Source organism: Alternaria conjuncta (genome assembly GCF_024043145.1).
Source record: "Alternaria conjuncta strain BMP 0040 chromosome Unknown scaffold_17, whole genome shotgun sequence".
In the NCBI taxonomy this organism is placed as follows: Eukaryota; Fungi; Ascomycota; class Dothideomycetes; order Pleosporales; family Pleosporaceae; genus Alternaria; species Alternaria conjuncta.
The window spans coordinates 489,164-612,742 of NW_026250106.1; the positions used below are offsets into that span (position 1 = coordinate 489,164).

A 123,579-nucleotide genomic window follows, 5' to 3' on the forward strand; every position below is an offset into this window, starting at 1 on the left:
CAGTGACTGCACAATGGGGTGTGCATTGTCACCGAAGTGGCTGCGTTCTTCGAAGGATCATCCAGGTTGCAATGAAGAAAAAGAAAGATTTTGCGAGGCACGTCATGTTCTATTGCAGATAGTAAACGCGCAGTTTACCTTAGCAATCTTGGTGGCTTTGTTGGTACGCATGCCTACACACTGAAGCACTTATACACTTTCATAAGTGCCCTGTGAGGCTGCCTACAAGTAAAGAGTCTTGCAATCTTTTCCCTAGAGCTTACTGGATACTCCTCTTTTCGAGCGAAACTTTCTTACAGTGTCTAGTTGCACAAGCAGAAGGGAATGCGAAGCCGAGGCTGCGACGTCGTCGGCTCCAAGCCCGCTCAACTAGACACTGTTGGCGTCGTATGGTCCCCTCTTTCGACGCGAACGGACCCGCAGCGCGCTATATAGACCTGGAGATCATGCATAAGTGACATATCCGATGGAATGCTCAGGTTGCGCACTTCGACCTCTATACTTTTGATGCGAACGTAGATATGTCGAAATTACTACACCACATTCTTAATATCGCTGGAACAACTGCTGGTCATATCACGCTCAACCCTCTAGTCACGGCCGCTCTACTCTGGGTATTGACGAAAGGACCTACACAACTTCGCAGCCAACTTACTACTCGGATCCGCGCACTTCGGGACCCGTTTCGCTATGCACAGCTCGTGAAGGCTCTGAAGTGGTGCCTGATAGCTGGAACAGCAAGAGTCGTCAACAAGCAGCTTAATCATGTTGCCCTGAACGCAGGCAGATTGCGAAGTGAAAAGGCGAGATGGAACTGGAGCCGGGAGGTCGCAGTCATCACAGGAGGCTGCAGTGGTATTGGAGAGCTGGTAGTGAAGAGGTTGATCAATAAAGGAATCAGAGTGGCAGTGCTAGACATTCAGCAACTTCCTCCAAGTTTGCAAGGCTGTAAGACAGATCAATACCCACTACGCTGGATCGCCTGATACTAACGAGGACGACAGATGCCGGCCTCAAATTCTTCAAATGCGACATCACTGACTCTTCCGAAGTCTACTCGGTGGCAGAGAAGGTCAAAGAAACAATGGGGGCACCTACGATCCTCATCAATAATGCAGGGCTTCTGGCATCCCATACAATCCTCACCACATCCGACGCGTACCTCCGAAAGATCTTCGATGTAAACGTTCTCAGCAACTGGTACACCACCAAAGCTTTCCTGCCAGACATGCTCCGACACAACAAGGGCCATATCGTGACGATCGCAAGCACGGCAAGCTTCATTGGTGTCGCTGGCCTGGCAGATTATACAGCGACGAAGGCGGCTATTCTAAGCTTCCATGAAGGTATGTTTCTTGTCCCATCTCTTACTTGCAGCATGCTGACCCACGACAGCGCTCACCCAGGAACTCAAGCACCACTACAACAGCCCGAACGTGCTCACTACTTCCATACACCCTAATTGGGTCCGTACACCTTTGATAGAACCTGTGGAGCAGGAACTCAAGAGGCGAGGTTCTCCCATTCTTGAGCCGACTGCTGTTGCCGATGCAATTGTCGGACAAATCATGAGCTGCAGCGGTGGCCAGATCATCTTACCAAGCGCTGCGGGCAAGGTCAGCATGCTGAGGGGATTGCCGAATTGGGTACAAGAGAGTCTCAGAAGCGGCGTGAGCAAGACGATCTACAATACCGTGAAATAAGTTTAATGGAATCCTGTGTGTGAGAATTCCAAGGTTCGCAACTTTAGCGTGTTGTGCTAGGAAGTACCACACCCATCACACACTGCATGCGGCCCCCGGGAAGAAATGTGCTGGCCTCGGCGGCACTCATGCAGCGAAACGCTTTGTGTGGTGGTACGAACATGACTTGCCGGTGCGAACCAACCCTTTACAGTAGGTTTGGGGGGAAAGCGTAGAAAACTGCATGCACTGTGCCGTGCCCTACGCATAAGGTGTGTGTGGGCTTTGCCGTGGTGCAGGTGTGCCGGTGCCATTCACATCGCTAGCGTAGGTATCGGTGAGTCGCGTCGAAAGCGCCGAGGAACGCGTCGCGTCTCACTCAATCGACCACTTTACTACAACGACACACAACATCGCCCATACCATCTCAGCCGCTAAGACAAACGACGGAAAACATGGCAGAACCACAAGAAAATGTTCAGATGGACAGCCAAGACATTGAGCTGGAAACACCGCCTTCAGATGTCTTCATGGCACCTTCAATATCCAAATCAGGCATTCTTGGCGGGAAGTCATATTCGCACTTCTCGCCCATACCCAAGCAGATTGCAGACGACATGTCTGGAGAAGTTGTGCTAGGTGTCGATGAAGCTGGGCGAGGTCCTGTCTTAGGTACTAGTCCTCCGTGAAAGTCTTCTCCGTCACTAACATATGCAGGCCCGATGGTGTACGCCCTCTTCTACCTACCAATTGAACTTCACCATTCGCTTCTCGCTGAAACGCACCACTTTGACGACTCCAAAGTCTTGACTCCCGAAGTCCGCTCGAACCTGATGCGCAAACTGTGCACCCAAGGCTCAGATCTCTACGAAGCTGGTGGATGGGCAACACGTGTAATGTCTGCGCAAGACATCTCAGCGCACATGCTGTCCCCAAATGTGTACAATCTCAATGCGCAAGCCATGGATGCGACAATTGACCTGATCAAAGGAGTGCTGGCACAAGGCGTCAATGTCAAGGAGATCTACATCGACACGATTGGCAGACCAGAAATCTATCAGAAGAAACTAGAGAGGATCTGGCCTACGATACGGATCACAGTCGCGAAGAAGGCTGACAGCCTATACCCCGTCGTCAGTGCAGCATCGGTATGCGCCAAAGTCACCCGTGACGCGGCCCTAGATGTTTGCTACGAGCCCTACCAGAAGCGCAACACAGCGGCGAACGAAGATGCCGAAGTCAAGGTGGCCTGGGGCTCTGGGTACCCATCAGACGCGCGGACAACGACCTGGCTGAAGCAGAATATGGACCCTTTCTTTGGCTGGGGCAGCGAGACGCGCTTTTCATGGGGGACCGCGAAAGAGCTACTGGAAGGGAAGAAAGCAGATGTCGCTATCGAGTGGCCTGCCGAAGATGACGGCAACGACATGCGCATGACGGACTTCTTCAGCGGCAAGAATGAAGGCGACGGGGACGAATTGGTCGACTGGTTCGGGAAGCTTGTTACGCAGGAGATGGACGTATTTTGAACGCTTCATTACAGAGACTAACACCACGAGAACCGCTGAGAGAACAAAACATGCAGGGCACAATAATCGGGCGCACTTATCGGTCCGTTCCAGACCCGCACAGGGCGTCAATATTGCAAGCAGGGTCTACCAATCGGTCAGCCCTACAGAAGCAACGTCATGCCCCGACCATGGGTTTGACTCGGTTGACGTACCCGCGCGCGAGTAAATATACCATCCAGGCAACACAGGCAACGTTTGAAGGCCTCATCTTCCCCATGAACCGGAATAAAGACATCATAAATCATACTAAAGCCGTTTTAACGAAAAAGGTCGGCTTCTCAGTCGAACAAGTTTTTGTTTTTCGGTATTCAAAGTTTGGAGTGCGTGCGTGTCGGTAATTGACTGTACCAACGGTTGTACATACAGTGCACCAACCATGGGCGAAAGCCCGCGCTTCACAACAACAACCGTGCTCCAACCATGTCATTATATAGAATACTCGAGTCACCGCCTCTGCACCGCCTTCTTGGACTCCCTGTACTTGTCAGCCCCAAACGCATACTTTACACCAGACACTGAAGACGTAAATATCTTTGGCGCAATCACTCTACGCTTGGTCTACCTAATCTTATCAGGCGCAACCTATCTTTACAACAGAAAACACTACAGTTCTCGAAATGCACAACGGCGACCTCGTTTATCAGACCCTTTCCCGAGAACTTAGCGGGTCTAGGCCGAATGGACGGAGAGGAGGAATAGCGAAGCGCGGAGAAGGTAGCCCATCCATAACACCTACCCGCCACGAGCAAGAAACCGAAGCCTCGTACTTCCAAGGCGCGACATTCAACAAAGAAGATGAAGAACCCAATCTCGACGCATATCCTCCCTCGCCACCGCTATCGCCCAAAACGACAGTACCACCAAAAGCGCCAACGAGACACCTCGCGGAACGCAAACGTGGCCATGTGCGTCATCGCACATCGTTGAAGCGCAGATCGAGCTGGAATCCGAATCTCAAGCAAGAGTTCCTACGACGGGCTTCGATCGACTCTATAATCGCTCCGTTCAAGGATACGATTTGGCTTGAGTCAGAGCGTGGAGTCACGTCTGTGCGAAGGAGGAGCAGCGCGATGACTACCGGCGCCAGATCAATATCGCCTCGTAGCCATGGAGATAGACGCAAGCCGCGGAAGCAGTCGACACTGCTACATCCATCATCGCCGGATGTCAAGCCTGTGGCCGATGTCACTCTTGTACACGCTGCTCCAGTGTCCAGAGGGACACATGGGTGGGATGCTCCAGTCGACTCTCCAACTCTCCGACCCGCTATGCCGGCAAGGAAAGGCTCATCGCTTTTACATCCATCACGCCCTTCGATCGACGTTCTTGAACATAGGGAGCTGAAGACTGTCTTCTCTTTGCCGCCAAACCGTCTATGGGAAGATGACCGTCGCCGCTGAAACCCTCGTTCACTGGAGCTTCAGCTTTTTGAACTAGCAGCTGCCATGCTTGTCATGATGTCGTCCCTGTCATGTGAACGTCAGTTGAACGAAGCAGCGGTGGTAATTTGGGCAACATGCATCACGGGATTCGCACTCATGGTTCAGCTGCCTTCGCTACCACTACACACTCATTGAATTACAAGATGAACAATCCAAAACAGACACCTGGTGGGTAATGCGCAAAGTCATTACTAGTGCCACACCAGCGTTCATCCGGCTTAGTGTCCCCCGCACTTATTCAACATTTATGCTCCCGTCGCCACTGCCGTCTATAAGTCGGCTGGTGTATTGTTCTCAATCCACAAAACTTCCATCGCACTACATCCGCTCCCAACGATAGTGTATCTCCACACGGCGACATGATGACACCACGAACCACAAAAATACCTTCGCGCCGCAGATTTCTCAGGGACAACCTCGTCGTCCACGACAATTGCGCTATCTGTACAGAGCCATTCGATGCGGAACATCATGCAGCATCCATCAAGACAACAAATTGCCAACACACATTTGGGATAGAATGTCTGAAACAATGGATAGAATCCGGCCAGGACAACTACAACACCTGTCCTCTCTGCAGAGAACAGCTATTCTCCGAAATCGACAAGCCTGAATTTGTCGAAGGAGCACGACGCGAACGCCAAGATCTCACAATGGCCCACCAGATCCAGACCTGGGACGATGCCAAGAAGTTCGTCAAGACTATTTGGCGTGCCATGTACAAGTTCTACGAACGCGATCAGATCATCTACGACTCTGATATTGAAGAGGCGATCACCGACGCGCTGGCTGGCCCCCCCGCGCGCTACAATAGCATTCAGGGTCTCTATATATTCAGTGGTCATTGGCCCACAATTGGGTACATGGCTAAAGACATGGTGCAAGAACACTATCGAAATGGAAGCTTTGTTCCGCTCATAGGAATGCCGCTTAGAGGTTATTTGTACAGTGTGGAGGGCCCGCTACAATGGCAGCTTGAAGGCTCTGAATCGACGGATGAAGAAGCGTCAGATGAGGAAGGTGGTGATGATGATATGTTGATGGCAGAGTCGGCGGAGTAGAACGTCCAGGAAACTTTCGGTCAGCTCTATCACATGCTTTGCGCGCTCTGTACTAAAGCCGAGTACTCTTTCTTATTTGCAAGTCGAAGACGCCCGATGACTGTAGTCGTACATGCGGCGTTACCATTTCCATCTATATTTCTGTATCGAAGCCTCACGATAGTGTCCTATACGGTTCCCGCTGCTTCTTAGCAATTTGGCGTTGAGCAAAGCCATCTGCGCGCTCTTACCGCATTGGGCTAATTTCACACTCACCACGAAACCCATACCGCGGCTTCACCGCTAGTAACATTCTATTGCCAAGACATTCGGGATACAAACAGCATCTGCCTACTACTGACCTTAATACTTACACCTTCCGGAATTGCAAGCACGACGACCATGGGCGCGCCATTGAAGGACCGCGATACGTTCCTTGAACAGGGCATCGAGACGAACGTACTTTGTGAGCTATGCGAGCGAACTATCACATGTAAGAGTAGATAATCCTCCTCTGCCAGTTCTCCGATTGCTGATTCAGGTATTCTAGCACAAGAGACAGTCTGCCGCATAAAACCCAACTTGCATACCTGTCACGGAGTCTACTGCAACAATTGTCTGCATAGTCATCTGGAGTACGACAACACTTGTCCGATTCATGAAGATGTCGTCCTCTTCCATATCCCACAACCTGAATTCGTACATGGAGACCGTAGAGCCGCCGATACTCTCGATCAAACAACGGATCACAACGAAGCTTCGGATTTCGTTTGCCGATTGTTCCATACCACCAAGATTCTACGCGACTACAAGCAGATATTCGACTCCGACATCAAGGAACAGATCAATGCGGCTCTGGCAGACATCGGGGAGCGCTACAATCACAAGTTCGGGTTACTTATCAAGGACGAGCACATGGCTGGTGTTATAGACATTGCTAGAGAGATGGTCAAGATGCACTTCAAGGTCCTGGAGACGGCTGTGGTAGGAGAAACTTATGTAGCCCAAGAGTTCCTACCGAAGATGGACGAGGCTGTGGGATGGAATCATGCACGCGGATTTGGCTGGTAGTAGTTACGCGCGTCTCTTGTATATTAGCTGCCTTGCACGCCTAAGAGACGGATGGAAGGCCACACAATGATGCAGCGAAGGACCGCTGGATACACAACTGAGGTCTTGTTTATCAATTATCAAGTGGACAAAAAAGGCAGAATATACCATGAAGCTTCTCTAGTGTGTCTTGTCGCTGCTGATGACTTCCATCTCTTCCTTTTTTCAACGTCATCAATTTGACACACGAGCTCTTCCTAAAACTTGGGGACGGACAACGGAGTTCCATGTTGACCTGTCCTGAGAGCAGGACTTTGACGCACCACAAAAGAAAAATCTCCAAGGCTAACAACCCAAACTTTTACTGCCATTGTTATCGGCGTGCTAAAAATCTGCCTCAATCACCCAAACCTAACAGTCTCTTCTCAAGCGCCTCGCAGGCCATGTCTACCAAGCGCCTGTCTTACTTGCGCCTCGAATTCGCCTCAAACACCCTCCACTCCTCGACCGACTCCAGCAGCCTCTCCTTGCTCCAACCTCTTTCCAATCCCAAATTGTATGCGGCGCATGCGCTTTGGTAGATGTTGAGATCATCGATCTTTAGGAGCTCACTGGATGCCGAGCGCTTGACTTCCTGCTTCAACTGGTAGTTGGCAGTTGCTATGGGGAGCTGCATCGCGGTTGACATCGCCTCGGCGATGCTTTCCCCGAAACCTTTCGCGTGGCCGATATTGGAGTCAGTTGGTGTTTTGGCTGATATGAGCTCGCCGTCATCTTTGGCGTTGTTGCTGACTGCTCTTAGTGGGTTTGTGAAGCCCAAGTCTTGCAGCGTCTGACAAGGTTAGTCGCCGGAATGCTGGAAGTACGCAGTTGGACGTCGCTCACTTGGTTTGTCTTATTCGCTGTTGCTGGCTCGCGGCATGGGAGGTTCTTGTTCGGATTCATGATGGTTCGGCGCAGTTGTTGAGTGATTGCCTGCGGTTGCGGTACTGGCTCAGGCGAGTAATCGTATGGCTTGGATCATGTGCGAAGCGAGAAGTGGCTGCTCGCGATTACTGAAATGTTTGAGACTTCTCGCTTGATCACCGAGTGATTGCAGGAGCGATGTACCAGGGTCTCTCTTACCTTCTTCACCAATCCATGGATCGCTCTGTGAACAGCGCAGGCTAGGAATGATAGAACTTCCATGCACTCCGAACAAAGGCGACATTTCGACATCGTCTGCAACTGCAGTAGGAGCGCAAAGCACTTGTCGTTGCAGGCGCGGTGATGTTGTGCGCAGTGAGGTTTAAGATAGTGACTTCGCAAAAAGTGGCTGGTGCATTTTGTAAAAGTATTTCACGATGTACAGAGATAGCATGAGTGGGTTGATAGTAACCATCGCAGTGAGTAACCAGATCTTACTTCATAGCTCGAGAGCTCACGACGAGACATGCGAGGTCGTGAAGCAGAACATGTAAGACATCCAAAGGATAACTCATTTGCAATGACTGCATTGCGCAGCAGAATAATAAGCTCAAGTATAAATCATGACTCCCGCGTACATTCTACCTTTGTTGTTCAGGAGGGTCTTGGTGATGGTGTTCCGCCAACCTCAAAAATATTCCATCTCCCCCAACTCGACCACCATCGTCTCCCACCACCACCACCACCACCACAACACCGCGACGACGTCTAGAACGCCAAAAAAGAATGCATCGGCCGGGAATCGAACCCGGGGCTAGCCGAAACTGTCCTGTGACGGATGGCAACGGCTAATTTTACCACTAAACCACCGATGCGAAAAGATGGATGCTAAGACAGCTGGAGCTGTGAATGTGACCTAACCAGGGGTCGCAGCGGGGGTGTCAGCTTTGCGATTCGAATAGGAAGCTTCTGAGAGCTACTTACAACCTGGAATCTCTTGATATCGAACGAAGTCGTAGTCAAGCGCCTTGCCATTGGGCCATTAGGCCAGTTGTTGCTTAGTAATGATGGAAAGATGTTGATGGTGATTGTATATAATGACAAACATTGATAGATAACGAGGTTTGAAGTTTGCTGGTATGCAAGAGGTGGTTTGGTGGGGCAGTGTTGCGGCAAACTTTTCTCTAGTGAGGGGATTGGATGGTGGGGCATGTCGACCGACCCTGTCAGGAACACCATTTTCATTACCTGAGCACGTCTGCAACTGTCTCTACCTGCGTAGTTTAGTTAGCATGTACAGATTTGGCAACATGCTTCGGATGCGTTTTGTGTTCCTCATTGAACCCCGTGTCGGTCCAATTGTTAGAGCTGGTACCTACGACTACGCCGGAATCGACCGAGCTTCAGACTCTGATCTAGCAAGGCAAAGTATCTTCGACGTGGGCCATGAATGATTCCAAAACACTCCCATGGTATGGTAACCATTCTGCTTAGTCCCATGAACAGACTCTGGGTATCTCTTCGCCCTCTCGTCGGCATGCCAATCGAATGAGAGGCTTATCGTGAGAAATCCAACGTGGAGGTAGCGAGGTGTTGTAGTATCAATTTTCGCTTCATGTCTGCAGTTCTTCCAGGCTTCTCACCATTCTTCAAGAACGTTCGCGTTTACGACGCTTCATTCAAACTTTTGAGGAAATGCGTGAAGCGGCGCGTCGAGATCCATACTCTTACCGACATTTCACGTCTCCAAAGTAAATTTATCTAGTCTCTCAGACACCGTGCGAGCGAGATGTGACCGTGCCGATTCTGTAAGGCGGGGAGAGCGACTAGTTGGATCCTATCAATGGCACCGGGCACTATTCGAATCAAGCTGCCCGCGTCGTGCAGCTCGCACTGGCTTTCGATAGCAGGAGCGCGCTTAGGTCTCTGCGGAAGGCATGTGCACTCAGTGCTTTTCGCTGTCGTAAGGTACCTAACAGGCTATCCATTTGGGGCAACAAGAGCGGTCGTATCCATGTTGTGGTATCTGAATATCCAACAGCTCCAAGGGCTTGGTATGTAGTGGAATTGAGCCTCTCAGTCGCGCGCGTTACCCGTTGAGGCAGATTTGTATGCGACTCCAGTCACACCGAATCCACAAAATCGACGTCATTAAACCCCATACTCTAGCACTGCCACCACCATGATAACATGTTCAAGCGCTTTCTGTCTCTTATCCGCAGGTCTTCAGGGCAGCTGCGCCAAGCCGGCAGTCATCCGGCGCGGCGTGTTGCTTGCCTTATTCTTCAACCACGGATCTCTGCCTGTTCGCTTCTAGTGTAAGATAAACAATGAACATGGGGTACAGCGCAGTAGTCGCTACCGGGTATACTGCTTCCAATCAACCTATTCCTAACCACTTCAGGCGGGCAACTGAGACTCTTGTGCAGTATAGCCAACTACTCCGGAGTACATCATGGCTAACATGCCCTCTATATAGTATGGTCACGTTGCTTACTTTGATACGTTCTTTTCCGCAGCTACGGCCTCTTGCCAAATACGATGGCTACTTCAAATTTCCTACCCGCCTATTTACTCATAGCAATCACTCTCTTACAGTCCTGTTTCGCCCAGCTCAACGATAACACACCATGGTGTCCTATTACAACGCCTACGTACAACTCCTCTGGTCAGACCGGGTTTCAGATGACATCCAAGGAAGACTGGTATATATCGCTCGCCGTGAACGACCGCCGGGGGTTCAGTTCCAGTTCGACTACTGCTTATATCAGCCATCCAGAGTTGACAAGCGTAACTATGGGTTGCTTCCATCGGTTCAAAGCCATCAATGCTTCAGCGACGGGACCAGGCGAGAACGGTTGCGAAGGTGTGCTGAGTGCTGAGTGCATGGATGTATTGCGCGAAATATCTTTTCCATCTGTGACTTCTGGGGTCTCCATGGACGACATGGAATGTGAGGACATCGACAGCGATCGGATTAGAGATGCTTGTCCCAGCGAAATACTGGCCCCGTTGATTGTGAAGAGTGAGTGTTTGCATCTTTCATTATGATAGCGCTGATTGCTAATGAAACAACGCAGCCCCAGTTCTCGGCTTCTCGAACGAGACATGTGATGATAGACCGCCACCAGGAGAACGTGTTCTTGAGCGATACCACACAAGGCTCATGGATACTTATTCAATTAAATACGATCAACGGGACCGTGACGCCGGCAGCTTCGAATCGTATGACGTTTCCGTCAAGCGGCCTGTACCATCCGTGTTCGCGGCTTACCTTGCCGACGGCACGACAGAGACACACGTCGTATGCGTCACACCCGACCATGTGGCTGAGGGTAGCCGAGAACCCGAAGAAGAAGAGCCATGGGATCTCCTGGAGAGCACCGGTGCGCGCAGGTCTTGGGTGATAGCTGGACAGGTGGCAACGGTAGTCGCAATCGCAGTAGTCGTCGCAGGGTACTGAGATGAAAGGCTGATGTTCAGTAGACTAAGGAACAATGGACAAGTGCGAAGAACAACATTAGCCTTAGCCCGTCAAATGCTTCACCGAAGCTCATACAAATAACCGGTCTATATGATTTTGACCAGACAGCGTACACATCGCTCCGGCTCTGTACATGCGGCGACTGACTTCTGGGCTTCGTGCAACCAGCGTGTTTCTCCACAGTCACACCATGGAGGCCTTTTCGCATCAAAATAGAACCCTCTCAAGGGCTTTTTAGGTGTAGGGCGAAGATCGAGCGCCTGTGCGGTAGATGGGAGGTTGATGCGTCTCTCGAAAGGCTCAGTGATCCTCGTCTGTAACTAGTCGCAGCGCTCGAGGCCCCTCGGAGGGGTTGACGGGACTGTGTGTTGATGGCCTGCGGGACCGGGAGGAGACATTTGGGTCGGGTTGCGGCAGACGCTGTGCTGTGCGCATACGCCAGTGTAGGAATGATGGATAGCTTCAGGGCGTCACTTGTCTGCGCCAGTTGTTGGGTCGAGTTAGCGTGCCAAGGCCGGCTCGTGGAGATTTCCTTCCCCGCCGCCAGCTCCTAACAAAGCGTAAGCCACCATCCTCGATGCCACTGGAGCGACACCTTCGCTACCATTCTACCCACCTCCAATACCCCCTCAACTCTATGAACCCATCGCACACCAACGCATCAATGCTTTTTCTAGGATCGCGTTTCATAATGTCCACCAGATCTGAAGTGAGATGCACCGCCGATGCCTAGGTAGCCAGTGAGCCACGAGTCTATCCCGTTGGAGACATCGGTGTTGTAATGCGCCTCCTCGCGTGGCTCAGTGCGACCTCCGCAGTCCAGCCCGTCTCAGACCTTCCATCGAGGATACCTCGTGCTTGCAAGGTCTCCTGCATCTCGCATATCGTTGTGGCGCTGGAATTCGCAATACCCGTTCGTCAATCTGAAGATCACGAGCAAAAGCAACGCGACGATCCACCAGTCGCATGCAGGAGAGAATGCGCCATTCTCCACCCATCCACACGAACCCATCTCACAAATACATCCTTGGAGGGCATTAGACTTCGGAGTTCGTTTTTTCTGTTTGTTCTTTTGGCGCTGTACTGCAATGCTGCATTGCTACTGCTTCGATTCCAAGCCACAATCTTCACTACTGCTGTTTCGGGCTGCATGGTGTGGAGACAGAGGCGCATCCACTCTCTCACGATGATGCAATCTTCCATCGGAACGAGATCTCGTCTTCAGAGGACTCATATGTTACCTGCTGTGCTTGGTGCGAACTTGGTAGCGTACGCTGGTATGCGCGAGGGGACGCCCACCGTATTGACCCTGAGGAAGACCCTCCAGAGCCCTGAACTGGCCCCTGGCAAAGAGGGTCAACCTTGAGAAAAGCAGTCGTGTCCTGGAGCCTTCCGAAGCGGTACCTGATAATCCCGTCCCCAGGCGCCCGATAGCATTACTAGAGCGACTGGGCTGTACCATGGAATGCACTAAAACCCCTGCAGTGGAGGACTAATCCAAAGGCGCAACGGGAAAACAAAACACCCCGCTCGCGTACCTTGCAGACTATGACAACTCGATTGGCTCCCCACTGTGCATGCGCAGCTTTGCTATCTCTATAGCGACGTCGGCGAGGAGCCGTGAACCACGCGCCTGTGTCTGCGGTGGTACCCCGGGCTGAAACGCCATGTCCAATTCGTCGTACAAGACGCTCTCCTCTAAACATCCCGTGCCCCTCTATTCCTCTCGACCACAGTCCTTTCTTCCTGCCATACAGTCGTTTCACCCGTGTACTTCTCATCAGACATTCAATCGTTTCAATCACCTCACCTTCGCCTGGTCGACAACTCTGCATGAATACACGGAGCAAACAGGACACTGCTACCGTCAGCTCACGCAATGGGTGTCGATGCCAGCGCTGTCCCAACAACAGAAACTCCGCTGCCCTGGCTAGTCCACGACAAGGGGCCCCTTCATCTTGCCATTGTCGTTACGCTGGTCTTGACCGCGCTGTTGGTTTACTCGCTCAGAGCCTTCACTCGTGGAAAGCTCCTTCGCTCCTTCGGCATCGATGATGGACTAATGGTTTTGGCCGCTGTAAGTTCAGTGCAGTTCAACGACATGGCTCATATTTGCTGACACAGAATAGTTATGCACAATAGGGATCTTTATCACGTTCACTGGAGTCGTAGAGCTCGGTCTGGGACAGCAGCAAGACGACTATGTCTTACCCGCCAGCAAGACCGTCCAAATGGGCCCGTGGATGTGGGCGTTGAACTCATTCATCATCTTCGGGCTTGGTCTCGTGAAGCTGTCGGCTGCTTTCACTCTCTTACCTCTTACGAGTGCTAGACGCCAGTCGTATCTACAAATGGGACGCACTTTCCTTCTCATCTGCCTCATCCGTAGGTCTAAATCAACCTAGCTTCCAGGAGCAAAAGCTGACAGACCTAGTACTCGTGTTCTGGCACACAATTGAATGGTTCACATCGCTTCTTGCTCAGTGTGTACCGCTCGTGGCGGCTTGGGATCTCTCGCGCGATAATGCGGCATTATGTATGTCGCAAAGCGAGTCCGAGATTTGGGCCATGGCGAATTACTGTAAGTACAACACTCTTGGCTACAACAAACAGATCTGACCCGTTCGTCTAGCGATCAATACAGCGTCAAACGTGCTAATGGTCGTCTTTGTTTTACCCATCGCCGTCGGCACTCCTTCCAATCTTGGAGCCAAGCTACACATCCTCGCAGTTCTATTATTGGGTCTCTTGTATGTTCTCATAGTTCACAAAGGTGCCGCTAGAGTATTGACCGTTAACACATTTGCAGTGTATGCGCTGTGGCCATTATCAGAACCCGAACGGTCTACACCTCTTGGGGTCACGTTGGCCATCGCAACAACTTCGACTTGAATTTCACTACCTGGGGCATGATCGAATTTCTAGCTGCCATGATAGCCGTCAACCTCAGTACTTTGGTGCCTCTTGGTAGAGCAATCCGTGATCCTCTCGATACACCCCGCAAAGCCCCGCGTGTGGCCGCCATCTCTGGCCCCATCGCCGGCAGCACTGTTCACCTCATTCACGGCGATGTCGACGATCTCGTTCCCAGCTACTCCGAGTCTTACGAATCGGAGATGGACGACTCCTACAACTCGTATAACTCCCGCTATTCTGGCCAAACAGTCATCTACCGCCCTGACACAGCATACTTCCCCTCTCACGGCCATAATAACAACAGCCTGACACGCTTTCACGACGACGAATCTAACCTTGACTTCGACATTGAAGCACCCTCAACCCGATCCAGCCCTCGTAGGGTCACAAAACCAGGACCGTCTTCGCGCTTCTCCGTATCTACAGTCAGCACACGTAGAGTGAGCGACTGGTCACAACTCAGCGGCTTCACATACTCTCCACCCAAAGACTCCGATGCTGATTTCGAAAAAGCGATGAGCGGAAGAGCCAGGATTAGTGCGGCGGAGCTCGAAGAGATTGTCAAGAGCCTAGGATTGAAGAGGCAAAGTAGTAACGAGATTTGGGACAAGGAGATCGGTCTCTTTGAAGAAAAAAGCGAAGACGGAGGAAGTTCCGTCGCGCCCACAATATACCTGGAAGACGACGAAGACGCCGTGGACAGCGCAGGAGTCCTATGCACATGCCCAGCACCACGGGTGCGGAACGGCGACGCAGGTGACTCTGCACTACAAAGCGAAGCAGACTCGAGCGAGATCACCGTGATACGCATACGTGGCACAGCTAAGTGCAGTCTTCACAAACCCCTACCGCGCATTCGATCCCGCGAATGGCTCGCGCGCGGATGAGCACGCTACAACAGCCCACATTTTCCTTTTTCAACAGCGGTCTTTCCTTGCGCACAACATTTCGTCGCAAACCGCAGTGCCACATTTCGGCCGGAGTCATATACCATCATTAGAAAGCTTCTTTTCAGAACATCTTGTGTATTACTAGCAAGATGAGATGCAAAGACGCATCTCACTTAGCATTACCTACCCAGTAGCTACCAGAGTCCATAGTCGTAATTTCTTTATCTCAATCCGAATCAATCATGAGTTGATACTATGAATGAGTGCACTTCTACTCAGTCCACCGCTTCTTGACATACTGTGCTTGGTGGCCACCAGGTAGCTCGCTCACCCACGCATCAATCTCCTCCTTGACAACACGCGGAACAGTGCATTTGTTCATCGCAGCGGCGTCCTGCGTCTTGAGCGTGGGACAGTTCTGGTAACAAGGCGAGTCAAGAGCGCGTTGAAGTGCGTCGCCTTGCCAGCCGAAGAGGTAATCGCCATGGTTTGCGTAGCCCGTGCTGCCACAATCCATTAGCGATCATACGAGCTAGTATAAGAGTCCTTGACTTACCCATCACCGAAACTCCAGACGAATGGTTGACTGCCATCTTCAGGCCAATCGGCCTTGTTGTTGAACTTGCTCGTATCCCAGATGACTTCGTAGAAGAGCTGACCCATGCGCACGGGGTGGCTGGCCGGGCAGGGGCCGCCAGATTCAAAAGACCCGTATTCTGGGTAGGACATGTGCGCCATGTGATCTGGAGAGTCAAGATTGACACCATCCCAGCACCTAGGGTCTGTTAGTAGACTGACATGCTGCATTCATAAGAAGAGATGGATGGAGAAGACGTACGTGGGAAAGCGAACAGCAGTCATGATACCCGTCTTACACGGCTGAGTGGGGAAGTCGAGAGTCTGCGGGTCGCGCGTGTTGATGGTGTCCAAGCAAGTGAATGTTAGCTGACGGAAGCGTTCTGCTTCATCCTTGGTGCGCGCGTTGACGTCGCCGATGAACATGCGGAAGCCGGGTTGGAAAGCCTGCACCTTGGAGGTCTGCTGGAAGTTGTAGAGGCCGTCTTGCATGTAATACACTGTCATGCCTCCGTTTACGCCGTTGAAGCCTGAGTTGGGGATCTGGGGAACGCGCTTGTATGTACCGTTTCTGGCTTTGAAGTATAGAACGGCTGTCCAGTAATTCTGCAGAATCTTAGCAATGTCGTTCAGTTGACAGGTGGTTGGTTCAACATACGGAGAAGTCCTCGCTGAACTGGCACGACGTGCATGTTGACTCTCCCGGCATGTCCTTCTCTGGATCCATGGTGACGTTGAAGGAGTTGCCTCCGAGAATTTGATGTAAATGCGGCGAGGGAGCCTGGCCTGGTGTGACCAGAGGGTCTAGCCTGTCGATGACTAACTGAGCGCATGGGAAGCGCAGAAGCGCCGTTGCGGGTGCAACAAGTGCAAGGGCGGTAGCACTGAAAACTTTCATTTTACTAGGCTGGTGATGTCCTGCTTGAAAGAAGAAGATGGAGGCGTTAAGAGGTATGCTTGCTCACTATTTTATACAACAGTGTGAAATATGCACGCAACACCGCCGGGATCAAGGGTGGTAATGCCGAGCGGGTACGCCGTGTCGCAAAGGCAAAACTCGGTCTTGGTCAAGATAGCGATGGGCAGCATCTTACTCTGGATGAAAGCTAATGCGCTTTGGGACTCGAAAGATGATTTTGGATGCACGATGTCGTCGCATGAGTGGGTAGCCTCCACATCAACGCTCCTGGATTACATTGTCGAACGCTCCTCATCCACTTAAATTAACATGACCTGTCGTTTCGGGCGCTCATGGCATCCAAAGTGCTGCTGATCGAGCTGCAGATACTTCGTCGTCGGCTTGGCCAATTAGCACGATCTCATGATGATGCTGAGCTGGACGTCTTCAGTTGGCGACAGCACCGCTGTGATTGGCAAAGGTATTCCTCGAGCCCGAGTGAGTCCAGTGATGCTACTCTTCGATATTCCACAAGTATTTGGAAGTCTTGTCATGCCGTCGGCAGTTGCATGCATGTGAGCGGCGGAACGTATAACGCCCCACCTGTACAGCGAGAACTCCGGTTACCAAAGAACTGTGAGTGGTTGATCTGCTTCTCGGATAGGATGACATTCGCGGACGTTGGGACAAGGTTGCGTGAGCCTCAATCTATTCTACTTTGCCGTCGCGCCAAGTTGTGGGGTACCAATCCTTACCATCTGTTTATATTGTCCAACCCCCGTTCCTCATCAACGCGTGCCATTCGTACGGATACGTTGGCATGGTACAAAAGAATTTCGCGTTTGTCATTGGCCGATCATAAGGTGCCCAGCTGGATAGCGACGGAGGCCAAAGGGTTGTAGTCACGTGCTGATCGGATTGTTGAAGCGTGCAGTGAGCCGAGAGAATAGGCTGTTTGAAGAGAGTGGGATCTGATCGCAAGGAACGAGCCCTTATCAACCGGGTACGATCCCATGGAAGCAATATAGTCCATGTGGTGCTGTCAGGTATAGACTCCAGAATCTCAAATATCCTTCTGGAACGTCAACCACTTCCGCTCTTCAAACCCGGAAGCTTTTGCATCTCTTCTCATTGGACGTCTTGTCGCACGGCATTTCTTCTCTTTACTGGTTAGATCCAAGTCAACCATGAAAACCAGTACTATTCTCGCGTGCTGGGTGTCAGCTGCATCTGCCGCCTTCGACTTGAATCGTGGGGGTGCAGTACTCAAAGCGCCTCAAGACGACTCGTTTGCCAGCGTAACAGGCACTGTGAGTGACTCTCGTGCTGCATGTGATATGAGTACTAACTGCATATACAGTTCACAGTACCGAACTTATCGGGTAGCAACCGACTCTCGATCTGGGTCGGCATTGGGGACACACTTGAACAGGAGAACGTACTCGGTGGTGGCATCGTGTACAACAGTACGCTCAGAAGCTTCTCTGCATACTTCCCCGGTCCAGTGACAGATACCACTTCGACGGTTCCTGTTGCCAACGGTAACTCTATCACCGTGACAGTCAGCGTGGCTACTGCAGGGGGTACTGTGACGATTGAGAACAAGACGCAGAACAAGAGGACAACACAAACACTCGCAGCTCCGAATGGCGTGGATCCGTCCTCTCTGACTGCGCTGGCGGCAAACTGGTTCGTGCAGGCATACCAGGTGATCCCAGGCCAGCTTGTAGCTACACCAAATTTTGGAACAGTATCGTTTACTGCAGTTTCGGCGACTACGAAGAGCGGCACGAATGTCCCGCTCTCCGGCGCAGGTCGATATGAGATACAAGGAACGAGTGGACAGGTTAGTTGTACATGGTGTACCACCCGACCCTACTAATATCTGATTAGATGTACTCGAAGACAACAGTATCGAACACTGGTATTTCTGTGCAGAGACAGGCGTAGAAAGAAGGTTGCGATAGTGTTGCTCATGTTCGGAACACGATTTGGGAAGTCGCTGCCTCGTCGTAGTCAGTCGAGAATAGATAAGCTTGGGCTATTTCGCTGTTTCTTCGAAATTTTATATATCAAAAAACGCGTGCAATAAGACAGATTGAATGCGCGACGATGACCGGGAGAGTTGGTGAAGGCCACTGGTGATGATGTGGTGAGTAACGCGCATGCGATGACGTTCGCTTGGCCTCCCCTCCACATTTCTCGACGCGTCGCGACTTCCCACCTCTAGGGCTGCGTCGCGCAACAACACCGGCAAGATGCGCTTCAAGGCGTCAATACAGAACATTAATACCTTTACAAGTAGGTGCATAAGCCGACACTTCAATCTGCGACTAATCCCATCTAGAGCTCACGGCGTCGCTCAATTCGCTCGGCCCGCTCGCGTGGGTGAAGCTCAGCGAGGAGCAAGTATGCTTCACCATCATACCAGAGCAGGGCACTCAAGTATGGGCGTGAGTAGACGCCTCATACCTCGGTGTCTCTCGTTCTAACCACATGCAGTGTCCTCTCTATTGTAAGCATACCGTCTCATCTGTGACTGGCTCGATGTTAATGCGCCGCGCAGGACTCCATCTTCGAGACCATCAGCGTGCAGTCAGCAGCGAACAACGTCATCAACCTCGAAGTTCCGCTCACGTCGCTGAACCGCGCCCTCAAGTCGGCCCTCAATGCCACGTCGGCCCAGATCCGCCTCACCAAGAAGGACAACCTGCCCATGCTTGCCCTCACCATCGTCACCACGACCTCCTCGAACACGTACAGCGCCTTCCCTGCAGCCACAGCCAACAACGACGATGGCTTCGACGCTGCCTTTGACAACGAATTTGGTGGAGGAAACCGTGAGACCATTGTCACGCAGGAGATACCCGTGCGAGTGCTTGCGCCAGACACTGTAGCGCACCTGCATGAGCCCGTCTGTAGAGAGCCAGACGTACACATCATACTGCCTCCTCTGATGCAGCTGAAGAGCATCAGCGACAGGTTCACCAAGCTCGCGCTGGCAGACACCAAGGCAAGCACCGCGACCACGGCATCAAGGACACGACTAGAGGTTGCCGCCAACATGCACGGCTGCCTGAGGATGAGGATCCGATCCGACGCCATGAACATATCCTCCATCTGGACCGATCTTAGCAATCCAGAACTCGACCCTGGCCACGTCGCTGGTGGAGAGGATGGCGTAGCTGAACACCCAAGCACGCGTATGAAGCAGCTGGGCACGGCGGATGGGCGTAGTGAAGAAGGCTGGGCTACAGTGAGGATAGATGGGCGTGACTGGGGCAAGGTCATGAGTGTGGGTAGGCTGGGGGGACGAGTTATCGCTTGTAAGCCGTACGAACTTCAAATCTGCCAACATGCTGACATTCTCAAGGCTTCTGTCATGAGCATGCACTCATCCTCTACGTTTACCTGCCCAACGATAATGGCGATGACGAGTCGGTCCTGACAGTACGTTGCACTCTTCACACCCTCGCTCACCAGACTGACAATACCACAGTACTTTATCAGCTCCTACAGCGCATAGCTACCTTCGCGCTCATGTCATCCTCACGAGGCACAAACTAGATACCTTTGCTTACGCGACACCGCATACCTCATCACCACCATCCATCGTACCAGACATATGATCTTGTGGTGGCGTACGCTACACGTTGACACTTCGACGTGCGAGCCAGATTGACCACGACTCTCGACTGTCTCCAGAAATGCGCATAATTGGTTGTGCTACTCGTGTACGGGCTACAATTGGAGATGGAAGCGTCGGCAAAACTAGCACTCTATTAGCCGAAGGCAGCAGAAGGATGCCTAAAACACCATACCGCTTGCACCACGCCGAGACAAAGTCTCATGCTTTGAGTTGGCTTCTCACGATAAGTATAAAGTCGGTTACTCGTCTCAATCCGGCGTTCTCTTCATAGCTCCCCAAAACACAACATGGAAGAATGGAAAGGAGCCCTTTTCAATTTCACCTTCACCGCCTCTTTGCCTTCCCATCCATCTGACTTGAGCGACGTTTGTGCAGTCAATACCAACAGCTCGTGCTTCATCACAAATCTTGCGACTGAACTCGTTCATCATATCATCGACTACATACCTCCCGCATCTCAGATCGACTTCGCATATACCTGCAAGCATTTATTCGCATGCTCTGCAGACGTTCTCAAACGCCATCGCGAAGCTCATACAAAGTATTGTGTCGCGTCTGATATTGACCCAACGACTGTTCCCACACTCCTCCGAAGCGCTTTCGGATATGGTGACCCAATCCCAGCCTGGCACGTCCGAAGTCTGGAGGTCTGGTATGATCGCACAGGATGGGATGCATGGAAGACGCTTGATTTCGATGTTCCGATCGATCAGAGCTCACGGTCGCCAACAACCTGGGAGTTCATACCCGGTGAAATCGACGACTATATGGAGCCATTAGATCAAGCACAGAGTGATCTTATTCCCGGTGCACGCGCTGAGGAGGCACGTACACAAGTTATTGATGGCTATGACATTTACCTGAAGGCCCTCCTCGTTGCAAATTGTCCTAGGCTTCGAGACGTCAAGTTCGTCATGACGGCGCGCGATGGGGCGGTATCGAGGTCATGTCTCGACTGGCTTCAGACATTTATCAACGACTCTCACAACAAAAAAACTTCTTGGGGACCTGGCCTCACAAATCTTCGTTCAGTCGCTGTTGGTCTGCCCACCGGAACTTGGATGGATTCGGCCTATCATCCCAATACCTGGCCTTCCAACACAGTGTCTCTGGTTCAGTTCCTCCGTCTCCCAAGCCTCGAAAAGATATACTTTAGAGATTGCGTGGGTAATTTCCAAGACAGGACGCCCTGGAAGAACCTTCTACCTGCTGGAACCTCCCCTGTCAAACATCTCTTCTTGGACAGTTGTGGGGAATTTGGGCAAGAGTTCCTCACTGCTCTAACTGCCGGCCCATCAGGACTCATCACAGCCTCTTTCCGCGCCGGCGGTGCTCCTCGACTCGAGGACGCGGACGAACTCGTTCGCAATCTCGGCACCTACCAAGGGAACACCCTGGAAAGTCTGATGTTCTATGACTATCATGACAATCCCCACAACATTCACGGCTATCGCTGCGCAGCCTTCCGCCCAGAAGAACTCAGCAACATGAGGAAATTAAAGCACCTCTGCATGGACATCCAAGACATTGAGCTCGAGGCCTTCTACCAAAGAGACGACAGCGCAGAAGATTGGGAGAGTGACGGAGCGTATCTGGAACGCTGCTTCTTGGAGAGTGTATGGAATTATGAAGCCCTGATTCTATGGGGATCACTCAGCGAATCTTACATCAAATGGGAACCGAACGAGGAACAAGGCTTCGAAGATGCGATCATTTCTCTGATCGGAGGACGACCTAGACCAAAAGATACTCTCACGAATGAGAGAAATCCCAAGTATAACACACTGTCTCTGTTCGGAGTCCCAGGGCCCGAAACCGTAGTGCCGAAAGCTGTGTATCTGGAGAACGTGGAGAAAAGCAGTGGGCCCATCACTACTTTTAGTCCTGGACGCGGAGGAGAACCCTCACCGAACGAAAAGAGCAAGGTCTGGTTCCGTCGCGCGATTGAAGTAGCGAGGAAGAGGGGCAGGGATCTGCATACGCTCACGAATCGCACCAAGCCGCGCCATCAGATTGAATTCCCTGAGGCGCCTGATAAGTACGACCTCAAGAGCGGTCCGTGGGGTGAGAGACCAGCAGATTGGGTCTTCAATGTGTATACGGGTCGTAGGGAGCCAAAAGGCTGTGGCAAATGTGGGAACTGCGATGTTTGCTTTGGGTATTACAGTAAGGAAATGTGGGATGGGCTGGAGAAGGAGCCGAGAAGGGTGAAGTATGATGGGAGAGATGAGAGTCAGACCAACGATCGAGATCGAATGAGAAGTTGAGAAAATGGTGCGAGAGACGTCTGCTTACACCAACGTCATTTATCAGTCTATTAGGCACACGGACTGGAGGACGCAAATACGTTCGTGTCTAGCACAGGAAAGAAGAGATAATTCACGTAGTAAAGATGAGTGTCACGTCGAAGAAGACAGCTGCACACATCTGGACAGAACAGTCACATTCAGAGAATACAATGTATTCATCATCATCAACCCATCAGCCACCATCTACTTCCCCGCATTATCAACATGCTCCCTAAGCTCCTTCTCATTGTCCTTGGCCAGCACACCCCCATTCGACTGCGTAGCGACAACCGAGCTCCTCCTCCTCTCCGCCTCATGCGCTTGCTCCGTATCCGCATAGTCAACCAGCAGCTCGCCCTTCTTGCCATAGCGATGCGGCAAGTTATGCGCAATACCAACGACATCAAACGGACCGCTTGCCGCATGGAAGATCTCGTCCATCTCCTCTAGAGAACGGTATGCAGTCTCTGGGAAGAAGAAATACACCGAGGGTACCATTGCGGCGTTGATAACGGCGAAGATGATGTAGGTCTGGTAGCCAATGTTTGCGAAAGCAGGGGGCGTAATCATTACGACGAGGAAGTTGAAGATCCAGTTGGCTGTGGTGGAGATGGCGTTGGCGGGCGCGCGGATGGATAGTGGTGTTATTTCTGCGGGGTATAGCCATGTCATGCCTAGCCAGCCGATGGCGAAGAAGGAGTTGAATACGAAGAGGAAGACGGTGGCGAGGAGACCCAGGCTTGTGTTGCCAATGTTGCTGGTTGCGCCTGCTAGCACGGCCATGGACATGGACATGCCAGCCGCACCGAACATCATCAAAGAGCGGCGTCCGAACTTCTCGATTGTGAAGATGGCGATCCAACTAGCCATCCAGTATTCGGTGCCGTTGCAGGCGGATAGCAGGCGACTGAGGAAGGGCGATAGACCGATAGAGTTCTCGAAGATGGTCGCCGCGTAGTAAGTTACCAGGTTAATTCCCGAGATCTGGAGTATTATTAGTTACTATCTCTTGTCCTGTCGTGATAGCGAAGCTTACCTGTTGGAACATCTGATTGACATAGCCCAACACAGTGCGGTGGAAGTTGCGATTCTTGTTCCTCTTGAAGCAATCGCGGAAGCCGCCACGCGACATCTCCTCAGTAACATCCTTGACAGCCTGGAACTCGGCTTCGACCTTCTTGTCGTCCATAGGAAGGTCGCTCAACGCAGCCAAAACTTCGAGAGCCTCTTCCTCACGACCCTTCAGTACCAACCAACGCGGACTTTCGGGAAGACCAGGAATCATAACGAGAATGAACAGGGCCAGGATGATCTGGAAAGCGATAGGGAAGCGCCAGGCGATGCTGCTAGGTTCGAGGAAGGAAAAGCCGAGGTCGAGCCAGTAGCTAAGCATGACACCGAAGACAATCATTGAGCCTTCAATCATGACCATCTGCCCTCTGCGATGTGGTTTCGATGTCTCGGACTGCCATGTTGGGACTGTACTTGTGTTCATGCCGTTGCCGAAACCGGTAATCCATCGTCCGATGATGAGCTGTGCGAGTCCGTACGATGCTGTTTGGAGGATGGCTCCGACTATCATGATAGCACTGCCGATGAAGATAGTCTTCTTGCGCCCGAGCATGTTACCGAGCCAGATGGTTGCTACGGCGCCGAAGAAGCAGCCCAGTGTGTAGGCACCGACTAGACGGACGTTAGCGACGTTGGGTTTAGGTGCTGAGCGAGCTTACCTGTGATGGCTTGGATAGTCGCGGCATGGCTTTTCGAGCTCCCTGGGGGTGGGTTGTTGCTGTCGATTTCGGGGAAGTATTTGATGAAAGAACCCAGCGTGAGCAAACCGCCCATTACACCCTGATCTGAGCTAATGTTAGAACTGATACCGACAGTGTTGGCATGAATGCTTACCATAACCAAAGAGCGCGAAATCCGTGCCTGCTATCACAGCAATAGCAATGTTGAGCTTAGTGCCCTTGAGGCCATAGAACTTGCCCATCTTGTTTAGTAATACCAACGATCAATGCGTGTCGTGCTAGACAACGAGGTAAGAAGGGCGTCGCAACAAAACAACAACACAAGAGGCCAGCTCGCTTCCAATTCGTGCGAGGTGCGATCGATGAGGTACGACAGCAGGCGCGACGACCCTCTCTTAAGAAAATGTGAAAGGGCAACCGCGACTCTCTGCCACCAATGTAACAGTAGAGTCCGTCCTCACGCCGCCAACCCAGCAATAACGCCGAACCGCCCTGTCTACCGGCGTCATCCCCACAGTTTGCTCTCGACGATGACGTTTGGTCTGGAGCCGCTGGTGATCCCAACCCCGTGGAGTTTGGCGTGCGGAGAAAGACACACTACCCGATCGCACGGGGATGCCAGGGTCGCCCTGTGTGATTCGTCGCAATTCACCAGTCAGCTCGCAGTCGCCCATCGGAATTACCGCAATAGGTACTTCCGGCGCATTATGATGTCGCTAACAGGGTGAAAGTTCGCGACACGGGCGCACCAAGACGGTGTTTCGCGCCGCTTTGGTGCTTGGTGGCTAAGCATCGCGAAGGCGCGAAAAGCTCCGGCCTAGTCCGATGCTTCGGCTCGTCTAAGAAATTGCTTGGGCGGCTTGCCAAAAAGCGTAGTTCCGCACGTCAGCACTTGTGGGAATAACCTGGGAAATGCCTAAAAATGCCCTCGTTTCGAAGGGACAGGTGTTGTCAAACCCAAGTCTTCGGGGAGGTGTTTGGTTCTACGGTAGGTGTGCCGGTTGAAGTATCCAGCTTGCGGGATTTACGATCATCAGGGACAGGGTGCGTCAACCACGCGACAGCACCAAGTTTTCTCGGTTAGGATTAAGGCTGTGGAGCCGATAGCTTGGGGGAGGCTTCTTTGTGGAGAACGCGCTGTTGGAGTTGCACTGTGGGTGTACTAAAACTTGCACGTGAGTCCTTTCGATGCTGCCCAGGTGGCCCACTGCATTCTTGGAGTAATGTTCACCGCGAGTATCCATGCGACATCTCGATCTTGTTTTAACACCCGTTGCATTTTCTATCTGATGCCGCTAGCACGGCCACCTGCATCTCTTTCACACGCGTCTAACTGGTGTGATGATGCAAGAAGTAGACGGATTCCAACGCACATGCATACGTTTTCGATTCGAAGGTGTTCAGAGTCATTCAAGGTCCATTGTTTGCCTGGAATGACTAGTTGTTATATCGATGAAGTGGTCTGGCCAATGCTTCCATTCTTAAGGCCCCCAAGCGTTACGCTCCGTCTCCATCAACTCATCGATCGGTGCTGTTAAGCTTACTGGCCGCATCACCCCGTTCATATTCGACGCTGAAATACTGCTACTGTGCGTGTCTAGATACTGATTGTAGTCAGCCCCGAATGAACTAGTGGCGACCCCCGTTGCGCCCTTCTTTGTAGGAGATGGGGCAGGTGTAGGAGTCGCAGAGACGACAGGCTTTTGCAGTCGCCTTTTCTTGTGTTCTTCTATAATCATCTGCGCTCGGCTTTTGTTCAGTTTCCAGGTAGCCAGATTTCTTGCCGGTAACACCGTCCTCTTGAACATACCTATCCCGGCGATGACAGGCTCCACAAGGCCCATGCCGACGTAAGTATCAGCCTCCCATACAGGCGCAGAATAAGATTTCAATAGCCCCTGCTTTTCGTCATCATTCTCTGTTGCATGGTAGACGGGTCGCTTCAAAGGATCAGTTGACGCTGTTACAAAGTCGCCGAAATCTTCGTCGTTTAGCTTAGTGGGCTTGGATTGGGGAGTACTTCGCCGAGGAGGAGATTCATTCGTTGGGGGCAGGTCTGTCTCTGAGATAGAAGACGGACTTATTCTGGGACCGGCAAGTGCGCAATGATCTTCCCAGGCGTTCTGGACAGATTCAGCTTCACTCGCCGCGTCCAGATTTCGCGAAACGCCCATTGAAGAATCGACTTGATTTGACGACATGGTATTTGTATGGGTTATGTGGTTGATTGATTAGAGGTTTCGATTCTTCGAAACGGGGAGGAAGCGCCTGCTTGGATGTTGTGATATTCATTCACTTTGCTGACCATTGTGAATACTAAACGTGCCGTCGCTCATGACGTTCCAGAGTGAATATATAAGGGATTGAGGCATTGTGTGAAGAGATGGTATCAAACAGAGCATCGCTGCAGCATGCGCCTCTGGCGCGACGACGAATTGCTTTTCCTGTGTCATTAAGACGTGAACTTCACATCCCATCGCTGAACGCCAATAGTGTGACAATGCTAGAGGTATCATACGCGCATGGCTTCTCTCGCCGCGGGCTCTCTCTCCATCTCGTATTCGATCTCGCGTCTCGGCCCCTTGGAGTCCTTCGATGGCTTTTTCTTGGGCTTGGGTGGTGGGCCAGCAGGGCGTTTGCGCTTGAGATTTGCCAGCGTCTTCTTGAGAGCCTCTGTGTCCTCATCTGCAGACTCATCCTCCTCATCTTCTTCGCTGCCGCTACCGCTCTCGTCATCTTCGTCGCCTGAGCCTTCGTCGGGACTCTGCCCGCCGATCCAGTCTTCAAAGTCCTCCATCTCGTCGTCGGATTCGCCCTCAATGTCGCTCACGTATTCGACTTCGCCGACACCGTTCTCCATCTCGTGTTCGTATTCGTTCTCGTCTTCCTCCTCGATACCTTCGTCCAGATCCTCGTCGCCCTTGAGCTGGCCCTCTTTCTGCAGGCCGCGCATGACACGCTTCCAGACGTTTGGTTCAACGTTGATCCTGTCTTGCAGTTAGTCTCAAACTCAAACACGAAGTGAGCAAATGCTTGACAGTGTGACGATGCTCATTAAAAAATTAGAGTGTTGTTGTTGTTTTTGATCCTCATCGAAGGATCTCAGGGTTAAAAAGCGAATAATCATGGCAGCAGTGGGGAGAGGGGGGTGCACGTACGGTCGATCACCGTATGCGCCACTACGCAGACGGTCAATGAGAACTCTCTCGATGGCGCGCTCGACCTTGGCGGCTGCGAGAGCTTTGCGCTCACGGCCTTCCTCTCGTCGGCGGACCTTGGGTGCCAGTCTGGGAACTAGGCGCTCTCCTAGACGCTCTTCTTCCTTGGCCAGTTTCCGTATCCTTATGTTGACTTGAGTAAGACGAGTCAAGCGCTGCTTGTTCTTGTGCTTAAGGAACTTGGGGAAGTATGCGAGGTGCTGGTCGACCATCTCGAGCGCTTGGCTATAGTTCTTAGGAAGCTTTATCTTTTCCCACCATTGCGACGGAAGATGTGCGCGCTCGATCGCTTTGATGTATAGATACAGCTCGCCGGTCGCGGGATCTGAGCGAATCGTGGCATAGCGTGAGTTCGCGAGGGGGCACGACTGCTTGGAGCAGTAACCTGATACGTTGTGTTCGTTTCTGCAGAAAGTTTGGTCTTTTGTGGTTTTGAGTTCTGAGTAGACAAGGTCAGCATTATCTTGTATGCATATTTACAGAGGCTCACGCACTGAAGCTGCAAAAATCGGTGCCAATAACGGACCATACAAGATCGTCCGAGGCCATGGCGGCAATGAAGTCCTTCCGCGGACGCACGTAAACACAGAAGCGAGGATCCCTTCAACAATAGTCTTTCAGCGCGGCGAAAAGCGAACAGAGGGTCCTTCGGGGTATCGTGTGTGCGTTCTGGCGCGAAGGGAACAGGTGTTGTAGTAGCAAAGTAGACATGCGACGATCTCAAGAAATTATTATCTTAGCGCGTGCACGGGCCACTGCGGAGGTGCAGCGGAGCTACCATCAAGTACAGATGCGACGACGAGGTAAACCTCAACTGGCGGAATGAGAGCCGTCGTCTCATTTCTCCGTCGCAATCCTTCCAATCAATTGAGAGCGCCTTGTTGTCCAATTCGCACCGTATTTCATTCGCCCCATGTCGCACGAATCGCATCGCTCCACCATGAACCCCTCCATGTGCAGCGCGCCTTGACATGCCAGCCGCGTTTGTACCATACAGATAGCAAGGAACCGACGATATATGCGCTTTCTACTGCTAGTGGAAGGGCAGCGATAGCTGTCATTCGAGCCTCGGGTCCGGCATGTAGGCAGGTTTGCACTCTCCACCCCATGATCGACTTCCCTTCCTTACGCTTCGTAGATATACGAAGGGCTATGTCCCTCTACAGCGTTTCCGAAGCCTCGTCAGGCAACCCTGCGCAAGCTATATACCCCACATGTCCCCCCTTCGCCCGCAACGATACTCGACTCCGGTACCCTCGTACTCTACTTTCCCGCGCCCAATACCGTGACCGGAGAAGACGTGCTCGAACTGCACGTGCATGGCGGCCCGGCTATCGTACGCGCAGTACTGTCAGCCATACCTGAATGCGCGAACATACCCAAAGTTCGCACGTCGAAGCGCAAGGGGATCCGCTATGCTGAGCCTGGGGAGTTCACACGGCGCGCTTTCGCCAACGACCGAATGGATCTTCCCCAGATCGAATCGCTAGGAGAGACACTGTCTGCCTCGACTGAGCAGCAACGCAAGATCTCAGTGAGGGGCACAACCTCCTCACTGGCAACACGATACGAGCACTGGCGCATGCTGTTGCTGCAGGCCCGGGGCGAGCTGGAGGCCTTGATCGATTTCTCCGAAGACCAACACTTTGACGAATCACCTGCTGTCCTATGCGCCTCCGTCGCAACTCAAGTCCGTGCCTTACAGGTGCAGATGGAGGCGCACGTTGCCAATGCCGTTCGTGGAGAGATGCTGCGCAATGGCATTAGCGTTGCGCTTCTCGGTGCACCCAACGCAGGCAAGAGCAGTTTGCTGAATCGCATTGTTGGAAGAGATGCCGCCATCGTCTCTGAGGAAGCCGGCACAACGCGCGACGTGGTTGAGATAGGGTTGGATCTGGGCGGGTGGCTTGTCAAGATTGGAGACATGGCCGGCCTTCGCCAGGCTGGTGTCGCAGGTGCGACCGTCGTTGGGGCCGTTGAACAGGAAGGCATCAAGCGCGCAAAGCAACGAGCACTCGAGTCAGACGTGCTGATTGTCGTTCAAGACGCCACAGCCGAGATGGATCCTGAGGTTATGGCGACGGCAAAGCAGTGCGCTGATGTCGGCATCGAGGTCATCGTTGCTCTCAACAAGCGCGACCAACTTTACACTTTCGATATCTCGCGGGCGAAATGGGAAGAAAAGATCCACTCCGCGCTGGGCCTCCCTAAAGACCGCCTATGCTTCATTACATGCAAGCCACCCACAGGGCCGATACCTTCTCCAACTAGCGACAACATCCCGGAATTCCTCACTATCTTGCAGGATATTTTCAAGTCTATGACAGCCGCGTTAGTTCCTGACTCGGATCCCGACCCAAGCATTTGGCAAGAGTCATTAGGCGCAACCGAGCGTCAACGTCTTCTTCTCTCCGAATGTCTCAGCCACCTTTCCGCCTTCCTCACAACCGTCACCGAGCCCTCGGCCGATACAACCAGAACCGGTGAAGAACCACCAGGCGAGGCCGACGAGGTCGATATTGTGGTCGCTGCAGAGTGCCTTCGCTCCGCCGCCGACGCATTGGCCCGCATCACAGGCCGGGGTGACAGCGGCGACGTGGAAGAAGTGTTGGGGGTCGTTTTCGAAAAGTAAGTGATTCTAGCCTGTATCTCGTGCCCTCATGTCGTGTCACGTTCTAGAATCTTTGGCAAGGCGTTCTACACTTTGGCCCCCATTTGAGTCAGACGGTTGCATCCGAGAGGGGGCCAAGCGGGCGTTGCTGGGGAAAGCCACAATGGTAATAGCAGGATGTGTCTGTGCAGTATCGATTGCTGCATAGGGCGTCTGGATAACCGAACTCTTTCCCCATGATGCTTGCCGGCTTACGCTCAGCTGCGGCCGCGAAAGATCACGTGACGAACCTTTGCTGACGTCAACCTTCTTACAGATTCTGTGTTGGAAAGTAGCGAACAGAGTCGCGGTACTGGCGGTACTTCAAATCACAGCTTGCGAGGACGATTTTGTAGTGTGGGAAGAGGATACCGTCAAGGTATCAATTGTCTATTCTAGTCAAAGCAGAAGTGATGAAGCTCTACTACCAGACCTGCTGGTCGTTCAAAATGCAAAAACGTCGTAAACAGTGGTATCGAGGAAAACGAGATCTTGATTGAGGAGAAAAGCAGAGAAAAGCAGAGAAACCCAAAGCAAACTCGAAAACAGTACGCCCAACACCGAATAACTCCGTGTCTAGAAACAGTATCCAGGTCCGTTACCCATCGCTCAATGAAGAGCTTATCCCAGCCTTTCCAAACGCCTCAGAATGCTGTGACATACAATTTCCATGATTCCGTAGCCCATAGTTCATAGCCTGTGTCCAGGTCCAAAGAGTCCAACGCTCGCTAATGCCGATTCAAAACAAGAAAATGAGGATGAAGATGAAGATAAAGATAAAGGACAGAAAGAGGAGATGTTGGTACAGGTTAAGAATGTGTGATGATACAAAGGTGAAAGAAATACGAAGTTGATGGAAGAAGTAGATGGCCGAGGCCTAAGAAGTCAGAGATGGCCTCCATCGTTCGAGGCGTCTCTTGCGGAGTGTTCGGGTGGCGGGAAGTGGCGGGAAGTAGAGTGTGATGGTGTGAGGCGTAGCCATGGTGAACCACGCCGCAAGGGTGCTGATGGATGTTTCGGATTGCGGGATTGCGGGAGCAGCCGTTGTGCTTAGTTGTAGCCTCCGCGACCCATGTTGGCCGATTCTTCCTGTGTGTTTGGTGGTGACATTGTGATTGATCTGTTTGTTCGACTTTGAAATGGGTTGACGTGCAGACTTGATGAACAAAGAGCCGGGTCTTTGGTATTGAGATGAATGCACAGGTCTTAGTTGTAGCCGCCGCGACCCATCGGGTAGTGTCTTGAAGATGGTGTAGTTGTAAACGTGTAGTCTCAGAGTGAAACAATGCTGTTCCTGACGAAGACACTGTGCGTGAGGTATATAGCAGGAAGACGCGGATGAAACAGTGGAACAATAGTCGAAGACGGAAGAAGATGGTATAGAAGGATGCTGAATGAGTGAAACTTTTGACTCAAAGGGAAGAAGCGACTCGACTTATATGAAACAAGAGGCCGACAAAGACACCAGAAAATGCAGGAAAGCGGACTAGGAAAGGACGAGGGAAGAAAAGGGCGCTCGGGTATGGTGACTGGGACGGATCGGAAACTGTTACTTGCTCTGCTTGCCTGCTTTCCCATGGTCCAGGCATCCAAACCGTCTTTATACCGCACAGTTCACCTACCTGTTCCCTCCTACACCACCAACCAGAACGGCGGGAACTGGTGGCGGACGGACCCTGGTTCAAGCCACGAACAAGGCATCTAGTCATCATTTCCTCTTACTCGCCGGACGACTGCGCAGCACGCGAAGCCGTCTGCTTGGGTAGACAGGAATAAGTTTCAGGGTCTGTGGGTGGGTGCGTGGCAGTGAGAGGGGGACCTGTGCTCGCGGGTGGGAAACTGGAGCCGCAATGCAGCGCACGCGCCAGGTGGATAAGATGGGCGTGCAGCAGCGTGCGCGGCTGATGGCATCCCTGCTGCTGATTACATGGAACCATGCGGAAACTGTGCGACACAGGTGTTCATTGGTGACTTTATGGGAATGCGATTGCAAAGCAGAGGGAATTTCAGTCCTCGTGCATCGTGCTATGACGAAGAAGGTGTGTTTCTGCATTGACGACGCATGTCTGCCTAGCTTATACACCCCTTCCATCAGGATACATGTGTCTTCTTCTTCACCACCACCACCACCAACAACACCCCACGCCGTTAGGTACAATCTGAATGCTTGCAGCACACGCCAAGGTACTTCCTCGACAAGCGCGGGTCGTTTTGCCATTGGCCTGCTGCCGTAACGCACGACACAGTCATACAACATCATCACCGACAAGCATCTTTCCCTACGCCAGACTGCGTACCTGCGCAGTGCACTCACACCAGGTCGCAAGAACCTCTTCGAGGCAATTCATCGTTTCCCGTCGGTCGCGCATTCGGGCGACTTGCAGTTTCGAGTCAATTATCGTGCTCGTCACACTGTTACTCATCCATCGCGATCCCCCGACGATTGCTGTGCTGCATCTCGCTTGGACGGGGCCGTTTTCCGTGGACCGCCGGCGAGGGCAATGCTGGGCGTGCAACACGAATGCCTGCAAGCCATGTGCGAGCGCAAACTCCTTCTGGGCAGCGTTGCAACCTGCTGTTCCACATTTGGAGGCCGCCCCGTGGGCTTGGGTCGTCTGAAGCAGCGAATAGGGCTGCGTAGGTGGCCAAGATGCTGTTTCGAGCCCACCGGGGGATACAGTGCATGGCAGTGCGTTTGAGCCTTACCCGCCCATATGCCTGCTACGTCGCGCGGGGGAACTCTACACCCATGCCCGACCGTTGGTGCCTGGAAGCTGGAAATGGTGTTGAGTTTGGAGCATTGTGTACGCGGCAGTCGCCGACGTGTGCAGCCCGATCATGACACGGTATGAGTCTTCCGGTACTACTACTTTCAGCGCACAATAATCAGCTAGAAGCACTCCAAGGCCTTTATTGCGATAATGCACAGTGGTTGTGCCTTGGTTTGGTTTAGCTGCCGCTGCCATACACCAAGTTGGTCGGAAACGCCTCCGAGATGGTATACGTCGATGCAGGAACAGAGTTCGCGCAATGCGGTACGTGGGCTGAAGACGAGGGTTGTGTGCACCAGGGCTGTGAAGCAACCTTGGAACGAGTGAGCGGCGACCGTACGACTAGTTCCTTCTTGGGTGTTATCGCGACTGGCTGATCCGAATTTCCGTCAACCTTCACTCTGCTCCCGCACAGAAAGTAGCCACTGCAAATCATATCAACCCAGCATTCGGACAGCGACATACTCGAAGACGCCCAGAACCTTGACCAAGCCTCAATCAGCCTTATCCGTATACTGGTACGTCCTATCAGGACAGATCCTATACCGTTTGGAAGCAACAAATGCAAGACTTGGCCAATACAACTTGCATAGACGCTCACGTTCTTTCGGCTTCCCGTTCCACTCGGCATCGGGACAAGCGCCACACTCGCGTGACGGAAGCAGGAAGGATGTAAACGAGCGAGTATGCGTCACGGCATCCCGGCAACGTGGATAAGAAGTTATGATGCATTGCGGCAGCGCAAACCCCTGGCACTATCTATGGACTCCGATTACGATCGGTACCCAGGGGAGTGGGAGCCGGTGATGAATGGATCACCGAAGCGGATGAATGCGATTTACCGAAGCACAAGGCTGAATGGCAGGCATACTCGATCGTACAGCACGCGTGCTTTATCGCTATCGATTAACGAGCCAGACGATTGGCGGACGCCTCGGAAACATATGATGTTACATCGGAGGACGACACGGGCAGTATTGGCGACAGAGGGCTATACAACACACCCGCAACAACATTGCACATATCGCCGACTATCCTCTCTCACATGAAGACGCATACATCGCCGACACGAAGCTCTACGCGCCCACCTCGCAACATGTCTACTCGGCTTGACTCTTGAATACAAGAATATCTGCAGATTCGCTTCCGCCTACACAGCCCCCCAAAAATAGGACTTTAAACCATACCGATCTTGCACTCCTGCACTCTTCAAACAAGCGCGACAACCGCTTGTAGGGCTGACTGAGCCGTCATGTCAGCGCATTCACCCGATTAGGTATTTCCGCGTAGCTTTCGAGCCGAGCTAGCTCATTGGCTGGACCTGCAGTAGCACGGATGTATTTTGGGACAGATGTCAGCTGAAGCCATTTTGCCTATCTGAGGGTATTTGGGAAGATTGAAGTCAGATGAAGAGCGGATTTGGGTTATTTTGGGGCCTAGAAACTACTGGATCGGGATGTCACATGTGGATTACGAATCCTGTATCGACATTCAGTGAAAGAGCGAAGAAGTAAAACTCATCGGTGTTGTAGGAACTCAGCTTACGATCTCGGACATAGAACGACGCACGATGCTAACACGTACTCGGTCTGGTAGAGAGATGTGGGAATTGCACTAACGAAATACTAGGTATCCGTCTCACAGTACAGCTTCTGGTTCAGCATCGCAAGCAACCAATCTTCCTGGACTAGGAAAGAACGTTCATCGTGCTTCCCAGAATTGGTACCGCGTCCTGATATGCGCACCTACGGAGTTCTGGTGTGACGCAGTTCCAAATGAAAGCGACGAGCGACTACTTCCCAGTAAGCATCCATGCTCAACAATGATGTGGACGTCGAACGTCTGTGTGAAGCATAACAGAAACACAGGGTTTTCAATTCTACCCCATGGTAAGAACGCTATCAAATTAGAGACTCTTCGAGAGACGATGCACACGCCCTACGTAATTTGGTGGCTTGGTGCCAGCGCAGCCCTACATAACGGTCCACTAGGCGAAGGACAACGACGCGAAAGACTATTCAATTCCCAGGATATCCTTTGTTCTGGCCTTACAAACAAAGCGGTGACTGGCTTTAAGTTCACGGCTGTTCCCGAGATAGCGGATGATTACGTTGCTGCTGCGGAGAAGACTTGGCGTTGTGTGGTTCGGGCCTTCACGATGTAGCCCGCAAGGTAGGAGTGACTGCTGCAAAATCGACCCAAAAAGCACATAGCCACGTCGCACGTCAAAGCCATCCATCCAGGTCGGTCCTTTGCGCGTTCGAAGAAACCTGCTGTCGCTCCAACGCGCTCAGGCCAACGCATCATCATCATCACCGATCCAACTGGGCAGACCTCCAGCAGTCGACAAAACACCAGAACATTACGGATATCGGCAATCACTATGGGACGTTCCTGCCTTTCATAGTCCACCGTGTGGAAATTGCTGCGCCACTTGTTTGCGCCACGCGTCCTGGCAGGGATTGATGATCTCATACCCAAGCGAATGCGCTAAGAAACCAGTGATCTGCACGGCTATGCGGCCTGCACAGCACTAGCCACACTGTCTTTGGAGACAAGAAACATGCGTGACTGACGAGGCCCAGGGGTACCAAACCCCAGGAGTGTGACCGTGGATGTTCTTGGATGCCAAGGCTAGCTACGCAATGGTCGTGGCTGACGTTTGCTGTCATGTCTCTTGACCAAGCAAGGCACAGTCGTAGGTGCCGGGTGTATATATACTGGCAGCTTGAAGTCAATACACTCCACATCCACAGCTTCATAACATTCTGAGTACTGCTTCTTACCAGCATCGCACTTGACGTCTTGACTGCTTTTAACGATACCCACACTTACCGCCAACATGCTCTTCACACGTCTCCTCTCGATCATCCTGCGCACAGCGCAATGGGTCTTCGCAGCCATCGTCCTCGGTCTCACAGCATACTTCCTCTACCAACGTTCTCGATACGACCAGGGGCCTCTAGGCCGATTGATCTTCTCGGTGATCTGGTCTTCGCTGTCCATCCTCTTCGCAGTCATCTGGGCCATCCCCACGAGCTCTAGCATCACTGGCTACACATCCGACTTCAGTAAGTCCTCTCAACTCTATTACCATGATCCATTCATCTACTAACAACTTCTGCTTAGTCTTCACCGCCGGTTGGGCCGCTGTCTTCGGACTCCTCGTCAGTTGGTTCAACGGCTCCGGATGTGGTAGCGCGTGGGCTTGGGGCGGCGTGTCTTTCCGTCGCGACAACTCGTGTGGTCAATGGCAGGCTGCTCAGGCTTTCTCGTTCTTGTCTATGATCCTTTGGTTCGCGACTGGCGTACTTGGTATTTTGACGGTGCACCGTCTTAACCGCAAGGCTGCTGCGTAAGTTTTGTGCTAGTGTTCTGTGGGGATTGCGCTAACGGGAATGCAGTCGTGGCTCGCACGTCTAAACGCGATTGCCTTACCTACGAGGGTTGATCGACCAGTACCATAATTTTGCCATACGAAAACAGCTTGCACGAACGAGATGCCGCTGTTCGGCGGTGGGCTTTGGGTTGGGCTGTCGGAAACAGTATCAGGATGATTTGCTAGCAACTTTGCTCGAAACTCCCTCTTCTTATGAACTAATGTCTATATCCCAGCGAGCGAGGAGTTATTCTGCTTTTGTTTCCTTTGTTTAATCTTAAATCCTTGCCTGTACAATGTTGGCATTTGCCTTTACCAAGTAATAATCTACATGCATACTACAACGGAGTACAATGCAACCGTGAAAACTCTCCGACATGTTCTGCATACATTTTTGGCGCTTACTGCGTTGAAGTCGAGGCAAGATGTTGTTGCTCTTTGTAATTAACCTGACTTGGCGGTAGCAGCCAACTCGAACTTCAGTGATCATGAGTGCAATATAGCTAGAGCCTCTATTTGTCTCCTGATGCAAGTCTTGCAATCATGAATTGAAGTAGCGACATGTCAACGTATTTCAAGACCACGTAGCTCGCCTCGACACAAAGGGAGATCTTCACAAGTCAATTCACAGCAGCAAGAGAGCCGCATTCACTTAACAAGAACTAGTCTATGATCTAGCGTGAAGGGGAGTGAGAGCTCATTGTAAACCCGTTTTCTCTAGATCGCGGGCAGCCTCTCTCTCCCACGTCGATAAAATGGTACGCCCCTCATCGACTTTACTACACCATCGATTACCCACTACCATTAAATATCAACTCAACACGATCTATCAGCGCTCGAGATCCAGCCTCAGGATCAACACCCTGATGCAATTCAATCCCACGAACATCGTTCCACCCACCATGTCTGAGGATAGCCCCCGAACCAGTAAGATGGGCCAAGTCTTCACGGGCATCCATCGTCGGCTTTCCAGCTTCGGAAACTCCACAAGACCGGCCAAGGCCGCCACCGAGACGTTGTCGGCGATCGCGGACGAAGCCTTTTCTTCCCATTCGTCGTCACAATTCAGCTCGGTCAAGAGCGCTCCCCAACGTCGAAACGATCAGCGTGACACTCGGCTCCTTTCCCTGAACAAGCTTATGAGCGGTACCATGATAGCCGAGAAGAACAAGCTCTGGTTCGAGAAGCTCAACGTCGCCGTCAGAACTCTGATGAACTCATCAGACTATGACCCTTCACACGATTACGAGCATATCCAACGAGTCGTTCTCAACGCGCACCGCATCTGGAGCGCGGAGAAGCATCGCGAAGAGTTCCGCAACATCGACCCTCTAGTCATCTACGTCGCGGCTCTGGTACACGATGTCGCGGATGACAAGTACCTGACCGATGAATTGACGGTCGAGCTACAGAGGGAGGTGACAGACCAGGACAAACAGGTGCGGCAGAGAGACGCCATCGAAGCATTCATCAAAAAAGCTGCCCCAGAATGCCCACCCTACATTTGGGGCCCTGCGACACACATTGCGTCTCTGGTCTCTTTCACGCGTGAACTGCGCAAACCCGAACTCATTGCTCAACAGTGCATCGCGTACCCTGCTCTCCAGATTGTCCAAGATGCCGATCGTCTTGATGGCCTAGGTGCGTTGGGTATTGTACGTGGTGCAGTGTACGGGGGCGCAAATCAGCCGCGTGGTACTGGTACGGTCCGACGGGTCTGCCAGATAGTTGACGAGCGTCATTCTCAGTATGTAGAGATGATGAAGACCCGTACGGGTAAGAAGGAAGCGAGCAAGCGCTGGGACGCGATGGAGGAAATACGCGATCAGATTGTGCAGCAGGCAGACTGCAGGAGCGTGCTGGAAGAGAACTGAGCCTGGGAAAAAGAGGGCGGATGGGAAGATACGCGCATAGAATATGAGTAGATGCTTTCCGTTTCAGCGAAAGTTGTCTTTGGTATCGTCGCGTTCTTCCTAGTGTAATGTAGCAAAACAAGTGAATTATACTTTTAAAAATACGAATTACGTTCGTTCATAGGAGTAATGGCCGGTAAAAGCATTTACAACTTAGACGATTAACGAAAATAATGATGCAGAACGAGAAGCTTTACTGTCAGTCTTGTGCATGGAGGGTGTACCTCGCTTCGAGGGGCACTGCTTTCAGCTATTGCATCGATCGACGACCACTACCTGTCTGAAGCTTTATCCACGCCGAGAAACCGAGCTTGTCTGTTTGCCACACAATTATGAGGATGTTTGTGGATAATTGCGAAGACTATGCGAGAGTGAAAGCGCATCGTTGGTGATGGTCCGCGATCCGGCGTTCACGCTAGTCACCCAAAGTAGACTAGCGCCTCGCTTGAAGCACACCTGCCGTCTCTAATTCTCAGCTCACAAGCAGCACCTCGAACTTTCAGACTCCGACCAGCTCGACATCACGCCGCCAAAATGTCCGCCAACTCGCTGAACAAGATCGCGCCCAACAGCCCCTCGAGGCAGAACCCCTCTGAGATCGAGACCAGCATCGCCAGCGCAAGTTCACCGGTCAATTGCACACTGGCGACCACGGCTAACATTTGTCATAGGCGTTGACTGACCTCGAGAACAACGTCCCCGACCTGAAGGCTTCTCTGCGCCCTCTCCAGTTCGTCTCTGCTCGCGAGGTATGAAAACCCGAACACCACGATGCGCTCTCGAGCGTCGCCTACACACACACACCTACACCCATACCCTATAACTGAAGAGGCGGTGGGCACTGGGCAGCAACATCATGCTGACACCAGGATTCTTAGATCGAGGTTGGCCACGGACGCAAGGCTATTGTCATCTTCGTCCCTGTCCCCCTTCTGTCCGGATGGCACAAGGCCCAGCAGCGGTATGTTGTGCTCTCGAATCGATGCAATTCGCGTACTAACGGTCCTCAGTCTCACCCGTGAGCTCGAGAAGAAGTTCTCCGACCGCCACGTCCTGATCGTTGCTTCCCGCCGCATCCTTCCCCGCCCCAAGCGCTCCAACCGCTCGCGCACCACCCAGACCCAGAAGCGTCCCCAATCCCGGACTCTCACCGCTGTACACGACGCCATCCTGACCGACCTCGTCTACCCCGTCGAGATTGTCGGCAAGCGTCTCCGTACCCGCGAGGACGGCAGCAAGATCCTCAAGGTTGTCCTTGACGAGAAGGAGCGCGGCGGTGTTGACTACAGGCTCGACACCTACAGCGAGGTGTACAAGCGCCTTACTGGCAAGGGCGTCAACTTCGAGTTCCCCCAGAGCCAGCAGACCGACTACTAGATATAGGCGGTTCGTTGGGTTTGGTCGATCTCGTTAAATCTTCATGGGTCAGGAGTACGGCAGGGCTTCGGTTATGCGTCATGTACCGGCATCAAAAAGGAATGAGAATGAGATGACATGAGCCTGTATTAGGCACCCCTTCAAGATACCATTTGCAATTGATTTCTATTACTGTTCGTGATGGCCTTCTTTGCCCTGACCATGGTACTATCTACTGCCTGTCCAGCTCAGGGTAATGCCTGAACACACCCATGCTGAATGGCTTCCGTCTCTCGCTCCCGAGGTACTCCTTGATCCCCTTGGCCTCCTTGACACTATCATAGAAGGCCCCGAACAAGGTCGGGTAGTCCTTCTTCCTCGCTGCTATTTCCTTTGGGAATGCAAACTCCAGTCCACTCAGCACATGCCAGACGGTAGTATCAGCATAGCTTAGACTATCCCCAACAAGAAACTTGCCCTGTCCCTGCGCCTCGTTGCCCTTGAGCACGCGCTCGAAGAAGCCCAGAAACTTGGGAATGCGGTTCTCGCGGAAGTCTGTCGCCTTCTTCACCGACTCGTCCTTCTGATCCTCGTAGTATTTCGCAACCGCGATGGGGTGGTGCGTGTCGTGGGCTTCGTTGTTGAGGTCCAGCGCCGTTAGCGTGTGCGAGAGGATCCACGCCTTCTCTGCCTCGTCTGCGCCGCCGAGGCCGAGCTTATCACCGAGGTAGGCGAGGATGGAGGGTGTCTGGTAGATCAACAGCGCCGCGCCGTTCTTGCCCTCGCCCGGGATGCGCAGGGCGGGTGGGGCGAAGGTGGGTGGGTTGCCGTCGGAGCCTGTGGACGATTGGTCCGTGAGGGAGCTGATGACTTTCATGCCTGAAGGGGTTGTTAGCTATACAGGTATATGATGCGATTGAAGCGCAAGGTGCGTACCATCTTCCGACTCATTGGCGACGTCCTTGTAGGAGACGCCCGCTGCTTCGAACGCCAGGCGGATGAACTCTCCACGTCCTGGGATACCGGGCCAGTACAGCAACTCATATGGAGGCTGGGTGCGCGCTTTCTTGGTCGCAGACATGGTGGTAATGTAGTATCGAAGCGCAGTTGGACTTTGAGTGTGGTGTTTGGAGAGCTGTAGGAAGCTATGGGGGCTAAGGAGAGGTCGAAAGGTGGTGCGAAGCATGCGGTTGCAATGGCTGCCTTGTCAGTCCACTATAACTAGGGGAACAGAGCACCATGTCAGGTTGACGTGCCATTGCCGCTCGGCGTGCTCTATGCAGCGTGTTTGGCGTCATTGTGGGGTTGTGGTTGGACTGCGAGATCGTAGATGCTGACATCAGATGCGGAATTGCGCCGAGACCGAGCAATGCGAGGACATCAGATGCAAGTCAACCTGCCAGCTGGCTTGAAGTTGTCGTGGTCACTTCACAGCAATGCCGAGTTTAGTCACTGAGATAGGATCAATTAGCTGGCCTGTTCGTCGCTGCTGATGTCTCGCTACCTAGGTGCAGGCTCTCGGAACAGGTTCCGAAAATTGGGGGAGCTCAGCCTTCGTTCAGCAGCGGCTGAGCAGGAGGGAGGCACAAGCGAACATGTACCAGGCGATCTACATACTGAACTTGTGGGTCAATTGAAATACAGTTTCGGCTCATGGACCGTACTCATTTGTTGTGCGATACCGATTGTTGGAAACGGTCATATTGCCTATCTCGCTGCTGTATTCGCTGACAGAATGCTACCTGATAATTAATGAGGGCACCAGTAATGGTTCTACGAGCTCCATAACAATCTCCCATTATCATGCCATCGGGCTGTGTGCTGTCAATAATGTTTCGTGTTACAGAAGGGGGCAGAAGGCGATACGCTCGCCTGTACCCCCAATGGCCCACCGCAGCAGCTCTCATGCACGAAGAGAGCTGCGCCATGTTGCGAGGAACGAAACGTTTGCTACAAATCTACCAACACCACAGATACAAATCTTGAGGAGATTCTAGGCGCGCCACGTCTCTGCTTATCCAAATCTGTGTCTCGGTTTCAGTCCCGTTAGATCGCAACTTCCAGGAGGAATAGCCTGGAGACGTGATCGGCCGCCCTACACCGTTCAGGTCTAGACTTCCCGCCCGGACCCTCTTCCACGCCCGCTAAGTTCATCACCCAGGAGTGCTGCCTTCAGCTCATCCTACCCGCACCGAACCACGGTTGGACAATCTGTTGTTCGCCATAACAATTTCGCCACTATGTCGAGCTACAATGAATACGATCGACTCATTCATCAGATGCAATCATTTCGCGCGTCTGATGAGGCCAGAGAGCAGTTTGTTACAGTACGTGTCGCTGAGTCGCGTGTGCGGCCGCGCGACAAACACTAATCAATCAATAGGAAATTCTAGCAAAGTATCGCGAATTGTCCGAAGAGCACGCCAACTTGAAGAATGACTATTTGAGTGAAAGAGATATCAGGAGGAATTATCAGAGGACTGTGGATGAGAAGCAGGCTTTGGTGGGAGATTACACACGTCAGCTGGTGCGTTACCCGCTGTTATGTCAGCCTTGCCAATTCGCGTGCTGACTTTGGCTACAGGAAGCAAGTTCATTTGTGTTGGCACTAATTGATGGGGATGGAGCTATCGTAAGTCTTTGCGAGTCCCTGAAGTTCATTATTGTCCTGTGGCGACTTTATATCGATCCCGGCCCACATATGGTTGGCAACATGTACAGGATATGGCGACACGGGCATACAGCCGAAAGAAGTGATTGCTGATTTTGAACATGCAGTTTCAAGATGCTTTACTCCAAGCCGCTGGTGCTGATGGAGGTTCAGAAGCTGCTTCCCTCCTGTATCATGCAATTCGCGACCATGTTGCTTCGTTGTACAACAGTTCAGGCAGCTGGCCCATTATGGTCCAGGTCTATCTAAGTCTCGATAAGCTTGCACAGAAGTTGGCGTCGGTTGGCCTTCTTCGGTCGCCTCAGGATCTACGAGCTTTTGCGCAGCGCTTCAGCGTCAATCAGCCCTTATTTAGTATAATCGACGTCGGTCACGGAAAAGAAAGAGCCGATCACAAGATTAAGGGTATTGCGTCTCTTCTAATCAAACTGACTGATGCTAATAATGACCTGCAGAAATGCTTCGTACCTTTAGCGACAATCCCACCTGCCGTCATATCGTCTTCGGTGGTTGCCACGACGCAGGATACCTACTAAACCTCGAACACTTCAAACACGATGCCGCCAAATCCAGTCGCATCACACTTCTGGAGACCACACCTGCCTACCGCGGCTTCGCGGATTTAGCCAACTTCAAGCGTGCTCGTTTCGACGACGTCTTCAAGAGCGAGCCCCTCCCTGACTACCAGCCTCCAGTGAATGGCTTCGGTCAATTTTCTGTACAGTCGCCAGTACAGGCAGCAGTACAACCACTCCCACGTTCAGTCACGAACAACACCAACACATCATCACCTACGTTCACTCCGAGAGCTTCCGTTGCGTCTCCCTCCCCCAGTGTAACCCCGGTCTCAGCTGCTGCGCCTGGCGAGTCGAATGGCGACTCTTCCTGGGGTAAGAAACGCACCCAGTATCGATTTCGTCAGAAGCATTGCTAATAAGAGACCAGCCACCGTTGGCAAAGCCGGTGCTCCTGAAAATGGCAGCATTTCGATCGCACCTACTACGGCCGCTACTAAGAAAAACACTAAGAAGAAATACGCTTATTACAACAAAGCTGGTCAGAGATTGGATGAGCCACTGCCTCCGAAAGATCCTGCTGCCGCAGCTTCGCTCGAAGCACGCATGAAGAAAGTTGGCAAGAAGATGTGTAATCATTGGTAAGCTGCCACTTTGGAGTGCTGAGACTACGACGAGCAACTTCCAGTGCTTCACTGTTGGTACTGAGACCCGACTAATATACCGTGCAGGCATCTTGGCGGCTACTGCGAGAATGGCAAATTCTGCAATTTCCAACACGAGCCGAAGCTTACACCCGCTGAGCTGAATGCCTTGCGCTACAAGACGCGTAGCTTGGCTTGCAAGAACAAAGGCTGCGAGAACATTGACTGCTGTAAGTACACATGTGGAAGAGGCCCTCACGCGACGATGACTCTCAACCTCGTTGTATCATGGATCTGCGGTAATGCTAACATTACGGCTTCAGATCTGGGTCATCAATGTGCTCTTGAGCGCGACCATGGATATTGTTCATTCCCCGAGAACTGTAAGTACCGTCGACGTTGAAATATACTGGAGTTTTGCTGATTTCTTGTTTCTCCACAGGCCACCTTCGTGCTACGCATGGCATGGATAAGGTCAAATACGTCAGGTACGACAAGGACGACAATGCAGATTACGCTCCCTAGTTGAGTGAGATGAACGAGGATCGTGGCCCAAGGTGTCAGATCAGTCGAAAGTCATGTCGACCACGGAAGTCTCGCGGCGGCCATGTTGTCTAGATAGTACAAAATTGCTAATCATTTTCTCTTGTCTTCGTCAAGCTACTTCCCATTTACTCACTGTTCTACGTGAATCATCTCTTGCAAAGAGAGTCAAGTCGTCCTGTGGTATATCTACTACCAACCTAATGAAGGCTCGCGAGAGCGACCTACGAAGCGATCTCGGCCGAACATAGGCGACTAGAAGATTAGACCCTTGGTTTTCCCCACACTCCACACGAAGACCACGCGAAAGCCAGAAACTGACGAGGCGGATAATATGACGGGACAAGCAATGCTGGTGAATATTGTCCTGCGGCCTTATTCAAGCCGCGGCAGCTGAATTCGGCAGTACGGTAGGGGACTCTTCTAACGTAATCCCTCCACAAAGACACGGGATAGGACCGACTTCTTAGTGAAAATAGTTCATTACGCATGCATTTAAAGATTCTGTATTCACTGATCTTGTCACCCTCAAAACGCTTCTCCCAACATGCCGTTCTTGTACTCCGACACGCAACCAAAGATCCTCATTGCAGGGGCCGGTATCGGCGGACTGACCACCGCGCTAGCACTCCATGCCGCGGGCTTCAGCGACGTTCAGATCTTTGAGACAGCATCAACGCTCACCACACTCGGCGTCGGCATCAACGTTCAACCTTCTGCAGTTCTGATTCTGCGGAATCTGGGTCTGCTCGAGGCCCTGGAAAAGACTGGCATCAAAACGGCAGAGCTGAACTTCTACAATCGTCATGGAGATCCTATTCTGAGCGAGCCAAGAGGAATGAATGCAGGTTACGAAGTGCCTCAATTCTCAATTCATCGTGGAGAGTTCCAGATGTTGCTTCTGAGCGCTGTGAAAGAACGCCTTGGCAACGATGCTCTACATCTGAACCATGCGCTGGCGTCGTTTGATCAAAATGACGAAAGCATCACAGCGCGCTTCGCGCATCGAAGGGATGGTGCCCCAGTAGACGAGTCAAGCGTAACAGGCGATATCTTGATCGCTGCCGATGGCATCAATTCCGCAGCAAGAAGGCTTCTTTACCCCGGCGAAGGCCCACCACGCTTTTCAGGACGCATGCTCTGGCGCGGGTGCATCGAGCGCGACCAGTACCTCACAGGCGCGAGCATGGTGTGGGCAGGTCACGCCGATCAAAAGTTCATCGCATACCCCATCAGCGCACGAGCAGCCGCCAAAGGCAAAAGTTTAGTCAACTGGATTGCAGAGCTACGCACACGCGACAAGGACGACACAGACCTCACACCGCCCAAAACCGACTGGACCAAAGCCGTCAAGAAAGACATTTTCGCAGGGCCCTTCGAGACATGGAGATGTGGCGGCCTTGAAATGAAGGATCTGATCGACAACACAGAGAAAGTCTTCGAATTCCCCATGTCAGATCGCGACCCTGTAGAAGCCTGGTCCTTCGGCCGTCTTACTCTCATGGGCGACGCAGCACACGCCATGTACCCCATCGGTTCAAACGGCGCATCCCAAGCCATCATCGACGCGGAAACGCTCGCTAAACATCTCTCCAGCAACACTTCTGACATTGCAGCCGCGCTGAAGGCATACGAGCAGGAGAGGTTACCGCCCACCGCTAAGATTGTCATGGCGAATCGTGCGAACGGGCCGGATCATGTTTTGCAGCTGGCTGAGGAGAGGGCGCCCGATGGGTTTAAGAATGTGTATGATGTTATTCCTAAGGATGAGCTGGAGGAGATTGGTAGGGTGTATAAGAAGGTTGCAGGATTTGAGATGGAGAGTGTTAATGTGAAGGCGAGGGAGACCGAGGGGGTGCACAGGGAGAAGGGGCTGAAGAGTCCTGCGGATTGGATACAGTGATAGATTTATCAAACGTGTAGCCATAGTATGGCCTGTTGAAGACGTGTATTCTGTATATCTTTGACAAGTGTCAACCCGAGTTCCTTCAATACTTGCACCCCAACTTGTCCAGGCACGTGCTGGGCAGCGATGACGTTCACGCTAGTCTAGTGCGAAGAGCAGCTTCCAACCTTGGAACCGAAAGGAGATGGAACGCTACCCCTACCAACCTCCTCACTTTGGTATCATTAACATTCGTTCATCATTACTTCGTTATTGCTTGCTAAAAACATCTAGTAAACTATCTATGAGCCCTAATGCCGGTGGCAGCGCCATCGCGGCTGTACCAAGGCCCCAAATCTCTTGTTCAGGGCGGTGCACCCCTTCAGCGGTGCCGTCCAAGAGCCAACCCTACCATGATCATGCGCATCACTTTCTCGGCGCCGTCTTCGACCAATACCTCAGTCTGGACGATTGCCTGTTCCAGGGTTACTGGCCCCCTGAGGATGCTCGTGAAGGCTTTGATGCCTGCACCATAACAGCCGTCTGCTCCTTCCCCGATGGTACCAGCTAGTGCAACCACCTGCGCCCCGTTCCGCTTTGCGCGACGAGCAATCTCTGTCGTCATCTGTCTTCGTCAGCGTTCTGATGGAGAAGCAACGATAAAGGATACCTACCTTTCCGTTTGGTGACTGGAAATCCAAAGCGCCCTCCGCCGTAATCACGAAATCCCACTGATTCTCGAAAACCCGGTCGAATTCAAAGTACTCGTTGATGGCTTCGGCGCGGGCACGCAATGTAGCGCCGAGCAACATCAAACCTGCTCCGAGACCTCCACTGGCACCGCTACCCGGGGTCTGAGAGATGTCCTCTCCAAGCGTCGACTGAGCAACCTGCGCCAGCCTTTCAAGCGATGTCGCGAGCATCTCGACCTGAGCAGGCGTAGCTCCCTTCTGCGGCCCATACACTCGCGCGACTCCTTTGGAACCACAGAGCACATTCTTGATGTTGCATACGGCCTCTATCTGGACCTTCTCGACTAAATCAACGTTAAAACTGGGTTCGAAGTGAGACGTGGGTGGCTTACCAGCATTCTTTTGTAGTCGAGGATGCGCATCAGCCCAGCAAATGCTGGCTAGGCGTGCTAACGATCGACCACCGCCGGCCTTGGGTAACTCCTCGCCATCTTCATCAAGTAACCGGACACCGAGCGCCTGGAGCATTCCAGCTCCTCCGTCTGAGGTTCCCGAATCTCCACAGCCAATGATGATCTTTGTGGACCCTGCATCAAGCGCTCTCTTGATAAGCTGTCCCACCCCATAAGTAGTGGTGATCGTTGGGTCGCGTTCATCTTTCGGGACCAAGCGGAGGCCTGCCGCTGCCGCCATGTCCAAAACAGCCGTCTTCTTGTCCTTGCCAATAAAACCAAGGTGCGATTCGACCGCCGATCCAGTAGGGCCGGTGACTGGCACGTCGACGATAGATCCGCCATGGGCCGCTACCAAGGCACGAGCAAACCCTTCTCCACCGTCATGCAGAGGAAGTTTGCGCAGGATAACGGAACTGCGATCGAGCACCTTCCGGATGCCTTCCTCAATCGCATCAGCTACGTGTTCTGGGCCCAGACTCTCTTTAAACCCTGACGGTGCCACGAGGATCCTCAGTGGATGTCCGCCCAGAATGTCTGACGTTGGAGTGGGTAGCACCGCCGATGCCGAGTGCGTGAGGTCGTCTGCTTGCTGTTGCGGCAAGTCGAATGTCTTCAACGAAAGGAGTCGCGTGATCTGCGGTGCGAGTGCTGTCGTTGCGGCTGGAGCAGTGTGGGCACATGGCTCCTTGCTCACTGACACACTGGCAAGCATGTTTGATTCGAAGAGAGTAAAGCTGAGTAGATGATCACGAATAATGCTAATGAGACAGGATGTTGATCGAATGATGTCGAAATCGAAAAGCGAACGTGAGAACGTGGTAATGTAGAGCGAGCGTGCGTCAATCAATATGCCTGATTGGATACCGTCATCATATGGACCTACGACGTCCTTATATCTTGGTCCCAGACTCTGCTCGTCTGGAGTTGCACGCTCTCGCGATAGACCTATGCGACATAGCCCGTAGAGCTATTTCCGGTGCATCACTTGGAAACGCCACCTGAGGTGTTACTTCCAGCCTCAAAACCACGGCATCAACGTCATTGAAGCTGCAAGTACACACACATTCATGAAACATGAATGCCGCACTTCCTAGCTCATGGTATCGTGGCATAGCCGGAAATGACGACTACTATAACACAGCCCTGCTAGCATTCGTACTACCAAGTGTATAGCTCTAAGTCATGGTTGGCTTTTCTTGATATCTTGATTAGTATTAATCCCGCATACCCAAAGTTCTTGACTGACCCACTTTGTTCTTGAGGTCTCGATTTCGGCCAATCGCGGCGATTGCACAAGGCTTCACCAAGCGGTCTAGCGAATAACCAAGCTGTACCTGCTTGGCAAGAAGAACCGAGCACAGCCAGGTAGCTGACGTCTACAAAGAAGGCTGCTGTCGTTGATCAGTCTCCACCGGGAAAAAGCTTACGATCTCGTGGCAGTAGCCGCAACCTCGTCATTGGCTATAGGGGACCTGAGATGTGGTGGCTACCGTGCGCCCACGCGACAGTTTTCTATTCTTGATTAGACCCTCGACAAGGGTCTCACCGTAGCCTTATCAACCTGAAGCTGGGCATCTCGAAGCCATCTTTCTTGGACCATGGCATTCACGCTACACCGGTGATACTGTACTTTGAGGTCATTTGGCAGTATAGTGCTTTTGGTACGGTGAACAGCCTCCTCTTGGTGAGCGCCTCTTTGACACTGCCTCAATTGGTGAGATTTGGCAAGAAGGTCTCGATACTATATGCAGGCGATCTGCCCCTGTAACAAAAAAAGGTACCACTCATCATCACAGTCGCTATCATCACTCTTTGGATTTATCATTCGTTCAAACTCAACGCTCGTTACTTACCATGAACTTCAAAGATAGGTTACTTGGTCGATCTTCCCGAGACGACGGGAGCGCACGCGACTCCTTGGCACTGCCGAGATTTTCGTTCGAAGGGGACGGTCGTTGGCTACTTAGCACGCAGCGTCTGTTCCTGCAGTGGGAGCAAGAAGAGTCAGGGTACGAGGCTGGCCGCGAGAACATGGAGGAGGGCCTTCGTAAAGGCGAAGAAATCATTGTAGGTCTCTTGGGTGTCTCATGGCACTGCCACTGACGTGACGTGTAGATCACCTGGGACGGCCCGAACGACCCTAGCAACCCTCTCAACTGGAACAGCAAACGCAAATGGGTAGCTACCATACTTGTGTCGCTGTTCACGTTCATATCGCCATTCTCGTCGACTATGGTAACACCTGTGTTGCCGGACATTGGGGATGACTTTGATATATCGGAAGGCTTTATGCACCAACTGGTCATGACCATATTCCTTCTTGGCTACGCTCAAGGGCCATTTGTACTTGCGCCACTAAGCGAGATCTTCGGGCGCGTTACGGTCTTACAGTATGCCAATCTAGTGTACCTGCTTTTCAACACTTGCTGCGGGTTTGCGCAGACCAAGGAGCAGATGCTTGCTTTTCGGTTTCTTAGCGGTTTAGGCGGAGCTGCACCCCAAGCTGTACGTCGAACCGTTGCACATTCATTGCAAGTCTCACATCATTGATATACATGACTGACGGAAGATAGTTGTGTAACGGCGTCCTTGCTGACACCTGGTCAAAAGAAGAACGTGGAAAAGGCCAGGCCATATACGGCATCCTGACATGGCTGGCACCCTGCGTGGCACCAATCGTCGGCGCATATATATCCACAGGCGCGAATTGGCGCTGGATCTTCTTCGCTACATCCATCTTCACCGTCCTCGTTCAGCTCACTGCACTCTTCTTCCTACGTGAGACGTTTGCACCCGCCATCCTCGGCAAAAAAGCAAAAGCTGTCAGGAAAGCCATGAAGGGTATCCGGAACGATGTGGTTGTGCGGACTGAGTTTGAAACAGGAGATCGCATGAGCAAGATACTGAGGAAGAGGTTAATCCTGCCGTTCATCATGATGTTCACCCATCCCGCGACCCAGGCACCCTCGATCTATCGCGCCTTTCTGTACGGTGTCATGTACTTGATGCTTTCGACGTTCCCGATGGTGTTTGAGGAGGTGTATGATATGGATACGGGGCCTGCGTCGCTCAATTACTTGTCGCTTTGCGTGGGCTTCATGATCGGCTTGCAGATCTCGCATCCGCTTATCGATCGGGTACGTCTATTACGCTCACCTTCCTGATCTTGATGTACAGCGCTGACTTAAGACTAGCTGTATGAACGGATGAAGGCTTACTACAAGCTCACAGAAGGGGTTCCGGAGTTCCGTGTTCCGCCTATGATCATAGCAGGCATCCTCTGCCCCATTGGTCTTTTTATCTATGGTTGGAGGTCAGTCTACTCCACACCTCTCACTATCATTATACTAATCGTACACAGCGCACACAACGCCGTTCACTTCATCGTCCCCAATATCGGTGCCGTCATTATAGCAATCGGCCTTATAATCGGGTTTCAATGCTCTCAAGCCTACACAACCGACGCGTACGAAGCCAATTACGCCGCCTCTGCAGCGAGCGTAGGAGCGTTCATGAGAACTATGTGCGGCTTCAGCTTTCCGCTTTTCGCGCCCAAGATGTACGAGACATTGGGGTTGGGATGGGGAAACAGCTTGTTAGCATTCTTGACTTTGGCAGTGGGGTTAGTAGGGCCTGTGGGACTATGGTTCTATGGGGCTCAGCTAAGGAAGATGAGCTGGAGGGGCTTGGGATAGATCACGGTATGCATGTAGAAGAAAGTTATGTTTTGAGGAATGTATTTGTTGCAACCAAAGTATGACCACGTGAGGAGGTATCCGCAGCACCGGAACACCAAGACACCTACCCCACGAACAACCCAGGAGGTCCTTAGACAGCGCCCGAACATGAAGCCCAGACTCAAAGCAGAATCCAACAGGCCACAACACCCCCTCTAGTCACTCCAGAAGGCCAATCGTACTGAATCCGTCCTATACCTCGCCATCAATGACGACACCCAGATTAGCGGTGCCGCACTGACTGGTATAGTCTCCAACTCTTTCTTCAAGGTCAATATTCTTGCTCCCTCCCGCGGGCCAAGAACCTATGACCACCTCACTCGTCATCAGAGGCATAAGCCTCAGCTATTTCCATCTCGGCCTCCACCGACTCCGCGTTGTGGTACCAGGTCAACCTCTCAACGTCGCCGCGCAATTTTGTGTTCTCAGCCTGAAGATCTTCGTTATCGTCAAGAACCTTCTTCATCTGGTCCTTGACCTCTGTAGTACTGCCCATGAAGAGACCATCCTTGACCTCATCATATGTCAACACCCCATCCTTGAAAGCCTTGTTTTTCGAAAGTAGGTTCCACCTTACTCGGAAGTTGTGGCACAGCTTCTGCGATTGTTCCTTCTCCTTTTTGGCGGTTCTCAGCTCCTTTGCAGATGCTAGCATCTCGTTGTCTCTCTTGACCAGGATCTTCTTCCACTCTTCTTTTACATCCTCTCTCAGCCCCTTGTTCTCTTCCTCGTATTGCTCAATTCGATATTTCAACGCCTTGATTTCCGAACTTGCTTGCGAGTTCTTCAAGTCATCAAACTCCTGCTGGCGCTCACGTTTGTGCTCCGCGATCTTCGCGGCGATGACCTTGCCTCGCGAATCGATGGTTTCCTTGAGTTCATCTTTCGCCTTCTGCTCATCCCGTTCTAGATCGTCAATCTTGATCTTGAGCTCGACGACTTTGAGGGTGTATTTCTCTTTCTCGGCCTGGACTTCCTTCTTCAATGAGTCGTTGTCATTCTTTAATGAGTCGTTGTCCTTCTTCAGCGCTCCAATCTGCGTTGAAGACGCTGCATCGATGATTGCGGGCTGACCGTGACTCAGAGCCTGGATGCGTGTATCGAGGTTTTGGCATTTGGTCTCCTTAGCCGCGACGTCGTTTTCGAGAGAGACGATGCGCTGTTGCAGAACTGTGATGGTTTGACTGTTGTGCGTCGCGCCCGATTCAAGCTGCTGTATCTTCTGATCACGGCGGTCGATCTCTTGGATGCCTTCTTGATGATATCGGTTGATTAGAATCGCCTGGCTGTCATTTTGGTCGTGTAATTTCTTGATAGACTGGTCTTTCTGCGTCAAGTCCGCCTGATACTGCACGATCGTTGCAGCTGGCGTCCCGTTGTTGCTTCCTACTGCCTGGAGATTTTGCAACTGACTGTACACCGCCTCGCCCTTAGACTTGGCTTCAGTAGTCGCGCTGATGGCCTCATCGCGCTCCTGGGTGATGAGCATGACTTTGTTATTCAATGTCTGCACATTGACGTTCAATTTATGAACCTGGTCTCGGAGATCCCTCTCCACAGTGGAAGTAGACGGGGGGTTGATCGCGGGGTTCCTCGCCGACATGCCCAAGACCTGCTGTGAGGCAAGTTTCAGCTTCTTCTCCAGTCCCGCGGACTTTTGGTCTGCCTGAACCAGGGCGTTTCGCAGGTCTGGGTCTCCCAGACAGTTAGCCGTGTTGATGTTTGCCTTCAGTGTGGTCATTTCACTGTTGTGCTTCGCTTTCAGGGCATCGGCGTTGGTGCGATGTTCTCTGCGCAACCTGTCACGCTCCCCGTTCCAGCGCCGTTCGTCGTCTACACCCTGGGTCTTCTTCTGAGCCTGAACTAGCGAAGTCTCGTTCTTGGCTTCGTTGAGCGCCTGCTCTAGGGCAACGACCTTGGTGCGCAGAGGCCGTAGCTCAATGAGCTCAGCCTCTTTCTCTTCGTGCAGCTGGGCGGACTCCTTGACAGCCTCGCCAACGTTGTCAGTGTTGATCATTTTTCGAAGGTTTGTGATTTCTTGTTGCTTGTCTTGAAGCAACTCGTCGAAGGTCCGTACGACTCCAGAAACGTACTGACTGCGCAGTCGGGTCATGATGGTCTCTTTGAGGTCCCTGATCTCCGTTCTTTGGGCCTTGTTGTCCAGTTCCAGGTATTCTAGGCGCTGTTTGTCCGCGATTAGAGTGCTCAGTCTAGCCTCTAACCTGATATTGAGTGTCTTTTGGTCAATTTCGCCTTCGCCAGCTTCAAGGACACCGAGACCTTGAAGTATCGCATCTCGCCCGGGCAGAAGCTTAGCTGACCGCTCAGCCTTGTCGCATCTATGAAGCAGGGTCGCGCGCTCGGCCAGTGCCTTCTCTGCAATTTCCGCGCGGCTTCGCTTCATTGTCTCGTAGGCCACTTGCTTACTCTTCAGCTGTCCTGATAGTCTGATTACCCTTGGCTCACGGTACCACATGAGCGCGATTGCGGCAATAGAGATCATCAGTAAGACGAGGAGGATGGCCGAGAACGCTCTCCATGGGAACCATGTTGCTGAGGTAGACACTGTCGCGGGCATTTGTGTGGTGACTGGAGGGTACGCTTCAGCCTCAGGAGTACTCGGGCTCAGAGTGGCGTCGGGAGTGTAGAGTATCGTCGTGTATGGGGTTGCCGGATCGATGGGGTAGTGTGTCCATTTGGTGAGCCAGTGGTGGTCTACGGAGGTGGACACAGACGTGAGATGTTCAGTCACTGTGGCGAAAATGGTCTTTGGGACCGTGGCTGTTGTGGTGGTGGTGCGCGTCGCAGTTTCTGTTTGGATGATGGTCTTGTAGACCTCATCGGTCAAGGTCTTCGGCTCCGGAAAGAAGGTGGCCGTTTCGGTGACTGTGGTTGCGTTCGCGGCGCCGGCGGGGAGGAACTGCCGTTTTTCGGGTGCGGAATTAGAGTGTGTGACTGGCAGAAGATATGTTTTTATGAGGAGGGACAAGCCGAGCCAGCCGAGACCTTCGTAAGGTGCGACGTCCGACATTGCGTGATGTTTGCTTTGTCGAGCTGGAGTGTCAATTGCAAATAAAACTGGTGTTCGCTAAATTTGTGGTGTAGCGAGTGTTTTGGAGTCAGAGTTTTCGGTCGCAAGGTGGTTGTCAAGGCGATGTCGCACAAGCTGTGTGGGGGGTGTAAAGCGTTTGCAGATGACGTCCAACAAAGGTGCGATTCGTCAGTCCAGTGACAAAGCGCATTAATCTACAAAAGTGAAGGTGACTTCGAACGTAACAATGATGACACTGTGTAACGATAGATGTAGATGCTGGGGTGACGGACAATGAGGAGGCCAACGCACACCAAAGGAAAGGAAGGGCGGCCAACCGGTCGCAACGAGCGCGAAGATGTCTCAGCAGTGTCTCTCGGTGACCATCGATTATCCCAAAGCTCCCAGAACGAGGAAAAGCTTTTCGCTGTTGAGCTTGAAACATATCTTGCGCGCATCGTTAGAGCACAGTGAAAGACAAGTCTAAAGAAGTCCATGCTCGTCCCCATATTCAAGCTTGCACGTGTTTATCGTCGTCTTCTGCAACTCACGCCCACTCATCACTGCAGATAGTATGTGAGTTGTGAAATGCAAAGCCATGACATTGGAAATCGCCTGTAACGACATCACGCCAAGGGGACCGCTGCCGAGTAAGGAGCGCGCACCAGTTTGAGCTTATTCCAATTATTCCAACTCTTGCGCAGCGCTGTATTTTGATGCATCGAAGTGAAAGGCAGGATGGAAATGGCTACCTCTTGTGTGAGAATGCAGTAGAAGACGTCGCCAATAGCCAAGGGGATCTCCTTCTCAGTGTTTCCCGCTAGGCCCGCTACGGGCAAGCGCTGAAATGCCGCCGCCTGTGCCCGCCTCGCGAACGGCATGCTGAACACCACACTGAAGATGGCAGCGGTACAGCACACAGCATCCTACAGCACGATAAGCATCACGCGTAGTGGTTGTTCTACAGATGGTAGCTATTCAGCCGTGATGAAGGTGTGTTTCCCGGCTCCCACCTGAACATGGATCGGCACCTCCTCAGCCTCTACACCGCCTGAACAGCTTCCCTTCGTGCCTCAACTTCCTGGTCGCACAGCTCAATCGACTCGTACGATATTTCTTCTGCCCCAGGAGCACTGATCACAAAATCTTATCCCATTGACATGGTCATTGGGCTTGAGTATCCAGTTTGCAGCCCAGATCGCAAATGGGTTTCCTAATTTGGGCATCTTAACCCGCCCACAAAAGATGCTCCACTACGGCACACGTGCCCGCTTCGAACAAAATTCAGAAGTCTCAGCTATTACACCGGAAGCACGGGTCTCTGGGACCCTTGATCTGGGGTAGATGAGACCTTGTCGCCGTTTTACTCCACTTCGGTCTGGTATATCCACGCAGCACCCAACAGGCTGCAATGGAGGAGACTTTTGCATAGTTCCAGCTGACTGCTTATCTTAAAGGCGACTTGTCCCCATCTTTCGAAGAGCCGCCTGCCTAAAAGAACGTCGGATCCGCTGTAGTCTTCCGCATACCCGAGCATCAGGATTGTGCTAAACCGTGGGCACGCGACCGCGGCTAATTCCGTCGCCTGTATCACTACCTGTCTCTGTACTCTTTCTCTCTACTCTCCATGTTACTGCGACATACGTACTTCAACATGTCACCAACAGCATCAGCAACCGCTGCCGTACCCACATTGACGCAAAGTGGAGCACGAGTCGCTCTACAAGCCGCGGAGCAGCATGCGATCGAAGTCGGTGTTCCGATGTAAGAGTTCCCCTCCCAGACGCATTGAATGCAGCAGGATGGGACCAACCATGCTAACAACAACAGGAGCATCGCCGTAGTTGACGCGCACACACACCTTTTAGCCTTCACGCGCATGGACTCGGCGAAAATAACGTCCATCAACACCGCCATGGACATGGCCTTCACTGCCGCTGGCAATCGCATCCCGACCTCCGCATACCAAGAAACACCCTGGCCAGGCAGCGCAACCTCGGGCATTGGCAACACAATCATGGGACGCTTCACTACGCTGGGCGGTGGTGTACCTATCCTGTCAGCAGCGGGCGACATACTCGGGGCTATAGGCTGCTCGACGGGCACAAGCATGCAAGACGAGGCTGCAGCAAAGGCCGGCAGAGACGCCGTACTGGACGTCATCAAGAAAGAGAAAGAAGCCGAGGAGACGAGACTACACGAGGAGAGGCAAGCAGTGCTGACACTATGGAAAGAGAAGGAAGAAGAAGTAGGAAACTTGAGAGAGGAGCTCGAAGGCATGGATAGAGGAAGCAAGAGGATGAGGTTCGACGGCGGAAGGAGTGGAAGTGTCAGCGTTGCTGGCAGTCTGATGGGACGACGAGCGAGTACACAAGCAGGACTAGCACCAGATACCCCGCCAGAAGATGGCGAGCTGCTTCCGAGTTTTGTGGGGGAGGTGTCGGTGGGGCGTTATTGAGCGATTTATACCTCTTACGTTAGCGTTCTGAGTATCAGGTTCGTGAACTAAGCATGGCGTTCATGGTGGTAGTTTGGGCGAAAAGAGGCGTTGGTACAAGGGAGGTTTTTTGTTTGGTAATGATGAACGAACACTGTTTGGTCTACTGTATGGTCATGGTATGTGGGAAGATGTATGGCTTATGGTTGTCTGCATATGCGCAAGTCATTCCAGGAGTGATCGAGCGGGGCAGCCTTTCCACTTTTGATGAAAGGTGTGGTGGAGCTCAACATGTGCGTCGGCGTTGTCGGCAACATGTCGACCAAACGTCATAGAACCATGATCGCCCGTTTGGTTCTAGGAAGAACTTGGGGACTGTGGCGTAAGGAAGCATGATTTGCTGGTGCTCTACTCGGGATGGTGAGCATCGGCAGAGGTGCATGCCAGTATGTATCTGAATCGGAAGTCATCTGAACAGGAATATCTCTCTGGCTGACATCTTATTCACCTCCAACAAATGATCCAGTACCGTATATTCACTGCCAACCCTCTACGATGCCGGCATATTTGAGTTCGGGGAAAGATTCACGCACGGCAAACCTATACGCATAATATCGTCTTCCACGCCCGGCAAGATCTTTGTACACCGGCATTCTTCACGCCCGACAATGTCTATTCACGCCCGACAATGTCTATTCAACGGCAATTCCATTACTACCGGCAGAGGTATTCAGCACCGGCAAACGTCTTCACGCCCGGCATCTTTACCATACCGTCACTTTCTTTCCGCATCGGCACTTTCTTCTCATACCGGCACTTTGATGACCCCTCATTCAGGCCCGGCAAATTGTTCCAGCACCGGCAGGTGTAATCAATCCCGACAGAACTGATTCAACCGCGGCAAGTGCATTCAGCACCGACGACCGTACCCAGTATTAGGAAGTGCTTTTAACACCGGCAAACTCATACAGCATCGGCAAGTGCATTCAACCACGGCAGGTCGATTCAACCACGGCAGACTGATTCAACTCCGGCAGACTGATTCAACCACGGCAGGCCGATTCAACCACGGCGGGCTGATTCAACTCCGGCAAGCGCGTTCAGCTCCGGCAACTTACTTCACCCCCGGCGAATGCTGGCATCATTCTTATACCGAATTATCACGCCTTGGGCTAAGTAAAGCTAAGTAACAGCATGAGCACATATGGAGCAGACGACGATGAAAGCGGAAAGCAATACAACCGAGGATATCCTACAACCACACACCCTTACTCACCCAGTCCTTCAGCGCATCACAAGGCAACGATTGAACGAACATGGACGAGCTTCTTCTGTGCTTCACCATCTAGGCGATGTTTGCGTGCAGAACCCACAATCACCGTCGCCAAGAAGAGATAATAATCCACGGAGCGCGACGCAGACTTCGTCCCGATACAATCTGAGCATAGTGGCACGCAATGAATCTGATAGGTCGTACACGTCGCAAAGCAAGCGTCTCTCGTCGTGATCTCCTACACCAATTTGTGTGACTATAGAGCTGATCGAGCTTGCTTTCGGCAAACTGTATTTGTACGTGGGAACGACATGCACGCGCGACATGCCGGGCGGGTTCGAGCTTCTTTCTCATCCCCAAGAACCGCCCACACGCCGAGGGCAATTTCCTAGGAACTCGTGGGGACATTGCCCGTCGCGCTACGAACATATAGAGAAATAGCCTGCGTGCGTTTGCGCGATGCTGAGTTCATTTTCGGCTGGAGGAGGCGGCGGTAGTAGGACCTTTGCGTAAGGAACTGTTCACATTCACTATCTTCTCGTTGGCAATGCGATGAATAAATCACCAAAAGCTACGTCGATGCGATACAATTGTCGCATTCCATATTCTTCGGGTCTTCTCAAGGTCCTCAAGTTTTGCCTGGAAACGGCAGACTCACAGCGACTTACGCAATCTCAACACCACACGGGAACGATATCGGGCTGAATACTTGTTACAGCCCGTCTTCGATTGCGCAGTCGTCGCTCGTCACCCAACTTACGTACCCCCATGCACCGCCATGGTCGGGAAGCCCTTCTCGAGGAAACAACCAACGGGCGCAGTCGAGGCACCCCGCGCAATGAACCACCGGCGCGCCTCAATTGTCAAGCAAAAGTCCAGCCACCTCTAGACCACGCGCGATCGCCATGCCAAATCACCGACTACATCGCCGAAGCCAACGGTATCAGTATCCCCACCCCGATTCACGAAATAACGATGTGCAAGTGACGACAGTTTTTGATCCCTGTACCGAGTGGGCGACCCAGTTTACCGATGGGCAGCGGGCCAGTGTTGGGCCAGGCGAAGCCAAGCTGGGGGGAAGCCGACACCCGGCCTGCGCGCGCGCAAAAGGCCCCATGTCGCAAGTCCGTCAGCGTTGTAGCATTGCAGCGTTGCTCGTGCGACGCATGGTGTTGAACATGATTGTTTCTTCGTTTTGGTTTCAATGGTTTGTAAAATGCGCGACCTGGTTTTCGGGCGACGCCAGTCTCCTGACAAACCACACTTTGAAGCGACAGGCAAACTCTATCGCCACAGCTCCTGAGCGCCAGATGCCATGGCGCGAGCCACTCGATACTTAGTTGAACGTTCTTTGTTACAAGGGGGCTGGGGGCAGCTATTGGGATTTGGGGGCACACACTGCCTTCTGTGGTTGAGTGACGAAGCGGCGCGGCAGTCTGGCAAAGCCGCCCAAGAACGCGCCACGCCCCCTTGGCAGGCACAGAACACGAAGTGTGCCTGAGCCCTGAGTGCTTACGGGGTCATCTCCGCAGCCGCCCGGGTTCGTGCTGGCTCGCGTCTGTCACCTTCTTTCTTTGGCTGCCGTGCGCTCGCTCAGCTCGTGTTCAGGTACGAGGCGTGTCAAAGAAGCGAAGATCGCTGGCGGATTATATTGTTAGTAGTCGTGTTAAGAGTGATCGTCGCAGGGTGGGAGTGATAGGCAAATGTTCGTTCAGCGTTGTCACATGGGCAAAACAGAAAGGCAAGGGCTTCGGGTCATGAATTCGTGGATCTGTAATTTGGCAACAGAGTAAAGAGGCGCTCCCCTAAAAAATGAGCAGGGAAAATAAAGAGGTTTGGTACCGTAAGATACAGAAGAAAAGAATATGTTTCCAACCAGCGCGAAAGCACGCGTCGCGAGTTTGATCTCCAAGCCGCCCTGTCATCTACAGTAGAAGAATTGTAACCCCCATACACCCTCATGACGTGTGTTGTGACTTGCTTATGCAAGGTCGCAGCACCAGATACCCTCGTGGTTAGCACAACCAATCTTGGTGTACTGGTCGGAGGTGAGGATCTCAGCGTGGCCGGTCTGACCCTCGTAGTTCCAGCCCTTGGACGCGCTGCCGCAGACATCCTCAAGACCGGGCAGGCTGGGGATCTCGCAGAGCCATCCACCGTAGAAGACGTGGTCGAAGGACTCCATGTCGGGCTTGCCGGGGGCAAGAACCTGGCCGTAAGTGCCGGGGTTAAGCTTGTGCTTCATGACACCGTTGCCCTCAACAACGACGTTCATGGCGTTGGACTCGAGCTTGGAGTCGCACTCGAGAGACTTCATGCCGAGCTTGGCACGCGCCTCCTCGACAATGCCCATGTATCCACCGCTGGAAGGAGCGGGAGCGGGAGCGGGAGCGGGAGTGGTGGTTGGCTTGGGAGCCTCGCTGGTGGGAGCAGGGGGAGGAGGAGCGTCGTAGGTGGTGGGCTTCTGGGGAGCGGGCTGGTAGACCATGGTGGTGGTGGGCTTGGGCGCCTCGCTGGTGGGCGCAGGGGGAGGGGGAGGAGCGTAGACGGCAGTGCTGGTGGGCTTGACGGGAGCGTAGGCGGGCATGGTGTTCTTGGCCGGGGCCTCGTACGCAGCGCTGACGGAAGAGCTGGTAGGCTTGGGGATCTCGTAGCCCTCGGTGATGTAGACAGTCTTTACGACAGTCTCAACGACGACGTGGACGTTCTTGACGTGCTTGTGCTGGCTGCCGTAACCACCGTAGGAGGGAGCGGCGAGCGCAGAGCCAGCCAGAATGGCGGCGGAGAAGGCGGTCGAGTAGCGCATGTTGATTGATTTCGTGTTGGTTGATTTAGTAAAGGATAGGAGCTGGACTTGAGTTGACAGGTAAGGTTCGACGGTCGAATTGTTTTTTGGTTACAGATGCGAAGTGAGCGTGTTTGTGCCGAAGGGCGGTAGAGAACGTGGTGTCAAAGATTGACTGTGTAGAGAGTGAATGACTGGATGTCGAACCTGGAAGTCGCAGACCTGGGGTAGTAGAGGAATGCAGAGGGGATAAACTACATTTATACAACTTGACGCTAAGCAGGAAACGGGCGTTGTGCAGCTGACATGGGCCAGGAAATTAAACGCGAGCGCCATCACATTTCCGCCCACGGCCCCGTCCTCCGCAGATTTACCTGTGCCTGGAGCTAGAGGCTCTCAAGCGCAATCCTCGTCCCAACCAAGCCCTTGGTAGACCGCTTGCATCCTTTCATTTCGTCTCTTGCTCAGTGACAGTCACCGTAGGCCAGGTTTTGGAGTCTGCAGCCCTACGTATTCGCATTGGTTGCTGTCGGATCGCATGTAATGAATGTCTCGGTAGTTATATCCCTTCCAAACCCTTTGTGCTTCACTGCGATTGTGCGCGGCAATCAATAAAGCTTTGTTTGTCTATCCGTCGTTGATTGTCGTGCACTCTGGCGCTTCGACTCGGATTTCGTTGGTACGGTCCAGATGTGACAAGCGTCAGGGGTAAACACAGACGATCATTGGGCTTGCGCAAGGGACAGCTCATCAAACGCCCACTTCGGAAAATTAAGCGGAGAGCTAAGTCGAGAGCGGCAAAACGTAAAGATATCTCGAAGTGCGCCGCTGTCCCATTGGCTGTTATAATCGTTCGGACCAGGTACGGTTTCAGATGTTTTTCTTAGCCCAGGGTACAGCTTGGTCTGACCCGGCTCTGTGAGAAACCTCTTGTGAAAGGTAGTCCGAATAGTTGCACAACTACAGTCCGCCTTAGTTTCAGCTCTTGTGCCACAGCATCTGCTGGCCCTTTCGCTCGTATCGCACATGGCGAGCGATTCACGCGTCCGTGCGACGTCCATCGCTGTCCGAGGGAAGAGTCGAGACTCTAGAAGGCCGTTCGCAGAGTGGAGCCGCCGAAGGATTTCTACTCGGACGGGAGAGGTCATCGTGAAACAGCGAATCGTGGGATATTTGGAGATCCCGTTTCTATCGCGCCGCCCAACAAGGTAGAAGTAGAGGGGAAGCCTGACTGCCGCCCGTTGTCGCAACATCCTTCCGCCGTTGCAGGCGATCGTGTGGATGTGACGATAACTGCCAGAGTCAGTGGCGCTTCATGACACTCGACTTGGCTCCACCTTCAGTGTCACCATCTGCCATCGATCTTCCGCGTGGACGGTCGCCACGTGTTAGCGCACTGGTACACCTGGGCAGCGACGAGATCTCGTCTCTTGACGTGGATCCGGTACACCGCATGGTCAGCGACCCTCCAAGGACTGTGCCCGAGCCGCCCACCAGGTAATCAGCCAGCAGCCGAGATCAAAATTCAACGTCATCTCTCGACCCAAGCACGCGACACAGCTAGGATGTCGTAAAATTAATGGTAGTGATAATGAGGGGTTGTAGCAAGGTGACCCAGCACTGTTTAATCTTCGACCCGTTGCGGCACCAGATTGTTTCTTTCAACCTCATCTCACTCAAGATGAAGCACCGAAGGCCTGCCGTGCCTCAGGCCTCGCGATTAAGTGAAACGTCGATTTTGGTCTGGACGCGCTCGCCGTTTGTCATGATGTGTCGCCGTGTGCTGGCGGCAAGCAGCCGTCTTGCGTGGCCACCGTGCAATTTCGCGGAGGCGGCTCAGGTTTGTCTTCGTTGAATACTGCCGCAGACCCACAGCATCAACGGCGTTTGGTATACCCGGCCCGTCATCAAGTTTTGAGGTGCATGTGGGTGGCTGTCGCCCCGCTGTCGGCTGTACTCCGAGTACGGTACGTGGTTTCTTTTCGGCTTTCGACTGCATGCTAGTCGAACTCTTCATCCACACACTTTTTAGCCCAGTCGCAACGCGCCCTCCGTCGCCGCGCCTGATAGGGCCAGCCCTGCAAGGTGTTCTCTCGCGCGTATGCACGATGCTGACGCATGCGCTGTTGATCGTCGAACTCCTTCGTGCCTGAAACGTGGAGGTCGGCAATCTTCCTATCTGCTATCGATTAGATAGCTGGCCGACGTGGCGCGAGCGTGCTGACGACCTGGACGTCAGCAGAACTCGCTGCTCTAGGTCACCGGGACGTCGTCGTGGCTCCTGTCAACCCGGCTGTTGAAGAAGATCCTTCATCCCGGTGTGCCGGACTAACCGTCAGGTACCATCGCGCCGATTTTCACATGCAGCCCGTAGCACCGGCGGAGAACTGCCTCAACCGCGAAAATCCTGCAGTAGCGCGAACGAAACACGTGTGAGCCACGAAAACCTCTGCCTGCCAACTGTCTCGGCCGGTTAGTCTTCCAGCAGACACGTCGGCGGTCCGGTGTCTCTCCCTGGATGGCGGTCACGACGTCATCTGACAGCTCATGCAGCTTGCTGTACTTTTCCACCCAGCTGGCACAAACATCAGGATTTAGCGAGCAAATCCAAAAGCACTACGGTCAGATAAGGCAGAAGCAAAGTGACATGTCACCTAAACAGGATGAAGTCATGGGAAGACGGGAGATCACTTCTTGCCTCCCGAACTCAAAAACGTAGGCGATGCCTGATCCAGATGGCGGCTTGGCGGCAATCATAAAGAACGTCCACGGAGGCCTTCACACCTTGCTCGGGTGACGAATGAAATTGAACCTGGCACGCCGCCATGTCGAGCGCGAAACACTGGGCGTTCTCATGTTGAGCGTCGTATGCCGCTTCACATACACGCGTTCACATATTCCCAGCCTGAGTCTTCACGCAGTCTGCTTCTTCTTCCATGCGGGTGGATTGGGTGCTCGATCGATCAATCGTCATCTTACTCCATGATCCTACACTAAGACGTTCTAGCCTATGCGACTTCACTACTAGCTTTCGGCTTCACCACGTCGCTGTCTGCTTATTAGCCGTTCACCGATTGGTGCGCATCCGCCGTGCCTTGCATTCCCATAGACTATTCCAAGCTCCACCCGCATTCATCTAGATGACTGCGTCTCTGTGAGTATGCTAGATAACAAAAAGCGCCACTGATGGCTGTTATTCGTGTGAGTATAGCCACGCTACATTCTGATTGACCCTCGCGAAGGGCGTACCTTGGAGTGGAGTAGCTATTCGCAGCAACAAAGCCTTGGAAGTGTAGACCAAGGCACCTATCTTTCAGGATCGGCTAAAGAAAAAGCAACGACCGAAACTGTGTTCCATCCGAGCCTAGACAGTTCCTTACATCATATTCAGGGCGCTGAGGTATGCGCCGCCCAATTAGGCAATCCGACCAACCAGAACCCATACCCCCGTCTCCACAGACAGCGCTGAAAACACCTCTGCGGGACGAAAAATCTGCAGTTACCGCCGGATGACTCGGAGACGCTTTGTTCTGCCCTGAATGTATCAGTGTATGATTGGTGTGCCTGGCAGGCCTGTTGGGCCTTGGCGGCTCATACTTGTTCGGTAACGGATGTAGGTATGATAAAGAGCTGGACTACGCCGTGGGCCCACTTTGAATTCCCATGTGTTTAAAGTCGACGTTCACCCTCTTTTGTTCTTGATCTACACACACTCCTTGTCACATCACAGTCAAGCTTCGACAGCTTTATCACATTCTTTCCAAACTTCCCTCTCTTGTTCAATTGACGGTCTGGACCTCCACTCATTCATCACTCCATCAACAACACACAGTCTCTATAAAGAAACTTCGCCACACTCCCTTGTGTCGCCAACAAAGAACATCTTCAAACAACACCGTTACAGACCCTCTCAATCAACAACATGCTTTCCAAATTCACCTTCGCCATCGCGGCACTCCAGGCTAGTCTTGCCCTTGCTGGCAACGCCATCATCGCCAACCGCTGCAGCTACGATATCTGGGTCTGGTCGATCTCTACCGGACACGGTGTGCCCACAGCGGTCCGCATCCCTTCGCGTACCACCCACAGCGAGCCCTACATTGGTACCAGCACTTCCATGAAGGTCAGCAAGACCGAGAACCTCCTCGCTGGCCACCACACGCAATTCGAGTACTCCATCGCCGCGGGTCAGCTCTGGTACGACATCTCTTTCGTCGACTGCGCCAATGGCGAGTCTGCGTCCAACTGCCCTGGCCACGACGAGGGCCTCGCCATGGATGCCAGCGACGATAGCTGCGGCAAGATCGACTGCGAAGCTGGAACATACTGCCCTTCGCAGATCTACTACGTCGACCAGCCTCTGCAGAAGCTTAAGATCGCCGAGCCCGTCTTCATGTGCCCCAAGACCCTGGGCACCAGCCCCGACCTGTACATGAAGGTCTGCTCTGGCGAGGAACAGATCAAGAGAAGCGTTGCTGGACGCATGCAGATCAACGGCGAGGCTTAGATAGCCCTGGTGCCGCGCACTTTACGATTACTTCTCCAGCTCTTTTTATGATTACTTCTTACGTTCTTTATACATAAACTAGGGATGGGATATGGGATATACCTTGGGTTACGATTTGGTTACGACTTTGGATGATTCAATGAAACACGTTACGCTTCTACGAAGTCTTGGTTGACACATTTGCTCTGTGTATTGTTTATCGTGATGATTGCGATGGCGGTATATCTTGACGTCGGCTCTGTATCGTTCGTCGTGGTAACGGGCGCTTACTGATACCAGGGCTGTGCCTGTCGCATTCGTGGCGGGGACGCGTCGCACGATACGAGTTGCACATTTGATTTTGGCCGAGTTGTGCCAGGTGGTGCGCTCCGGGGCTGCTGCCAGGGCATGGCCATGGGGATAAGCGAGTCCGTTAGCGCGAAGACCACGTCATGCATTTTCGTGCCCAACTTCATCTCAGCCCCCATTATGGTGATGTTTCATCGAGTGAGTATGGATGCAGAGAAACGCACGATACAGTGTTAGCTTTGGGGAGGAGTAGATGGTTCGAGTCTAGATCTCCTGTACGCGCCAACCGGGTGACAGAGCCGCGCGTCAGGGGCGCAGAGGAAGACGAATACCGATGCGCTTCACCAGATACTCTTCAACTCGGTCTTGTCATCGAACTTCGAAACATTACCCGATACTGCGGTACCTGATGCCTGTTACGACTCGACTGAGCTTAGTCGACGACCGCAGATCAGTCTCCAGTTACCCCACATCTGCACCGAACGAACAAATCTACCCCGAACCTTTGTCCTCTAAAACGCCCCTTACCATTCGGGCTAGCAGTAACGCTCAACATGGCTGGTGGCTGCATTCGCTCGACATGCATATGATTAGTAGTATCAGCAGACGGGGCAACTTGCATCCGCGGGCAGATAATCAGTCTCGTTGCGAGCCTACTGAAGCGATGGTGGAGTGGGGAAGCTGTTGCGAGAGGGGTTGCCGCGGCTACATCGACCTGTATTTCTTTCGACGTCTACCATACGATTGTTGATGTACTGGGCTCCTTAAGCAAACCCAAAACCTGGACTAAAGTGACAGCATCGAGTTTCCTCCACCTAAACGCAAAATGACGACGAAAGGTCCGATCGCAGCAGCTCCGATAGATGAGGTACCTCTTACCGAGGCAGAGGCTCCCAAGTCTACTGTCGATATCAAGACCGGAGAGATAGCAAACAAAGACGAGCTGCCTTTTGACCCGACAGCGCTCCAAGCAAAATACCTTCAAGAGCGTGATCGACGTTTAGCACGAGACGAAGGTGTAGAGCAATATATACTCCTCGATGGCAGCTTATCACACTACTTGGACGATCCTTGGGTCGAGCCGGGGTTTCAGCGCGAGCCTATTGAAGAAGAGACGGAGGTGGTAATCATCGGTGGTGGTTACGGTGCTCAGGTCTGCGCCGTGCGGTTGATTGAGGCTGGCATCACAGACTTTAGGATCATCGAGAAGGCTGGGGACTTTGGTGGAACATGGTATGTTTTGTTGAACAGCATGCGATTCATTTACTAACAGCGAGGGAGGTATTGGAATAGGTATCCCGGGGCGCAATGCGACATCGAATCCTACATCTACATGCCCCTGCTAGAAGAAGTCGGATACATGCCTACGGAGAAGTATGCTCGTGCCAAAGAGCTTCTCAGACACTCACGTATGATTGGCGAAAAATACGACCTTTACTCGCGAGCTCTCTTCCAGACCGAAAGTAAAGAGATGCGATGGAACGAAGAAGAAGGAAAATGGACTACGCACACAGCGCGCGGCGACAAGATCAAGTCACGATTCGTGATCCCCGCCGCTGGTCCTCTTCATCGACCCAAGTTTCCCGGCTTGAAAGGCATTGAAGACTTCAAAGGCCATTCATTCCACTCCTCGCGCTGGGACTATGCCTACACGGGCGGCGACGCATCGGGGAACCTGCTCAAACTCAAAGACAAGCGTGTGGGTATCATCGGTACAGGCGCGACAGCCGTTCAGATTGTGCCTCATCTGGGTGAGTGGGCAAAGCAGCTCTACGTCTTCCAACGTACGCCCTCTTCGATCGACGTTCGTGGCAATCGCCCGACGGACGAGGCATGGGCACAATCGCTCCAGAAAGGATGGCAGAAGAAGCGCATGGACAACTTTGACAACATCGTCAACGGCGGCTACGAGAAAGAAGACATGGTATCCGATCGATGGACAGACATCATCCGGTCTCTAATCACCGCCGGCATCGACCCAAACAACCCCGTCGAAGCTGCAGCTAAGCGACAAATCGCAGACTTCAAGAAGATGAACGCTATCCGCGATCGAACCGACGAGATTGTGAAAGACAAAGAAACAGCCGACGCTCTGAAACCATGGTACAACCAATTCTGCAAGCGCCCCTGCTTCCACGATGAGTATCTACCGACGTTCAACCGTCCTAACGTCACGCTCGTCGATACGAAAGGCAAAGGTGTTGACCACCTCACCCCCACCGGCGTCGTAGCCAACGGCCAAGAATACGAACTCGACTGCCTCATCTACGCCACTGGTTTCGAGCTCGCAAACGAATGGTCGCACAAAACCGGCATCGAGATCTACGGCCGCGACAATCAGACCATAACCGAGAAGTGGGCTGATGGTGCACAGACACTGCATGCATGGGGAACGCGCAACTTTCCCAACTGCCTCTTCGTCCAGATCGTGCAAGCGGCTCTTACGCCGAACTTCATGCACGTCACTAACGAGCAGGCGATTCATTATGCGTACATCATCTCGGAGTGCAAGAAGCGGGGCATCAGGACTGTGGAGCCGATGCAAGATGCGGAGGAGGCATGGACGAAAACGATTGTTGATGGGACGGCGATCCGGGGTGACTTCCTCAAGGAGTGCACGCCCGGGTACTACAACAACGAAGGCAAAGATAGTGAGAGGGAGAAGAGGAATGCGACGTTTGGGTATGGAAGTCCGGCGTTTATTAAGATCCTGAATGATTGGAGAGAGGAGGATGGAATGAAGGGCGTGGATGTTACGTATGCCAAGGACGAGGCGGCCGATGCGCTTGCTAGAAGTCGTATATAAATTGACCTATGGGGAAGCCTTCCTTACTCATAAATTCTACTCTCGCATTCCAAAAACCGTTCTCGGTTCATTATGAGAATTGGGCTTTCGAAAACACCAACATGAGCTCATTCTCCGAATTCTTTGTTCACATACTCAAAACCTCGCGAATGTTCTTCATGGCTCACTTATGCCCGGGGACATATTTATCTTACAGCACATCTCTTTGGCCCACCAATATCCTAGAATATCAAAACCACAAACACATGTCCATCAAAAACTCTGGAGGCAGAGATCATGTCTCACAAGGCGTGCGAAAAGTGTACATTCGACGGGCTGTTCTCACAATGGCGGACGAAACTGCCGCTCATCAGTTCTCGGCTTCGCTATCGTACTGAAAAGCTCATGACATGTCTTCGATGTGAACACCATCGATGCGCATTATAGCCGCTACTATGACGAGTATATTAAGCTGCACTGCTCGCTCCATCACTCTTATACACTCACACCCACAAGTACCATTTTCCAAAACAAATGAGCCGCTCAATCATGGAGACCCCGAGCGTCAAAAACAGAAAATACCCTGGTGCATGTTCGCCGCGCTCGACTCCACTCTCCTCTGCAAAACTCTCGGCAAAAAGACGCAGGACTGAAAAAGCTACAAAAGTTGTTTCATGTCGGCTTTTCCCTCTCTCCACAAACAAGCAATGCGTGCTATCATGTTCTGACCACGCCATTCTCGGCGTAGAACGTCTCTCGAAATGCACTACGGATGTATCGGTGTTGTTCCGTTCCAGGCTTTGCTCGATATAAAAGCAACCTTTCCACGCACTCTTCCTCCTCACTTCTTCACCATACTGCTGGTGATTTACTTCAAAAAAGCAGCGAGCAATTGTCATGGGTGTCGCCTCCCAGAAAGACTGCCGAACATTCTTCCATGTGGTCGCTTCTGCGCCTTCTTCCACAAAACTCAGAGAACCCTTTACAAAACTCGTAAAGCGCGTGCGAATGACCTTTGCTTCCTTCCAGCTTCAAATATCTTGGATCGCTTCGTCTGCAAAACGCAAGAGCGCCAAGGACATGAACGCTGGACCTAAAAAGTCTAGCCCCACACTCATGTTTGCGAGCGGGCCTCTGCGAACGAACAGAAAACCAAAAAAAAGTGCCTTGCTGTTTGCATGCTGCTCGCTGCGTCGACTTTAAAAAGTACACCATTTGTGGTATGACCGTCTCGGCACAGCGCAGCGAGAAAGCAGCTATGAGAGCTTTCGCTATCTTGCTGTTCTCTGTTCTTCCTTGCATCTACTTCTTACCACATTACCAAAATGGGAAATACAGTACCACATGGAGAGAGCATCGCCTCCTCTCTTTTCTAAATTCTAAAATCGCACAGCGGCAGAACGCATGGAGAACGTCTCCCTCCTTCTTTCGCCCAATTCCTGAAACTTGAAGCTGGGTTTTCGATGAAAAGACCTCGCCTTCCTATTCCCCGATATCCTAAAAATACTACCTGCCTGCTTTATGTGGAGAAGATCTCGCCCCGTCCTCTTCTATAAATACTAAAATGCATATGTCCACAACGCATGGAGAAGACTCTGTCTCTCTTCCTCCGAAAAATCACCTAGCGACTCACTTCATAAGACGCAGTGTCGTGACATTAGGCGGTATGTGTTGGGCAGTCTGCAAGGACGTTCACATCACCATCTTACCAATCTAAGACTACAAACTCCAAACGTCAAGCTATCAGAGGCATGTCGCTGCGCTCTCATCTGCGTCAAAAGACGACGGCATGATCTTTCATGTTCTCGTGCGACTCGGAAAAAAAAACCTTTGGTCGAGAATCCCATGGCGAGCTTCCCTGCAGAATCAAGTTAGTGTTGCCAGTGAGGCTCGCCAGGCGTATAGTTCCTAAGTGATGATGATGCGCTCCATCATCACGCGGTACCCATATATGTGGAAAGAACGAGGGCCTGACTGAGTAAGGTAACATGGGGTATCATTCATCGCCAGCGCCGCTCAATATAGGCGGGCGCTTGTTCCCACTATTCCGCTCTTCATTTCCATAATATAATGTACACGTGTCCATCTCCACATCCTCTGCAAAGTCTCTTCCCGACAGCCAATCCCCTCAATGCCAGGCTCTAGAACGTCAGCTCCTACAACGGCGGACTCTCCGGCCGGTCGATAGCCAAAGAGAGGTAGTAGTCAGTCAGCGCATTCATCTCGTCGCCGTGATTCGTATCGAAGTCATCCTGCCGATCTGCATGGGCTTCTTCGCCCCACCTCTTCAACGCTGGGACATCCAACTGCATGTGCCTGTTGTGAGCATACGGCTGCTGAACGCACTCATAGCCGAGGACGCCAATGTCCCAGACACCAGCGCAGGAGTCGCAAATGAGTGTGGTGGTAGCTGGAGCAATGGGGTTGACGGAGCCACAGCGGAAGCAAGCGAAAGAGCAGCGCTCACATAAGACAACGTCGCTGTTGTCTGTCGTAGACGGGCGGGCAGGGCGGGCACAGTACGTGCACTTCGATTTGCCGGGTATAATGGCGCTTTTAGTGTCGATAGCCTTCCATTGTCGACGCAGTTCGTCTGGGATACGGTCTGCGCTTCGTCCCGAATCGCCAACGTCCTCGCTCGTGACTTTGTTGAGGTTGTCCTTGCAGGCAGGGATGTCACACTGAGGGCCTCGCGACGGTGTAAGACCGAGCTGGAACTGCAGTGCTTGTTCGCGGAGGAAAGGCGCATCGATACCCTCATCGAATGGACCAGCGTAGTGCACACCCTGTACGACTTGTCGGATTGGTAGACTTCCCATAGGCGCAACTTGTAGCTGCTGCGTCTGTAATAGATAGTTGCCTTCAGTGATACCGGACTCCGGTGCTAGACGAGTGATGTCGCCATCCTCGTCCTGGATGTCGTCTTGTTCATCGTCTTGATAAGGCATATACCGTAATCTATTTGCGTCCTTGATTGTAGTGTCATCTCTGCCGACTTCAAGCACGTTGACTGAGCCATTGACTTCTCCAACGACAAGCTTGCTATAGTCTGGACTAAAAGCTGCAGACATGATACCGGAATCTGTGGTAATTAAGTCCTTGATGAACGTGTTCTCTTCTGCGCGCGTGACGTCCCAGACCTTGACCACACCGTCGGATGAACCTGAGTAAAGCCGAGTGGCATTCTCGCCCCATGATAAGAACCGTATGCCGGTGTCTGTAATCTCATGCTTGATTCCCTCTTGGAGGGGCATTAGAGAGCTGCCGTGAGAGAGGATGCGCAGAGGATCATCTGGCATACGCGCATCCCAGACATAGACCTTTCCGTCTGTACAGCCAGCTGCGATGAGTCGCTCGTCATGTGGGCACCAGATTACGTCGTTCATATCCAGAGCTTTGCACTCAAACTCCAAGGGACAGGTGAACTTGGTGTCATCTCTTACGTCGTAGAGGCGGACCGTTGAGCGTGTACCGCGATTCACAGTGGAACCTGTTGCTACGCAGCCGGCAGCAAACATTGGCATGCTGGAGCGGTTCGGATTGAAGGTGACATCGAAAATGTTCTTGTTGGATCCATGAATGTTGTATGGGGTCTGCGTTTCGACATCCCACAAGCAGAGATCGCCAGTCATATCAAGGCCTGTATCCTTCAGGTTGGCACCGAAGCCTGCAAGAAGAAGCCCGCCACATGTCGGTTCGAATTGAAGAGCAGAAGGGAGAATCCTCAGATCTGCACGCGCGACAGCCTTGTTTGAGTGAAATTTCGAGTTGGTAAAGTTCCATGGCTCCGCTTCGTCTATCTTGAGTACCCTTATAGCCTTCTCATTGAAGACCTTCGCTGCCGTTGCTATAACACCAGATTTCACAGGGTTGACTGACAAGATATCGATATGGTCTTTCACGTTGAGCTTCGTAGTTAGCATTGGCTGCGTTGCCTCTAGGTCTGTTCTCCAAATACCGATATGTCCGTCGTAACCTGACGAGTACATGTACGGACTGGTATTCGAGAACGCTACCGAGCTAACGGTAGTGTAGAGCTTTGGGTCTTGGGAGGCGAACATGGCGTGACTTGAATTGGCGCCAGACTCAGTCTTCTCGCGAATCTTATAATGCTCTGCTAATTCATGGATTGTGCCATCCACGGCACTACCAAAGAGGAGGTTGTTCGGCCGATTGTACTGCATCGAGTCTGGATCGTCAACAGCCACAGCACCAGCAGCAAAGTGCTCACCGTCCGGCGCCCATGCAACAGTGTGGATGTCGCTTGATGCGCCCGTCCAGCAAGCTGCCGGTCCCATGGTATCCATATACTTGTTCTTGACCTGGTAGGTAAGCGGATTTGACGCACTATGCCAGCCTCTTCTGGACTGGAGGCCTAGCTCACGTTGACGGATGATCGAGGTTGTGGACTGCTTCTGGGTTGATTGCATCTCTGTGTCAGGTCGCGCAGCTGCAAGCCTCTGTATTTGCGGTACTTCTGCAACATCGCCGGCTAATGCATCTTGTACAAAGGCTTGGATGCTGCTCCGATCGCGGCAAGGCAAACGATGAAGGAGGCTTTCGATCAGTCGAAGGATCTGCGGTTCTGTAAAAGCCTTCAAGTTTTCGCGTAGCTGCCTTCCTTTTGTGCGGTGCCGTGATATTGTGGGTGTGGTTCTTCTCGTCAATGCAATAGCCTTCTCTACCGAAGCGATCTCGTCTGGGCTAAAGTCGACATGTACTAGAGTTCCTTGCCAATCGCGACTAGACAACTGGTCCCAGTCCCCTGCAGGCGGGTTTTGTACTGACAGGCGTTGCGAAGTGCTGAGATATGGCACTTTCTTGGTCCTTCCCTTGCGCGACTTCGCACGTCGGAGACTCAATCCTATTTCAGCATCATCTGCATTGAAATGAACGTCTACAGGTTCGTTCTCGACGGCGATCGCCTTACTAGGCAGAGGAATATCGTCCTCTGGAGACGTCTCTGACCGAGCGTGACCAAAATCGTCCGCGAAGGCTTCGTAGTTGTCTTCCATGAACTCCTCTTCGATCCCAGCTGCCGGGACACCCCGCTGCTTTGGCCATGTGTAATTGACTCGCTGTGTCCGACGCGATCGCTCTCGCCGAGGTGCAGAGTCTCCCCCTGAGGAGTAGTCGTGTTCGATTGTCTGTTGAACTGGTAGGTGTTTCGGCACTGCCTGCTCCTGGCGTTTAGGTTGGTGAGATTGCGAAGCGGGCAGGTTGCTCCTCGGCCCTCTTGATGGAGCGCTGGTACTACGGATGGCATTCCAGTCAACATCCGCCTCTGCAGCCCACCGAGGGGGCAAGATCAACGTTGAGGGATCTTGAGATCGGTCCCTCTTATTGAGGAAGGTCGAGTAGCGAGACTGAAGTGCTGCATATGGACGGTAAGACATGTCGGTGTTGTACTCCGCTGTGATTTGTGCCCATGTGAACTGTTTGACCTCTTTGAGAAAGATAAGGTAATTATCTTGGGCCGTATCGAACGGATTCATGGTTTTCTTGCGTCCAGTGGAAGGTGGCGGTGCAGGTACATCCGCGCCCTTAGGGAGGGTAGATGAGTGGAATGCAGCGACTGCTGGCCCGAGACCATGATGGACATTTCCGCTCTTCACCTTGTCCGATGGCTGTTGCGGCACAGAGTCTGCTGAGGACGAGACATCGGACATGACGCTATCTCCATCTTCATCTGGAATCTGCTCCTTCGCAGGGCCCGCGAAGTAGTTCGGCCTTGATGGGACGTTGCCTGCACCTGGCGAAGGGCGACTGCGCGGTCTCCCTGGGCCTCTAGTTGGCATGTCCGCACTCGCTCCATTGTATGCAGTCGCTTCACGGGATTGTTGTTGTCGAATGGCCGGTGCCTGTGACGTTCGTGGTATCTCTCGTGTCGGTGGTGCTGCACTGACTGGACCTGAGCTGCTACCTGGCCGGCGACCAATGTGAAGCGCGCGCGGACTGGATGTCCTGACACCGTTGAGCATAGGCGCAGCATTCGTCTTTAGCGCCTTGTTGATATCCTGAACGGATGGAGCTTTGTTGGCATTGGTAGCGCTGGGCTTCGGTGTGGCACTTGGAGGAGGTACTGCCGCACGGGATTCCGCTGCCCAGGCGTTGAGCTTGTACTTGCCCAGTGTGGCGGCTTGCGCTGCCGGCGGTATCCCTCTGCTTGGAGTCGGCTTCTTTGCAGGTGGTGTTGACGATCTGGAGGCGCCGTCTGATGTCTTGATTCTTTTCGCTGCCCTTGAGTCGGTTGCTCCATTGCTGGGCTGGCCAGGAACCGGCACGTAAGTGTTAGGTGCCAGGCCAAGGCGTCCCATACTCGCCGAATTTGTCGCTTTCGGCATGGTTCCAGGTAGCGGAGGGTATGGGTTTACGTATGCAGGTGCGGGTCGCGTCGTAGGAGGAGGTGGCCGCGATGAGGGTGGTTGAGGCAAGGGCGCGCTCATGGAGGTGAGTGAGTGAGTCGGTGTGGCAGTCGCCAAGGGCAACGAGGACAGCGGGCCCTCGTCGCTCTCTGCATCGTCGTCATCGTAGGTGAGGTCGACTATGGAATGTCGCCAGTCGCTGCACATGTTAGTCGACTCCTTTACTCTATCGCACCGCATGTTCAACTATGAGAAATTACACGATATGACAAGAGGATATCACTACTGAGAGAAGCACTCACCTCATTTCCATCAGTCTCAGCGGCAGGCAACACGTCCATGGGAGAGATGGTGCTTGTCGCGTTGAATGCTTTGCGACCAACCGTGGATCGCGTAACCGCGTACCCCCGCTAGCCGTGGCTTAGCGTCCTGTGGCGTCACCCTTCACCTTAGAGCGGAAATCATCCGTTCTTCTAGTCACGACATCGAGGGATTTACTCGACACAGCAGCTCAGATTGCAAGTTTTCGTGTGAGCTCTAGATTATAGAAAGTATAATACCAAACAGTCTCAAAGTACATAAACCTCTATCACATCTCCCACTCAATACACCTTATCGTGTTCTACACCCTTATCCATATCGCCCTTGCCCTCAATATCCTGCCGACTATCCTGCACCGCCAATCCCGCAACAACAGTCTCCTCCCCAGGCTCAGCATCCGTCGGCACAGGCGGGCCCGAAAACTCCTTCCTACCACTGATGAAGTACCACGCCACACTAATCGCCGCGAAACCCGCAAAGACCACACTCGCATAGTTCATGGTAGCAGGCTCAACGGGCAGACTAACCGGCATACAGAATAGCACAACAGCAAGGCAGATCCACGCAATCATAGCGATGTTGATGGCGTAGCCGAAGCGGCCGAGCGAGAAGGACGAGTGTTTGACTGCTCTGCGGCCGCGCAGCACAGAGATGAGGATGGGCATGCCGTACGAGGTGGAGAGGCAAATTGTAGCAACGCCGGTGAAGGAGTTGAACGCGGCGGAGGAGCCGAAGTAGATGAGGCCGAGGAGGCAGTCGACGACTGTAGAGAGGACGAGCGCCATGAGCGGGATGTCAAAGCGCTTGTCTACCTTGGCCCAGAGTCGCGAACCGGGGATAGCGCCGTCGCGAGCAAACGCATAGGTGCAGCGTGATGCAGCAGTTAGCGCGCCTGTGCCAGCGAAGAAGAGGATGCCGAGGATGAGGAAGAGGAGGCCGAAGCCGCCGCCTGCACTACCGGTGACGGTCTTGAACAGCAGGCCAATGGGTTGGCCATTGGCGACGTCGAGGAGGAGTTGTACGTCGGGAAGGACGAAGAGAATGGGGATCAGGTAGATGACTCCTGTGACACCGGCTGCTGCGACGGAGAGAACAATGGCTTTGGGGACTTCGCGGGACGGGTTCGAGACTTCTTCGCACATGGCGGCGACCATGCCGTAGCCTGTCAGCGTGTATGCAGCTTGCAGGAGACCGACGAAGAAAGCCCATCCTGATGGCCTAGCAGAAGAGTTAGCCCAACTGTCTCATATTCCATATCAAGACAACATACCATCCACTCTGACTAGCATCATAATGCGCAAACACAAACTCCGCATCCCTCTTCGTATCCGCCATCGTCAACAGCACAACCATGATAACCACCACACTCGTCGCCGTCCAATAAATACAAATCTTATTGATCAGATCGAGATGCTTCGCCCCGAAGATATTAATCGCCATGCAAATCAGCATGACCGCCCAAAACGCGAGAACAGTCTGCCACTCATTCGGCACGAAGTCCTCGTTCCACAGCGTAATAGCCGATAAGATGAGTTGGCCACCGGAGAAATTGATCGAAAGCGTAACCGTCCAGTTTCCAACCAAGGTCAACCAGCCCGTTACCCACGACGCGATGGGCGCCCATTCGCGCGTGGAGAGCATGGCGGACCAGTAGTACACGCCGCCGGCTGTGGGGTAAACAGCGCAGATCTCAGCGAGGGACGCAGCGATGGCGAGCGAGATGAGGGAGACGAGGATCCAGCCGTAGAGCACAGTCACCGATTGCCCGTCCGTAAGCGTAATGTAGAGTGTTGTTGAGAGGCCGAATGGAACGGCCATGATGGCAAACGACATGCCGAGGACGCTCAGCATGCTCAGATTCCGTGGGAGTTCAGATTGGTAGCCCATTTTCGCCAGGGCAGCGTCGGCGCCCGGGTCGTTGATCGAAGCCCGTCTTCGTGTGGCATCTTGTCCTCCTCCTGCTCCGCCTTCGGTCACGGAAACGCTCTTCGCCATGATTGTCTCGCTTTGTCCAGGTATACCACGATCAATCCAGAAAACCAACTCTTACTGCGCGTCGAATCCTTGCGCTGCGATGGGAAATGCGACGACCTAGAAACACCGTATCGTGATGTCGCAACCTCGGAACGGTCCAGTATAAGAACAAAAACAACACCGCGATAACAGCGCGGCAGCAGGGCTATAGCATCAGTCAACAGGATAAGGAACACGAAAACCCAAGATAAAAAAGATGACCACGCGAGCGCCGCCGAATTCCCCGCAGCTGGCTCAAGCCCACCAAAGGGCTAGACTGACTAATACTAATCCTAGCGGTCTTGGGAGCTGGGAGAGCTGCGAATGCGACGCTGCAATCGTTCGCTCCACAGCACGAGTCGGAGTCGGGGAGATAGGCGTCGACAGGGCTGGCTAGCTGTGCTGATATGGCACCGAGAAACTACCCACCCAACAACATGCATATACCACACATCAAGTAAGCGACAACGATAAGAACAAGACACTCGAGTCCACTGCACGATAGCCATTGCGCGCAGCGCGTGTAACCATCGCCAGACCCTGGCGATACCGACCACGCGAAAGCGCATGTCACCGATCAACTAGCCGGACAATGCGTCATCTCCGTAATCGGGTGTGTTTGCCGTTCTTGTGGGGTCGACCACCGCCAGCCCAATCGGCCCCCAGTGGGCCACATGGTCAACGCCCAGCCAGCAACAGCTCCGAGCAAAAGGCCGTTCTTCGTATCTTTTGTGGAGGGAGGAAAGTGGACAGGCTGGGGCCGCCCCCCGGGGTGGGACACACGACACGTTTATCACGATTGCGATACTGAAGTGATGGTGCGCATGATAGGATAGAGTACAATGATAATATAATAGTACAATTGTGTTTCGAAACCCGAGACATGGGCTCGGGATGCGAGACTAATGCATTTACTCCTTCTAATGCAGGAACACCTGTATGCCGCGCCCGAATCCTTCATGACAACCATGCTGTTCATCCCTGACATGTGCGTCCTGATAACGGTCATCTATCTCCGTTTCCATATCTTGATCGTTTCCCGTAATGTTTTTACTTGGCCATGACATCGACGTAGCGTCCACCCTTCTTCTTCTTACCCGCGGGGCCCTTTCTCGCCTGCGGAGCGCCGAGCAAATCGTCAATACTACTAGCATTGCTCATACCAGTGCCCGGCCGTGATGGCGGTCCGGATGCAGCACCGAAGCTGGGTCTAGCCAGCGTAGGTGGCTTGGGTCCAGCGAAACCCTCTTCGTCGGATTCTGGGATGCCGGGTGTAGAAGCGCGGGAGCCTGCGACACCCATTGGCGGCGGCAGCGACGACGAGCGGGGGTTGGAAGTAGGTGGACGCAGTGCACCTGCGCCGGGAGGACCCATAGGCGGTGTGGGTGCGGCGCTACCTGAGGCACTTCGAGCTCCGCCGCCGGGAGGTCCAGCACGTGGAGGTGGTGGTGTTGCAGCGGGCTTACCCGTGTCTGCCGCGCCGCCCTTCTTGTTTACCCACTTGCCAAGATCTGTGTCATAGTAGAAACTGCTCTCTTCTCCCAGCTTGGCCTTGATGGGACCGGGACCGGCGTTGGGATCTTTCTTAAACCACCCAGACAGCCATCCTCCCTTCTTTGCTGCTGCAGCTTCCTTGTCGCGTTGAGCGTCTGCTTCGGCGGCTTTGCGGAATGCCTCATCTGCCTTTTTGTCTGCGTCTGATTTGGAGCTGCTGCCTCCACTAATCTTCAAGGCCGAGGCGCGGGCAGCAAGGTCGTCATCGTCGTCAAGATCCATAAAAGACTTCTTCTTTGATATCTGCTTGTCATCTTCCTTGTCATCCTCATCCGGATTGTATGGCTGGTACGCTGGAGGCTCAAAGGTGGATGACGAAGGTCCGTATCGATCGTAGGTGAGCTCGTTTGCTGTCGGCTCATCTGAGTTCGCTTGAGGCTGATAGCCACCAAATGCAGGGGCCAGAGAAGGCTCTCCGACAGGTGGTGTGGGCATATAAGGACTACCGAAGGATGGCTGAGCTGGGCTGTACTCCGGACGAAGGGGTGAGTACGACTGTGCCTTGGCTGCCGTGCGTGCACTCGGTGGGCTCAGTTGATTTTGAGTTGGGCTGTACACGTTTGACGTAGGTGTCATAGGCGTATAGGTGTCAGATGCTGCGCGCACGCCGAAGCTGTCGTTCGATTCCATCGATGGTCGACCTTGAGGCTCATAACGAGATCGTTGCTGCTCTGAAGACGACCTTGGTGCGTACGCGTTCGATGGTGCATACCTTGAGTTGCCGGGAACAGGTGGTTGCGTTGGAGCGCCATAGCCAGACATTGCGCCGTAGAGATCAGTGCTCGATTGTGAGGGCGTGAGGGATGGGCTATTACCAGCGATCTTAGCGAAAGGTCCGTCTGGCCCACCAGACTTGTTGGCTGTGTTGTCCTCGTCGTCTCCTGCAATGAAGCTGTTGAACTTTGATAGAAGCGAGCTTCCAACCTTGTCCATGCTAGGCTTCGAGATCCACGATGACGATCCATCCTTCGGAGACTGCGACAGTCGCTTGCTCAGATCGTCAAGACTGGCGATGAAAGCAGCGTTGTAGTATAGCGAGGTCTGAGTTGTAGCCTTCATTGCCGCTGCAATGGCATCGCAATATGCCTGTGCGTCTGTCCGGTACCCATTCTCGGCGAGTTGATATGCATGTGCAAGTTTGTAGTTTTGCAAATGAGGAATGACATACGAGCCGCTGGGAGATGACAGCGATAGCGCGAATTCGTATACCTCGGTCAGCAATATTGGCTCCATCTCGACACCCATCTCCAGAGGGTTGAGACGATGGTCAGCGCTGATCAGAACAAGATCAGCCTGCGGGTCATCGACTCCGCTGACTTTCAGAACCGAACGCGCGATGATCAAGCACACATGTGCAGCTTCAATGCGACCGTATTGAGCCAGAAGCCTTCCAAGTGAGAGTAGCGCTGATGCGTCACCTTCGCTACGGTTATTCAGAATCAGCGCAACTGTCTCCCGCCACTTGTCTAGACCCTGGAGTGCGTTCTGGGTTGCGCCAACACCATCAGCGCTCACCATCTGGAATCCGGCACGAGCCGAAGCAGGTACCAGTTCGTCAATACAGTCCTCGTGGTTACCAGCAAAGACTTCGTACAATACAGCCAGCGCCTGGTTGTTGCGTCCAGCCTTCTTGACTTCTTTTCGAACGAATTCTTGGACAACCTGCTTCCATATGTCCTTGCTGAGAGTAGAAGACAGCAGCATCGCATGGCCCCATAAGCGCTGGTCAACAGCATGCCAGACAGCCTTCTCGCGATCACCCTTGACAAGCATGCCCTGCAGATCTTCAACAGCGCGGGGATCGATGGGCTCTGCCTGGAGGTTGGAGGTGTTGGATCTTGAGCGTCCGACAATGTCCGCTGCCGTCGAATATGAACCGGCTTCGTCAGATGTCTCGTCACCTGGAGGTAGTAGCAGCTTCTTGACAGCGGCTTCTGCAGGAGTACCCTCCAATTTGCCATCATTATCGACCAATGCTTGCATGAGTTTCCAAAGGAGGATGCGATCATCCACGCGCTTCAACTCGTCTTCGTTCATAGTGTGTTCGAGTCCTGGCTCTTTAGACTGGTTCTCAAGTGCTTCGATTTTACGGCCAAGCCATGCTGACACATCCTTCTTCTTGCCCTTGGCCTTGAGGGGACCAGGGAACTTGGCAACGTCTTCTGGCAGAGGGAGAACCTCCTTGACACTCTGGATGCGAATCTCACCAGGGCTACTCTTTATCATCGGCGCTGATCCGCCACCTCCGTAGCGAGGAATCTGCTTAGGGAAGCTCGTGACAACATTGCCTCCTAGGCCCCATGTGAACACAGGATGACCCTTCCATCTTTCGAGTGGGTCTGCCGAGCGCTCGTCTTCGGGGACAATGAAGTCGTAGTTGACTGACGCCTGTCGACGATGGGGGATGACGTTGACCGAGCTTGAAGTAGTAGGCCGGCCGCCGTAGACTGAAGACGAAGGCATCATACTGTATGCAGGCTGCTTCATAGTCGCTGTTGGAGATTGTGAATGAGAGCGTTGTGGGACGGCCGGCTGGGCCGGCTGGTATCTTGGTGCATAGCCATCGGTCTTCCGTGGTGAGCCGACTGCTGATGAAGGTGTACTTCTTAGAGGTGGCGTCTCTGATCGTCCAGTAGGCGGCCTCGAACTCAGAATTGGCTCCTGCTCTTCAATCTCGCTAACCTCACCCAGTGGGCTTCTGAATGGTGGACGGGGCATTCCATCAGCCGATTGCGTGACCTGATGGTTTGGAGGATATTGAGCATTGTTCTCGGGGGCTTGCTCCTGCTGATGGGGCATGCTATGAAAGGCTAGCGGGCTGGAAGTACGGGGCGCGAAAGGCTGTGAAGGAGTCCGGGTCAAGTTGTTATGCGGCTCGGACTGATAACGAGCATGAGGCTGTCCTGGCGGAGGCGCGGGCGAGTATCGCGGGTTCGCCGCTGGTGCACTTGGGGGCGCAGGAGAGTACCGTGAATTGGCAGCTGGTCCTGACGGAGGCGGAGCGGGAGAGTATCTGCTCGTGGAAGGAGGCGCTTGCACTGGCTGAGGAACGGGAAGGCTGTTTGTTCGCGCAGGTACCGATGGCTGGGTAGGGAACATGGCCAATTGTTCTGGTTGTCTGAAGGGAGGAGGAGTAGCGACTTTGGCGGCATCTGGGATGAACTCATTCCGTAAGGACGAGGTTGAAGCGGTGCGCTCCTTTGGAGGAAGTTGCGGGGGAGGATGGCTGACTGGAGGTTGAACAGGCATATTCGGTTGCGGGGTGTAGCGTCCAGATGGGCGAGGCTTGGAAGTAACAGGCAGTTCGGCGAAGAAGTCACTCGATGGTGATTTTGCTGTGACCGCGGGTTTTGGAGGTGCGGCCGGTGGTGGCATGCCGGTCATCTGAGACCGCATGGAGTGGCCTGATGAGGGTGGAGACAGACTAGCAACTGACATGCTCGACGACAATGGCGGCCGCGGAGGCCCCGCGTTCGAAGACATACTGCTAGTTCGCGGGGGTGGTGGGGTTGGCTGTATAGCAGACACTGTTGTTCGAGGAGCTGGTCGCTTTCGGGTAGTTACGATATCTTCCGGCAGATCATATGGCGAAGCATAACCTCCTTTGGACTTGTCTACGAAGCTTTGCGCTGAACTCGCCATTGGTGGTCGAGGTGGTTGCTGCTGCTGTTGCTGCTGGAAAGCCATATTCCGTCCAAAGCCATCATAAGCTGGTGCCACCGCGGGCTGCGACTGAGGGGCATACGGGTTCGCCGCTGGGGCAGGCGTAGGTGCGACTGCAGGAGTTTGGGGAGCATATCGGCTTGCGGTTCCTGAAGGAGCGGCTTGCGTTGGTTGCTGTGCGGGTGCTGGCGCTTCATCTTCGAGGAAGCCTTCGTCGTCGCTCAACTCAATGACGGGTGCTTCTTCTTGGTCAGGCAAGAAGTCGTCGTCCAGGTCAAGATCCAGATCCCACTCGTTCTTCTCGGGAGCTTTTGTTTCGGCCTGTACCACATGCGCGCCAGGACTTTGGTCTACCGCCTGCGCAGGTTCGATCTGCTGGCTCGCGCCCAAACCAAAGAAATCTTCCTGCTCTTCCGAATTGCCCCAGTCGATGTCGGCTCCGGTGTTTCCGCCTACTGTGGTATTTCCGATAGTGTCGTCTCCGACGGTCGTCCCAACAGCCTCCGCCACGGGTGTCTCCAGAGGAGGTTCTTGTGGTTTCCCACCAAGATCGAAGGGGTCGTCGCCGGACGCGCCCCATTCATCAGCCTCCGTGTCTGCTACCAAAGGCACTTTGACACTATCCGTCATAGCATCCTCCAGAGCTGTGGTCTCTCCTTGGTGCTCGTAGTTCTCCTCGGGATGCTGTTCGGGTTCCGCCTCTTCTTCTGAACTTTCTTCTGAGCTTTCTTCCCGTTGTATCTGCACTGCAGGTCGCGAGTCTTCGCTCTCATCTTCAGAGTCAGAGTCTTCCTCCTCACTTGATTCGGCTTTTGCTGGTGTCGCTTGTGATTCGGTAATATTGAGTGCCTGCGTGGCACTGGCGAGATCTTCATCGTCGGCACCGTCTGCTCCACCCTCCAGGGGCTCGAGATATTGAGGTGCTTCTGCGCTTGGTGGCGCTTGTATAGTGTCGTCGGGCGCAGTAGACTCATCGGTCTCTGCTACTTCGGGCGCGGGCTTGGCTGCCGGTACCGGTGCGAGGGGTGCAGCTACTGCAGGCCTTGAAGGAGTCTCTTCGTCCTCGCTCTCCTCTTCCGATTCTTCATCGTCGTCCTCCTCCTCATCCGCTTCCTCACTGTCATCCTCTTCCTCGTCGTCTTCCTCTGACGACTCTGGTTTGGTTTGTGCGAACTGATTCGTGGGTTTCGCGCTAGGTGGTGCACTCGCTTCCTTCTCGTTGCGCAGTGCGGGATTCCATGATGCGTTCGAGGCTGTGGAGGGGGTGGGAGGCGCGCCACCGTAGGCGTAGGAAAAGTTGGGGCCGTCTTCGTCCATTATGGGATAATTAGGTAATTCAAAGGGTATCTACAAGTACTGCACAGGCAGTCAGCACTGGAATTGGGGGTCCGTGGCCAGAAGGTTGGGCCTCGGTCGGGGTGGTGAAGCGAGGTCTGACATGCCACGGTAGACGCCTCGTGGGACAAAATATGCAAACCGAGGAGAATTATGCAGGAGAGAGGAGTTTGTGTAAACGCAAGTGCATATGACTGAGCGTGAAAGGAAGGCGCAACGGTGACTTGAACGCGACCCGCAAGAGGCGTAATCGCCATCCCTTTCTACGTCAGAGACGGAGAACATGGCTACGTACCTCTAGAGAAGCAGAAGAGCATGGGCTCTGCGTGTCGCACAACTGCGAAAGTCGCGATCTTCGTCCAGGAAGGCAGCGAGAATCAAATATCGGAGGCGATCCCCGGGCGCATCGTAGGTAATCTGGCAGGAAGGGTGGGAAAGCGATCTGGCCAGCTGTTCCCGCGCCCAAGGTTGGACATTGAAACGGCCCGCCGCGGCAACCCTGTCCTCTAGCCACAGCCCTGCGCCTGCGCCACACAGCTATGAGTGACGCGACGTCGAGACACATATTGATGGACTCTACTATTCACATACCGCCCTTCCCTCTGCGACACCTACTATTCTCGGGGACTACGTCATACACCATTGACACGGCCCAAACAGCGCTCGGCCGCCGAAACAAAACATCGAGTCGCCCAGACAGCCCATTCAGACACCCCCGAAACGCCGCGGACCCCCGAAGGCAACCCTCGCAGCCATAACCACACCCAGCCCGTCGCACATGAGGCGGAACTAGCCAGCATTCGCTTCGCCCGCCCATGAGCCATGGCCGCTCCCCACCAGTACCACCAGCCGAATGCGCCCGACGAGGACTCGGACCTGGAACTCGACCTAGAGGAGCTGGACCCTCTGGCCTCCCGCTCCCAGTCCGCCGCTACACCACCACGGCGCCAGTCCAAGGAGCAACGACGGCCATACCATGAGCTGGGCGCGAGGATACCGCTGAGGAATCTCAGAGTCGGCAGGCTGCGCGCGAGCAAGAAGAAGGAAGAGCCGGAAGAGGACGACCTAAGAGGGCTGCTGGACGACGATGAAGGGTCCAAGAGAGACTCTGCTGGCAGTTATGGCCAGTCGGGCGATGACGACTCGCCGCTCTTGCCTGAACAGCACACACCACGGAGAAGACGGCAGCCACCCCCGAGCGCTCTTTCCCGCCTGGGCTCCAACATGCGCCTGCCCAGCTTCCTCTCACGCCAGAACAACGCCCCCATACAGTTAGGCGACGACGCTGGAGAGTCGGATGCCGACGAGGAGCACGATCCCACCACCCAGCGCACCATCTCCGTCGGCCAGCTTCAGACCTCGAGATTCCCCGCGAACGCCGTGTCGAATGCCAAATACACCCCGTGGAGTTTCCTCCCACGCACCCTCTACAATGAGTTCTCCTTCTTCATCAACATGTACTTTCTGCTCGTCGCCCTATCGCAGGTCATACCCGTCCTCCGAATCGGCTACCTGTCGACATACATCGCACCGCTGGCTTTCGTCTTGACGATAACGCTGAGTAAAGAGGCTATGGATGATATTGCTCGACGGCGGAGAGACGCAGAAGCAAACTCGGAGGGTTACACCGTTCTGAAGTTTGAGGAGAACAGCCTCGGGAACGGCGTCGCGCCCGGAAAGAACTCGCAGAGGAAGAAGCGCCTGAGGAAGCAGCCCAAGGACGAGGGTCGGTTGGCAGACATTGATGACGAGGAGCAGCGACTTTCGGGCAAGGGCCTGGCGACATGCACCTACTGGGAAGTTGTGAAACCCTCTCGGAGCCTCAGAGTTGGAGACGTCGTGAAACTCGGCAAGGACCAGCGAGTGCCTGCCGACATGGTGCTCCTCAAGAGCTACTCCAGCGAAAATGCAGCGCCTATTGAAGATGACACCAAGGCGCAAAGTTCATCGGCTGCGCTTATTGATGGCATGGACACCGGCGACACGGCCAAGGTTGACAGTGCCACAGCTTCTGGAACCTCGGGAGAAGCCTTCATCCGAACAGATCAGTTGGACGGTGAAACCGACTGGAAGCTGCGCCTGACCTCGCCACTTACACAGAATCTGGATATTGGCGAGTACACCCGGCTCCGCGTCGTGGCCGGCAAACCGGACAAGAAGGTCAATGAGTTCTACGGAACCGTTGAACTGCCACCCAAGACACAGCGACATTATGACCCTCATGATAACGAAGAAACGACATCCCCCACAGAAGTGCAGTCAGCACCCTTGAACATCGACAACACCATCTGGGCGAATACTGTCGTTGCATCAAGCTGCAGTCTACTGGCTGTGGTCGTGTACACCGGCCCACAAACTCGTCAAGCGCTTTCTACATCGCCTTCAAGATCCAAGACTGGTCTGCTTGAATTAGAGATAAACTCTCTGACCAAGTGGCTATGTATCTTCACCCTCTCGCTCTCTTTCATCCTAGTGGCACTCGCGCGATTCCAGGTCATCGAAGGCCGCCAATGGTGGGCGTCAATGCTGAGATTCCTCATTCTGTTCTCCACTATTGTCCCAGTAGGTCTGCGTGTCAATCTCGATATGGGCAAGTCGGTCTATGCATGGTTCATACAGCATGATGAAAGCATCAAAGGCACTATCGTTCGGACTAGCACAATCCCAGAAGACCTGGGTCGCATTGAGTACTTGTTGAGCGACAAGACAGGTACTCTGACACAGAATGGTATGTTCAACCATGAAGTAATCTCGACACTACTAACAGTACGTAGAGATGGTCATGAAGAAGATTCACGTCGGCACAGTCTCCTACGCAAACGAGGCCATGGACGAGGTGTCATCATACGTTCACCAGTGCTTCGCACCACCCGCCGGTGAAGCCCCATCACTTGTCACGCCTTCTTCTGCATACATCGCACCTCTCACCTCAGCCACTCGTACGCGCCGAGAGATTGGATCCCGGGTCCGCGATGTTGTGCTAGCCCTAGCCCTCTGCCATAATGTAACGCCGACAACTGAAGAAGAGAACGGGGAGACAGTGACTACATACCAAGCCTCATCTCCCGATGAGATTGCCATCGTCAGATGGACCGAGGCTGTTGGCTTGAAGCTCTTGTCTCGCGACCGCGAATCTATGACTCTCCTATCATGCGACAGCGGGAACACTGTTGTCAAAGTGCGCATTTTGAATGTCTTTCCATTCACATCAGAAGGCAAGCGCATGGGTATTGTCGTGAAGTTCTATCAGGGCCCAGTATCATCACCCTCTGATGATAGTGGCGAGATATGGTTCTATCAGAAGGGTGCCGACACTGTCATGACCTCCATTGTTGCCGCCAACGACTGGCTCGACGAAGAGACAGCCAACATGGCCCGGGAAGGTCTCCGAACACTGGTCGTCGGCCGCAAGAAGCTCTCCGCGCAGATCTACCAAGACTTCTCCACCAAGCATGCCCAGGCCTCGCTTGCCCTCAACAACCGTGATGCCGCCGTCGCCAACGTCGTAAAGGAGTATCTAGAGAACGACCTGGAACTTCTCGGTGTCACCGGTGTCGAAGACAAGCTACAAAAAGACGTCAAACCCTCCCTCGAACTCCTCCGCAACGCAGGTATCAAAATCTGGATGTTGACAGGCGACAAGGTAGAAACAGCCCGCTGCGTAGCCGTCTCCTCCAAACTCGTAGCCCGCGGCCAATATGTCCACACCATCGCCAAGCTAAAGCGCAAAGACCTGGCTTCTTCGTCCCTCGACTTCCTCCGGGGAAAACTAGACGCCTGCCTCCTCATCGACGGCGAATCACTCGCGCTATTCCTCCAACACTTCCGTCAAGAATTCATCACCGTCGCCGTGCAACTCCCCACCGTAGTAGCCTGCCGATGCTCGCCCACCCAAAAAGCCGACGTCGCACGCCTCATCCGCGAGTTCACGAAGAAGCGCGTATGCTGCATCGGCGACGGCGGCAACGACGTCTCCATGATCCAAGCCGCAGACGTAGGCGTCGGCATCGTAGGAAAAGAGGGCCGCCAAGCCTCTCTCGCAGCCGACTTCTCCATCGAACAGTTCTGCTACCTCGTCAAACTGCTGGTCTGGCACGGCCGCAACAGCTACAAGCGCTCCGCGAAACTAAGTCAATTCGTCATCCACCGCGGTCTCATCATCAGTATCTGCCAAACCGTCTTCTCAATCGCCAGCAGCTTTGAGCCCAACGCTCTATACAAAGACTTTTTGCTCGTCGGCTACAGCACGATTTACACCATGATGCCTGTGTTCTCTCTCGTGCTAGACCGCGATGTCGACGAGAGCGTGGCGAACCTCTACCCGGAACTGTACGCTGAACTCAAAACAGGACGTAGTCTGAGCTATAAATCTTTCTTCATCTGGGTCGCGGTTTCTGTCTACCAGGGCTCCATTATACAGGGTCTCTCTCAACTCCTCATCGGCGTGGGAACATCCACAACACCGCCTGCGGCACCTGACCCCACTTTCCTCAAGATGGTCAGTGTCAGTTTCTCCGTGCTTATCGTTAATGAGCTTGTTATGGTGGCTATGGAGGTTACGACGTGGCATTGGATTATGATTGCTAGTATTGTGGGTACGGCGGCGATTTACTTTGGTTCTGTGCCGTTTTTGACGGAGTACTTTGATCTCGAGTACGTGGGCAGTGTGGCGTTTTGGTGGAAGTTTGCGGTTATTGCGGCGATTAGTCTTGTGCCGCCTTATGCGGTTAAGTTGTTGAGGAGGACGCTCAAGCCGCCGAGTTATCGGAAGGTGCAGGGTGTGTAGGGGTATGCATAGCAGGAGTTTGGGTCTGGGGATGAGCAGAATTTATTCTTATCCTTCGTTGCCTGGTTCTCGATTTGTGACATACACTGGGTTCCTTGGTGGTGGTGCTTATGCTTCGTTGATCAGACTGTCTTGCTCAATGGGTAAGGTGAAACCTTTGTTCCTTTTGAGTTCCGCCATATAGTTCCGCAGCCCGATGCGCTTCGCATACAAGACATGCCCACCTTCTCCACTCCTTAGCCAATCTTTTGCAGAGTGCGCCCTCCTTTCTTCGCCCTCGGAACCCACAAGTCCTTCCTCAGTCCCCACTCGACCCTGCGAATACCGTCACTCTCAATATCCATGACGCCAGAATCTGAGACCCAAGCCATAGTGTCCCGTTCATGAACGGAGTCGCCGGTAGTAGAACGGCAGGGGGGAAAGCACGACACACGTGGTGCTTCTGAGTCCAAGAGCCTCCATGCTTCCGATATATGCTGCCTAATTGGGGACATGACGTCATACATGCCATAGCGGACGTAGAGATGAAGACGTTCGAGTGAGGAGAAGTTCTCGAGACGCTCGCCTTGGTAACGTACCCCGGTTGTAGTAAGCATGAGGTGCGCGATTTTCTTGATGACGTCGTTCGGTAGTAGAGTCATCAAGACTTGTACTTTGGTAGCTTCAGGACTCGTGTAGTAAACTTTGAGTATAGCCACAGGCGCTTGCTGGGAGATGGCTCGATCTGAGATGAGAACTACATCGTGTGAAAAGTTGATGTAGATCTTGAAGCTGGTGGTATGGCCTGGCTCCTGTCTGCCGTCGAATCGTGCCTTCACCTATACATTGACGAGGATGTCAGCGCGTCAACGTCCCAAACAAGTTACTGATACTGGACACAACACGTACAGTAGTCCACCCTCCGCCGCCGGCTTTAGCAGCTTCACATCGTGCTTCGCGGCTGACCTCGAAAAGAGTAGGGTAACGGCGAGACACAGCGACGCCCACCTGGGGGCCAGCTTTGTAGTTGTGTAGCTCGATAATGCGATGGCGTCCCTTCAAGTCGGTGTAGTCGTCCTCGAGTGCGACGTGCCAGATACGAAAGCGCAGTTCGGCGGGCAGGTTGGAGAAGAGGTGAAATGTAGTCATCATGGCTGCGTTCAGCCTTGCGCTCGGAATTGATCGTGGAGCACTTGAAGGGTTGGAAGTAAGGAAGGCGGGGAACTCTAGGTAGATACAAACGGAAAGCCTGGGCTTGGCACTCACAGTTGCCTGTTACATTGAGCTATGACGTAAGCACGTGGCAGAGATGTCGTTCAGGGGATCAGACAGACGCGCATAGACGGGTCGTCCCGGCTATCTTCAGTGTGATGTTTTACAACGGGGCATTGGTAAGTGAGAAGAAAAGCGAATGAGTTCCGGACGTCTGAGTTAGAGCTATTACTATTATTGGATTGGAAAAACTGCTGGCAGATCGCGAGAAGTAGAGAACGTCGACTTGCCGACCTTCCGGGCTTACCGAATACAGCATTCACCTAGACACTACCTAGTATGTACTCGCCTGTACATTAAAACAACAGCTTGCGATTTCATTTGTGGGTTAGCTCTCAACCGCGAGGGTGCGTCTTGCTGGGTGACCGTAGCATCATTGATGTAAAAGACGTGATCGGGACCACGTGCGCTCGCTAACCAATGTCCGGAATTAAGATGTCGTCCACAGTGAGACAGCACACTGCTCAGTCGATACTTGAGCGACGGTGGATTGCCGCCAACGGCTTGGTATTGAGCGAGATCCAAATATTCGTTGAGGACTACAGGATTGAAGTTCTTGGCTCCTTGGTGGACAATACTGAGCTTGATGCGGAGGTACTCGGGCGACCCTTCGATGTGTATAGATTCAGTGAACGGCTGTGACATGTTACAGGTACCGCAAGGGAGATTGCCCAAAGGCGATGGCGTGAAGTGTCGATTCATGGCATCTGTGACGCTATCTCTCGTACCCGGAGGGAGAATGGCGACGTTATTGAACCCGATACCGTCAACGTTGGTACCTGCAGGCAACGTCCGGGCAGCACCGCATGCACAAGTTCGGTTCATATCAAGCTGAAGAATGAAGAGTGCTTCATAGCGAGTTCTCCATTCGGTATTAACTGCGAGACTACCTCGTTTGTTAGCACAAGCCGGTCTAGTATCTTTCGGGCACCTTACGTGTGATCAACAGATTCAAGGCATGCCGTCAGTAATCTCGTTTGCATCTCCTCTGGATCTTGTTGCGCGTTCCCTGCACCCGCTCCAGGTGTAAACATACGCAATACGTCGTCTACATCGTGTACCGCATCTAGCAGTGTATGGTTAAAGGGCAGTGGCATGGGATAGCCAGCAGCATTGAGATTTTGATTACCCCAATAAAATTGCGCTAGAGCCTTGACTGCGCAAGCGGGGCAGTCTTCTAGATCTTCTGATTGTTCTTCGTCTTTCTTTTTCTTCGAGGTATCGCTTTTACCCAGCGTCAAGCCCTGTGCTAGTTGCGCTTGAATAGCGTCAACAGGACGACAAGGGAAAACAGTCGTGTTACCTTGTGTGCTATTGTGTGAGATGATCCACTGAAGAAACTTTGGCAGATGCAATAGCGCTTGCAAACCGCTCAGGCGAAAACAGGTGTTACCATTTCGCCCCAAGCCTCTGCTTCTCCTGTTTTGCCGCGTGATAAGCCATTCGTTCCGAATTCGTCTAGCTACAGTATTCTTGACTACTTGTCTTGGATGTGGTGCCGCTGGTGCCGCTGGTATCACTGCTGCCGGTATCGGGATACCGCGCAGATTGTAGCCAGTGTGGCGAGCTCCAGCCCTCGTGCGGTGTGCATAAGCCATGAAGCGTAAGAGAAACTTTGAGATGCGGGCGATCCTTCGATTTGGTCACTGTCGGTGATGATGTGATTTTGGAAAACAAGACACGCGACATACTAAGGATCGTCCATGTTATACAGCTTGGTCCACAAAGGGGACAATCGTCGGAACGAATGGCTTTGTCGAACTACCTCCATATCTCCGACAACAAAGACATTGTCTGGCAGAGCAGAACGCTGAGCGTGACCCAGCCAGATTTCGAAGGCCACTTTACAGGTTTGTTGATGCGACGTGGTTATTCTCAGTAGTCACTGCTGAAGTCGCTTTTCTGAAGCGCTGTAACAATGATGCCGTAGATCCCGAGCGCCGACTACCTAGGTAGAGAGCAGACGGAGAAGCAAGACGACACGCTTTGAAGCTACTTCACGTCTAGTCGTATGCATTTCGACTATGAGGAGTGCCATGGTCGAGAGGAGTGCGCGTGTGACATTGGCACACCATCAGCGATTCCGATGACCACTTCACGAACAAGAGAATCTTCCTTCCTGCCCGCGGTTATCGTGATCTTCCACATGCATATCAAGCATGCTTTGCTTCCATTGGGTTGATGTCGGCTCATACTCCAAGCAGCACCTCGGCATGTAAACTTTCGGTGAGTGCATTTTGCAAGGCTCTTGATGCGAGGTCGATATCTGCGCCATCGTCCAAATCCTGCACCCCGGAAACGTCTTCGCGTCATGTCGGCTGTGGTCGTGTTCGGCTCCAGACTCTGAAAAATCTCCTTTCAACACGTGGATTCGTGGAAATCCCCAAACCCGCGGATTCTCTTCTAGCTCGTCAACTAGAAGTCGGAGGGCGTCCGCCATCTGTACATGCCCTAATGGAAGCGTCTAGCGCTCTTCGGAGGCTTGCCGTCTTAGTCGTGGTCGTGAAAGCGGCCTCGCGTTCATTGGGTCGCTGTCGGTAACAATGCGCGTCAGCAAACAGAGGACGCGCTGACGCATATGCAGAACGGTCAGAAGACCTCAGAACGCTGTCCGGCCCGCACCTTAATTGACTTGGGCGGTACTAAAGTACCGGAATGCGGGGACGGCGGATCGTGATGGTGACGCTAAGCCGCAATCCCGAGGCACATCAGCTCGCTTACGCCGCCACCCTCATTTCGACCCTGCGACTTCCTTCATTTCCCCTGAGCCTTCCCACCCTCTAGTCTGCCCTAGAGCCAATACGCCAAACAAGTGCAGCGGCCAATACTACTGCGTCCATGGCAAAGTCGGAGGTCTAGTATTCCGCAGCTTCCTGATCGGGGCCCTTGACCGTTTTCTGTACCCCACCGATGTGTTTCAAACGTCCACGAGGCACACTGGACGCCTCTAACTCGGTCCGAGAGATCGCCACGAGTACTATGATCGCCCAAGTATACTTCGTTCAGTGGGTTCATGACGGTCCGGAGCATCACCATCGTTCTCTGTGCGGCTTCTAACCATACTTCGGCTTCTTAGTATCTTCGACTACCGCAGAGAGGCGCAGAAGTCTACCACGAGGCCGTGTAAGCCTTACTCGGGATTAAGGCAACTTTGTGGGGTAGCCTGAGGGACATTGGGTGGCCTTGTGATACCCACGCGTGGCACGTCTATAAATCCAGCGGCCGACCTCATCCAAAACGAAAGCATCACAGCCTCGCAACTTCAAGCATCCGCTCAGAAAAGCATCGAGCTGATCAAGATGTTGTTCTCCAACCTCATCACCACTGCTCTCTTGGGCTTCACTTCCCTCGTTTCAGCGGCCGACACGAGCGCCTGGAAGTCTCGCAGCATCTACTTCGTTCTCACTGACCGTGTTGCTCGCAGCAGCAGCGACACTGGAGGCGCATCATGCAGCAACCTTGGCAACTACTGTGGCGGAACTTTCAAGGGACTTGAGTCCAAGATCGACTACATCAAGGGCCTAGGATTCGATGCCATCTGGATCACTCCGGTCGTTTCAAGTACGGTTCGCTCGTCAACATTGGACTTTATGTGTATTAACAACAATCGTAGACAAGGCTGCTGGATACCATGGCTACTGGGCTGAGGACCTGTATGCCATCAACTCAAACTACGGTACTGCTGCCGATCTGAAGAGCCTAGTTAGCACCGCTCATGCAAAGGTACGACTAAGTCAGGCAACATTAAATTTATACATCCGCTAATCCGGCACAGGGCGTCTATGTCATGGTCGATGTCGTTGCCAACCACATGGGACCAGGTGCGATCACGAACAACCGCCCTTCGCCACTAAACCAAGCTTCTTCATACCATTCCGCCTGCGACATCAACTACAGCAACCAAGGTAGCGTCGAGCAGTGCCAGATTGCTGGTCTCCCTGACCTCAACACTCAATCGTCCGAGATCCGCAGCGTCATGAACACTTGGGTTTCTTGGCTCGTCAAGGAGTACAGCTTCGATGGCGTTCGCATCGATACCGTCAAGCACGTCGAGAAAGACTTCTGGCCCGGATTCTCTTCTGCGACGGGAGTTTACAGCATCGGCGAAGTGTTCGATGGCAGCCCAACTTACCTTGCCGAGTACGCCAAGCTCATGCCTGGTCTTCTGAACTACGCGGTCTACTACCCCATGAACAACTTCTACCAACAGAAGGGCTCATCCCAGGCGCTCGTAGACATGATGAACACCGTCAGCAACACCTTCCCCGACCCATCTGCTCTCGGTACCTTCTTGGACAACCACGACAACAAGCGCTGGCTCAACGTGAAGAACGATCAGACCCTGCTCAAGAACGCCCTGGCTTACGTCATCCTTGCACGAGGTATTCCCATCCTCTACTACGGTACCGAACAAGGATACGCTGGCGGTGACGACCCAGCCAACCGAGAGGACCTATGGCGAAGCGGCTTCAACACCAACGCGAACCTCTACCAGGCCATCAAGAAGTTGACTGCCGCGAGGAAGTCTGCAGGAGGTCTTGCCGCTGATGACCATGTTCACTTGTATGTAGCGGACAACGCCTACGCCTGGAGCCGTGCAGGCGGTAACCTTATCGTTCTTACTACGAATGCCGGAAGCACTTCCAACCAGCAGCATTGCTTCAACACCCAAAAGGCCAACGGAAAATGGACAAACGTCTACGGAAACGGAGCCGCGGTGACCGCCGACGGCAGCGGTAGGATCTGTGTAACCGTCAGCAATGGTGAGCCCATCGTCCTTACTGCTGGCTCCGCTACGCCCACCACTGGTACCACCCTTACCACAAAGACTGCCACTGCTACATCGACCGCATGCCCGACAGCTGTCTCGGTCTCCTTCACACACCGCATCACCACCGTTCCTGGTGACACAATCAAAATCACCGGTAACACCGCGCAGCTCGGCAACTGGACGCCAGCTAAAGGTCTCACTCTTTCGGCAAACAGCTACACCTCTAGCAACCCCGTCTGGACCATTACAATCCCATTCGCGGCTGGTTCATCAATTCAGTACAAGTTCGTGAAGATCAGCAGTGGCGGAACAGTCACTTGGGAGAGTGACCCGAACAGAAGCTACACCGTACCCAAATGCCAAGCGAGCGCTAGTCTGAGCAGCTCGTGGCAGTAAGTTAAGTATACATAGTAGCTCTTTCTTTCGGAGGAGAATGGAAAGGGCTAGTAAACAAGAGCCGTGGTAGTACACGGATTGCTTTCTATCATCAGCATCGTTTCATCTCCCACTTTCTACAGAGTGACTATTTTGCCCGATACATGACGTCATTCAACAACTGCTCTGGTAATGATAGGGAGGTTTTCGCGCTCAGTGGACATACCTAGGAAGCATCTTCTTACCTTCTCTTCATCAGAAGCATGTCGCTTACATGTACTGCTACTACCTCCACTGAATTCGCGATGGGCGATGCAGAACACTCTGGTATTGGAAGAGCGACAGTCGTTCATCTATGGCAAGTTTTTCACTTGCGTCTCTTGCCGCCTGGCTAACCAGATTCCTCTAGTATATACTTGTGCTTCCCTCCACCGCAACATCACCCTCGCGCTCTACATCACCCACTCGTCACGCTCTTCCAAGCCCCTTTCAACTGTCGGCAACACTACCTAGGTAGCTAGCCAAGTCCCACTACCATCAATACAACCGAGTACTCAAGCATGGGCTGTGGATCCGAACACTACACGCGCTGGAATCGCGTCAGCTTCAAGCATCTCCTCCTACAGCATAGGCTAAATAGCATTGTCTCAAGATGGCCCAGCCGGCTACAGCAACATAGGAACCGCCTACATCGCATTAAGGTTTCGGTCGCAAAGCGGAAGGCCCAACGCGCACATGACCTCAAGGTACTGATAATGCGGCGCAGAGTCCGTGCGTGGAAAGTCGCTGTCAGTCAACTCTGGAAGCAGTCTCGCGTTCTAAGACGCCAACACACTGCGGACCGAGACTCTGTCACACCGGAAGACTGGGATCAGCTATTTGAGAAATCTCCTGGCAAGTTGCGCGCCATTTATCAAAAGCCTCATCACAAAGAGAAGTGGCCGAAGGAAGTTCCCTACTTGAACATGATAGCGCTGGCAAACTACAAGGCGAAGCGGTACCGGCAAGCGCATAGGCCACAAGCCGTTCCGAACTTAAACCTTACGGCGGTAAGGGACCTGCAAGAGAAGCTTTGGCCACGAGTGGGGTGGCCGAAAGAAGACCCGTATTCCAACAACGAGGCACGCGTGGAGTACTGCGAGAAACATTGGCCGCGAGTCAACTTGCCCAGGAGCGTGCAATATCTTGACCTCGCAGCGCGTCTTCCCTACGGGGAGGGTCTTCCATCCGCGAAATGGGTTGAGGGCGTGCCGCATGTAGCCTACGTCGCGCTCGCTGCCCATATCGGGAAACCAAAAGCAGAAGCCGAGAAGGTAAGGCGAACATCAGGCTCTGGTGCACCGCCATCGCGAGAAACAAGCTGTCACGCTTCACAATCAACAATGTCTCGAAAAGAACGAATGCATACATTGCCCAGGCCCCAATTCGATGATCGCTTCCATGTTGAACTCTTTAAGAAGCGCCAGCAAGATGCAAAGTACCAAGCCGAAGTCGCCATGAACGACGTTGCCATCAAAACGCTGAAGCAGTTCATCACGCAGCTTGATCAAGTCAAATTTCTTGTTGAGCAGAGCCGGAAGAATCCTCGTAGCGTTACGGTTAAACAGTGGCAAGATGCCGCAGAAGGTACAGATATCCTTGACACTAATCTTGAAGCTGCGCAGCGAATGGAATTCTCGAGGAGACTTGAGGTAGGTGAGATTCCTGTGGGTACAGGAGGACAGGGGCTTGTAAAGGGGTTCGAGAAGATGCGGAGAGAGTGGTCTGGGAGGTAACGTGTGGATGGTTACTGTCGGTCTCTCAGAGGCATCCACGTGTGAGCTGTCAGACCAATGGTTGGCATTGGTTGCTCGATTATAGCACAGGGTCTCGGGTACTACGTCATCGTCTTGTATCAAGTTGACAGCGACCAGGTCGCCGGTGAAACTTAATACGATTTGCCGGCTTGGTTCTACGTAGCTTAATTTATCTGAAGAAAAAACATGCGGAGATATCTGGTCAGGCTGACTTCTTCAACACGTGAATTCGCGATAGCATCACCAAATAAACGCGCTAACATGGCTAGGAAATAGGCCAAGAGAAGATCATGGTCGTTTCAGGATAAACGGCGTGTTTCTTGTGATTGTGATAATCATACGGATCGTGCTAAGAACGATAACAACTATGCTAACAAACATCCAAACGATTTCGAGCGCTTAGTCGGCTTGAAGCCGGTACGAAGGCTGGCATACCTCTGCAGTAGCATGATGCTTCAGTATAACGATCTTCGAAGATGGAATGCGGCTCAATTTTCGGGGCTGATCCTAACCAGGAATAGTTAGTCACGGGCATTCGGCATCCTCCGTAAGCTTATGCCAAGAACAGTGCGCAATCCACGGCTTGCTTGAGTAAGTTAACCGCGTAACCTGTCCTCTGGGGTACGACGTCCCAGCTCCCACGGATCGCGATCGGGAATCTAAGCGGTCCCAAGCGGTCACTGCGGCGCGGGAAACGGCTGCGAATTAATCTATATCCAGTGAACAGGCACCGTGGTACGCCTGAACGATGAGAACCTGTTGATGAGTACCTGTGAATAATATAGGCAAGGAACGCATTCTGAAACTGGTTCCCGACAAGGACTCGCATCACGTACGATCCATCCAAGATTGAGCATGTCTGCCTGCCAACGGCAACCTCCTTAGCCAAGCTACCTAGGTAGCCAACTAATCAGCCTCATGCGTCTTCACGCTTAGAACCGGGCAAGCCTCATGAGTGCCGCCGAACAAGCGGAGACGAGTATTGAGGCTCTGATGATGTCGTGTTCAGGAATCGCACCGAATGGCTCGTTTTCGCGCCATATCTGCAAGGCACACGGACGATCCCTCTCCTTGGCCATATTCCATCGCATGTATCCTCACGCTTGGAGCCAAGGAGTACATGAAAACAATTGACCGGGCGGTCTCAGAAACATGAGGCTTTAGCAAGATAGCAACGAGGATGGCCCGAATAAGATATCTGTATATGCCCCTTGGGTGGTGATCAGCGCAAGACTTTGGATATATAAGAGGTTGAGAAGTACTCCTCAATATCCTCATCACGATCATCAAGTCTTCAATCATCACTACAACAGCCTCTTACAATCCACCCGATTTCACTCGCTGAATCACCAATCAACCTTCTTTCAAAATGAAGTTCCAACTCGCTACCGCTCTCCTTGCTGGCACTGCCGCCGCCGTCCCTACCTGGCCTCACCCTCACCCTCACAAGACCAACTGGACTGCCCCCGCTGTTCCTGAGCTCGACAAGCGCGTTGTCGACCCCGTCTCCATCGCCATCATCGGAGGTGTTGTCTCTGGTATTGTCGGTGTTTCCGGCACTGCTGCCCTCAACATCGCTAAGGATGCCATTGACTGGAACGCTGTAAGCCACAACCCCTATAAATCATATCCAGTTCTCAGACTAACTTTCTCACTACTCAGGCCCGTGAGGCTTTCACCCAGGCCACTGTCGCCGAGATGATCAAGCGCGCCGGCCCCGGCGAGGCTGCCGTCTGCTACAACAAGGGCTACGAGGTCACCAAGCCCAACCAGATGCGCGAGCTCTCTTCTGTCCGCTTCAAGTCTGGTGTCCTCAACACCGACTACGACTGCTTCCTCATGTCCGGCCCCGACAACTCCTTCTACAGCCGCGGTGACGGTGGCTACATCAACGTAAGTCGCAGCCATGACATATTTCCTCATATCAGTATGCTAATACCAACTAGCTTGCCATCCAATCCCCCTCCAACTGCAAGTTCGACAGCGCCACCTCCGACCTTTACTGCGCATAGACGATTCTTTTGAATCATGAAGTCATCTTTACAAATGACCCCGGGATGGATGGATATGGATCATAAGAGTGCTACGTAGTTACCTTCTTACCTTTCTCATACTGTACACATCAATTTGCGAACGTCGCCTGTACATAGTTCGAATTCACTTTTTTACTTTGATAACTTGTGCCTCGATGAATGAGAGCTATCACTCGAGGAAGCAGTGCTAACGATAGATTCATTGCGACTAGAGAAGAAGATGGAATCGAAATCGTTGCGAAATAGCAGTGTCGTTGCGAAAATAGACAAATCCGCCAATTGAGAGTCCAAAGTAGACATTGGGTTCTGTTGACCGCGAAGATCTACTGTGTACGAAGTACTAGACGTAAGCTAAGGAGTAGTCGATGTCAGATGTAGACAAGTAAGCATAAGTAAAGATGCCACTCCGCTTAGAGATGTCTACACATTTCGCAGTCACTGATAAAGAGTATTCAACATGCTCGAAGTACAACACTAGAGGGTTTTATTAGGTTTAGGATTTTAACTCACTGCGTCACAAAAGCTATTGGAGGAGGAACTTGACTGTCTGGTGTGCAGTACTAAAATCTTCCAGCTACGAGAATGTACCTTATGCAAGTTTGAGATAGATCGCGAGGACGATGCGTGAAGTAAAAACTGTGCATCTACTATAGCGTGATGGGCAGAAGGGTGCAGTTTCGAACCACGACGAAGAAGGTAACATTCGAGATCGTTCTAGCTGTATGGAAAATAGAATTATAAACTGTTGAGATCGATAAAGCAAAGTCGAAAGCGAGAAAGTAATGATGCGACAAAATCAATGCATCGACGCACACTTGGGAGAACAGATGTAATAGATGGCGTTCAGGGTAAGTCGATGCAGATGTATCGTGCTTTTATTCTCTTTAACACTGTCACGACCCGCTTGCTGCCTCTTTCGATGATCATACTCGAGATATTACTACTTGGTGACCAGTGCATCAACAAGTCGTCCGATCAAGGTCTGCGAGCAGTCTTGTGTACTCTACTGCTCATTGGGTTAGGTAGGAGGGATAAGGTTTAGACTCTTTGCAATGTATCTTTTGTATGGCTACTTCAGAGTCGTGGAATCTGCTTATGCGTCGACTCTATCCATCCATCAGGAATCACTATTTAGTGAGAGAACAGACACTTCTACGTTGATAAGAAGGGATAGCTACCCTCATTATGAGAATTCGAGATCACTTTGGAATAGAAATACATAGCGATAACATCACTGCCGCGTCTACACGAATAACGGTACCCCACATTGTAGCCTGAACGCACGAATGATAGTGACACACGCTTGATCTGTGTTGATTATTCGTAACCCTCGAAGCACATCAATCAGCAACCAACCTCAGCCTTGCTGTGTACTGCTCTATTCCCATCGCCATCAACACTGCGACACGCTCAAAGCAGGAGATCGCCATCGCTTATGCATGTCCACACCCATCATAGCGCAGCCTCAATCACCACCCGAAGCGAAACCACCTCGGCGAAGTGTCTGGCTCGGCATGGCGATGCTCGAATCGAGTGATTACTATGGCCGTCAGCCCGCTTGGGTGCCGAGGTGAGGGTTTCCCGGTTATCTCCAGACGGATAAGGTGATCAACCCAGCAAGTTGCCACGAAGGAGCGGCCCAGTCCGCGCGGTACCGTTCAGGACGTCGTTGCACGGAACCGCGGTATTGCCAAGAGTGGTTTAGGTAGTGCATGTCATCCAAGCCGTTTGTCGCCTGCAAGTACCGGACGAGTGGTTGTAGTGCTGAGTCGTGAGGTAGAGAGAAAAGGTGTGGACCGTTCGAGCTGAAAAACCCAGCTCGGCATTTCATTACCACCAACCATAATGTCGCAGTCTGCACCCCAAACAATCCAGTTGCAGCACCTCCTACGCTTCTCGTCAACAGTTCAAACGTCTCATACGTGCGGTGCCGCCGACAAGCAGCATGCCAGCTCTCCACAAAACACCATTACCAACCGTTCGCTGCGTGCAACACCAAATTGGCGAGGCGCCCTTACCCAAAGCAGCAATCGAGGATGCAATGGATTCGTTAAAGGATTCCGGAAGTAAGACGATCCGGATACAAAACAGGATAAAAATGTTTAGTTTTACCGTTTTGGCCCTGTTGGAAGGATTCGTGTGGCGCAGGGCGCGGGAGATTATAAGGTAGTTCTTCTTGTTTGCGCGCTTGTCTCGTAATAATCTAATTATAATAACTTTAATAGTATATTAAGTAGTTAGGTATATAATAACTATAATTTACTAATAAAGTTTAAGCTAGTACGTTTTTATATATATTTATAGTATAGTAATAAGTTTTTAAAATAACTCTATAATAAGATAGCTTATACTATAAAACTATAGTTAAAGTTTAAGTATATAAAGTGCTATTACTATATTATTTATCTTTATCTAAATTTTTTATTATAGTAATACTATATTAGCTTCTAAGCTTAGCTCTTACTAACGCTAAACTACACTTACTTCTAGTACTAAGATATTATTCTATTAATAACTTAGATAAAGTAAAAAAGATATATACGCTAGTAGTAAAGTACTTTAAAAGTAGCTACTATATTAAGCTAGTTAAGCTTCTATACTATAAAATTAGCCTAAGTAAGATTTATAAATAGCTAGAAGTATTAAAGTAATTACTACTAATAAAATATAGTAATTAGCTAGTATAATAATATTAATATTATATAGCTAGAGATTAACGCTTTAAATAACTTACTATTATAAATACTAGTAAATATAACTTTTATAGATAGAAACTAGCTACTTACTACTAATAACGTAATACTTATAGTTATAAATGCTATTATTACTAAGTATAGTAAGTAATTTAATAGACTAAGATAGTAGTAGCTTAAAGTAGCTAGTAAGTATAAGTTAGTAGAAATAATAAAATGCTAAAGTAGAATTATAGGAGGAAACTTACTTAGAGACTAGCGTCTTAGCAATAAAATTACGTTAAAACATTAGAAACATTAGAGTCATGAGGTAGTTAGGACGCGACTTGGTTCGCTGGACGGGCGGATGCAAACCGACCATGTCTTCTTGCCCAACTGACTCGGAAGAAGCGGACATGCAGCAGGAGGCTGAAGGATTTTCTGCTTCGCGACAAGAATTGGGGGCGTGGAAAATGTGGATTGTGACGCGCTGTCGCTTGCAGGCGCCCATTGTTAACTTTGCCTTGTCTCAATATGACGACGTAGAGGCCCAAAGCACGAGGCTAAGGCTGGAAAACAGGCCATTTTCGCTTAAGACGGTTGTTCTAGAAGCAGACGCACGACACACGAAAAGGTTTAGGGTCCTGCATCATCGAGAGGGAGAAAGAAAAAACGCATCAAAATACGGCAGCAACGCAACAGCCCAAAGCACCTAATCTGCATGTAAAGGCAAGGGCAAACTGTCCGAACCAACCTACCAGTCACAGTTACGCGCCCGTTGAACTAGCTTACCAAGTTGTTGGGACCACCCGCTGAGATGACCATGATACCCAATGGCATGATTCTCGTCTACTCTCCCAATGATATCGTACCTCGGTCTTACACTTTGCCCACCCCCTTGCTGACTTGCCCTTGCTCTGTTCATTCGCCTCACTCACCCTCAAACTTACCCCAGACATCTACAGCTATCATATCGAGAAATCTGACCGATGCGATATTAGCAGGGGGATGGGACGCAGGGTCCTCGTTCTGCTTTCGTGCGTAAACACGGCCTTCGGCCGATACGTTGACTAAGAGAAACAAGTGTCGGGATGTCATAGAATTGATTGTATACCCAGGAGGAGGTCCGTGGATGCTTACCGGCTGCAGGACATGAGATGCAGCTGCAGAATCGTGATGTGGGCAGCCATGTGCACGGGCTGGTCGTAGCCTACTCAACGATGACGATGTGGGGTTGGTTGCGGTGAGTTTACCTATTGACTTGACCAGCGGAAGGCCCTGTCATTTGTGATTAGTATCGTATGAGCAACACATCCTCGGTGCAATGAATGAGATACTGCTTTCGGACTGTTCGACAAGCCGGAAAGAACGTCGGACAGTTTCCCCTGGTACGAAGCCACACGGTACAGAATTATCAGTACTGTACAAGGCCCCGGCGAGCACTTACACAAAGGGCCATGTTCAGAGTGACATACCGTGTACATTACTTCATCAGCCGCAATTGTCTCCACATCTGCGACGCAAAGAATTTCGCGCCTTCTACTGCAAACGGGCGATGCACAGCAAAGTCGTAGATGACGGGTGGCATCGGGCCTAATACAGGGCTCCACTATCCACTATCGCGAACACCGCGACACCCGCAGGCAACTGTACAAAGTCAAGGGAAACCGCGCCGCAATGTGATATCGCGCTTCTGCGTCAAGATTGCCGGCGGATTTACACGCACATCTACCTGCCGTCTCCGACTCCCGAGACGTGAGATATGATACCTGGGTGGAAGGAATGCACGTTAGCCCAGCGCAACGCTATAAATAAATCAAGTTTAGCGTGGCACAACGGCTTTTGCTGCCTCGTGGCTTAAGGCGGGCAATTTTGGCCTCTGCTCGCTTGCATGCCTAGATGCGTGAGGTTTGAGTGCCCTGGTTGCGTCCGAACCCCGCCGTTGTTTGGTTGGGTGCATGGGGGAGGCCAGGGCCCTTGTCCTTGTGTCAGACAAGACAAGCTGCAAGCCACGGGTGGATGACGCTGGAGATTGGTTCCGGACGGCTGCGGCCCGCGCGACTGACAGATTGGGGAGTATGGTGCGAAATGCGACCGGGAGGTACAGATTCATTCACCTGTAGGAGTATGACACCCTGGCGGGAAGAGAGACAGAGAAACAATGGGGTTGTGAGAAACAGTGCTGGGAGGGGTTTCGCGTGCTTGAGGGTCCTTGAATCGTCTGAAGGAGGTGACGAGACCTGCGCAGCGGCCAGCCGATAACGCAGTCAGACGTTCGCGTGCGCGCCGTGCGACCCTTTAGAAACTCCCTAGAAGCATGCTACAGTAGGCGGCGCTTCCGGGCGTTGGACCCAGGTGCGAGGCCCCGGGTTCGTGTTCAGCTTCTGACGGGCTTCCGAAGGGTGGCACCAGAGAGCACGAGGGGTATGTGCTTGCTGGCTGAGCTATAGCCCTCGCCAACCGGGATTGCCGTGCTGCTCATGTAAGATGGCTGCTGAAGTGTGCACATGCAGCTCGTGGATGCTGAGGGCAGGGTAGCTGAACGTTTAGCGAGTGAACCTGCGTGGCTTCGTATAGAGGAATGTTGTCCATCTTTCGGTGGGGTATTTTGCCCCAACCCTGTTTGTGTGTGTGGTGTTCATCTCGCTGAGCTGTTCCATGATGCCTAGTCGCGTGTTCGCATCCGTCGACCTAATTGTAGTGATGGAATAGGTGCAGCCCATGCACCGCTTAACTGCGCAATTTAATCAGCAAGTTGCACCTCGTCATTGCGTTACCCCACGTCCAACCCTAAACTGCCGTGTATCATCAACTCACTATATCCGTCTCAATTCTTCCGCCACTCATGACCGCAAGGGTTAATTGTATGACCATGTGTAGACAAGCTTCGTACTTTTACCGTGGCCCTGGGTCTTGGTGTTCGGCGCTGTCAAGGTACCTTAACGGGATTTCGGAACGGACATCGCGTGTCGTGGAAGGCACAACGTAAGGTGGTACTTATGCAGCAAGTGCGATGCGTGAGATAGCAGTTTCCACAGCATCGTTGAGAATGGAAGCGAGGCGGTGCTTCTTATCGACCGGTGTGACGAGCTTGACGAGCTGAGCCTGTGGCTATTCTGAGTACTGGTGAATGCCTGGGTTCACGTCCGGAATAGTATTCGTTGTGTAGGGGGTACTCCAGTTGTAAGGTTAGAATTCTAATGAAATTGTCAGCGCCACAGTAGAAGAAGTGATGTGTAAAAAGAGATGGTGAATGTTGTGACAGATTCCTGGGCGGCTGTCTTACAACCACACAGCAGCTGCACTTGATAACCGAACAGGTGATAGCAGACGCAGACCGTAGCTTGGGCTGATGGAAGACTGAGGAACAAGCCAAAAAGGGAAAGCAAAGTAAAATTGCTGCGAGACTTCGCTGGAGAAAGGTGCATAGATCGATTGTCTGGCATAGCAGAGTCAGACGTACCCGCGTTCTCACGTAGGACAACACAGCCGTCCTCAGCCAGGAGAACAGCTTGAGGAATGACATCAAAACGATATACAACGCTGAATCAAGCGAATAGCAAAACGGAGGAATAAACTCTTGTGCACTGTGCAGAGGCGATCATCATTCGCTCCCATGACTGATTTCAGGTTAACCTGATATCCAGCTTAACCACCGGAATTTCTCATGCCTACAAGCGCGCGTATCCAACGGTGAAGGTTTGGAGCCCAAAGCTACACTGCTCATTATCGTTCGATGTCGTGACGAGTCAGTGATGGTCGAAAAGAATAGCGAGTCCGCAAAACAGGATTCTGCAGTGCCTCGAAGTTGCTCGACTCGTCTCCATGATTGGTGCTCGGCGTATTAAGAGAACAAAACGATAAGCTGATAATCCGAAAGCGGTAACCATAAGCTAACAGGCAACATTGTGCTGCATGCAGATCGGCGCTGCCTTCCGGAGAATCCCTCAGGTACTGTCCAGCCAGGATTATGGCTATCGTGTGAAAGGATGCGAAACCGAGCGAATGCCGGTCAACAATAAACCGTGAGTGGCTCTACACGGCTTGACAACTCTGCATAGTGTGGGTACATCCTACTCGCACGATGCGCTGTCATTCTCAACGACATAGGGACGTGCAGCGCTGTCTCTGTCAAGAAACGGTGAACGCTCATCCAGCTCTTGCCAACAAAGTGAAGCGATTATCCCTGTACGAGGATCCCATTTGATGCTAGATCATGCCTCTGACGTGAACGGGGCCGACCGTTGACGTTCCTGAACGTCGTGAGTGGTGCCCTGTGTTTGATGGATGCCTCGTTGAAGCATAGGGCAGCAACTGATACAGCAATGTTGCATTGCAAAGGATTGGATTCGGAAATTCGGCAGTACACAAAAGGGGATGAAAACGTAAGGCGAGGCGGTGCAGTGAATGCCTTGACTGCGAGCCCTACAGAAAACGAAAAAGCAAAGATTATACCCTGATCGCCATGAGCACGCAAGCAGGCTCACGAGTCGTGGATCTCCTTCCGGATGTGGTCATCCGGTCGATCATCAGTGTTGCAGATCATAGCACGCACACATGGACCTTAAGCAAAGGAAGGAGTATGACACCATGGCCGGCCTTGGGAGTACAGTAAAGAGAAAGCTTTCCCAAGCGTTGACAACGAGGGTTCGGCGCCGCTCCATGTTGTGCGGGTAGTGGTGCGGCTGCGGGCATTGCATGGCCACGGCCGAACGCGGGATCGGTGACATAGGTTCATTCAATAGGTACGGAACCAAGTGCCTGGACCGACAGGCCGGTCCTAGTACAAGATTTTGCGTGCACACGCATTCATCACCAAGTGCTAGTATCTCGGCGAGGTCATCCGCATCATGTCTATTGACGATCCCCAAAGGGCTTGGTAAGGTGTCATCGTGATCAACGCCATTAACGTCTCGCCAGACGGTGAAATTCCGAAACAGATGATCAGCCGGCCAGTGCTATTTTCCGTGTGGGCGGGTGATGCAAGTCACGCACATTCCCGGCGAATCATGGAGATGTTGAGAGGCAACAACAAGGTGTGTGTCGGCATGGGCCGAGCGACGAGTCGTACAGGATGCCAACAACCTTGGCTGCTGATTTCGGATAGCAATTGCTGACCAGAATATGGTTTTACTTACTTTTGCAGCCCTTTGAGCGAGGAGAAAGGGGTTTTGGTGGGGCATGCCGATCCGATTCGGCGGCCGCTCAGATCTAAGCTAAACGGCCTTCCCTCGCTGGCGCCGCATCTTGCTTTGGACCAGTCGAGAGGATGCGCCGCAGCAGCGCGCTAACGTGTGCAGATGGAGTCGATGACGAGTCAGAGACGACAATCTGCCGCATGAGCTCCTGCGTGAAGACTGCACGGTGGTGTAGTGCCACCACCCCAGAGACTTCTGAAGCATGAGTGCAGCGTAGAGTGTAAAATCAAAAGTCGCATGTAGGCCAGGTGCTGAGCTGTGCTGCCATCCATGCGTGGGTGCCTTGTATAGTGAGGCTGGAGCGGGCCACTGCGCGGACAAGTCGATCAGTTTGGCCGCTGGTCTGCCGCTGTCAAATAACCGTGAGCTGCGAACCTCAATTTGAAGACGTTTCGTCAACCGCAGTCTGTTTTGGGAACAGCGGTACGCGCAACCACCAATGGGAGTCCCGGTCGATATGAACAAGCCACGACGGAAGAACAAACGACAGTCGAAGGTGGGTAATGAGTTTCAGAAGATTGACGCAGCGAGTTGGCTTTGCTATTGGCTGAGCGCAGATCATTCGTTAATCTGATCTATGAGATCGTGGCTGGGTATCCCTGTCTGATCCTATGGAGAGTTATTCGAGGAAATGCAAATCCACACGGGTCTCGCACCCCTTCCTTTGCTGGAGAATTGTTTACGGCAGTGCGTGCTTCCGCAAACCCTGGTCGGATTGTGCCGTCCATGACGATTTATCACTACCAATACGATATTGGGGGCGGGGCAGTCAGACAAGCAAGGTGTGAGCGTACTACTGTTGACTCTAGAACCGTCCTCGGCGATCACATAGTTGCACAGCGCAGGATGTCAAGATGGTAACTTGGTCGACATCGGTCGCCGTTGCTGTAAGGTGCACATCGGGTGCACTATGCGGCGTGTGTTGCGAGACGCTTGGTGATGGAGGCGTAGAGTCACTTGCAGGGAACACGTTGCGAAGGTTTTGCCAATCCGTGGGTCTTTCATCCCCTTCCACCCGCGCACATCCTCTCTTTGTGCCGGCCAAGAGAGAGGGCAATCCTGGCTAGGGGACTTTCGCCGACGACATCCAATATTCCGCGACTCGCAAGAGGGTTACGAGGCGCGCGGAAGGTAGCGCGGAAAGATGCCGCTCTTGCACAGGATGCACTCTGGCATCGGGAGCAGTTGCAGCGTCGACATGGATATAGACCAAGGGCCGAGCATCTTCGGTCGAGGTCATATGGAAGACGTGACACGAAAGCGTGCTAGCCATGGCAAAATGCTGTGTCTGCAAATTGTCCTGCTCAGACATTGCAGCGAACACGGCAGGAGCCACACCTCAGTGTTGGAACCACCGTTCGTCCCACAGGACGGGATGCTGCGCGGCATGGTTGAGGATGGGCAGGCGTATAGCTGCGGCAGACGTACGAAGCAGCCAACCACGACGGGCAGCGAGCTAGGATTTCAGATTTCATCGACCAAGCGGAAGACCCCGCGCGGTGCTCCGAGGAACAGAAGGGGTCGAGGGTCATGGATGACATTCGGTGGTACATGGTTTGGCGATTAGGCGACTCAGGCAGGGCGCTCTCAAGACAAACAGCCGTTGCGCGAATCCGAACGCGAAAGACAGGCCTGCGTGTTTGGCGAGAGTTTGTTCCTACGATCGCTCACGACCCTGGTCAAGACGGGGGTGCTGAATCAGCGGCGGGCCACACGTCTGCGTGCATGTAGCAGAATTGCAAATGCAACGCATGGAATTGTCATTCGTTCGTCGAAATTGCGGGCTCGGAAGCGATCGGCGACGGCGACCGTTGAGTCCTGCAGGCGATTTGAAGCGAACGTATGGATGGCAAGGGCAGATTGGACAAATAAAGTCGTCGGGTGAACGGCGAGGTTGCTGCATTGGAGCGCATGTGCAGCAGAAAGCGGCTGAGGCTCAGCGAAACAAAGCACCCACTCGGCCGGATGCTGTGCGTCCCGTGAACGCTAGGCCTTGCAACCGGGACGCGCTAGGCCGCCAACGGTAAGAGCGATGAAACCCCCGGATCTGATGCATCAGCCACGCCTGCGCCGCATGCGACGGACAAGGAATGGCGAGACCTCGGTCTATCCGAACGCAACCAAGCCCTGGTGCTGGGTGAGGGAACAGAGTTGGAACCATGTCGCGTGGGGTGTGCAGCAGTCTGGACGAGGCTGTCTCTATTGTGCGCGGCGCCGACATGGGTGACTCGCGATATAGCCTTCAGCAGCGGTATCAGATTGAGTACATGTACAGTGTCCCCACCGATGGCGTAATAGGTCGACGTCGGGCTGGGGATAAATGGAGAAAGTTGGGCGACGGACAGCCTCACTCATGCCCTCGAGGGTCTCGTTGCAGCGTGCAGGACGATCGAGATAATAGCGTCACGGTATAACCAAGATACCCGCAGCAGGTTGCGATCGCCCTAGTGGGTGACTTCGGCGACGATAGAATGGGAGCGAGAGTGACGATGTGTTTTGGCCAGCAACGGTTTTGCCCATCCCAAAGCGTGCACGAGTGGCCTCCGAGGCTGCCGAAAAGGGCTGGAGCGCAAATCGAGGGCTACTGTACTAGCTGGCAATATTCCAAATGCCACGGCAGGCGCTCACTGGTGCAGGCGGTCCAGTTGAGCGGGCTCGCTACTTTTCGCTACTGTCCCGCCGGCAGATCACTCCAGCCCACCAACGGCCGCCAGCAGACACCCTCGCCCTCAACTCCACCCCAGCGCGGCCAGAGACACACGCCTCAGGAAACAGGTTGTGTGTCGCACTCGCCAGAAAATAGAACACCAGAAACACGCCCAGTTCGATGTGAGTGCACCGCGCTAGCCTCGGGAGAACGACAGGCCCGAAAAGGAGACGTCGTGATGCCAAGCGCACCTCGCCGACCTCGTGTCCTCCAATGTGAGGGCCGGTGACGATCACACTACTCGCGCCCGGTCCGCACCCAGCACCAGCACCCGTTTGATCGACGCCCAAGTGCTGACTGCAACGTGCATCGTGCGGCGCTGGAGAGGCCTGCCTCGTGTCGACGGCCGGCCTGCTCGAGACACCAGTTCAGCGCAGTTTGCCATGGGGAAACGGCATCACGGAGACTTGTAGACCACGTTGCTTGACACTGCAAACCCAACATGTCCATCATGGCTGTCAGGCAAGGGCGACAAGCGCGCCAGAGGGCCCAAGGCGCATGTCCGGCCTTCCTGAACCAGGGTGACGGTACACAGAGCTTGTCATGATGGGGACCACGTCGAGCCCACTGGAGCATCCTGGATGCCGCTGAGGCTGGCTGGCTGAGGCTGCTGCTCAATCCTACGGCGGTCGATATGTTTGGTTTTACTGTGGGCAGGGGCTGTCCAAGTATCGCGCCGAGTGGGGGTATCTTTGACTGTCTCCATGGTGTCTTCTGAATCCCACCGGCCTTGCTGCTAGCGTGCACCATCATGAATCGACAACGAAACGGCCAGGGGCCCCAGCGAATGCGACCATTTCGCGCGAGCGGTGGGCCGCCGGCGGGGACGAGCGCGCTGTCGGCGGCCAGGGAGCGTCGCAGGGGGGAGCACTTCACTACGCTTGTTTCCAGGGTGGTAATGCGAGCTGGGCGCAACGCTTGCTTTTTCTGCCGTCCCAAGTCGGCGCCGGGCGAGCGCCATACGCCATGCCACGATGTGATACAGGGTACTTGTCGAATCCGACGATCTGGCACCTAACCAGGTCCATCGCTGCTTGTGTGCGTCGTCGACAACGATTACATTAGCCCTCTGCTGCTCAGGGCCCAGCTAGTCGCTCAGAGCGCCGCATGACGCCCCAGCGCTCTCCGTCCACCATCTCACCAGTGCCTTAGCCGCATCGTCTGAAAAGCAGAATCCTCGCTCACATCTGCCCGTCCCGAACAAGTCAATAGCTCCTCGACCGCCTTGGCGTCCAAGTGTCCTGACTACTCCTCCCCGCGCCCGTCGTGATATATACCAGTGCCCGCCTCTACCACGTTACCGTTGGCTCGTCTAACAACGTCGACCATCATTCAACTTCCCCTCTACCATACAACAATCGACACTGACACTTTGCTCTGTGCTTCTCACCCGCACAATCAGGTACGTCCCACTCTCACTCATCACCTCTCCCTGTCGTCGGCTGCATTTGTTGTACCGTGCTCTCAGCACTACTACAATTCAGCCTGCGCTGCATCCCAACTACACCTACTGTCATTCGTTGCATTTGATCACCAAATGTTTTGAGATAGTGTTGGTTGCTTCCTCGCCTGCCCTAATCCGATGATGTACGCATAACTAACCCACGATGCAGCACATTCCCACATTTTACAACAGACCAAGTCCAACCAACAGCTTGATCTCCCTGATCATCTTGTCATAATCGAGGAGTCTGACCTTGAACGTGCTCACCGTCCGCCGCATTCATACCAGCGCGGATCCAATACCCCACTTCAACCCTGTGTCGCTCTTTCCCTCTCAGAAGAGTTCGACATGGTTGCCCACAGACGCGGCCCTTGGTCGCAGCACGAGGATCAGTGGCTCGTTAACCTCGTCGCCCGTAATGGACCTCACAACTGGGTACGCATCTCACAGGAGATTGGCTCCCGGTCACCAAAGCAATGCAGAGAGCGCTACCATCAGAACCTGAAGCCAACACTGAACCATGATCCCATCACCGGAGAAGAGGGGGAGCTGATTGAGAAGATGGTCGCTGAGATGGGCAAGAGATGGGCAGAGATTGCAAGACGGTTAAAGGGACGCAGCGACAATGCAGTCAAGAACTGGTGGAATGGTGGCCAGAACCGCCGCAAGCGCAACCCTGAGCGTCCTGAACAAAGATCCCGAGAGCACATGCACCACAACCAGACTGGCTACCACTATCCAGCACCCCACAGCCAGGCTCATCACGAGGAGCACCGGATGTCTTCATACCACGACTCACACAGGTCCTCTCTCAACATCCCAACCAACTCTCCACATGCACTCAAGCTGCCCCAGCCCCAGCGTTTCGAGCCATACCCCGGATCGCGCCCGCAGCCACTTGACATCTCAGCCTATGGAGCATCCGCCACAGTACGAGCACGAGGATTCGAGACACCCATGCCCTCGCCTTCTGGCTACTCCATCGTATCTGCTGATGGCGCTCCTTCCCTCATCACCGACACTGGCTCAGAGTCGCGCTCGCCTCGTGGCGCAGCCTCTCCTCTCGACATCACACTTGCTCCATTAGTCGGCAGCAGGGAAGAGCGCAAGAGCTCTTCCACTCGCTACTTGCCTACTACTGGCTTTGCGCCCGAAGACGACTCCTCATACGACCTGCACAGGCGACGCGGCTCACTACAACTCCCGCCACTCCACCGCAGTGAAGCCTCTGTACCCAAGCCTGCGCCTGCCTTCCGGGAGCCCAACTACGAGAGACCACAACCACCGCGACTGCTCACCCAGCCTACCCCTCAGCTCACACACCACCACTCTATGCCTCAGTCTGCACCGACTAGCGTGCCCCAACGAGCGTTGCCTCCTTTCCATTCGCTCGCAGAGCCGACACTTTCGGTCCCTCAGTCCTCGAGCGCAAGCACCAGTCCAGCTGCGCGACAACTACCGTCACCCTACGTGCTGCCCTCTGTTCCAGCGGAAGTCAGAAGTGCGCCAGTCTCACCAAAGGACAGGATGTCGCTGCGAAACATCATGTAGCTGTCTATCATGTTTCACGTTGTTCACCATACCCCTTCTTGTCTATACGTCGCATGTTTCAAACAACCTACTTCTATTAATGGCCGATGTTCAATGATCGACACTTTGCTTGTTACAAAGCTTTTCAACCTTGTCTACTCTTGTTTTGCATGCACCTAAAAAGGGAAACATTGTACACGACTCTCAGGATACCCCATGTAGCATCTCTGTTCATGTGTCACGGTTGGGAGGCACATCATTTCTGTTTCTATTCTGGCTTGTCGGAGCCAAGTAGCATCGCCTATGTCGAAGTCCGACACACTACGGCGTTTCTCCATTTGGACCCAGGGAGGTCTCACTGTACACTGCGACAATTAGTCGCCAGTAATAATACCCAGCGGTGCGACAGCACTTGCAAGCGTCTACACCGATGCCAATCAAAAACAATACACTATAACAAATTATGACCTTGTGAACAAACTTCAATCATCACACGATCCCTTAGTGACTCCCAGTACCAAGTTCCCTCACTTGAACGCCTGACGGGGTACAACAAGGAGTTCCCACACTGAACAACGATCGCCGAACACTAAGTTCCAGGTTTCTAAACGCTTCCAGGCGAGAGCTCACCGCTCCAATGACATCTCGACTGCTTGTGGTACCCACTCGTGACAGATACTCACAATCGTCCGCGATAGCCACCATGCTGAAAACCCCTCTCCACACCTCAACGTACGCATGGAGCGATCTCGCCGCGATCCCGATCAGTCCACGCAGTCGTACCCGTCGCAGCTTCTGCAGTGTCGCCTACACCGTCTCCTTATTGGACTGGACCCACACAGCTGACGAACAATAACTTCTTCTAAATTGACTGATTGGTCGCTCCTTTTCCTAACACTGCCACCAATAGTGGCCGAGGTGGGGCTCTGGACCGCTGAGCAAGAATCTGTCACCCGTGATACCTGCGACATGAAGATGGGCTTCGGCACTTCTGGAAACATGTCCCCAGGGATTCCCTGGGATGGACGTATACCACGATAGCAATCCGTGACGCGGGCAATAGTTTCGGAAGACTTCCCCATGCCACACTTACTTTGCAGCTGTGGAAATTACGAACTGTCCACGCACCTCCAGTTTGTACGCACAGATACGCCCACCGTGATCTCCTCGCTCTAGCTGTGTTCACGAATCATACACTCAATCCCGCCCGGTGCGGTACGGTCGCTCTGGCCCTCTACCACCGTACATCCGAGCGAATCGCATCTTTTGCAATTCACGATTCAACGTCCTCGGTATGATCGTTGGGCCGTCCACGTCAACGTTCCAATCAGCCAATGCCACTACACCCAGGGTCGGCGATTAGAAAAACACTGAAAACAAGACACTGGGACTTCGATCATGCGGCTACTGGTGGCCTTACCGTTTACGGCTATTAGACTTTGATCTACGCTCTAGTGCGCGACGGCTCGCGAGATTTGCGACTAGCGTATATCTCCATGTCCGCAATGGTGCAAGGAGCGTTGGAAAGACACGGGCAATTTGTGCATATGGCATAGCTCAAACTCTGGTACCCTAATGCGGACACAGAAGGTCTAATCGATAGCGTCTTTCGAACTTTGGTACCGGGTGGGCGCCGTCGAGAGGATGTCGCCGTTCAATCCCATAGTCTACCGCCCTTCCCTGTGATGCTAAAGACAACGCCGTCGCTGAGCCGTTGGTGGAAGGTCGCCGTCCTCGAGAGGGAGTATTTCAGTTTCCACTCCCTCGGGTCCGCGATCCATCGGCTTTGGTTCAGGCCCATACATGTCACAATGCGACTTCATCGGTACCAGGGACGGTGGTATTGTGGGACATCGGATTCGCTTCTGTTCGGGGGCGAGTAGACGCATGCACATCCCCATTTACCGTTGAACGTTGAACGGTACGGTTACGATAGTCCGGCGTAACTCGGTCTTGAGCATGTTTCTTTTTACGAACAACATCATCAGGGGACTCGATGAGGCCCTTCTGACGGTAGGTTCCTGCGTGTGAATGTCGTGATCCCTTCGATCTGCACAAGCATCACAACGTCGTCCTCTAGCGTAGATCGTGCCGGACCTCCTCCGCCTCAAGTCTGTGGCTCGTGGCGGGGCTACCAACCGGTCGAACTTATGACATGTGCATGCAGCTTAGATGGTGAAACCTTTTCCTATGTCCAGGATCGCATGTCCAGCTTTGAGGTAGTAGTTATGCACGAAACGCGTCGCTTTCACAACTGCACTACATATGTAGGGGTATGCAGGACTGTCAGAGTCAGTCGGACGGGTGTCAGACCAAGACCCTCGTAACCAGACTTCGAGCTGCTCGGCACGCTCGGTTACCTTCTGATGGCCTCGGTGAAACGCGCACGGGAAGCGGTTGCGTCAACAGTCTTGTGGAGTCACTGGGTCCAGGCGAAACTTCGTTTGTTTGTGTGCATACGCAGTGAAGACGTTAGACGTCAAACAACTGTGGATATCCCCGCGGACGTGCGGAACTGTTGCAACAGCTGGAGCCGTGGTTTCTGCTTTTGCCGATACTGGGGCTTGCTTCGGTTTCGGCTTCGGCGACTGCGAACGAATGTGTTGACACTGCGGAATGATCGCCGCCTCCTGTGGCAGTGTACGCACTTTCCAAATGGAGGCCTCTCGATGCAACGATACCATCTTGCTATGCCAAACACAGAGTTCGCAGGTGTCGCTATCTCAGACTTGCTTGCAACTTGCTTCTCCATCCTGTCAGGAGGCAGAAGTGCACCTGCCGCATCAGCGGCCTGCGTTACATTCCTCCAAGACCCCCATGCCTGGAGCCTTCTATTCGTTTATTCGTTCACCTCATTTGCAAAGGTGCAGAAATTTTCCGGAGTGACCGCTCCGACTCTCTCGGCTTTACCGTGGGCAACGTTGCTTGGATCGCCTACAGCTAGCGGACCTTTTACCACAACAGCAACGTTGCATCCGCAGCCAGGAGACATCCCGTGTAAAACTGGGTCGTAATAGCAGTACCTCATCATCTCCTGCAGCGGCCCTTTTTCTCCCGTTTAATGTACTCGTGGCAATCCGTGCTGTAAGCGTCAGCGTGCGCCGCATACCTGCATTACTCCCAGTGACCTGGGGCAAGCTTTCGCAACCTTCCATGCGCTCCCAATGCATTGTCCGCTTTCCCTCGCGCCGCAGACCTGCATATCATCCAGCCGGCAAGCTCTTTCAACATTTTTTCGGACGTCGATCAAGGTCGTACAGAACAGTGAGACACGAGCTCTCGCTTACAGGCGGTAGGTAGCGAGTTGCCAGCAACGCGGGTTCGGTATTGTGTAAGCCTAGCTATAACGCCCGTATTAAGCGTATGTGCGAGGCTTGTACTCATCCTTCTCTAATCTTCGGGAACAATATGCGGAACACCTGGACTATATCAAGGGTAAACAGTGATACCCCATATCCCCCACTCGTTCTGCAGACGACCCGGTGCTTAATCGTGATGCAAGCCACCGGACGTTTTGCTGGAATCGTCGCTGGCAAATTGCAGTCTTGGTGTTTTGAACGGTGAGTTTGACGATGCGAATCGTCATCATTGGCCAGCTGAGTTTTAGCCGGAAGGGGATTGGTGGGAAAATTAGCGGGCTGCCACGTGATGCCGTTGGTCCGTCGCGGTCGCGCATCCAGCCCTGCAGATCCCAACGACATCCTACCCATCAACACCTGCATCTGCATATACGAACACTCCACGTTGTATCCTGTTTCTAAACATATCTTATCGCGTTCCCTGCTTACGGGTGTCGTCCATCCCTTCCGTTGCACGCGAGGTGTGAGCCACGTGTTTACGGTGCTGGTCCCCGGGTTCGCCAGCGGGAATGTCGGCTAACAAGTTGTATAACCCGGATCAGAGCGCTGTGAACACGCGTTGGATAGAGCCCTGGACTGAGGCATTTAGAGTAAGTGTCAGCTATCTGCACTCCGTGCAGTCATCAGTGAAGTAGTCGCACGGTGTTGGGGTTGTGTTCCATCACACGTCCATGCGCGGTCTTCGTGGCACCATTCCAGATCCGTCGGCTCATGCTCGACATACGCAGTATCAGCGAACAGAATCGCTGACTGATGGTAGGCACAACGAGATGTAGGGCTTCAACTTCCCATCAACTTCCATACTACGCCAGCTGTATCGTTAGCTCAAGCCTGCTTCACGAATAACCAGTACGAACATAATGCTTTCCAAAAGTGCTTCTCAAACTTGTTAGCTGTCGGCTTTCGACAATTCACAGTCGATACTTACTGGGATCCGCTACGTTCAGTATGGAGTCTATGTCCAGTGGAGTTACCCCAGTCGAATGAAGACAGCTCAGATGAGGGTGCTTTACCAGTGGCGACGGGACCAACAGTGGTGCCTACAACTAACAGATTGAGTGCGGATACTCCTCTATCTACACTGGAAATTCCTCCACAGCTTGGAAAACGCCAGGAGACGTTGACATCGGCTCTTGTGTCTGCAGAGTCATCATCGGGCTCAACAAACACGGTATCATCTACCCCATCTTCGTCTTCTACATCGTCGACGAGTGCAGCAACGCCGACCATAATCGACTTCCCCACCCCTAATGGACCACCGCTCCTGCAAATCGGGAGCTACAATTGTACATCTCTGATGACGCTGGATTTGCTCACGGGTATCGTAGAGGACTTTCTCGAGATTACAGCTACTACGACTGATGCTGAGATAACCATGTTCACGTTCAACGTGCATGCTGCCTCGTCCATCACCGATCCGGACGCCCCAGCACCGAACCTTGCGCAAGACCAGCTTCCTGAAGACGGGCAACTCCTTAGTGATGTGTTGCAGGGTAATCTTTCCGATAACACCCTTACGCCAAACGCGTTGGATGACCAACGCGCAAACTTAAACAGCTCGTGGTATGACGTTGATTGGTCCAACCGCCCATTGATTGGTTACTACGATGACTCCAAAAATGCCGATGGACAGCTGTTCACACAAAGTGGATGGCCTACAGAAGCTTTCATGGAGTTCAAGCAGCTACGTCGGGTTGTCGTTAGTTACGGCACAATCGATCCGCAAATGGACAAGTACAACTTCGGACCAGATCTCGAATACGTTTTCCCTCCCGGAACTATCATCGACGAGCAGTCAGTATCGATTGGCTCCGATGGGCGTGTAACTTCTGGATGCTTGTTTGCGTCTTCCGACAACACCTTGACTTCAACAAGAAACTCGTCTTGGGCTCTCGCTGATGCACCGTCACTTGATGTTAGCGCGACGCCGGACTTTCAGTCAACTATACCTTCCATTACCAATCTTACCGCCTGCGGCATCACACCCTTCCTCAATCAAACCCTCGCAAACACAACTGCAGACAAGAATCCTTTACCCTACGCCGCATACGTACACTCAACATTATGGACCTTCGCACCTGGGCAGCCTCTCAATTCCTCTGGAGAAGGCGACGACACAAACGACAACCGCTGCGTCGTCATGATGAAGTCGCCATATCCACAGCGCTGGCGCATAGAAGACTGCAACCAACGCCATCGCGTGGCCTGCCACGATCCACGACAACCCTACAATTGGCGTGTATCGGACGACTCAACCTACTACGCGAACGCTGAGGGCTATTGTCGGGACCCATATCAGTTCAGCGTACCTCACACCGCGCTGGAAAACTCACATCTTTATTCTGCCTGGCAAGCTGCCGCTCCTGATGAAGATGCGCTGTATATCAACATGAACAGTCTGAGTGTGCCGGATTGCTGGGTCATTGGTCTCAATGCGACGTGTCCATATCTTCCTACTACTGACACCAACCGTACGCGTATTGTCGTTGTGCCGACAGTTGCGGCTGTAATTATCTTCCTGCTAGCTGTGCTTACCTTTTTCATCAAGTGTGCAGCAAACCGGAGAGAGAACAAGAGGGGAAGAAAGAGAAGATTAGTCGATGGTTGGGAGTACGAAGGTGTTCCTAGTTGAAGTGAAATGGCTTTTGGCATGTCGCCAGGTTTGGTGGTGAGAATACATGTAATGTTTAACTTGGCCGCGCATACGTTGAGGCTTTGCTTCACATTCCCATCTTCAAGTCACTCAATTCACTGCAGATATGCAAAAACCTGGAATAGCATGATGAGCCTACACAGTCAATGGCAGATATGGTGAATGGCGCCTTCCTGCCAGGCTCATCATTGTCAGTATATCCACAATCCCCTCGACAAGGTAGGACTTCCATCGTCAACCAATCACTGACATCAACCTCAAGAGCATGTTGCGCAAGTTCTCATCCAAGATCGCCGCTCATCGCTCAGCTGAGTCGCCGAAGAACAGTTCGCAGGCCTCATACCAACCCTCTCACTTCTCGACCCCAGCGCGAAAACCATCGTTCCACGGCTCTCGCTACTCGGAACTGCCATCATCGGGCCCCGTTCCAACGCCACGCTCTTCGGACAGAGCACCATACTCTGCCACCGGCACGCCACGCGGATCCGATGGCGCACCCTACTCCGCAACCCATACATCACACTCGTCCTCGCAACCTCCCATATCCCTCGCCGAGACACCACGATCCTCAGCCTCCGCCCCTCGTCTGACCGTAAAACACTACCTCAGCCCACCCCCACCAAACATCCCCTACGACGAAGCCGCATGGGCCAAACACGACTACCTCCTCTACTCCGTCTCAGCCCGCGCCTTGAACCTACACCGAATGACCCTCGATATCGAAGCCCGATGGCGAGCTGCCGAAGCCGCTACACCCCCCTCGAAACAATACACCATCGGTCGCGCAGCACACATTCCTACATTAGTAGAAGTACATCAGTTGTTAGCGCGGATCAATACATTGAAGAGCGAAGAGCGAAGATGGAGAAAAGACTGGCATCCGAGGAGTCCGATGCTAAGGTATCCCGCTTGGGGGAATGTGTATGGCGAGGCTATGGGTGTTAGTACAGGGGAGGGAGAGGCGCCGTGGGATGTGGTTCAGAAGCTGGATGCAATGGTTGAGGGGTTAATGGAGAGGGTTAAGGAGATATGACGGTGTTTATTACTGTCCAATATATCAATTCATTCGAGCGCGTGTTTCAATAGAACAATCCCGCTCCTGTTTCAAAGGCTTCCTGCAACTTCTGATGTAGCTCTATCACGCCCCTCATCGGGGATATTGGCTGCTCATTCTTCGTGAGTCCCAAAGCCTCCGCATATTTCGACTGCGCTGCTGGTTCAGTGTCCCAAGGATGTTCTGGTCGCGCGGCCTTCCCTTCATCATTGCGGGCCCACTCGTAGAGCTCCCATGTCCGTTCACAGAGGATAGCGTACGTTCGAAGAGTCCTCCGTTTCTCTCTGATACTGGCTCGCTCTTCGCGATCGTTACTGTAATGGAGGCTTCGATTAAGGCGCTGGTGGATGGAGTCGACTCGCGATAATATCTCGCGCGCTATCTCCCAGCTTCCTTCGAGGACCTGGTCGTGTACAGGCCACATGAGGTTAGACATCTTGCGGCAAGAGTTTGATCGAGCTTTTGTTGTGTTAGTATAGATGAGTGAGTGGGCTGTGTGGGAGCGCGAGCGTGAGATAACTCTTATACGTTCTGGAAACTACAACGCTCAATAGTCGTGGAATGAAGTGGTCTATAGACTACCCGGAGCATGTGACTGATAGTTCGCGAAAGTGAATCGCTGATATCATATGTTGCTGTCACCTATTAGATCTAGCCACTGATTGACATAGCTACTGAATGTCGTAAACTTGGTGGCACTTCATGCGACACGTGTGCGTTGAAGTTTCCGCTGGGACGCGCTCTAAAGGCGCGTAGTTGCTGTTGGATCAACGCTTCAAACATCGGCTTTTGAATCTCAGGTATTTGTAGGGTCATAGGCTTAGCTGCCAAGTAGTTGTTGTCTGCAAAGTTCCATGTTAAGCAGCAGTAGATTAACTTGAGCCTAATCAAAGACATACTGACTGTGCTTCGCCTGGCTTCATTGGGTATCTTCCTTTTGTATACATTCCTTCCTATCTCCTCCAAACGCACATTTACCTCTTGCGTGCCAGACCCAAAAGCGACGCAAATGGGTCGATACCATTGATCATCGGCATGGGCTTAGGCTTAGGCTTGGGCTTGGGCTTGGGCTTAGCCTCTTCCTCCTTCTCCTCCTTGAGGACCATGGCGGGTAGACTTGGAGGTAGCTTCACGATGATCTTCTCGCGAGTCGCTTCTACCTGTGGTATGTGCCTGCTGGTGTCTTCTTCGTCCAGCTTCTTCATCTTCTCCTTTGTTTGTCTCAGGCGCTCAGCGAGACCATCAGCATAGCCGAGTTTTCTTCCTATCTCGATGCCGCGTTGCATGTCGACCTCCTTGCTCTGATCCAACCCTGTCTTCAAGCCCTCCGCTTGCCCTTGCTTGAGCCCGATAGCCAGCCCTTCTGTCATACCAGCACTGTGGCCTTCCTTGATTCCTTGGATGTGTCCGTCGTCTTTTCCAGCGTCGAGGCCGCGCTGGTAGGCTTCTTCGCGAGCTTTAGGCAAGAGATCCCAAAGGGAGTCTGTCGCCGCGTCGGTCTGCGTCGCGCATGACGCTGTCTCTGCGGAGGTTTGAGTGGACTTCGAGACCGAAGTGTCTGATTTGCGTTCAGTGAGGTCATTGCAGAAGGCATGATCATACATACTGGTATTGAAAAGACCCAGGAGCGTTTGATAGATGGCAAGCTAGCCTGTTAGCAAAGGCAGGTGGCTTGGCATACGTTGGCTTGCCTGAATCTGCTTCAGTTGTGCCTCATCGAGTTCTTCACGCTCTTGCTGAAAATCAGCGAGGAAGGTCTCGAGCGAGACGCGATTCTGCTCGACCTCGTTGTGCTCACGGGTGAACTCGAGCAGAGCCTGCAGGCGGTCTGTTTTAGGCATCTTTGGCATGATGCAAGTGCGGAGACGATGTTGAGAAGGCAAGAAGAAGATTTGGGTAGAAGGAGCTGTCAACAAACGCGGGTCTTGGCAGTAGTCAAACGGGCAGGCGGTACAGAGACGGCTACACCTCACATCGGTCACCTATCAGATGCTCAATCTCATTGACGTCTAAAGATATTGTCGACGCATACATGCTCCTGTTGCTTGAACTTATTGCGGCACATCGTGATTCACGACTTCGACATTGTTTCTAGACCTGTCAGCCGAATGCAGTTACCACCAACTGGCGACGACACTTACCCAACAGGATCCACTACAAAGGCAGCGTAGTAGTTTGGATGATACGGTCTCAAGCCCGGCTTCCCATTGTCTTTCCCACCGGCTTTCACCCCCTCTTGATGGAACTTCTCAACTGCATCTCGATCAGTGCATCGAAATGCAAAGTGTGTCGCAGCTGCTTCAGCATCGCCCTTGCCAAAAATCCAGAAAACGGTGTTCAACCTGTCTGGGCCTAGGCCAACACCCTGCCCACCAAAATCCATTTGTTTGCTGTAGCCGAGCGGTGCAAGCGCGGCCAGGTACCAGGCCGTGACTTCCTCGAATCGCGACGCTGGGACGCTGAGGCCGATGTGATCCAGCATTGTAGGAGATGGCTAGGTACTGGAAGAAGAAGATGTGTATTGAATATCTGTTGGAACTGGAGAGACCGGATCGGATAAAATTGAGTGTATCAACTGGATGACTACTAAAGGAAACTTGGGATGAAATTCTCTGCTATATACCCGAGCGCCGAGCCGTTACGTGGCTATAATCAAGCCGGCTTGGCCAATATCAACGGACTCCAAATTCGACAATGTTTTAGGTACATACATGGGCTTAAGGGGACGGCAAACTTCACCATTGCTCATCTATCACAGCTCATGGGAATTGGAAATCTGGACGGAGGCTGACAGCGGGGTCGTACTAGTCCATTCCATGCCCAGTAAGCACCCACGCTGTCAGCTGCTTTCGCGATAGTAGGTTCCAGTAGAGCTAACCGTCTCTTTTCTTTCTTTGCGACACAACACTGGTGTGCAAAGAGGCGTGATCGGATAGAGGGTGGTTGGTGACGGCGCAGGGCTTACGACGGGCCATGGCTTAGGACGGAGTTGAATGACTTCTGGCTTTCCAGCAACCGGGGAAACGCTCGGCGCTTTGCAAGTTTATCCAAAACATCCTAAAGAAGAGACGTGCGGCAAACATGGAAAGGTTGAAGGAAGAGGCTACGACGCGGGGTCGCGGAGTCAGATACCTTGCTGACGCTAACAGCCCTGTCGATCATCCCTGACGCGTCGACGCGTTCACGCGTTCGGACGCTCTGGACACCTCCCAGCCGTCGCGTTCAACAACATCAACACATCGTCCGACCATGCCAAACAAGAAGAAGATCAGACAGGAGACTAGGCGGGAGACCACGATCGATCGCGAAGAGCGCGTCAAGATAAAAATCGAATTCAATCTCAAACGAGTTCAGAGGCTCGTCCAGCTCCCGAGGACCGACATCGTTCATAAGGCGCTTGCCTATCATCGAGATCAGATCACGCGCCTACACAAGATTCAAAAAGGATTTATCGAAGAGAGGAAACGCGTCCGCAATGCAATGTTGCTAGAGATAGAACAGCATTGTTGGACCATGATGCAAGGACATGGCTTTGATGATCTGCTTACTTCGGATGATGCCCCAAACCGCGATCCACCCAATCTCGGAGATCAAGACCAAATGGCCATCGATCAACCCACGAAGCATGTCGCCAACGCCCAATTCGATTGGTCGCAAACTTCCAGGGTAGTGGAGTTGATTTCGCATCAAGAAGACGAGGAGAGAGCTCGTTTGACAGCCGGCCAACCGCCTCATGATCCGTTTGCGCCAATCGAATTTATTAGCGATAAAGCATTCGCTACTCTGCCACACCAGCTTGTCCTGTTAGGGCGACTTAGGACTACACCTCAACTAATAGAAGCCTACCCATATACAAAGGCTTATCTAGAGAAACCACCACTCGACAGCAACCACGATCGCTTGCAGAGCTTCCGAAAAGATGCTATCTCAGCTATCGAGGCCTACAAAAAGCAATGCGAAGCCGAAATGAAAGATGTACAGTCTACCGAGAAGCAAGAAGTCCGGGCCCGGATCTCAAACTCAAGCAAGCTTTGGCCAATGGACAAGTTCATACTGACCTTGGCGACATTCATTCCCCAGGGCTCCTACACCACATATGCAGCCATACGCGAGTGGGCGAGTGATGCTGGAAACGACCTAGATGACGAGGAACCATGCTCAGCGCTGAGGAGAGCAAGCCGAGCTTTTGGCATCAGGGAAGTCCCCAGCTATCGCGTTATCAAAGCAAACAATGGGCCAAATCAGACTGGCTGTGATTGGGGTGATCATTTGCCTGATTTCCTAGAACAGACGAGGATTGAGCTGTTTGAGCACGACAAGATCGAATTTGATAAGCAGAAAAGGATGCTCGGGGGTAGACCGTTCACATTCTACAAGTTCCGGGATCTGATGAGGGGCACCACGATGGAGGAATGGGTCGACAAGCTCCCCTCCCGCCCCTCCCAGTTCGAAGGATAACATCCATCCTTTTTGCTTCAGAGAGGAGCATGAGCGCGCCATGCAGTGTTGCCCTCCTCAACTACAACATACCAACACGCAGTATCGTGGGTGCGTCCGCTTGTTGGATCGGATCGAACGTCATGCTGAGCGCCTATTACCATGCATGCGCTGGACTGCTGCTTGAAGTTGGCTAGCATTCGAAAGTGCTCTCATATATCCAGAAGCCCTATACAATACCAACGATAAGCGATCACTATCACCGCAAAAACCAGGAATACATCCTAGGGGCTGTATGCACATACTCGAGCAGCAACAGAATACAGCGACATCGATTAATCTCCACCAACACAACGACTACCCGGTACGACGGCTCGGAGGTTTCATTCGCGCCTGAGAGAAAGAAAGGGGGTCTGATTCTGGCTATCACGCTCCATCATGTACTTGACTTTCCCTTCGACCAGTCAACGTGTGCACGTCGTGTCTTCGTAACATGGCACACTGGTTGGAGATCATTGCGCAAAGCATTTGACTTAGCATCAGCAGAGATAAGGCCTGGAACCAGATGCAACGAGGGAGGGGGG

At 52.8% G+C, this 123,579-nt stretch overlaps 40 protein-coding genes and 2 non-coding genes across 42 annotated transcripts; 26 read left to right on the top strand and 16 right to left on the bottom strand.

Annotated features, from left to right (window-relative positions):
• Positions 1-1,084: 1,084 nt before the first annotated feature.
• Positions 1,085-1,703, top strand: J4E85_009549 (uncharacterized protein; the record flags this gene model as incomplete). The annotated part of the gene is made up of 2 exons (XM_051473771.1): positions 1,085-1,346; positions 1,396-1,703. The coding sequence occupies 2 exons, from the start codon at positions 1,085-1,087 to the stop codon at positions 1,701-1,703; spliced, it is 570 nt and encodes a 189-aa protein (XP_051322556.1).
• Positions 1,704-2,137: 434 nt separating this feature from the next.
• On the top strand, positions 2,138-3,211 carry J4E85_009550 (uncharacterized protein; the record flags this gene model as incomplete). Its single annotated transcript, XM_051473772.1, has 2 exons — positions 2,138-2,354; positions 2,400-3,211. 2 exons carry the CDS (start codon positions 2,138-2,140, stop codon positions 3,209-3,211), a joined length of 1,029 nt encoding a protein of 342 aa, XP_051322557.1.
• A 1,846-nt stretch (positions 3,212-5,057) lies between these two features.
• On the top strand, positions 5,058-5,756 carry J4E85_009551 (uncharacterized protein; the record flags this gene model as incomplete). Its single annotated transcript, XM_051473773.1, has 2 exons — positions 5,058-5,554; positions 5,645-5,756. The coding sequence occupies 2 exons, from the start codon at positions 5,058-5,060 to the stop codon at positions 5,754-5,756; spliced, it is 609 nt and encodes a 202-aa protein (XP_051322558.1).
• A 381-nt stretch (positions 5,757-6,137) lies between these two features.
• Positions 6,138-6,806, top strand: J4E85_009552 (uncharacterized protein; the record flags this gene model as incomplete). The annotated part of the gene is made up of 2 exons (XM_051473774.1): positions 6,138-6,201; positions 6,400-6,806. The coding sequence occupies 2 exons, from the start codon at positions 6,138-6,140 to the stop codon at positions 6,804-6,806; spliced, it is 471 nt and encodes a 156-aa protein (XP_051322559.1).
• Positions 6,807-7,248: 442 nt separating this feature from the next.
• J4E85_009553 (uncharacterized protein) lies at positions 7,249-7,730 on the bottom strand (the record flags this gene model as incomplete). The annotated part of the gene is made up of 2 exons (XM_051473775.1): positions 7,249-7,617; positions 7,671-7,730. The coding sequence occupies 2 exons, from the start codon at positions 7,728-7,730 to the stop codon at positions 7,249-7,251; spliced, it is 429 nt and encodes a 142-aa protein (XP_051322560.1).
• Positions 7,731-8,478: 748 nt separating this feature from the next.
• Positions 8,479-8,566, bottom strand: J4E85_009554. The gene has a single exon. It is a non-coding gene; the product is annotated as a tRNA-Gly (tRNA).
• Positions 8,567-8,603: 37 nt separating this feature from the next.
• J4E85_009555 lies at positions 8,604-8,740 on the bottom strand. Its single transcript has one exon. It is a non-coding gene; the product is annotated as a tRNA-Arg (tRNA).
• Positions 8,741-13,054: 4,314 nt separating this feature from the next.
• Positions 13,055-14,978, top strand: J4E85_009556 (uncharacterized protein; the record flags this gene model as incomplete). Its single annotated transcript, XM_051473776.1, has 4 exons — positions 13,055-13,252; positions 13,305-13,560; positions 13,907-13,925; positions 13,985-14,978. 4 exons carry the CDS (start codon positions 13,055-13,057, stop codon positions 14,976-14,978), a joined length of 1,467 nt encoding a protein of 488 aa, XP_051322561.1.
• Positions 14,979-15,252: 274 nt separating this feature from the next.
• J4E85_009557 (uncharacterized protein) lies at positions 15,253-16,455 on the bottom strand (the record flags this gene model as incomplete). Its single annotated transcript, XM_051473777.1, has 4 exons — positions 15,253-15,484; positions 15,538-15,756; positions 15,820-16,163; positions 16,216-16,455. 4 exons carry the CDS (start codon positions 16,453-16,455, stop codon positions 15,253-15,255), a joined length of 1,035 nt encoding a protein of 344 aa, XP_051322562.1.
• A 1,187-nt stretch (positions 16,456-17,642) lies between these two features.
• Positions 17,643-18,405, top strand: J4E85_009558 (uncharacterized protein; the record flags this gene model as incomplete). Its single annotated transcript, XM_051473778.1, has 3 exons — positions 17,643-17,765; positions 17,816-18,301; positions 18,349-18,405. 3 exons carry the CDS (start codon positions 17,643-17,645, stop codon positions 18,403-18,405), a joined length of 666 nt encoding a protein of 221 aa, XP_051322563.1.
• A 308-nt stretch (positions 18,406-18,713) lies between these two features.
• On the top strand, positions 18,714-19,981 carry J4E85_009559 (uncharacterized protein; the record flags this gene model as incomplete). The annotated part of the gene is made up of 6 exons (XM_051473779.1): positions 18,714-18,756; positions 18,803-18,908; positions 18,958-18,970; positions 19,022-19,781; positions 19,829-19,905; positions 19,955-19,981. The coding sequence occupies 6 exons, from the start codon at positions 18,714-18,716 to the stop codon at positions 19,979-19,981; spliced, it is 1,026 nt and encodes a 341-aa protein (XP_051322564.1).
• A 1,610-nt stretch (positions 19,982-21,591) lies between these two features.
• Positions 21,592-22,214, top strand: J4E85_009560 (uncharacterized protein; the record flags this gene model as incomplete). Its single annotated transcript, XM_051473780.1, has 2 exons — positions 21,592-22,142; positions 22,184-22,214. 2 exons carry the CDS (start codon positions 21,592-21,594, stop codon positions 22,212-22,214), a joined length of 582 nt encoding a protein of 193 aa, XP_051322565.1.
• Positions 22,215-22,596: 382 nt separating this feature from the next.
• J4E85_009561 (uncharacterized protein) lies at positions 22,597-24,385 on the bottom strand (the record flags this gene model as incomplete). The annotated part of the gene is made up of 4 exons (XM_051473781.1): positions 22,597-23,376; positions 23,429-24,075; positions 24,123-24,248; positions 24,298-24,385. The coding sequence occupies 4 exons, from the start codon at positions 24,383-24,385 to the stop codon at positions 22,597-22,599; spliced, it is 1,641 nt and encodes a 546-aa protein (XP_051322566.1).
• Positions 24,386-26,655: 2,270 nt separating this feature from the next.
• J4E85_009562 (uncharacterized protein) lies at positions 26,656-27,910 on the bottom strand (the record flags this gene model as incomplete). Its single annotated transcript, XM_051473782.1, has 3 exons — positions 26,656-27,130; positions 27,302-27,800; positions 27,856-27,910. The coding sequence occupies 3 exons, from the start codon at positions 27,908-27,910 to the stop codon at positions 26,656-26,658; spliced, it is 1,029 nt and encodes a 342-aa protein (XP_051322567.1).
• A 913-nt stretch (positions 27,911-28,823) lies between these two features.
• Positions 28,824-29,993, top strand: J4E85_009563 (uncharacterized protein; the record flags this gene model as incomplete). Its single annotated transcript, XM_051473783.1, has 1 exon — positions 28,824-29,993. The coding sequence occupies one exon, from the start codon at positions 28,824-28,826 to the stop codon at positions 29,991-29,993; it is 1,170 nt and encodes a 389-aa protein (XP_051322568.1).
• Positions 29,994-35,624: 5,631 nt separating this feature from the next.
• On the top strand, positions 35,625-36,141 carry J4E85_009564 (uncharacterized protein; the record flags this gene model as incomplete). Its single annotated transcript, XM_051473784.1, has 2 exons — positions 35,625-35,853; positions 35,912-36,141. The coding sequence occupies 2 exons, from the start codon at positions 35,625-35,627 to the stop codon at positions 36,139-36,141; spliced, it is 459 nt and encodes a 152-aa protein (XP_051322569.1).
• Positions 36,142-37,063: 922 nt separating this feature from the next.
• J4E85_009565 (uncharacterized protein) lies at positions 37,064-38,035 on the top strand (the record flags this gene model as incomplete). Its single annotated transcript, XM_051473785.1, has 1 exon — positions 37,064-38,035. The coding sequence occupies one exon, from the start codon at positions 37,064-37,066 to the stop codon at positions 38,033-38,035; it is 972 nt and encodes a 323-aa protein (XP_051322570.1).
• A 573-nt stretch (positions 38,036-38,608) lies between these two features.
• CRP15 (40S ribosomal protein S7) lies at positions 38,609-39,451 on the top strand (the record flags this gene model as incomplete). The annotated part of the gene is made up of 4 exons (XM_051473786.1): positions 38,609-38,692; positions 38,746-38,823; positions 38,953-39,035; positions 39,085-39,451. 4 exons carry the CDS (start codon positions 38,609-38,611, stop codon positions 39,449-39,451), a joined length of 612 nt encoding a protein of 203 aa, XP_051322571.1.
• A 211-nt stretch (positions 39,452-39,662) lies between these two features.
• Positions 39,663-40,511, bottom strand: J4E85_009567 (uncharacterized protein; the record flags this gene model as incomplete). Its single annotated transcript, XM_051473787.1, has 2 exons — positions 39,663-40,309; positions 40,367-40,511. 2 exons carry the CDS (start codon positions 40,509-40,511, stop codon positions 39,663-39,665), a joined length of 792 nt encoding a protein of 263 aa, XP_051322572.1.
• Positions 40,512-41,670: 1,159 nt separating this feature from the next.
• On the top strand, positions 41,671-43,785 carry J4E85_009568 (uncharacterized protein; the record flags this gene model as incomplete). The annotated part of the gene is made up of 9 exons (XM_051473788.1): positions 41,671-41,757; positions 41,814-41,957; positions 42,015-42,062; positions 42,209-42,506; positions 42,557-42,991; positions 43,047-43,257; positions 43,348-43,490; positions 43,584-43,643; positions 43,703-43,785. The coding sequence occupies 9 exons, from the start codon at positions 41,671-41,673 to the stop codon at positions 43,783-43,785; spliced, it is 1,509 nt and encodes a 502-aa protein (XP_051322573.1).
• Positions 43,786-44,350: 565 nt separating this feature from the next.
• Positions 44,351-45,706, top strand: J4E85_009569 (uncharacterized protein; the record flags this gene model as incomplete). The annotated part of the gene is made up of 1 exon (XM_051473789.1): positions 44,351-45,706. One exon carries the CDS (start codon positions 44,351-44,353, stop codon positions 45,704-45,706), a length of 1,356 nt encoding a protein of 451 aa, XP_051322574.1.
• A 364-nt stretch (positions 45,707-46,070) lies between these two features.
• Positions 46,071-47,547, bottom strand: J4E85_009570 (uncharacterized protein; the record flags this gene model as incomplete). The annotated part of the gene is made up of 3 exons (XM_051473790.1): positions 46,071-46,313; positions 46,363-46,724; positions 46,773-47,547. 3 exons carry the CDS (start codon positions 47,545-47,547, stop codon positions 46,071-46,073), a joined length of 1,380 nt encoding a protein of 459 aa, XP_051322575.1.
• Positions 47,548-48,689: 1,142 nt separating this feature from the next.
• J4E85_009571 (uncharacterized protein) lies at positions 48,690-50,530 on the top strand (the record flags this gene model as incomplete). Its single annotated transcript, XM_051473791.1, has 5 exons — positions 48,690-48,902; positions 48,951-49,340; positions 49,409-49,972; positions 50,030-50,148; positions 50,197-50,530. 5 exons carry the CDS (start codon positions 48,690-48,692, stop codon positions 50,528-50,530), a joined length of 1,620 nt encoding a protein of 539 aa, XP_051322576.1.
• A 358-nt stretch (positions 50,531-50,888) lies between these two features.
• J4E85_009572 (uncharacterized protein) lies at positions 50,889-53,603 on the bottom strand (the record flags this gene model as incomplete). Its single annotated transcript, XM_051473792.1, has 1 exon — positions 50,889-53,603. The coding sequence occupies one exon, from the start codon at positions 53,601-53,603 to the stop codon at positions 50,889-50,891; it is 2,715 nt and encodes a 904-aa protein (XP_051322577.1).
• Positions 53,604-55,257: 1,654 nt separating this feature from the next.
• J4E85_009573 (uncharacterized protein) lies at positions 55,258-56,061 on the top strand (the record flags this gene model as incomplete). The annotated part of the gene is made up of 2 exons (XM_051473793.1): positions 55,258-55,367; positions 55,434-56,061. The coding sequence occupies 2 exons, from the start codon at positions 55,258-55,260 to the stop codon at positions 56,059-56,061; spliced, it is 738 nt and encodes a 245-aa protein (XP_051322578.1).
• A 3,233-nt stretch (positions 56,062-59,294) lies between these two features.
• Positions 59,295-60,119, bottom strand: J4E85_009574 (uncharacterized protein; the record flags this gene model as incomplete). Its single annotated transcript, XM_051473794.1, has 1 exon — positions 59,295-60,119. The coding sequence occupies one exon, from the start codon at positions 60,117-60,119 to the stop codon at positions 59,295-59,297; it is 825 nt and encodes a 274-aa protein (XP_051322579.1).
• A 3,901-nt stretch (positions 60,120-64,020) lies between these two features.
• J4E85_009575 (uncharacterized protein) lies at positions 64,021-64,605 on the top strand (the record flags this gene model as incomplete). Its single annotated transcript, XM_051473795.1, has 1 exon — positions 64,021-64,605. One exon carries the CDS (start codon positions 64,021-64,023, stop codon positions 64,603-64,605), a length of 585 nt encoding a protein of 194 aa, XP_051322580.1.
• Positions 64,606-65,719: 1,114 nt separating this feature from the next.
• Positions 65,720-67,699, top strand: J4E85_009576 (uncharacterized protein; the record flags this gene model as incomplete). Its single annotated transcript, XM_051473796.1, has 2 exons — positions 65,720-66,126; positions 66,175-67,699. 2 exons carry the CDS (start codon positions 65,720-65,722, stop codon positions 67,697-67,699), a joined length of 1,932 nt encoding a protein of 643 aa, XP_051322581.1.
• A 2,135-nt stretch (positions 67,700-69,834) lies between these two features.
• On the bottom strand, positions 69,835-74,350 carry J4E85_009577 (uncharacterized protein; the record flags this gene model as incomplete). Its single annotated transcript, XM_051473797.1, has 2 exons — positions 69,835-74,242; positions 74,346-74,350. The coding sequence occupies 2 exons, from the start codon at positions 74,348-74,350 to the stop codon at positions 69,835-69,837; spliced, it is 4,413 nt and encodes a 1,470-aa protein (XP_051322582.1).
• A 295-nt stretch (positions 74,351-74,645) lies between these two features.
• Positions 74,646-76,359, bottom strand: J4E85_009578 (uncharacterized protein; the record flags this gene model as incomplete). The annotated part of the gene is made up of 2 exons (XM_051473798.1): positions 74,646-75,582; positions 75,635-76,359. 2 exons carry the CDS (start codon positions 76,357-76,359, stop codon positions 74,646-74,648), a joined length of 1,662 nt encoding a protein of 553 aa, XP_051322583.1.
• A 1,068-nt stretch (positions 76,360-77,427) lies between these two features.
• Positions 77,428-82,911, bottom strand: J4E85_009579 (uncharacterized protein; the record flags this gene model as incomplete). The annotated part of the gene is made up of 2 exons (XM_051473799.1): positions 77,428-78,481; positions 78,644-82,911. The coding sequence occupies 2 exons, from the start codon at positions 82,909-82,911 to the stop codon at positions 77,428-77,430; spliced, it is 5,322 nt and encodes a 1,773-aa protein (XP_051322584.1).
• An 840-nt stretch (positions 82,912-83,751) lies between these two features.
• On the top strand, positions 83,752-87,715 carry J4E85_009580 (uncharacterized protein; the record flags this gene model as incomplete). The annotated part of the gene is made up of 2 exons (XM_051473800.1): positions 83,752-85,657; positions 85,704-87,715. 2 exons carry the CDS (start codon positions 83,752-83,754, stop codon positions 87,713-87,715), a joined length of 3,918 nt encoding a protein of 1,305 aa, XP_051322585.1.
• A 236-nt stretch (positions 87,716-87,951) lies between these two features.
• Positions 87,952-88,843, bottom strand: J4E85_009581 (uncharacterized protein; the record flags this gene model as incomplete). Its single annotated transcript, XM_051473801.1, has 2 exons — positions 87,952-88,533; positions 88,604-88,843. The coding sequence occupies 2 exons, from the start codon at positions 88,841-88,843 to the stop codon at positions 87,952-87,954; spliced, it is 822 nt and encodes a 273-aa protein (XP_051322586.1).
• Positions 88,844-92,265: 3,422 nt separating this feature from the next.
• Positions 92,266-94,133, top strand: J4E85_009582 (uncharacterized protein; the record flags this gene model as incomplete). Its single annotated transcript, XM_051473802.1, has 3 exons — positions 92,266-92,527; positions 92,580-92,689; positions 92,742-94,133. 3 exons carry the CDS (start codon positions 92,266-92,268, stop codon positions 94,131-94,133), a joined length of 1,764 nt encoding a protein of 587 aa, XP_051322587.1.
• Positions 94,134-94,672: 539 nt separating this feature from the next.
• Positions 94,673-95,802, top strand: J4E85_009583 (uncharacterized protein; the record flags this gene model as incomplete). Its single annotated transcript, XM_051473803.1, has 2 exons — positions 94,673-95,738; positions 95,777-95,802. The coding sequence occupies 2 exons, from the start codon at positions 94,673-94,675 to the stop codon at positions 95,800-95,802; spliced, it is 1,092 nt and encodes a 363-aa protein (XP_051322588.1).
• Positions 95,803-97,277: 1,475 nt separating this feature from the next.
• On the top strand, positions 97,278-97,920 carry J4E85_009584 (uncharacterized protein; the record flags this gene model as incomplete). The annotated part of the gene is made up of 3 exons (XM_051473804.1): positions 97,278-97,511; positions 97,571-97,801; positions 97,855-97,920. 3 exons carry the CDS (start codon positions 97,278-97,280, stop codon positions 97,918-97,920), a joined length of 531 nt encoding a protein of 176 aa, XP_051322589.1.
• Positions 97,921-110,310: 12,390 nt separating this feature from the next.
• On the top strand, positions 110,311-111,513 carry J4E85_009585 (uncharacterized protein; the record flags this gene model as incomplete). Its single annotated transcript, XM_051473805.1, has 1 exon — positions 110,311-111,513. The coding sequence occupies one exon, from the start codon at positions 110,311-110,313 to the stop codon at positions 111,511-111,513; it is 1,203 nt and encodes a 400-aa protein (XP_051322590.1).
• Positions 111,514-116,148: 4,635 nt separating this feature from the next.
• On the top strand, positions 116,149-117,483 carry J4E85_009586 (uncharacterized protein; the record flags this gene model as incomplete). The annotated part of the gene is made up of 1 exon (XM_051473806.1): positions 116,149-117,483. One exon carries the CDS (start codon positions 116,149-116,151, stop codon positions 117,481-117,483), a length of 1,335 nt encoding a protein of 444 aa, XP_051322591.1.
• Positions 117,484-117,769: 286 nt separating this feature from the next.
• On the top strand, positions 117,770-118,537 carry J4E85_009587 (uncharacterized protein; the record flags this gene model as incomplete). Its single annotated transcript, XM_051473807.1, has 1 exon — positions 117,770-118,537. One exon carries the CDS (start codon positions 117,770-117,772, stop codon positions 118,535-118,537), a length of 768 nt encoding a protein of 255 aa, XP_051322592.1.
• A 995-nt stretch (positions 118,538-119,532) lies between these two features.
• Positions 119,533-120,408, bottom strand: J4E85_009588 (uncharacterized protein; the record flags this gene model as incomplete). The annotated part of the gene is made up of 2 exons (XM_051473808.1): positions 119,533-120,116; positions 120,240-120,408. 2 exons carry the CDS (start codon positions 120,406-120,408, stop codon positions 119,533-119,535), a joined length of 753 nt encoding a protein of 250 aa, XP_051322593.1.
• A 201-nt stretch (positions 120,409-120,609) lies between these two features.
• On the bottom strand, positions 120,610-121,040 carry J4E85_009589 (uncharacterized protein; the record flags this gene model as incomplete). The annotated part of the gene is made up of 2 exons (XM_051473809.1): positions 120,610-120,649; positions 120,700-121,040. The coding sequence occupies 2 exons, from the start codon at positions 121,038-121,040 to the stop codon at positions 120,610-120,612; spliced, it is 381 nt and encodes a 126-aa protein (XP_051322594.1).
• A 767-nt stretch (positions 121,041-121,807) lies between these two features.
• J4E85_009590 (uncharacterized protein) lies at positions 121,808-123,016 on the top strand (the record flags this gene model as incomplete). The annotated part of the gene is made up of 1 exon (XM_051473810.1): positions 121,808-123,016. One exon carries the CDS (start codon positions 121,808-121,810, stop codon positions 123,014-123,016), a length of 1,209 nt encoding a protein of 402 aa, XP_051322595.1.
• Positions 123,017-123,579: the final 563 nt, after the last annotated feature.